Source organism: Melanotaenia boesemani, chromosome 11 (assembly GCF_017639745.1).
Source record: "Melanotaenia boesemani isolate fMelBoe1 chromosome 11, fMelBoe1.pri, whole genome shotgun sequence".
Taxonomy (NCBI): Eukaryota; Metazoa; Chordata; class Actinopteri; order Atheriniformes; family Melanotaeniidae; genus Melanotaenia; species Melanotaenia boesemani.
Window position 1 is genome coordinate 17,555,158 of NC_055692.1, and position 136,362 is coordinate 17,691,519.

Consider the following 136,362-nt stretch of genomic DNA (forward strand, 5'->3'; position numbering starts at 1 on the left):
CTGACTCTGCGTTGTGTAATTGACAAGAGAAGGCGCCCGAGAGTCAACATAACTTATATTCTTCAGTATCCCCAGTGACAAGTGGAATAATGTCTTTTTAACTCTGTTACACAAGACACCAAACCCCAAATTGCATGGGTCGTGGTTAGAGCCTTGCATGGCAGCTGTCAGTGTGAATGGGTAATGGGATGTATAATGTAAAAGCGCTTTGGATATCTTTTACTGCACCTGGAGTACAGTAAAAGTGCTATACAAATATAGACAATTTTACCATTTTTTATGTTAATGCTGTGTGAAGATTATTTTAGTAGTTTGTTTGGTGGGTTTGTGTGTGTGTGAGTGCTAAAATCAAGCTAAATTTTGGATCAAATGCAGCAAACTTTACCCTTTTTAAGATGCTATATATCCTTGTATGAATTGTAGTGATGGCAGCCTGACACATCAAATATTTCATATTATTACCACTCACTGACCTATATTCTTGATGATGTGACCTTCACAGAATGTTTTAAGTGTTAGCACTCTCTTTAAAAGGGTGTCAGTGGTGACCCATTCACTATTCTCTGCTCCAGACATTTAAGCTGTTTTACTCTTCTTAAACCTTTGTCCTCATTCAGACTTTTTTTTTTGTTTGTTTGTTTTTGCTCGCGCTCATACATGAAATCAAAAATGATGAGGTTAGTTGGGTATATTTGTAAGAAAAAAATGAGGACTAAATGCTTTCTTCTTTTTTCTCACTTTTGAAGGACATGGCATGTAAAAACAAGAATCCACCGCATCAGGAGGATTTGATCAATCTTGTCTGTTTTTGTCCACAAGTTGTTGCAGCCACTTTCAGAACCTTCATGTGAGATGATACATGGAAAGAAAATGTTAGCTGAATGTCAAATGAATGCTTTAGCATAAGACTCAAGAACCAAATGCTAGCAGACTTTTTAGCCAGCATAAAAAGGACAAAGGACAGAATTAAGCCAAGCCAACTTAATTTATAAAGCATTTTAAAATACAAGTATGGATCAAAGTGCGGAACACTGAGAATACATAAACCATTAAAGGTTATAAAATAGATCAAGCAATATAACCAAAAAAATCATATCATATCACTTACACTACATTCATCCACACACTCATACAGGAGTTCTGTTGTTACATAGTAAGTATTACACACATTCATACACACACCAGGAGGCAACATGGGGTTCAGTATCTTTCCCAAGGACACTTTGACATGTAGTCAGGGGAAGCAGACAAAGATGAATATTATAGATTATTCACATCAATTTCAAAGATTTCTAAACTTTCAAAAGTGTGCTCATATAATTTTATTACAGGTACGATAATACATATTTCATGTAAAATTATGCATTAAAAACTAAGTTTGCCAGTCGATTAAGATCTTTCAAATGTGTACTTTTAAACAGACATCTCAAATGCTCGTATTTTAATTTATTCATTTCATTGTACTTATTTGTAAGCCTACCACACTTTTATCCAGTTATGTTGTATGATAGGACCCCTATATCTAGAATAAAATTAGGAAGTTATGGTCACAGCTCCATTAATTGTAAGCTTCAAGGCTTTGCAGGATTTATAGGATTTCAGCTCTAGTCTGTATGAATTTTAGTCAGTCACAGAGTAGTTAAAGATGTCAACATACGGAAATTCAGGGAAGTTGTCTCGTTTTTTTAGTGTAACATGTGACACGAGATGCTTCTTCAGCTGTGAGGGAAAGCTACATTTCTGCAAATTCCCGAAGAAAACAATGGCTAGACAGCAATGCATTGAGTTTGTTTTTGGGCGCCTGCACTAAAGTTTGTATTTGTGACCATCACTTCACTGAAGACTGCTTTTACAGCACTGTGTGACATATTTTTGTATAGTGGATGGAGAGAGAGGTTGAGTGATAATTGTACTAATATAAAAGTAGTCATTTGTTTATAAATTATGTTCATGTTAAAACCCAAAAATATTATACTAGTATGCCACCTGCTGTTGCATGTAGTAGTTGCAGTTAAATAGTTGCATTACGGTTTAAAATGTTAAAATATTCAAGTAAGTTTGGGCTCTTTGTATTCAAAAAACAAATAATATCTGGTAGTTTACCAGTTACAAGTAAAAATATAGACACATTTTCCATTTATTAATCAAAAACTGACATCTGTAATGGGGACCACGGCCCACAATCCATGTGGTCAAATGTGAGCTTGTTTGCAAAGCTTCCCATTGGTACTACAATGCTTAAAGCACATGTTGTGCTGTAACAGTGCACTACCAGTATGTTTTGACTTTAAAAAAAACAAGCAAAAGAATACAATCTTATAATGGGGAAAGGGTTTGTAAGAAAGTCATTGTTATCCTTACCTTCAGAATATATTCACGAATTTGCTGCCCGATCATGGGAAGCTGCAGCACAGCTGACCCACTGTGTGTGCAGAGGCACAGATGTGCTTTTTGTGCACATGCTCTTAGAAACCATACATCCAAATTTATTCTCCCTTTGTTTCAGAGGGGATCCCACCACCTTGCTGCACAAAGGTCTTTTTTAAGATGGTCAGCCAGAAGGAAGAGGGTGGAAAAGGAGGCAAAACTAAATAGGAATAAAAGGGAAAAAAGATAGGAAAGATGTAGAAAGACATGAACAAATATTAGAAATTGAGAATAAAAAAAATCTATGGGAAAGCAGCACTTGATTAGAGTGGGAGGGAAAAATCTCTATGCTTTACTCACAGTCATGTCTCCTTTCATATCCGTTATTTCTAAAAAGAGGTCTGATTCTTTCTTCTCCCCAGACAGGTAATCAAGTCCTATCAGATCCAAACCCCTAGCTAAGGTACATATCTGACAAAATATTTCAACTACTCTAGGTGCGTTTGATTTACACTGTCAGAAAGTTAAGCATCCTTTGAGGGCAGACCAAGATTTACACCACAAGACCTAAATAAATCGAGCATTGCCTGTTATTCAGCATATATTCAACACTGTCTGGAAATCTTATCTTCATATAGTGGATTTGGGAGTATAAAGATTTGAAATTCATAGTGTTTGCAGGATAAATTATTAGAAAAACTGAAAGAACTGGACTTCAACACAAAAAAACACACACTGAAAAGTGAAAGATTAGTAAAAGGAGAATGGCACACTTGGAAAAATAAAGTTTTATAAGTCAAATAACACGTCTTGCCAGCAAACAAATTCTAACATTGCAACAGACCAAATGCATTTTTGATATTCATGATTTTAAAAGCTATAAAATGTGGACTATTTCTCCACCAAATCCATAGCTTTTCAGCTTGATTAGCTTTTTATGTTCAAGTGCAGGAGACAAGCCCCTATACAGAAAAAAAAGATAATACAAACTTTTTGCCTTTATTTTTCTCAGTCTTTCTTGTCCTGCCTTCTTATGTTCGTGATACTCCCTGATTAGACTTTTTTTTAATATCCATCTCAGTTGGGGGCCGTTACCAGGGATACGGCCTAGGCTACAGCACAGCATGTGGCTAACTGTTACAGCTAAGCTGTCCTTGGGTGATTTTTTTATTAACAGGTCATTAAGGGGCTCTGTGTGGAGTCACTGAATATCTTTGGTTTTCATGACAGAATTCTCAAAGGTTACAAAAAAATAAGTGCAAGTGAAACAGGAAAACATGAATGTAATGTCAAGTCCTTTTCATAAACCTATTTTACTTGAGTCACTTTTCCCCCCTTTTTTAATTATTATTATTATTATTGTTGTTTTGTTGTTGTTGTTGTTGTTTTTGTTTGTTTTGTTGTTGTTGTTGTTGCTGTTGTTTTTTTAAGTTGTTCAGTTGTTTTTCCCAGCATGGAAATTCCAAAACCTAGTTTACTGTATTAATTCTCCCAGCTAACTACTGTTTTCTTGAGGATGGTAGCAGGAAGGAACGTGCTATGTCCATGGTATGTGCTGCTGGCAACAGCCTCGTTTCACCTTGACCTTAATGGCTTCCTACCTGCAAACATGGCCAATTATGTTTGTAGGAATACACAACCAAGCCGGAGGTGCTACTTCTGGGAAATAAAGCAAGCCAAAGGCATTGTTCAATATTTAATCACACAATGTGTCCAGCATGTAATGAAACTCTCCCACTGATTATTTGAACTTGAAGACATCCAATATCCTGATTCATATTAGCCAATGACAACATCAAAACATGTTGTGAACTCTATTTAGTATTACCATCACTTTTTCTACCTGTATTATAATTTAGCAAATAAAAGATTTTACCTTATCTATCATTACATTATACTACAATTTGGCACAAGACTACACCAAGCCATTGCCATAAAAATTTGCAAATAAAACAGATATGTGAGGTAGAGGCTATCAAACAGATAATCACCACACTTACTTAAATTTCAGATTTGGTTCTCTTATTCCTTTTTGTTTGCTCCTTAGTTTTTCCTGGTGAAGGGCAGGGAAATCTTACATTTTGGTTCATATATCAATCATTTTTCCCAATAAAGAAATCTAAAAGATAATCAGTTTTGGGAGTGTGTGGAAAATGGAATTAACTAAGCACATTCTGCCTAGATTAAACTACCCATGATCTCATATTTTACAACATATTTCCTTATGGAGGTTGTTGATATACAGCATAACGGCTAAGTTATTTGTCTATTTGATGTTATTTTTATGTGTAGTACATGTAGATTTCTCAGGCTACTCTGCTTTATGAAGCAGCAGTTGTCATGCTCACCATAAAGCCCAGAGTCCTGCTGGTTTTATGTCAGATAGTTAATTGCATTTGCCTGATGTCAAAGGTGTTAACCACTCCCTGAGTAGGCAGCAAGAAAGAAAACCAGCAGGGATTTATGCCCCAACATCCAGTATGAGAGGTAAGTGCTACTACTTTCTCCCTTGAAATACACAATTTCATGTTCTTCTTTAATTAAAATAATTTAAGGATAAACTCTAGCTGTAAAATATTAGGGTCATTCAGTATAGGAACACAGAGGGTATAAATCTCACTAATCTCTCACGACTTGAATCAAACCTGATTTCTCCTACTAGGTTTCTTTTGAAGAAAGACTATGCTTGTCTTTGTGTAGACATGTACTCAATTGCATTACAATATGGAAAAATACCGACAAAATATCAAGAGAATGAAAGGTGAGATATTTTAGATCATAGCATGTCTCCAAATAGAGCCAGTGATGTAGCGTCTAAAAATGCAACCACTGCTGGTTGCAATGAGCTGCTTTGTAAAACATGTGAAGAATTTGGTAGTATCAGCAACACGATGAACCTATAAGATAAACAAACAAAAGTTTGAGCTATGAACTTACCCCTCTGAGCCCTCTTTAATGAGAGTTCCCTTTAAACTCTTGCTGGTATGACTAAATTTGTCCTATTAAAATCAGATCTGGAGACCTTTTTTTCCTGAACAAGAAGATAATATTTCTAACCTTTGCAGGTAATTAGAATAAACACTCTACAGCCCAGAGGAGCACTGAAAATACAAACTGTGTATCTTGAATATATGTGGAACACTTCACACACTTGAGTAGGAAATTCACATGAATTTCTCCAAAGGTTTAAATCTTCCATTGCTAACACTCATTTCCAGCTGCTTCTCTGTGTTTTTAGTTAGTGTATCATCTGTGTGCAAGTCAACACCACTTAGGTCATAAAGGGCAAACTGTTTTAATTTTTGTCATTTGTTGCTTTTCAGAAGTTACTTAAATTCAGTGTATCATAAATTTCATACTAAGAGACCTTCCGGGACGCCCGGTGCGGCGCGTTGGGCCCGCCTCTGACGCGGCCCCCTCCATGCGTCCGCTCCGTCCGACCCACCCTCTCTCCCTCCTTCCCCGGCTCCGGGGAAGGGGCGCCACTCCCGTCGAGCCCCTGAGCATGAGTCGGGCGCGGCTGCCGGTATTTTTTTTTTTTTTTTTTTGAAGGCCAGACAGCGTCTGTTCCTCCTCAGATGACTGAGAGACTTTAAGCTCCCTCTCAGGGTGCTCAAGAACTTTTACACCTGCACCATTGAGAGCATCCTGTGTGGGAGCATCACCACGTGGATGGGGAACTGCACAAAGCAGGACCTCTTGGCCCTAAAAAGGGTGGTCCACAACTCTCCCCGACCTGCAGGACATTTATGTGGAATGTTGCAGGTCAAGGGCTAAGAGGATCCTCAGTTAGCCCAGCCACCCCGCACACTCTCTCTTCTCTCCACTGCCATCAGGCCGGCGCTTCCGCTGCCTGAGGACTAAGACTGAGAGGCTGAAGAAGAGTTTCTTCCCCCTGGCTGTCCGCTTGCTCAACTCTGAGCACTGAACAAAACAAAAGCCACTTCTCACTCCTATTTGCACATGTAAACATGTATGTAAATATACATAAGTATGCTGCTATTCTTTTATCTTATTTAAAAGAAAAAAGATTTATCTTTTTTATTCTATTCTATTTTTATTCTATTTTATAAATATTTAGCTTATTCTTTCTATTCTTAAAGGATGCAGGTACAGAATACACATTTCACTGTACAATTGTACTATGTATAACTGTGCATGTGACAAATAAACCTCTTTGACTTGACTTGACTTGAGACTATTCAGTACAAAGTAGCATCTGGTTACAGGACACAAATGAAAAGTGATCAAAAGAAATCTGTATCACAAAAGTGTAGACACTGTGTAAAATGTTTGTTAAAGTAGTTTGCAGTTGGATTATGTGATCATCACAGCAAAGAAATACCTATACATACATTTTCTTACTTTTTGTGTTTATTTCAAGCTTCCGTTTGGCAGAAAAAAAAACAGAAAAAAAATTAAATCTGAGAGAAAAAATGTCTAAGTGTATAGTCTAAGCTTGTATTAAATTTCAGGTCTACAATATGAAAATAATTTATTGCAATTATTATTATTTTTTATTTATTTATTTTTTTCCTTTTACCTTGTCCTGTCCAGCATCATAGCAAGAAGAATGATGGTCTGACTTCTATGTTGTGCAAAGCAAATCTGCTTTGCCAATAGAAGCTTTATGGATACAATGCCCACTTTGATATTTTAAGCATTATTCTTTATTTTTCAATTTGTCCATTACTGATTTTACATATTTATGCTGGACCTGACAGGGGGTAAGAAAGGAGAAAGTAAAGAAAGAAAAGAAATTAAAGAGACAAGAGAAAAAAGAGAGATAAAAAAAAAGACAGGGATATATCAGATCTAAGGAAACAACACCAGCAAATAACATCAGCAAATTAAAGCTGCAAGCAGCAATGAAGGTCCTCGCTCCGGCTTATTGCACCGCCCCATCAGCAACCTCCCTCCTACAGCACGACCGCTCTTGTCCGCAGACATATGAACTTTCTTCCGGAGGTTTTTTGCATTAAGGGGTGATTTTCCTCATTAGAGGATCAACTTGCACCTCAGTCTGACCAGTGATGACATCTGGAGTGTTCATGACCTTGTTTCTAACAAACTGTGTTGACCGGAGCACAGATTTTATCAAGAGGAAAATTCCACGTGGCCACTGGGTGGCGCTATAGTCATTTTTCATGTAGAACCATGTTCAGGTTGAAAACAGGAAAATATCACTTCCATTGGTCAACTGATGGCATGGTTATAGCCACTTCCTGTTTCATGGCGAATGATAAAACCATCACAGGAATCCATTTTAATCATGATGCTGCAAGAAGTCAGTCATATTTTCATGAGTTCATGAAGGATGATATTAATGAGTTTGAATTGGTTTTACAGGTATTAAAGGGTTAAAATGATGGGACTTCCTGTTTCCAGGGGGCGGGGCTATGGCGTTGACAACATCTGGACATGAAGAGGCTTTCTTGTATGTCCTGCCACATTTCATCAATGTCAGTCAAAGCAGTAGTTGGGGCTGATAGATTTAATATTTATAGGGGGCACTATAGAGCCATATTTCCAGCATATGTCAATTTGAATCAGTTCCAGGCCTGACCACTGTCCTCCCTGCTGAGTTTGGTGGAGATCAAGAGTACAGTTACAAGTACTTCCTGTTTCATAGCATTCAACGCCATGGTTAGGTTTGGCGAAGGAACTTGACTTTTTTTTTTAATGTAGTATCATGAAAGGGTTTACCTTGATCTGAAGCACTTTTAAGTGTGTGAGGTTCATTCCTGAGGAGAAGTACCCCAGTGACTAAAAAAAGCACTTCCTGTTGTAAGTGGGCAGGGCTTAGGAAGAGACCAGAAGTGGATATATGTATCTGTTCAGGAGCAGACCCTGAATAATCACTGTTAGGTCTGATGGTGATTGGATGAAAATTGAGGGATTTAAACTGATCAAGATGTCATGGCATCTTATCCGAGTTAGCCGTCTTGCCATGCAGCATGGAGCAATGTCCAGATAACAACATCTGGACATGTAGATGTGGTCGGCATGGAACTGAAGTGAAACATGTGCAGTTTTGTGCGGATCGAGTGTTGTATGTCAGAAATAATGGATTTGGTACTTGGTGGAGAAACATCAAAACTAGATGAGGCGCCGCCGCTGAATGCCAACTCCTTTAAGAAAGTTTTTGATAACTTTAACCGCACATGTCTCTGGAGTGTTCAGACTGATTTTGAGGCCAGCACAATTAAAATCTCTAGGAGGAAATAGTTTAAATGCAAGGAAAGGAAACATGCAAATGTGACCTCAAAAATGACACTTTTTTCAAAATGGCCAACTTCCTGTTGAAGTTATCATATAGTTCCAAGAGGTTTTTTTTTGTACATCCTTCCAAGTTCTATCAATATGCTGGATTTCAGCCATATCGGTCAATGTAGTGGGCGGTTGTGATCAATTAAATATTTGTAGGGGGCGCTATAGAGCCATATTGCAATTTTCACTGCATATGGCAATGTGCCTGAGTTCTTGGCCTGACCGTGCTCCTCCCTGGCGAGTATTTTGGAGATCAACATTACAATGGGTCAGTTACAAGGACTTCCTGTGTCATGGCATCGGACCACTATTCGCCATGGTTATGTTTGGCAAAACTTGAGTTTTTTATTGTGGTATCATGAAAGGGTTTGACCTGTTGTGAAGCCCTTTCAAAAAGCTTACAAAAAGTACTTCCTGTTGTAAGTGGGCGGGGCTTAGGGCTAGACCGGAATTGGTCATATGGATCTGTTCAGGGCCAGATCCTGATTAATCCCTGCAAGTCTGATGGGGATTCGGTGAGAATTGAGGGATTTATATTGATTTCATGGCATCTTATCAAAGATCACCATGGTGCCACAGTCTCGCCCTGCAGCATAGAGCAACAGTTTTCATTGGATATCACCTACTTGTTTTCTGCTGTCTGAACCAGTTTGGACCTGGTTGTGTCCATAACGTCAGAGAAGTGGCTCTTCAAGTAAAAACCATGACTTCCTGTCGCCAGGGGGCATGGCCAATTCATATCCTAATATTGACATGTAAATGTGTTCAGGATGGGACTGGCATCATATGGCCATTTTGGTTCAGATATGTTGTTTTATGTTGAAGTTATATTACTTTCGTTTTTCATGGCAAGACATCAAACTTTGAGGCCCCGCCCCCTCTATGCCCTTTTGCCTATCAGAAAACTTTTGATAACTTTTAAAGACACATGCCTTCTGAACATCCTGTGTCATTTTGGTGGCAGCACGCAAAAATCTCTAGGAGAAGATAGATTTTAACATCAGTAAAATGCCAAAATGGCAAATTTGACCCAAAATGGCTGACTTCCTGTTGGTTTTAGGCCATTACTCCAAGATGATTTTTTGTTTGCCCGAGCATTCAGAATATGTGTAGCGAATTTCATAAAGATTGATGACGTGCAGTGGCAGGGCATCATAAATAGGTGACGTTCTTGTTCAATTTTGTCCGAACAGTCCCAAGCGCCCCAAAATACGTAAATTTTCACATTCCTTTGGCGAGGTAGGCAAAGTTTGGTGAGTTTTCGAGCATGTTCAGGTCCCCAAAAATGCAATTCATTATTGATAAGAAGAAGAAGAAGGAAAAAACAGAGCAGATACAACAGGCCTTCGCACCACCTACAGTGCTCGGGCGTAATAAAACAACCAGCTGCTATACCTGCAAGGAAATAAAAAAAAAAGAAAGAAAAAAAGAAAAAGAAGCACCCCCAATCGTGGGAAGCAGAAATGAAGAAAAAAAAGCCTAAGAAAATTGGCCTATTTATGGCAGCAAAAACTTGGAATGAAATGCCATTTTAGCTCATCTCAGATGCCTGTGATTTGCTGCATTAACTTAGTGTCTTAGATGGTGAAACATCAGATAAAGACAACCATGGGAAAAGCAACATTCATACACAGGCACACAAACTGCACACAGTCATAAAGATTTATCTGAATCTTTTACAGTTTTCAAAACAGCAAAAGGGAAAAGCCTTGGAGCAAAGGTTTGGTTTCCCTGCATAGTCAGCACTTAGTAACACCCCCATTGGCAAGCACAGTATCATAATTTGTTTAAAGAGTTTTTCAGTTCTTGTCTGGGAATTTTTTAAAAAGCCTTCAGGTCTGTATGATTCCTGAGCTTACATTCACTTTTTTGAGGACTTTCTACATATTTTCAATGGAGAGATAGTGAGGATCACAACTAAACATTTATTGTGAACTTTAACTGTTATTTTGACAACACAACCATCATTAAAATGTAAAAGCCACCTGAAAGACTGTGACTCAGGTAATACATTGGCTATCAGTGTTGGGAACAAAGTAAAGTTACGCATTACACTTAAAATACCGGAAAGGAAATTGCTTTACTGGACTACAGTAATGCATTTTTTGCGTTACTCGAGCCGTGTTTGCCTATGTGTGAAGTGTTGATTTGTTTTAAGTGGTATACACATGCTGCTGCCTGTGTGTGCTTGCCAGAACATGTTGCCATAGAGATCGATTTGCATGACATAGATGATTGTGCGCCAACAACTTCCCACAGACAGGAATATTGTTCTTGTGGTTTTAAAGCCATTTTGATTACAATATACAGTAAACACTATGCAGACAGGCAGTGATGTTTGTCCATGTCTACACGGTGAATTAGGAAATGGTAAAGGAAATATAATAAGTAAGGTAATAAGTAGTGGTGTTACTTGTCAAATGCAGTAACGAGTAAAGTAATTTCATTACAAATTACAGAAGTAAAGAGTAACGAGTAACTAATTACTTTTTTAGAGTAACTACCCCAACACTGTTGGCTATTAATCAGCCGGATGGTCTGTGGTTCAGTTCCTGGATTCCTGCAATGCATGTCAGTGTCTAATAAAGAATAATAAACAGAATGAAAAGAATGGATGAATTTGGCTTGTAGTTTGAGTTCTTTACTTACGTACTTTAGTTTAGGGATGTTCCGATACCATTTTTTTCTGTCCAATACCGACACCTTGGGTTTAGGTATCTACTAAAACCAAGTACGGATCCGATACCTGTGTTATTTTATTAGAGGTCTATTAAATTTATAATTTAATTAAATTATATTTATTATAGACTTTAATGTATGATATTATATCAAATTATCCATAGCTTATGAATTAATTAATCATGATTTAAAAGCGCAACAAGAAAGATTGCTAGCAACAGAAAAAAGCCAATCAGCTGATTACTGTCAGTCACTGAACAACAGGAGGGGGAAGAGAAATAGAGGCGCAGAAAGAGAAGGCATGTTAGTACAAAACAGTGGAAAAAGTTTTTTCTTTTTTTCTTTTTTTCTTTTTTTTTCTTTAAATGAAGGAGTGCAGGTGTTGAACCCTCTCACTGGGAAAAGTTTGAGGGATGAAGAAGTGTTAAATCCGTTAAAAGAAAATTAACAAAATTAATTACATAAATGAGATACCGCCAGTAACACGTTATTTTTGACAGCCTTGTTATTTATTTATTTATTTCATGTTCTATTAACACATGAAAACCATGATTTAATAATTTTGAGTAAATGAACTCTGATCCAAGAATTTCTATTAAAAACTATCCTGAAATTGGATTTACAGTAATTGTTTTCCACAAAGGGCAGGGGCTGTTAATCCAGGATGAGAAATTCTAAAACATAAAATCCATTCTTACGGTGGCTTTCTGGCATTCTTCTGCAAATTCCTCTTTTTTTTTTTTTTCTTTTTTTTTAAAGCATTAGCCAGCGTTGGTTATTACTACAGCGTTGTGCTTTTCCTAAGGCAACAAACTCATTGTGCTCTTTCATGTGATGACAACCCAAATGCTTTATAAAGCCACTAGTGTTAAATTTGACAGCATCCGTGTTGCCTCTGGAAACTTTAGCCCTGCTTATTAGACATATCACTGTTTTGCTAGCGGGATTTTCTAATAAGTAAATTACTTACGTCAAATTACTAACATACCACTAATGCTAAATGCTGCACAACAGTGATTAACATGCTTCTGTTTCTCTGCCTACCGACTCAAAACAACGATCACGCAAGATTGCGCAACTTCCTGTGTCTGTGTGTGGTTGTGTTGGACAGGAAACAAAGAATTATAATTCCGTTTCCATGGTATTAGATGGTGTTTAGACAGATGCTCACTAACACCAATCCCCTTACTTTTGGCAGGGTCAACGAGTATTTCCGATGCCCAACTCTTCTTTATTTTACTTTTTATTGATGGTGTGATGAAAGCACAAAGCATGATCAATTTGCCCCAGTGCTCAGCAGCTGGACCATGAATCACACCCCCTACAGGATGCCCTGTCTGCTCTGGAGACCAGCTTCAGTGAAAGGCCGATCCATCCTTGCTATGCAAAGGAGAGATACCACAGGTCTTTCCTCCGTGCAGCTGTCAAACTTTACAATGAACACATGTTACTGTGTTTACATATCTACATACATGTTTATGTACATATTTATATACTGTACTCACCTCTGTCAGACGATATACTGTACATATTATTATTTATTATATGTGTGTGTGTGTGTTTGAAATCATGTGTGTGCTTCTGCTTACTGCACCTGTAATGCAATGAAGCAATTTTCCCTAATAAATAAAGGTTTTCTTATACTCATTCTTATTGGAGACTTTTGGAGACTGACGTGAACGCATGCATCGTTCACTCTTCTCAATGAGCAATGGTGCTGACTCAGGCCCCTCCCCTGACCAAGCACTCAACAACCTCGGTCCTCGCGCAGTCCTAGCTCCCGGTTTCAGCATCCAGAGCAGGGGATGTTCCTAACATCCCAGAAAATACAAAAATGGCTGAGCTGAGAGGGGAGCTGTGAGCGTAGGGGTGGATCAAACTCCAAGCTGGCTGTAGCCAGATTTTTGTACCAGGCTTTAAACAGTTTATTTCTGCTATGAAGTTGACCTTTTTAACATGGGAGTCTATGGGGATTTGCTCTGTTTTGGAGCCAGCCCCTAGTGGATGAGGGGTGAAATGCGATTATTTTACACTTCTGCATAGGCTTCACATTTCACCGCCAAAGGTTACCACTTGGTCACTCTGCTACTAATCGCTCTTCACTGGCTTCTAGTTGCAGCGCTCATCAAGTTCAAAGTTTTGCTTCTGGCTTACAAATCAATAACCCAAACAGCTTCTGTCTAACGGCTCCGAAAGACATCTACTGCTCCCACCACAATGTGGCGAAAATCAGTTGCTAGACTCTTCCTCTGTTGTTCACTAGTGGTGGAACGATCTACCGAACATTGTCCAATCCAGAGTCCTTACCCACTTTTAAGAGCAACTAAAGACTCACACAAAACTCAGGACTAAATAAGTTGCTCGCACTTACGCCCAAGGTGATATTGTGTGTTGAAATCATGATCTCGTAATTAAACAAAGGACTATTATAGAGAGGGGGAAAAAAAGTACTGCCTCTAGCACTACACAACAGCACCTGGGTCCAACTGGACTCACAGCAGTCTGATTACCACTTAATTATGATGTCCCCTCCTGTTTGAATTCTTGCTTGTGTTGTTCTTTCTCTCAGATATAAGTCCCTTTGGAGAAAAGTGTCTGCCAAATGACTATACAGTAGAATAGAATAGAAATTACTAAACTTCATGATGAGACAGTCTCGGTGTTGTATTATGGGTTTAATCACCAGAACTACAGTTAAGTTCATGTTCTTCTTTGTGTAGCTGATGTTTTTGTTGTTGATCCTCATGTGAAGAATTTGTTTTTCTACAGCTTATCTGTCTTTTTTTTTTTTTTATAGGTGCTTCTGATACAAAAATGTCACCGCAGCTGTTTTTATTTTTCTGCTAAGATTGAACAGATTGAACATAAAATAAAATAATTGCAATAAACTATTTTCATATGTTAGACCTAAAATTTAAAACAAGCTTAGACTATAATAGTCAAAAACAAGTTTTTTTCTTACAGTTTTTATTTACTTTTGTTTTATGATGCTGGACAGGACAAGGTAAAAAAATAAATAAATAAATAAATAAAAACATTAAGTTGCTGCCATGTGAGTGGGTAATTAGCGATTTCTGTTAACAAGCAATAGAACAGGTGTGCCTAATGAAGTAGTTGGGGACTGTAAAGGACGACAATAAAATACCAACACTGTTTGGCCCAGAAATGTACACAAACAGCTGAATAAACTTCTCAAAGAAAACTGCATCACATTTGTAAAACAGAGCTGCAAAACATTAGACACACCTCCCACTCAATTCTGAAATTTCTGGGCCATTTCTTATAACAAATGCTTACAGAGCACATCACATGCATTTAAATAAGCTCATCTATCATCTATCTGGTCATCTATCAGCAGAGTGTCTTTCTTTTGCAAAACACTGACTGGAAATCTACCGTGATAGCTGTCAGAACTGCATCAATATGTAGATGGATTTTATCAAACCTGCTCTACATGGCTTCTATTTCATTAAAGGCTCTGGACTTGAAGAAACTGTTTTTAATTTAATTATATATGTTTTATGTAAAAAAAAACTCCAAACCTGATGTCAATGGTGTTTTTTTAAAGGGGTCACTGCAAAATGATTACTCAAGCATAGTTAAGGGATGAAAAAATGAATAAAATCTCTGAGTATAAGATTATGTAGCTAGCTATGCACACATTTGAACACAACACACACACACACACACACACATGCTGACCTTGTGTGAAGCATTTCTTTGGATTTAAAAGAGAAACATTCTGCAATGATGCAAAATGGGCTGCTCTTCACTCCTGTTGTCCTCTAGCCATGCTCCAGGGTGCAGCACAGGTCATTATATTTGCCAACAGGGGGCAACACTTCTATCAAAACACTAAACCTCAGGGAGATGAAAAGGAAAATAAAACAGATAAAGAAGTGAGAGAAGAAACGGGTGAAGTCCAGACAGACACATACATTTAATAACTTAATGATTAATAGCATTTTATAGAACAGAGGTCCACACAAGTTCCTGTAGCCACCATCCAGCTGGAAAAAAAAGCCCCGTTTTATCCACAGACCCAACTTTGATCAGTCTAACCTTTACTTTAACCCTCAGCTGTGTCTCACTTCTGTTTGTGTCATGTGGGATGAACTTTAGAGATGAAGAAGATTTCCAAGATAATAGACCATACCTAAACCCAGTTATCAAATCAGCAGTCAATACACTATTGGTACCCTTCTTTCAGGTGTTACACTGGAGGCCTGAAGAAGGCAAGAACAGCTAACAACAAAGAACAGCTGTCTGTTGCTTTCCAAGGATTTGGTCACAAAAGCAAAGTATGCTAACTTGGTGACTTTGTTGCTCAACACTACTTTTTCTCACTCAGTCTTGGAGCAAACCTAGTAACTTTTAGAATAAACATTGAAGCCATTAAAGTTCAGTAAGAGCAAAGTCTCTTTTTCTCTGGAGAAGCACCTTTCTTTCAGCACGCCACTCAGTAAGTAGCACGAAAAAAAGAATAGCATCCTAATATTTGAGTTTCTTACACATGCTCAGTGGTTCCTTTGGTGTGGAACCAAACATCTGAAAGAAACTATAAGAGTCAGTTCATTGCTTCTAATTTTCTTTCTGAGTGATCATTATACAAGTAAACATAACTGAGATCATATCACAGCTGTTGTCTATAGCTCATGGTGCTTTTGTGAAATGACGTTTTGTTTATAAATCAGAATTTTGTCAAATCAAAGGGGCAAAACTCTGCAACTGCAGCCCTTCTCTGCAGGCTCCCAAATTCGATGAAATTATGTTGTGGAGGTGATATTGATCATATTATGTCAGTTGTTATGTCTTTGCCAAAACAAGCAATAATGTTTTCTCTGTCTGTGACTGTGTGTATAAAGTACTGAGTCTTTCTCCTCCATTCATCAGTTTATCTGTTTTCCAGTCCATTTCCCTAGCCATTTTCCTAACCCTGTAGGCTTCACTCTTTGTTTGGATTTTTAAGTTCCATTAATTGTTTGATATCTTCTAGCCTCTAGTCTTTCTTGCATTTAGACCCACTGCTGAATCTATAACGCTAACCTATAACACAAATATACAAAAGTATAACAAACACTAAAGTATCACAAAAAGATACAAAACAACCGTTTAAAAAATCCTAAAAATGAGGATGGGCCCAAATAACAAGATCACAGAAAGTGAAAATGCTACAAAGACACACAAAACACATCTTGTATTCTTTAAATATTTAGTGATAGTTTAAAATAAGTTAGCGTCCTGCTGTCTAACGTCTTTAATTTCACCTGTGCCAAAACTAAATCAAATACAAATAAAGCAGTTTTGGGGGTTTTCTTTCCTTTTTAATTTTTTTTTATTTATTTGTTTTTTCAATTTCTTTTTTCAAAGAACCAATGTAAAGAACTAGATAAGCTCACTATATTGAGCTTGCAAAAGACCTAATAGCAGAACCACAAATGTACATTTTTAATCTTATACTACCTCATAATGCCATTCCTACTGTTTGGAAGTCTGCTTTTCTTCTCCCTTTGTTGAACTGCTGCTGAGTAGTTCTCTAATGAAAGTAAATTTTCATGTCCTTTGGAAATCAAGGTCCCAGAGTCTGGAGGAAGAGAGGAGAGGCACAGAATCCACGTTGCTTGAGGTGGAGTGTAAAGTTTCCACAGTCCGTGATGCTTTGGGGTGCCATGTCATCTGCTGGTGTTGGTCCACTGTGTTTTCTTAGGTCCATGGTCAGCGCAACTGTCTACCAGGAAGTTTTGGAGCACTTCATGCTTCCTGTCGCTGACCAACTTTATGGAGATGCAGATTTCATTTTCCAACAGGACTTGGCACCTGCACACAGTGCCAAAGCTACCAGTACCTAGTTTAAGGACCATGGTATCCCTGTTCTTAATTGGCCAGCAAACTGGCCTGACCTTAACCCCATAGAAAATCTATGAGGTAATGTGAAGAGGAAGATGCGATACTCCAGACCCAACAACACAGAAGAGCTGAAGGCCACTTTCAGAGCAACCTGGCTGCAGTAATTCAGGCAAAAGGAGCCCCAACTAAGTACGGAGTGCTGTACATGTTCATACTTTTCATCTTCATACTTTTCAGTTGGCCAGCATTTCTAGAAATCCTTTTTTTTTGTATTGGTCTTAAGTAGCCTAAATATTAAAAGGAAAAAATTTTATTAAATTAAAAATTAAAAGAAATAAACATTTGAAATGTCAGTCTGTGAGGAATGAATGCATACATTATACAAGTTTCACTTCTTGATTGAAATTACTGAAATAAATAAACTTTTTCATGATATTCTAATTTTATGACGAGCACCTATATATTGGCCCACCATTCAGTTGGTCAGAAAACTTTTGGCCCCAGGCCAAATATAGTTGCCGACCCCTGACATAAAGTGCAGATAATAAAGATCCATATTAGGACTGATTTTGTTTAACAGTCTCTTCAAGATGGGATGTGGCAGATCCTGTAGAAATAATAGGGTTGGAATTTTAGAAATACTGGTTAGTTTCATGTTATTTATTTTGTTAGAGAAAAAACACATTTTGAAATGTTTTTAGTTGACAAAGTTTAACAAGGCTGACATCATGGTAGTGTGTCTCAATTACCCAACACTGATAATTGTGCTACATATTTAACAAACCTATAGGAATACTGATCAGCTCCATATGCATGCTAATTATAGGTCAATTCTACCATAAAAGCAGAACCTATGTGTCTCAATTTATCATTTTCTAAGATTTATTTGTTTGTTTTCATTGGAAAATACTCACATACATATATTAAAGAAAAGTATAATAAAAACATAATACTTACAAGAGATTGCTGGTTTGGGTTATAAGCATTTACTGATGATCCCAGTTAAGTACTGATTACTGAGTGCACTGTGGCAAGTAAAACAAGCACACCCTGAAGAAGGTGGGGACAATTTGCTTAATTTATCTAGTGTGTGTATTGAGAGAGAGCAAAATTATATTTGAGCGTGAAAACAAAAAATCTTGCTCTCAAATCAAACAATTGATTAAAGATGGGGAAATACCCCCAAGATCTCTGTTTGTTATGTGTAAAATTGTGCACTCCCAGATTTTAATCTCAGAGGTTTGTTATCTGGTTAAATAAAGGAGAAATAAATAATAAATAAAACTATCCATGAAGCAACACTGCTCATCTCTCACTCAATTCCTAGTGTGTGGAAACAAGAAAAATTAAGCATACGAGTCATTTTTACAACAGTCTGAAAACTCACAAATATCATCTAACATCTGGTTGTTGAGTGCAGTATTAAAATTTTTAATCGGGTTTTTTATTGGGTTTTTATCGGCTCCAGCATGGTTCAGCATCAATGGAAACACAAAACCTGAGTGAACATGTTCATTTACATTGGAGATGCTGTGAACAGAGTAAGAAAAATGAGCAAAGTTTACTTTTTTGTACAGAACCACATTACCAATAGTATGTATAGTATAACTGATATATGGGGTAAGAAAGTTACTGTAATAATTTGTGTCCAGTTTGGTGTGAAAGCAGTCAAAGTGAGATAAGACAGATGAGACAAAAGGATATGAAAACATGAAACATGAAAGAAAAATGAGTGACACAATAAATGAGAGTAATAAGCACACAGATAGGACAGAGTGGTGAGATAGAAAAAGACATGGGGTAAACAGCGTTTTCATTCAAAAGATAATGATGCACACAATCAGGTATGTAATATTCTTTGACAGTTTTGCTGATATCAGAGCTGATTCAGCGTTGCTTGGCCGCCTTTTTTCCAAGGTACAAATGTGTTTATCTGACAGCCTATTGTAGAAGAAAAAGGCAATAAGGGGACCAAGTGAAGGAGTTGCTTTTTTTTCATCAAAATCGCTGAAGGTGAACTGTATTTCAGGGTCTCTTTGGTTTCTCACAGTTAAATCATTCAGTAAGTTGTGACATATTTATTAATTTGTTCAAATAACAGCATTGAAACATTAATAAGGTGGACACTTACATGTCTCTCTGTCAAATAAGAACCATTTCCTTAAATGATGATGGTGATGTTCAGCCATGATTTAAAATACAACCAATGCCGATCTTTTATTTGCATTTTCCTTTTAAGCATGATGCAGCCTGCAGGAAATTAGTTGTGTGAAAACTATAGTTCAGCTGGTACTCCAGGCTGAATTATTGGGCTTTTAGGCAAACCGTAGAGATATGAAACAGAAGTAGGAAGGTAAAGCCAAGAGACTGTGTGGAGTGGAAATTGACAGAGACGAAAGGAGACAAGCTGTTCCAAGGCCAAACCCAACAGTATTCTTTCAGAGACAGTTGCAAAGCTGGGGTTTGTGGCCATCTGTCAAACCAACGTTGCCCTTGTGGCTTTGATAACGTCTTATTAATGAGCGCATTTTTCTCTCTTAAGCTGACACACTGTGCTTTGATGAGACTTCATATGTGGGCTGAATTGAGGGTTTTTTCTTTTTTCTTTTTTTTTTTTTTTTTTGCCTCATGTTGTTATATTTTCAAACATAAGAAATGCCAAATGAATACTTAAGAAGATCACAGCCAAAGCCAAAATGTTCTCAATGCAATTTGACACAGACAGCCTGTCTTAACAACTGTTAATGAGGAATAATGAGGCCACAGAGTGACGCCACTACAGCAACATTACAGGCTCTCTCATGCCCTTAAGGCATCAAACAAAAATGTTTTCAAAGTTAAAGTGAATAGACTGAGCAGAAATATCATTCTTCTCCGAGCTGTTATAAAAAAAATAGCAAAGATTCAGGTTGAAATGTTTCAACTTGTGTGAAAAATCTGCCCTCATCCTGGGGCTGTGTGACTCCAATTTCTTTCTCTTTCCACAGCCTGTAACAGAGTACTGGCCATATGAGAAAACTCTGAGTGTGTGTAAACCTCAGAGCTGTATAAGTGTGTGCACACATGTCAGAGAAAAAGGGGGAAACTGGAGGAAACTGACAACAAGTTCCCAATAAATTTTGCTATCAGTCAGGGACCGAGTTGTCACACAAATGTGCACAGTCAGCATGAATGCGATCAGTGTGTTCATGGCTACCAGGTTGCAGCTGATGCTTGAATAGTCATTGGTAAATAAACAAAGACTTAACAATGCATGCAAATAAATTTCCATTGATAACATTAGGCAAGAATTTGAGAACAGCTTTTACTCCAAAGATTTATTCTATGTATTATTCTGTGTATATATTTCCAAAGTGTACAGATACAATTATCAGTTTTCCAAAAATTATATTTAAGCCCTCAGTTTTAAGTATTCTATACCTATATCACTATTTTGCATGGGAATTGAAGTTCAAAAATCACAAAAACTTCATTTTTTTAACTACAGTATGATCTTTATCAGCCATATCATACTTTTAAACTTCCTGGTTAATCATAATCGTATGGTGATAATGTATACTATGTTATTCAAGCTGTTATATTCTGTTTATTTGTATTCAAAGACTGGGCACAGCTGCAAAATGTTCAGAGCTTCTGATTTTAAAAAGGTTTCACGGGCTGCCTTCTTGAGCCACCACCTTACTGCGGTGAAGGAGTTTGTGCGTCCTGACGATCCTAGGAGCTATGTTGTCATGGCTTTTATGTCCCTGGTAGGGTCACCCATGGTAAACAGGTCTCTAGGGGAGGGACCAGACAAAGCACGGCACGAGAGACCCCTATGATGAGTCAAGTCAATGGATCCAGGTTTCTCTTGGTTTCTCTTGGCAATACTTCACTTGCAAAGTAATTTCAACTCATTGTGCAGATGGGTTTTGTACTGTGTTTGCTCCAGGAGGCAGGGGCAGCTACACAGTCTGGGTTTTAATCCACAGTTTAACACACTCTTTATACTGCATTTTATGTCACTGCTGTAAACAGAGGAGCAGATTACTTGAGCTTGAACCTGTGGTTGAAACCTGTTTTCAGCATTTCCTACAGAAAACATTCTTCTGCTGCTCATCTGCAACTTTGAATCAGAACCATCTCTAAATAGCCAAGCCATTATTTTTACTTTTTAATCCACCAGGTCCTCTTAAAAAACTTGCCACCTGTCTGTGTCTGATCTGTCTTCATGTTGCCACTACAGGAGTGAGCGATGGAGGAAGTGGTGGCTTGTGCCCCAACTCATTATAGTCAGAGAGGTGAAATAGAGAAACTTGTGGCCCTCTTGGTATAAATCTAATACAACATGAACTTTATTGATATAAATTATATTCATATCATTGTTCACATGAATCACTCTATACCCTGTGTAAAATTGCGTCGATATTATTAAAAAACTTTATATATCACCCAGCTCTACTTAAAGTTATCATTGGTTTAAAATAATAACAACAATGATTATTTAATAAACATAATAATAGCTAATGTTTTTTTCAAAAAGTGTCCAATTATTAGTGTTTTCTTTCATTCCCAAATTATGAATAACAAGCGTTATGCATTGATTTTCAATGATGTGAAGCATTGACATATCATGTGAACATAAATGTGCATGGAAAGAATTCAGGTAAGAAAAATGTGAGTGAGAAGGGAGTGGGAAATGGAAATGCAATGTTAAAGCGTTTAAAAGCCTAGCAAGGCTAAAAAGATAGAACTGACAATAAATGAGCAGAGTAGAGTGGGACAAAGGAAATCAAGGAAAATTCTTTTCCCATTAAAAAAAAAAAAAAAAAAAAAGTCTATCTGATGCTTTGATATTTTGAATTGGGAAATTGGTATGCCAAAAGAAGAGGAGTGGTAGGAGGTGAAAAATCTGTTCCTCTCATCTTCCCCTCTTTCCTTTGTGTTCTCCACGCCCTCATTTTTCTTCATCTCTCCACAGGATAACAGTGTTGGATGGAACCAGACTCACAGGGAGATCAAGATCTGGGAAACTGTTGCTCTTAGTTGTGCAGTGAAGATGACACGATACAAGCAAGCATACACGTGACAACATCATAGGATCTATAGCTCTTACACAACATGTGGCCAAGGAAATTAGGTCAAAGCACAAACATGTGCACACACACACACACAGAAAATAAATCTCAGAACAGTGCCTCAATTGTTTTGCCCATGAAACTAAAGAGCATGGTTTAGTTTTAAAACATTATAAATATGATTTAAGGAAACCCCCTGAGTGAGCGTGTGTCCTTGTAGGGGTGTGTGTGTGTATAGTGCTCTCACACCAAAAATCACAGCTCTGTATCCTCACGCGTCAACAACACCTGTGAACCTGTCTTACATCTATATCTGTCTACAACTGAAATCCACTCACATGTATGTCTGGATTTGAATTCTCATGAGTTTCAGGGTGATAATTAAAACATCAGTCAGATAGTTTCACAAGAGAGAATCTGTTACAGTCACAGAGGAGGAGAAGAGAGCTATTCCTGAAATGTGAAATCACACATTTTTAATCCCTTCATCTTTGCTCCTCGGAGCCCCTTAATAAACTTCTCTTCAACCCCATCTGAAGAAACCTTCCAATCCCAGCTCATCAATTTAACAGGTTAGGAACAGCTCATGGTCATGGATCTACAACTGATCTTAAATTTTCCATATAAAAATCCAGCCTCCGTTGAGACAATGAAAATTTGAATATAGCTTTCCTCTGTAGATTGTCTAAGAAATGTCTCAGTAGCAGCAGTTCCCTGTAGATGCTCAAATCCTTTAACCTATATCTAATGCTGAGCACCAGCACCTTCTGAGGGCAACTCATTTCAGTCGCTTATATCTGCAATCTCATTCTTTCAGTCATTGCCTAAATCTCATTACTATAGGTTAGGGCTGGAACAAAAAAAGGATGAGTAAATAAAGATCTGATTGCCTTCTGGCACAACTCCCTTTCAAAACTCCTCCATTACTACTAACAAAGCACCAATCCTTCTCTCCATCTCCCTTCTCCAACTTGTTATCACTCATGGACAAGACCCAAAGATATATGAACTTCTCCATTTGAGACAGGAATTCATCCTTGACCCAATGGGAGTACACTTTTTTTATTTAAGATCATTGGCCTCTGATTTAGAGGGGCTGATTTTCCTTCCAGATGCCTCAAATATAAACCTTATCCAAACAGAACAATAGAGTCAAAAGAACCACATCATTCATACAAGGCCTCAAAACCATTTCTAAAGTGTTTAGTATTGTCAATTGTGTTAATGTTTGTACCATTCTAATTTTAATCTCTAATCTTTTTGTTGTTTGTTTGTTTGTTTTGTATTTCCCAATGATAAAAATGGTATCCATTTGAGTATTTTCCTGTGTATCTGTATCAGTACTGGTATCATGATAACCCTACACAGCAGTGATACAGCACCTACTCTACACAATCTGATTCATCTGAAAGAGCAGCAACAACACTGCACAAACACCTTTGTTTTTGTCTTCTGTATTTGAGAGGAGGGAACCAGAAAACTTTGGTAGATTGCAACTTGACTGGACAGGATTCTCAGATTGACCTCTGATGTGGTAGTGGCCCAGACCAGGAACTCACTGATGGGAAACAGAACATGTACATCAAACCGAAGGGAAAGGGTGTTGTTACAAGCTTGGTGATATTACTTTTTCATGTTCTGCAGCTGTTTCAATTACAAGTAAGAGAAAAGGTCTGAGAAACTGGAAAAAGAGGAGAAGAAAAGGACAGGGAGTTGCTTTGAATTTTTTCCTGCTACTGTGTTAAATGAAGGGCACACAGGGGTGAGGGAAAGAGATTTTAGGTATTATGAAGATGAACTTAATGAAAGACAGCAGAGAAAATGAAGCAATGGATGCGTAACTTGTAAAAAGGTAGAAAGGAGTAGGAATTAAATCCTCCCTCTCTCTCTCTCCCTCTCTCTCTCTGCTCTCTGATGGATTTATTTTTCATTTTCATGAAAAAAGCATAATGACTCATGCAGCCAGTGGAAAAAAAACTTAACCATAATGGGTTTATATCTGTGCTTTTCATTCACAGCTACAGCAGTCATGTCTTGTGGCACCTGAATACAGCACCTTTTCGGTGCAGTAATTTACGTAACAAATCAGCTTAGAGCACTAGACCTCCCACCCACTGGTATGCAGGGTTGTGAGAGGACACAGACCCAAAAGTCTAAATAGACTAATGCATAAACCATTTTCTGTTTGTAGGAAAACTATAAGGTTGTTGGGCTGTAAGTGGTTAGATCTGGCCAGTGTCCTGTTTGAGGTACCTTAATTCATAGATACATAAAGTATGCCGATGTACTCCAAGGCTTCCAATAAGAAGTTGTCTCTTAGACCAAAATATATCATTGTATGGATTAGACACTGAAAATAGTCCACTTGTTCTGTTTTCCATAAATCTTCCATAAATCTAAAATTTACTAAGGAAAAAAATAATACATTTTCCACACAATCTGAAACTTAAAGTTGACCTGGCAACACCATTCATGAGCAAAATGGACTTAATACAGTCCAAAAGATTTTGAGCTTATGAAATAACATATAAATAATGTCAGCCTGTGAATGTCTTGGCTGTACAATACTGCATTTCAAGCTTGTTTATAAAGGCACAGATTCATATTAACAGAATTAAATTAAGAGAAACAACAACATTCATATTATTATTAATGTTAATATCATATTAAAAGCAATACTACATAACATTTTGACGTTAAAGCTCTGTGCTCTGACTTATTTTAATGGTACATTATGCACATTCCAGGAGCCGTCAGCACCCTTTATACTGCATCCTGAGGCTGAGAAACCTTGCCAGCCCAGGGCATCACGTGACAGCTGCATTTAACATTACAGCAACACTTTACACACCAGCAACTGGATAGCAAGAAACTGGCACCATGGCTGATTCAAAGAAATAATAGGACATTCTCGAAGAAAGTGAGAAAAAGAGAGTGATAAAAAGAGTCCGATGTTGACAACAGTCAACATCAGACTGGCTATTACTGGCTGGAGAGAGCTCAGAGAAGAAACAGGATGCAAGACAGATGCTGAATTGGCCTTTGTTAGGGGGCATCAAAGTATAAAGAAAATGCTGCTGAAATGTGTAACTTCACTCTGGCTATAATCTTTTCTTTCTAAAACCATTTTAATAGGGTTTTGTGAAATAGTTTCCCTGAAATAGGACAAAAAAAGGGGAAGAAGTTACGCTTCTACGTGTAAATCGCTTGTGGAGTGCTAAACCCAAAATCCAACAATTGCAAAAATCTCAGTATCCAAATGACGAAGAACAAAGTATTTACAGAGAGTTGAAGGACATGTGTAAGTGTACTTTTATCTGTCATGTCAGCCAAATAAACAAATAAACGTATAAACTTAGTTGATATATATTCAGAAAAGATTCAGTGTAGACAAGATTACATTTTAAGACAAGTGTATTTTTTCCCTCACAAATTTATTTATCACACTTTCACACATGCAAAACACACAGTAACTCGAAGGTCCATTTTTGGTACTTGATAAGTTCACCTGAAAGCTATAATAAAGGTAAACCTGCATGTTGAACAACTACACCAACTATAACAACACTGGGAGGTGTGATGCTTCCCAGTTTCTAAAAATAATGTACTCATGATAACATTAATGTAGGACTCACAACAAAAGTTACAGTAAGTTGAGGGTGAACTTTGTTTTTACAAGAAAAATATTACATGGTACAATGCTCTCTCTCTTGATTTTCTTTGCAGGGATATCAGGATAATGGTTTGTTTTTGCCTTTGCCATGTCAGAACACTTATTTAAGAAGAAAATCCTGAACACAGACTTTTAAACTCTATAGGACAAGAGCAGCCTCAAGCTATGAGAAGCAGATTGTCTGCTGATCTCCAGGGAGTAAAGGTGTTTGTCCTGAGTGTTCCCATTGTTGGAAAAAACCCATCTGGTCAGTGTGTGCATGTGTGGGAGGGCATGTGGGTTGAGGTGCCAGGTACTAATGATGATGGATGGGGGTGCTGCCATCATGCTGGGGTGAAATGGGGGTCCAAATACCCAAATACTACACTACGCATATGAAAAAAGGATACACAAAGGGCAAATGTGTTGACACAAAGGCACAGAACAACTTTAATGCCTTCAAAAATATATTGGTCATTTCAATAGATATATATTTTAAAAAGAGACAGAACACATGCATTAACAGTGAATGCTGCACAGAAAAACAAACTAGCACCTTGTAGAAAAGAGAAGCAAAGAGAAAATGAGAAGAGGACATAAGTGCCTTGGCAAAACAGACAAATTCGCCTTTTCTCATCAAACCCATCTCCACAATCACAACAACTCTAACCCTCCACGACTGCTGAAATCAGGCTTTACTCTGCCAGCAGTCAAGTTCATATGCAGGTGAGTGACTTGTCCACTCAGCCCTCTCTGCCAGTCTGATTACAGCTTATGTTTTACTGCCCTCTGTGGGCCACAAGATAAACTGATAAATCATAATCATGGAGAGACGGGGGTCTAAACGATTTTATATTTAATAGGGTGTAACTGAATAAATCCTCATAAATTCAACCTGCTTACTTTGACTCTGTTCTCACTGTAAATCGCTGTGCTCTACTGGGGCACTTATACAACATTGGTGCATGGCCTTGGCCTTTACACACACATTTTTCTAGACACCCTGAGTCTTATTACAATATTCACTGCAAATGTTGATAGACTTAAGCTATTTGTAATTTTGGATGAACAGTTTAGCCATTATCATTTTATTTTCTAACTTATAGATGATGGTTATCTCACTAGGTTTGGCACAAAATGATGAACCATGACCATCCAAAAGATTTAGCCTTTGGTGGCCTCAAATTGAAGATTTATTCAAAATAATATTCAAAATAAATTTCTTCATATTTATGTCTGTTAAATAAAGGTTAAAGAAAGATTAATAAATTATTCATTGCAGTTTTGCTCCATGTTAGAAGGCTTCCTGGCTTTTCTTGATGTTTTGTTAGTAGTAACATTTCATGATAAAATAGTTAGAAGGTCTTAAAAGCTAATGGTTAGAGGATTTAGTGTCAAAGGGAGGAATCAGTATACACAACTCATATTTAATGTTACAAGTCCTGACAATAGAGCAATGACTATGTAATGGATTTACTCTTTATTATAGTGTGAAGAACGTCAAGCATAGGTACAATCTCTGGGATCATTTCAGTGGCAATGACTGTCTGGATATATCATTAATGATATTCAATTATAATTTATGGTGGCCACAGTGGCCAATGTTTACGTTATTTGGGTTGTAGTTCTGCAGGAACTATAACTCCTGGGTCCTTCTTTTCTCCTGGGTCCAGTTCATGATAAAGAGGGATGATAAGTTCAGTTCTGCTTTCTTTTCTCTTCCTTTTCGAGGTTCACATCTTTTAGTGTTTTTCATGGACTGTTGCAGAAGGAGACATTGACAGTTGTTTTCTAAAAGTTGAAGACAAAAGCAAAGACAAGAGATGAATACAAATGAAAAGAATATAGAGCAACAGAGCAAAGGCAAGTAGGGGTAAAACATATTAAATGAGACATGACAAAATATGTGTAACTGAAAAATATCACATAATATATACAGTAGGTCTTTCCAACTTGTAATCGAGATCATGTATCAGTCATAGGTAACATTTGCTGGTAGATTATGAGCAAATATCTTGATATCTTTTTTATATAAATATCACAGGTAAAATTTAGAAATGATCTGTAAAAGTGCTGAAGACTAAAAGAGAATGACCATGTCAGTCACAAAAGGTTTAGTTTAGTTTAGTTTAGTTTAGTTTAGTTTAGTTTTTTTTAACTTGTGATATTTGTCAAGGATATGCTAATAAGCAATTACTAAACTTCATCAAAATTCAGAGAAATAATCCTTTATTTAAAAACCCAAAGATGGAAATCAAAAACAGAACTTCTTGCCAGAGCTAAGGTGTCCAAACTTTTGCCTGCCATCGTCATTGTAAGCTGTGGGGCTACACACATGAACCCCTTCCCCTCTGTTACTAGTAAATTCCTTTGTGAATAGCTGAGCCACTCACAAAGACGTGCTTAGTAAGCCCCAGCCTCTACGTCCATCAATGGAAAAGCTGTGTGAAAATTGTCAAATACAATGCCCTGGTTGCCGTATTAAAGCAATATTTCACTTTGGTGGAACAGCTTTCTCTATTCAGCATCCTAACATGAGATCACGAGCAGTGAACCTCTGAGATTAGATGCCCTGCAGCATCTAATCTACCAGCCTCTTGGCAACATATCTGTACTTCAAAATGTGAATTTATTAAACTTATATTCCAGGCACATGGACTTATGTCCATTTGAATCAAATATAAAATATTTCATATTTTCAGCTAATGCTTAATATCTGGTGATAAGGGTCCTATGATACTGCTAACTTTAGCAGCTCCTATACCATATTTATATTTATTTTGTTTGAGGAAGAGTTCAGCTGGCAAGGCTAAAATTATCTCTGAACTCTGTGTACCTACGTATCACATTAAATAACTAATATAGCACTCTGTTTGTTTCAGACTTGAAGCAGAATTCTGTGTGGCATCAACCTTTTGAATTGGTCATCCCCAAAGGTATTAGTGTAATTGAGAATAAACTCAACATAGTACTAAATGTTATGGCAACACAACTAATAGATTGAAAATATTCTTTTAATAGTAACCATATGCAAGGTTTACCAGCAATAAAGATTAAAGTTCAGTATAAAATTGGTAAAAATGCTTCTTTTTGGCACAATATTTTGGACCAAAAGCAAACACCAACCTGAGACACCGGTCCATTAAATAATAAATATCAAACATCCATCTTATGGACACTGTACAACTAAATTAGTATGAGTCTCAGATTGACCACATTTTCTAAAAATATTCTTTTATCTGTTTATGGCTAAAGCAATGTGTATAATCCTCCACTGGAGGTCAGCTGTCTGTTTCTTTACAGGCAGCTTGTACAAGAACTGCCAGCATCTTCCAAAGTGAAGCCTGGGCCAAAATATCCTCATTTAAACACTGGAAATGAGAAGAAGAGAAGAGAAGACAAGACAAGAGAAGAGAAGAGAAGAGAAGAGAAGAGAAGAGAAGAGAAGAGAAGAGAAGAGAAGAGAAGAGAAGAGAAGAGAAGAGAAGAGAAGAGAAGAGAAGCTTCATGAAGCTGGTCCTAAGTGAAATCTGAAGATCAGTTAAACGTCTCTGTCCTCTCATATCTTTATAAGCTGTAAAGTCTGCTCCAGACTCCATTTTTAAATCTTAACTGAGAGAGGATACTCTGGAAATCAGGCAGCCAGCTGTAACTTAACTAATCTAGATAGATAGATAGATAGATAGATAGATAGATAGATAGATAGATAGATAGATAGATAGATAGATAGATAGATAGATAGATAGATAGATAGATAGATAGATAGATAGATAGATAGATAGATAGATAGATAGATAGATAGATAGATAGATCCCTCTTCTTCTGTTGTACTTATATAATATGGAACCACAGCTGATACCAAGCCTGGAGGAAAATTGTTTGTCTATGTCAAAGCAAACATATGTGTGTATAATTATATTCTGTTCAGAAATATACAGTTTGTTTTTAATGAAATGAGAATGAAAAGGGCATCAGTTTCAGTAACATCATGAGGCTGAAACTACTGGTGCTGCTTTGAACATATGAGGTCTCTGCACACAACATACAAATACTGTTTCTACACTTCAATTTGGGTGCCAGTATTATAAACTAGTCGTTATTTTGACTGCAATAAAACTTAAAATTAAAAAGAAAGACAGAAATTATTAATGCCAAGAGATGTGCATATTTGACAAATGAAAAATTATTGGAAAAATATAGTTTGTGTGTGGCCCAAGCATTGTCTTATAATTGTATCATCTGTGTTTCCAGACCATCGTGTCAGCCAACACTTCATTCAGCCGTTGGAATGACGTCTGTCAGCAATAGACTGATGGAGATTTTGAAATAGCTATTTTAATCTTTTTACATGTTATTTTTATAAAGGGACTCGTATTGTCTGTCTCCTTTAGCGCAATTTGATAATCTGCCAAATCTAATACCACACTGATCAAACATCTTCTAGAGAGACAGTTTCCAAAGTTTCACAGATATTTTTAACATAACAGCCACTGTATGCACCTGTACCAGTAAGTCTGTGGCAGGTCTGCATCAACCACCTCCATCAGGTTAGTGTCAAATGAAGTTGGAATTATTGCATCAATGATCACCAAAGCCATAAATTTTGGAACAATGGATAAAACAGAACAAGATATTTTTTATTTCATCCATAAGAGCCAGATAGAAAACAACGTTATGCTCTTTTGATTCATGTCTAATGACTTATCATTCAGAGGTTGTCCCATCTACTTTGAAGTCATGTCCTTAGACAACCACTTAATTTTGCCTCTCCGCACTTTTGAACTCAGGGGGAGCATGGGACGGGAAGTGTTTGGGTTTAAAGAAAGGAGCATGTCAGATGGATGAACAGAGGGAAGGAGCCAGACAGAAGCAAAGGTTGAACTATCAAAGGGAGAGCAAGAGAAGTTGAGATGAAAAGAAACAGAGCCATGGACAGATGCACTGCTGATAGCCCTAAATCACAGCACGCCTCTGTGCCTCCACCAGTGTGTTGACACAACCTCAGCCAACACTCAAGGACACTGTGGACTTCCTCTGGTCATTAACAGATGAAAAATTACTTAATTGAGAGCCAGACCAGCAGGCGTGTGCATTATTTTAAGTGAATATTGTAATATAGTTTGAAGAATAATTACTAATAGCTCTCTTTGTTGGCATGTAAAATGGATGAGCATGGGTGTGCTGAGATTTTTTTTTTTTTTTTGTTAAGTGGAGCAGCATTCATTAGCTATGGAAATGGTACATTACATTAGATCTCTGTAACACTAATGAACCTTGCCTTGTGGCAGGGTAAGTACTCAGACACATACACACCCTGATTAATGAAAGCACACATGCATGCACAAATGAGTCTTTCACACTCTGATGGATGCACAATCAAACTTCAACAGGGCTGTACATGAGTGTGTATTTTTCCTCACCATCGGTGGACTGTGGTAGGCTGGCCCCAGGGTTGTGTCCCTAGGAGGGGGCTATTTCCTGCAGAGCACACCCAGAGGATTCTCCTCGTAGCCACAGGCCTGGCCCAAGAAGAAATTGATGGGAAATGTGTCTGACGAACTAGCTAGAGACTTTTAGCCTGCAGCTAGAAAGGAAAGGTGGGAGAAAGGAATGGAGAGGGAGATGAAAAGTCAGGATTTCTGATGGCAAAAATGCCCTGGCTTACAAAGGAGTTGAGCAATGCCTGAGGCCAGTTTAGCTTGGAACTGAGAGGCAAGGAAAAGGAGTGTAGGAAGCAGAATAGGTGAAAGATAATAAAGAAGAAGGAGGATGAGAGAAAAAAGACAGCAGAAGTGTAAAAGTGCAACAGAGGTGATATCTGCAAAGGGAGCATCAACAAAGATTGTAGTGAAGAGGTTAAGAGGCCACTCTACTCACTTTCTACAGCTGGGAATTATGCCTAGATGTGCTTTTCAAATTGCCAACAGCAATAAAAGAGGAGTGACTTTTTCATGTTTACTCAGATCATACCATGTAAATAAATGATTGTCCTAGCCTCCAGGATGTAAAAGCAAAGTCAACGTGGAAGTGCTTTAAAATGCAATAAATCCACAGAGTCACTGGTGTGTGGCTGTTGTTGGCTCTCATTCAAAAACTATCAATATCTTTCATGAAATACCAAGTCAACAAATTTTGCCTACAGGCTATTATGGTTTTCTTAGTAAATGTAACTGTTTTCAATCAGTATGCTGGTGGTCATTTTAAATTGAGTCTATATTTAAGAAGATAATATGTCTTAAAAAGAGGTAGTTTTGTCATGTCATAATTCATGTATCAAAGACAAAGGAAAAAAACAAAAACATCAAAAAGATAACTGAAACTGTTGTGCCTTAAAAATAAGAAATGTAATTTAAAAATGGTGAAAAGCAAAAGAAAGAAATAAAGGTACATGTCCCTGACTGAACTATATAAAATCAGCTGAAGAAAAAGGGATTTAAATTTAAATAAGACAAATATCACTGACATGACATGAAAAGATGATGAAGGCATTTGCATCTTCTCGCAGGGCGAAGAGCATTCCAACTTTCCTTTAGAAAAGGATTATCAACACAGCAACATCTTGAGACCTCAATCTGAGTTCAAATTTCAAATAATAATAATTGATTAATCATTTAAATTTAACCTTTTTAGCTTAATTCCTGCAAAGTTGGTCTTTAAACCGCTTTACAACAAAGTAAAACCAAATCAATGGACATTATTTTTCATTATATAGTAATATAGGATGATATAGTAATAAAGTTTTTCTAAAATATGGTGACCAAAGTACTAGTAGTGCTTTTAGCTTTTTTTTTTTTTTTTTTTTTTTTTAATCTATCTAATCTAATTGCTACCATTTATTTGTTTATTTTACATGTGTTTTATGAAATCAGAGTCGCTTTACTTTTTACAGAACAGAACAGATGGATGTCCATCCTCCAGGAGTGGTCGTTCCATGATTTCCGCCTGGAGTTGCAATTATCATTATCAATAAAGATCAGATAAAACCCACTGCCAACAATACTAACTCTGATAGCAGCAGCTAATCTTCTGTTTGGCATAATTTCCACAGTAAAGGGGACGGCACCAGTGACCCAATTACCTCTGAGCTTACATCAAGCAGGACCGAACCCTGACAGTATGACTTCAAAGATCAGGAGTTTATTGTGCCAAGATTAATATAAAGATCCATGTCTATTGTCTCATATATTTTGTTTTGTAGTAGATATTTTATATGTTTTGTATTTGATTCAAATCTGGTTCAAATCAGGTTAATATAAAAGAGCAGTTTTTCAGTGAGTCTAAGTATCATCTAAAGACTACATACTAGTGAAATAGAACTTAAATGAATATTACCATAAGAAAAATAAAAAGAGCAAACCAATGACAGTTTACTGCATCACTCATTTACTTGGCCTTCATATTTTCATCCATATGTCTACTATTTTTCTGCCAAGCTTCTCAGGCTGCCCTACATTAGCTGTCATGGCTCTAAGCGTATTTCGTGAGGCAGGCAGCACATTGCAGGCCCCGAGGCCAGGAGCATCTGATGTGGCCTCCTCAAAATGCTTAGAGTGCTTCTACATTCAATGTACATAAAACGCATCATTGCAAGCTTAAACATTAAACCATTTCCAGAACGGTTTAGAGTAGTGGTTTCCAAGTTCGGTCCTCGAGGTCTACCATCCTGCAACTTTTAGATGCAACCCTTCTCCAACAATCCCCCAAAGAGCACAGGGGGTCACAGAGGCTTTGACCATTCAGAGCCATTGTGATTAAAAATGAGATGAGTTAAAGTGTATCCGGTTGAGTTTTTTCAGTGATCTGGGCATTTCGTTTGCATGGAAATGGGGTTTTAGGAAAAGCAAACAAAATGTTTGGTTTTTTTGTTTGTTTTTTTTACTATGGCTTAAAAGGACAGGACTCAGCCAGAATACAGTATTTATGGTTAGAATCTTGTTAATGATTTATGAAAGCATAAAACCAAGCATTGTTTCAGCTGGTGGTGGTTTTCAGGGGTGGGGCAGGGGTCCACAGCTTTTTAGTATTTGTATAAAAGGGATCCTCAAGGAAAATAGGTTGGGACCTACTGATCCATGGCATGGTCACTGAAGCACCTCCATACCATCACAGAAGCAAGACTTTCACTAAAAACGGCTTAGATGGTCTTTCTTATCTTTGGCACCAGACAAAGTCCATTTTCCCACAGGCATGGCCAAGGAATATTTGTTTTCCCAGAAGCAGCTAAACCTTGATTCATCTAATCACAGAACATATCTCCATAGTCTCTCCCTCCATCTGAGAAGAGCTCATGGTCAGCGAGAGCTTGAAATCATTTCTGGATACGAAAATGGTTTACCAAGAAACTCACAATGGGAAATATGCAAGGTCTTCCCAGATAAAGACTTCAACTGCATGTAAGAATATGTTGCTCTAAACCCTGTACATGTCTTTCAGGCATGATGGTGGCTTTCCAGATGTGTCATTGGCCAGTTCCAAAGGCACAATAAACTGTGCTCACAGTCAATGGTTAATGGAAGTGTTGCTGTGTTGAGTGACTGAAACTTTTGATTTATCTGTTGCCAATTTAACAAATTATTGATAAAATGTTCCTACAGCTGATTCCCATTAGTACCATTTGTACTTATATTTCCAACTTTCCCAACTTTATTTTAAATGTGTTGCCGACATCACATTCGAGAAAAGCTAACATTTTTCAATAATAAGATATCTTGTTCTCAAAATTTGATGTTTTCTGTGTTGTGAATGAAATATTGGTTTAAGAGCTTTGCAACTCATGACATTGTGTTTTTATCTGCTTTTTTAAGTTGTCATTTTGTGATCAAATATAAGAGGCAGTTGAACAATTTTCTTTTATTTAGAGGTTTATAGCACAAAAGCTTTAAGTCTGCTGGAGTTTGTTGACAGCAAGATTTAATTTTGCAAGACATATCTATTCTCACAAATGCTCACAAAATAGGGTTCATTAGGAGTTGCAGTTGTACGCTAAGTAGCAGCAGTTGAAAGTTTAAGTTGACTCTCTCAAAGTATGCAGAAACAGACAGAAATGAGAAATCCTGTTCATTATTAAATGTCCATCCATTTGTTGTTCTCATAAATAGATACTTTTGGTGGGTGTCAAAGAACACATCCAGTCCAATTCCACCATCTAGTGGGTGATTAAAATGTGACACAAAAGTAAGGATGATTTACTTTTTTAAGTGGACTACTTAGAGCTAGTTCAAACATGAGGTGTATTTAGAGACATTTCATCATGTCTGACCCTGTGACCTAAATTTGTCAGACCTGTCATTATTTGTAATCTTGTCAAACTTTTTATGTGCAGGAATCCGGAACAGCTACACGCAAGTTTATTGCCTGAATAAAATGAACGAAGTCTATGTGACGATGAAAATAAAAAGGAAAGGAGAGCCACTGTTTTACCAGTAGAGGGCAGCAGCAAGCCGTGGATGAGTCTGGCTTAATACACACGAGGGCGAATGCAACATTTAAAAATATAGGAAATACTAGTGTTAAAATTAAATTAGACGAGACACGTAATAAATGTTTTAATAGTGTTGAATTGTTGCATTTGTATAACGTATTTATAAAGTTATATTGTTAATGCCATTTTAAAAAGTACAGATAAATACTTTTTGGAAGATTAATTAAATCAAAACGTCAAATGGTATTGATGACTATATAATTTAGATTTTTCGTCCGTAGAATAGATAATTGTCTTTGGTGGAGATAATCAACTTACTTGCCTTTATAATCCTTGCTAGATTTTATCCAAGAATGATTAGCCAGGACAGGGCGTGAAAGAAAATGTTAACGAGGTGTCCCTAAATGCAACACGGGTTATCTACCATCTCAACCTGTCTGTCATCTTCCTGGCAAGGTGTCACTGTGGGCAGCTAGCTGCACGTTCTGCTTTGAGTTTAATTTAATATTATTGATACATACTTGTGTTTGACATCTCTAAGCGTGTGGTGCCATGAAAGGAATCAGGTTTTTTGTGATTTTCCTGGTGCTTTCCGCGTCTTTATTGTGCACATCCGAAGCGGGCAGAAGCAGGACCAGCAACCAGAACAGCTTCCGACGGGCAGCTAACGGCATCTATCAGACTCTCAGCAGTGTGTTTGGAGAAGAAAACATTAGAGGGTTATACAAGGTGAGCTGTTAGGGTTGTCAATAACAAGTCAGGGTGACCTTGTTTGAGCTGTAGCGGGCCAGCGGTTTGTGGTCTCAGCAAGGCGAATTGGTAGGGAAGCGCGCCAGGGCCTGGTTAACAGTCTCGTGGATGCCATTTTGAAATATTAGCTTTTATCCTATGGTTTTTTCAGTCTAAAGAAAGTCCAACCAATAAGCCTTGTTGCAGACTGACATCATGTGATATGTATTCTTGTAATTCTAATTCGGTATTTTGTAGTAGCTGTAGTTGTTTGTAACGTACTGCCACTAGTTAAAGGCAGTCCACCAGGAGTTATTTTAATGCACTACATGACAGATAATGCTATCGGTCCTAGTATAACAGCTCTCTCTCTCCTTGAAGACTTGGTATCCAGATTAATAGAAAACTGCTTTTTACAAAGAAAATACTGGACCAGCTCGTATGGTCTTTGGTCAAACCTCATTTCCTGCTTTTTGAAATTGCTGCTTTATTTCCTGCATTTGACCGCCAAAGCAAAACTAAATGGCATGTATTAAGCTCTTTGTGTGCTTAATCTTAAATCTAATCTACTACCAAAAAGAAAAAATCTGAAATTTCCTTTTTTACATGTGTAGGCTTTGCAGTGTAAGAACATAAAAAGCCTAGTGTCTCAGTCACTTCCCTGATATGCAAATTGTGAGCAGAGGTGCAGGAAGTATTCAGGTTATATTTCCATATAGAAATAACCTTGTGTATGAAAATGTGGCGTTAGTAAAAAAAAATGTGTAAATGTTATCAGGAAAATGTGCTTTTGCATTGTAAAAGGTACTTATTAGAAAAAAAAATGTTTCCCATACTCTCAATTAACTGCAACATATCACATCAGGGCTCTGTTTTTGGCAGATATACATGTTTTGAGAATATTTCAGTGCCCTCACAGTACCAATTTATTCCGCTCAAGTAACTAGCTTTCAGTGAGATGCACTCAGCAGAGTTCATCAGAGCAAATAAGACATGTGCGCCGCACACAACAGGATACGAGAAATGTAGTTGGAGAGACAATCGCATAGTAAGAGCTAGCATTCTTTGCATGTGGTCCTTTGGGATCGCCTGCAGAGCTGACATTATTCTCTTGGCTATTTATAATGAATATGTGTAAAAATGAGACTTGGACTAACCCCATGACTTTTTATTCCCTTCTCATAGTTTTTCTCCAAAGCAACGGAGCGGTTTGTCCATGGAGTGGACTCTTTCCTGGACACCATCTGGAAGATCTGGTCAGATTTGCTGGATGTGATGGGCATTGATTGTAAGCCTTTAAATGTAAAGAGTGAAGCATGTCGACAATATAATAAATGAACGTTTTTCATCTTGTTAATAATGTTAATTTCTGCTTGTTCTTCTCTTTCGTGTGTAGCTTCAAACCTCAGCCACTACTTTAGCCCCACATCTCTCACCAACTCCCCAGCACGTGCCCTGCTCCTGGTTGCTGCTGTGCTCTTGGCTTACTGGTTCCTCTCTATGTTCCTGGGGGGGTTCTTTTACCTGCTACATGCCGTCTTTGGACGCTTCTTCTGGCTCGCACGTGTCACACTCTTCGCTTTGTCCTGCCTCTACATCCTGCAGAAGTTTGAGGGTGACCCTGAGCGTGCGGTGTTGCCGCTGTGCTTCATCATGGCCGTGTACTTCATGACTGGGCCCGTGGGAGCGTACTGGCGTCGGGGAGGCGGGGCAGGCTCGCTGGAAGAGAAGATCGACCACCTAGACACCCAGATCAGGCTGCTGAACATCAGGCTGAGCCGTGTCATAGACAGCCTGGAACACAGCGGGGATCAGTAGACTAACTGTAAGCTGCAACCAGGATGAGTTTTGAGGGGAGGGTTGGGGGCAAACCAGGTGTAATTGTTAAAGTGGTACAATCCTACAGAAACACAACTACTGAGTACTTACAACTCTACTGTCAGGTGGGGGAGAAACTAGATTTGAACACAATGTTTTAAAGGCTTGAGTCAGTTTTGGTAATGAGTAAACAAATTCCTCAGATGCATGGACAGTTTACTTGGAGTTCACAAAAAAAAAACCAAACATTACGTCTTTAATTTTTGCCTCAAGGATTTGGAAGGTTTTTCTACATCTGCTGTGAAGTTATCAGATATTTTGGGCATCTGGCCTAATTCTGCACCTCAGCTACTTTTGAGAAGCTTCCTAATTGGTGAATTTTTTTTTTTTTTTTTTTTTTTTTTTTTGGTGTGTGCAGAAGTACTAACAATACTTCTGGTGAATAAATAAACATATTTTATGTATGTTTGTTTATGAAAATGACCAGGTGCTCAAGACTTGGTTTTGTCCACAAAAAGTGTCCTCCTTTTGAGACTTCTTGGGGGGGGGGGGGGGGGTATAACAGGCTGGGACTGATACATGGTTATTTCTAATATGTAAAAGCATAAATATGTTAGATAGTTGTCCATAGTAAGATTTATTTATTCCATTTCCATCCAGACTGTAAAAACACATCTATCTAGTTCATGTCACTGAGTCACGATTCCATAGTGACGAGAGTTTAACCATCAGGACCTCTTTTTCTCATGTGAATGTGGGTGGGTGCCAGGGCAAATTCCTCTCAGAGACCTGCTCAAACGTGTGTGCGTGTGTGTGTGTGTGTGGTGGGGGGGTTAGCTAATGGAAAAGTACTGTACTAAAGTCACCATCTGACTGTGAGGAAAATGCAGACAGCCAGCAATATCTCAGGGATTCACCCAACACATACACTTAACTGGAATTAGATATCAAGTGTGTTAAAATCGTGTACTGGTCTCTTTGAGCCTCATCACAGTTCGAATGTGAGTTTCGTATTCTCACTTACAATACTTGTCATTTTGCATTACGTGCAGTTGCAAAGTTTGATTCATGCCTGAAATCTAAACCAAATCCAGACTTCACTCATCTTTTCGATGCAGCGAATTTATTGTAGGGATGTGAACTGTAGCCAGTGGCTCTAACCTTAATTGGGAAATAGATGTTATAAAACACTTGTGGACAAAAGATTTCTCACATCTTGACATAAATCTGTTATTTAATGATCTGGGCATAAGGGCAATCAGCTTTTCAGTTTTCAGATTAAATGAGGGCGAGTGCCTTTTGATTCTATAGACAGAAAACTAATGTACAGCACTTTCCTTTTTAGCTCTGTTATGGAAATTTGTGCGTCATTTATTTAAGCTACTAAGTGATCATCAGTATTTTTAAATAGTACTTAAGAACAAGTGATTAAATCATGCAGTATAACATTGTTTAAAATAATATTGTAGGCTTCCTAATTACTGTCATTTGTGTATTATTTCTGTTTGTTTTTTTTGTGTGTGTACAGTCTCAACATAATGGCCTTTTTCATTCTTTTCTTATTCGTACATGTGTCACATATCTCCATCTAGTTAAATAACCCCCCCACCGCTTTTATACTGCATGTAAACTGATCCCAGTGCCGTCCAGGTCCAGTGAGAGAGACTGGGTGCAGGACACATGTCAGGAATGTTGCTGATGGTAATTTAATTTCAATACTAAGGTAAAAGAATGAGTTCATCTTTGTAACATGCTCCTCATAGATTACATTTATTGCTGCACTGTTATACCAGGTACAGCTTCATGAACTCTGGCTCTTTCCCCAGCATAGTCTTGTGATTCTCAGTTTTTTGCTTTCCTTTTCGGTTAGATCTTGAAATTGAGTGCTCTCAAAATGCAGACAAAAGGAAAAAAAAATGTACGTATTTGTGGCTTGATTTATGGATTTTTCAAGAACAGTTTACCAACCCAGCTCATGTATCTGATGTAATGTGGGGTTTAGTTGCATGTTGCTTTTATGCTTTTTTTTTTTTTACAATTCAAAGTATTCATGTTGTTGACTGTCTAGGTAGAGAACCCTTACCAAATGTGATGTGTGGTGTGATGAATTAGCCAGAAAGTGATATTTTTAAATCTTATTACTGTACAAGTTGTATTTTTCTGTATTTTTTAACATGTGCACGATTTACTGAACTTCGTAGACCAAACTGCAACACCTGAAAGGCTCTTTAACATGACAGGATGGAGCTCGATATAAAACCAGTCCTTCCTCATTCCATGACCACTCTTTGTAAAGCCCTCGGATGCAAAGGTACATTTTGAATATGAATAGAAAAATCTGTCATTTTTTCTTTTCTCAGAGGAGCTGCTGACATGAGAAATGAGCTTGATCCTGGTGTCTTGTGATGTATTGATAGCCTGCAGATCAGACTGAAACCATTGTGTATGTTTGAAGACGAAATGACGTGTGACCTGTGGAGGTGTTCGGCAAATAATGCTTGTGTTGAAGGAAGGTGTAACCCATCTTACACTGGATCAATTGCAATATTGTGTTGAAGTTCAGACATGTTCATGTGATGTACTACGGCTTGTTGGGGATTTTCAAGAATTTTTTCTTGCATTTTAGACACTGAAAACTAATGAATGGATTATGGAAACACTCAGAAGGATCCAAGAGGGAGACTTCCTTTGAGATATGGAGGAAACCGTAAATACTGAAGTTGCCACTGGCTGTAGAGCTACTCGTGTATTACTTAGAAGCGTGTTGGTATCTGTCAGCATTAGGTTGAATGCTACACCCACATTGTTTTTATTCTGTCTTAACGAATGACCTGTAATTCCATTCTTTTCTGTACTGTATTCTTTTTCTATTATTCCAAGTAGCCTGCTTTTTATACTATGTGGTGCCAATTATGTGTTTTTATTATTTTAATTTTCTTTGTTTTTTTTGTAGATGCAGATAGATTTTTTTATTTCACCAATTGTCATTTTTATAGTTTTTTCCTTAAATGTTTCTGTACTCGAGCTACGTGACAAAAAGCCACTGTTCTGCCTGCTGTTGTGTTTGTGTTAGAGTGGGTGTCTTTATAAAAGCCTGTTAGTTGGGAAAACATTTTTTTTGTGTCAAAGTGAAAATGAGGTCCAGATTTGAATAAACACCGCCATATGGCTGAATGTCCTCCATTTTCTAATTCCATCATGAGCTCACAGCACGCTTTCCCCTCACAGTGCAGGTTTTATTAAACAAGATTCATTTCAAGATGTATGCGTGTGCATTTTATACGCCTCACAGCACATCTGCAGGACTGCTTGGACTACGGTCATCAGAAATTTACTTTTGGTTTTAATTTCCATGACATACAAACATTTTTCAACCTCCACCCTACTTCAATACATTTCTTTTTATGCATTTATAATATCTGATAGTTTCCTCCATTATTATTCCTAGTTCTTAGTGGCATGATGTGAATCATGGGTGATTACAATAACCACTTGGTAGTTTAGAAAAAAAGTGCTTATTTTTAATAAGGGAAAAAAATGGGCAGAATTATACAAGTTTTGCCAGCCTAGATACAGATGCATGTTACAAAAATATCATCTCAAGTTGCATAAATACATGTACATCCTATGAGCTTAGCCCTTTATATAAAAAGTACCAAATTTCCCAAAGAAACACAAATTTGACGCTTTTGCGGGTGATACAAGAGTTCAGTCTCTAAACAGTTCAGTTCTATGAATTATTAAAAATAGCTGTAGTTCTGCATTTAAATAGTTTATTCTGTGTGTAGATTTCTAAGTGAATGTTACGTATAGAGCTGCAAACATAAAGCACAGCAATAATAAAACTTTAATCTTGTGACAGTATGAAATGCATTATTATTGCTTTATCCTCAGGTAGCAAACAGATTAAATGTGTAGATGTTTAAACTGGTAAATACCCAAACATCTGAAATCATGGTTGACCTTTTTTTGGTCTTTCACTTCCAACAGCGTTCCAAACTCCATGTGAAATAATCCATCATTGTGCATGGACGATGGGCGGCTGCCTTCAGTTTCTCTATCACGTTTCCTTGATGTGTCACATCTGTTTAAGCTGTCCAGGAATGATATGATTATTACTCCAAAGGTAACACATTATTTATTAGTCATTTTACTCAAATTCTGTCCATATTTCGTTAATGTAATGTTTACTTAAACTACAGTGTCTACATTAACAATTTTAGTTCAATATATGAAATCAGCAACTGGCAGCAGACTCAATACTGACAGATCATCTTTATTTTACATTTGCAATATTTTTTCTGCTTATGTTCATTGTTAGTGTTTATCAAAAAGATAATAACTCTGGTCATTTGCATAGTCGTTTTAAAAATGTAATGGCTATCGTCAAAAATCATAAGTCTGCATGAAAAGAAACCTTAGGAGTGGCCAAATCCTGCAGGTTTTACATGCATCCCTGCACCGACACACCTGACTTAAACTAATGAGTCATTGTGCAGATCCTTATAGGCTGTTGGATCCATTTAATTTGAGTCAGGTGTGTCGGTGCAGGGATGCATGGAAAACATGCAGGATTGTGGCTCTTGAGGACCGACGTTGGCCACCCCATCTGGTCTACAATCAATCAATCGAAAACAAAGTAAAAGCTAAAATGAAAAATATTCTTCATTATATCTTTTTGGTCACTTTATGACTTGTCTTACAAACAAAATCACAAATCATGACTGTAGCTACAAAAATACATCCACAAAAACAAAACTGTTCCATACTCTTGGCTTCCAGTTCATGATTCATGACAAATAACAGCTCACCAAACAGTTTCTTTTTCTTTTCCAGTAATGCTTCCAAACTGTTAGTATAAGCCTAAATTTAAAAAGTAAATTGTTGCTTGAATATCACACAATAATAATAAGATAATGAACATGAAATTAATCAGAGGCTTGTTCGGCCAATGGAAGTACTGAAGTTCGGGCAGTGTTGTATTTTCTCTGTCAAGTTTACCGCTGAAATACACACAGTGTATTAACAGTGTATCTAGATATGTGGTTAGTTATCACCAAAGTCAAGGAGCAACCTCTGGTGCTGGAAATGTCTTTGGTTTAAAGCCATTACCAGTTAATATGAACGTCACGTTGTCCTGTTAGCCTGTAGTCAGCACACTTGGTAGGTTGAGGCAATGTATTAAATCTAGTAAATCCCACTTATTGCCCGTTAGTCCAAGAAGGCAACACTCCAGGTAAGACTGGATCACCAACCAGGTCACTGCTACGGTGCCTCAAACCACACAAAAGCCTTTAAAGCCCCTATTTCACCAGGTGGTTTTTAAAAATTGACTACAAACAATTCAACACCAAAACAATTCCAATGATGATGGACCCTGTGTTCTTCTCAAGTAAAAAGCTCCTGCAGATGAGTAGCTTAGATAATTATCCATGGGTGTTCACTGCTGGACAAACGTGCATCCTCCACACATCTTCATCTGCTCCTTTTGTTACAAACGTCTTATCATTCTTACATTATTCTTTGTATGGCAGTCTAGTCAAGCAATAATGTCTATATAAACGTGAAAAATGGTAAAAAAGAAAAAAGAAAAATCCAGCGACAACAGCTGCTGAATGGCCGGCTGTTCATAGGTCAGTTTTACAAGTCACAACCGGCTGTTCTGTGATGTCAGAAACGAGCCACAACTCTAATGTCTAGGCTTCCTATTCCACCAGAACCTGCACCAGAACCCTGGGCCTGGTGTGATCCTTGGTCCACTTGGATATGATGGAGACCGGTGTTGAAACTGGCACACAGCAGATTGACAGAATCACTGGGAGCCAGAGAAACCAGTGGACCAGCACCATCCAGAAACAGCGTGCCTAAACAGACTGAAATAAGGATGGCAAAGGACAAGATGAAGAAATGTTCATTTAAAAAATAATAGGACCATTTTTCCTTCAATCATGAGTTGGAAATGTTACCTGCCGTATTCTGATCCCAAATTTTGACAGAGCTGTCATGGGAAGATGTTGCTACCCAAGCAGTGCCACCATGAGACACAGGAAGAAACATGCAGCAGGCAGTCGTCTGAAGATGGCCTCTATACTCCACAACTTTACAACCAGGCTGACGCAGATCCCAGAGCTAATAACACACAGACACAACACTGCTTGTAACAAATAATAATGTTAAATGCTTCACAACTACCTGCACAAACATCTCAACACAGGTGGCATGAATTTATTCTATTCAGTGTTCCTTTTTTTAGTTTAACTTTTACAGCCAACAACCACACAAACACCTCCCAGTTTCTCACCGTGGCTTCACAACCCTGGCCTCCAAAGCCGTTGCTGCTGGACACCAAGTAGTGACCATTTGGAGAAACATCACAGTGGGTTTGAATGTACTGCTTGGCTGGAAAAGTATTGGTCACTTGCCATGTTCTACTGTCCCACACCCTGCACACAAAAACAAACACACATTAGACACATATAAGAATATACTGTTCTCAGTTACACACAAATACACTATATAGACAAGGGTCCAGATTAAGTTATGTTAATAATACAAGGATCTTGGTTTTGACAATATTTTGTTGGGGTTTGCTACGTTTTTACTAAAGATGTACACAAAAGAATCATCTTTGTGCTAAAGGCATTAAAAATTTAACAAGGACTGAGTATCTGTTTTCTCAAAAGAGAAGAAAAATTCAATACAACCCAGCTGATCTATTTTTATACGAAATAATCATCTAAATATTGTCTTTTAATACTTATGGTCATTGTATCACAGTGTAATGATTACAACATTTGCCGTTACCAGATTGCCAAAAATATCCCCAAGGGTTGAACACAAATAAGAGGTCATAGATCAAAGGTTCAGTTAGGTGTTAGCTTAGCATGAGCAATTACTGTAATCACTTCTCGTTTTGATAGCAACAAGTAGCTACTGTCCACTGACACTATGTTGACTTACTCATTTATTCATTAAATTATCTATCACATCTATATCAAAATAAAGTATGCATGATTCACATTTTTAAGCTTTGTTAAATCTTCTACTTGAAACACTTATTAAAAACAGAGGCCATGGACTTAACATGTGAGAGTTTAGCCAAAGTCCAAAGGCTTAAAACTGTGTCTGTCCTCATTTGCAAAACAGCAGTTGAGTGTTTGCAGTGATGATTTAATTTGCAGTGTTTGTTTGTCATCTATGTAATTCCAAAGTCATGTTAGAATCAAAGTTATTGGCTATTTGTGAATTATAACAATAATTTGGAGATGTGGTCAGGTCAGGGAAAAGATACAATGCTACAGAGGAAAAAAATGGGTCAAACAATTTATTATCCAGTCCAAATCACCAAACCAAATGGGTCATACCTCATCTTTGACTGATTATTAATCAGACATTTAACTGGACTGATCCACTACAAGTAAAGAAAAACAAAAAAGTCTGACCCTGCATGAGCATCATTCCATGTCTGTTTATAATAGAAGTATATTACCAGTACCAAACCCCAGTAAGACTTTGCGATAGCTACTAATTTGTTATAAATATGAAACCATTATTTCTCTACAAGCTGAGCTAATTTATACTAAATATCAATAAAAGCACATCAGCATAGGCATCTGCACTAGAAAATCTTTCTGTACCTTATAGTTTTATCCTCGGAGGTCTGAACTATAGAGGAGCTGGCAGGGACCCAACATACATGAGTCACCTAGACAGGCACACACAGTAAAGTGAAAAAGTTTACACCTTGCAGGGCATGAACACAACACCCAATAATCAGATTAAATCGTATATTGATTCAATTTTTCTCTTATGAAAATATGCCTAGGGGGCAGTCTAGTACACAAAAACTGTTATTCTCACCAGGTTTCTGGAGATGTTGTGTCTCTGTTCACATTTTGCAGATTCTATATCCCACAGGCACATCCAGTTGTCACGAGAGCCAGTGCACAGCTTTCTCCCATCTACATTACAAGCCGCAACACATGCGCATAGCAGTTAATATCAAATAGATTAAGTATGCACAAACTTGGAAGATCAAACTGACAGCTGAGATAAATGAGTAACTAACATATTTTGGGATAGATATGCCACCTGCACGTTGATAAAATCGAATACACTTGGTACTACTTGATATATTCAATAGAAATATTTAACATTAAAACTGAGGAGACTATTTGAGTGTATATGTGTGTGTGTGTCCTTGTGCAAGTACCAGGGCTGATAGCTAGTCCGTTGACGACCAACTCATGCCCACAAAATTCCTGAATAGGTTCATCTCCCTGGTTTAGGTCCCACATCAGAACAGTTTTGTCCCGTGAGGCACTAAAGATCCATGTACTCCCTGGATAGCAAAGCACCTGGTGGATAGATGGAGGCAGAGTTTAGAGGAGATAAGGCCAGAGGATGCATACGTGTAAAAGGTGTAAAAGCTTCGAACACCGCCACACCTTTATCAATCTGTGCACACACAGTATTGACGTTACCTTGGTAACCTCTCGGTTGTGACCCTGGAAAGACTGACACATCCGGCCTTGTTTCCAATCATACACCACAACAGCCTGCAGGGGTGAACACACAAACACATCACTAACTAGTCACTGCATTACTTTCTGTATATAATGTATAAATCCTGTAAACCAGGGGAGTCTAATATTATTACATAGGCCAACATGCTTTTTATTGTCAAAATGAAAGAGTAACTGGGATAATCTGAGTTTTATTTTCATTAGGCAATGTGCTTTGTGAGCTGTAATTATCTCCTACCCATTACACAGTTCAATTTGTGATAAGTCATTTTAGTTCATTTATAACTTCCCGCTGGGATTATAATAGCACTTTTTCATTTCATTTTATCACTCACAAGTAAACTTTCAAAAAATTAGATTTCTATTTTATAGACTCCTGAGACGTTTTTTTACCTGGTCACTCCCACCAGAAACACAGAGATCTGGGCTGAGGCTTGTCACCGTGTTTATGGATCCATGATGGGCAGGTTCATACTGCAAGATCTGACTGTCAAAGGTACTATCAGCCTTCTCCCCCTGAGAGGTCCTGTTAAAAGAAATCAATAGCAAAAAAACAAACAATTAAGAGCAATTATAATAAATGAAAACAATCTTCAACACATGACTTTGTTAGTAAGTTTTCTTTTAGCTTTTCCAGGGCCTGCAGCCTGACTTCTCTCATAATGATTTATTTTTATCTTTCTCTATTATGACTGTACTACCCCATTTCCAACTAAATTTTAGAGGCTATGTAAAGGGTTAATCAATCTGAATTACTTGATCTGCAACTAGTTAATCAATAATTTTGTAAGAACAGGGTTTCAAGTGTTGAAACTGAGGAACTTTGTCTTTTGTTTATATGCTTATTTAGAATTTCATGTTGGTTAATTAGAACAGGAGCATGTTTCTGTAGAGAACTTCAATGCTTCATCTCATTGTTGTCAGAAGTGAATTCAATTACTGTGTTTTTTTTAAATAAAACAATTTCCCATTCTTGCTTAAACTACAAGTGAGCCAGGTGACATGGCACAAATAAGAATAAAATGTTTATATGTAAATATCTCACCTGTAGAGCTCAGACCTCTTACGAAACTTGCTCTGTAGTTTGCCCATGTCTGCTTAGGAACCTGCAGCCACACTGACAGACAGACACATTATTAAACTGGGAATAAAATCTTTTTAACAATTCAATAAAACATAGACATATATAAATGGATCGATAGTTTGTAGTGTTTGTTTGTTGCAACCATACACAAGTTTGGTTCATTTCAAAAGCCCAAATAAAGAAATTCTACCACATAATGGCATTAGGCATAAAATGACTACAGTGCACTGGATGTTCATTATATCATTGCAATATACGCTCAGTGAGATAAAACCCCTGCCATACAAGCACCACTTTCTCACACACGCTCAGTTAAGCCCCACCCTCGTTATCCCAGCGAACTCCTCCAACAAGCGACAGGAAGGAGAGACCTCAAATCCTATTAGCGCCGCATCATTACCGTCACAAGGAATTAGTCACTCGAAAACACCTGCTATGAACTGGTGCTGGCAATCATTATGCAACTAACTCAAAATAATGGATGATGACTCTCGGTTCTCACATCCTTTCAGAGTATGCGAGAAAGAAATCTTACCTGTCACTGGGAGGTGTGGTCGCAAGGTGATGCTGAGGTTGGGTCGCTAGCTCGCTATCATGCTAACTAATCTTTATCTCTCATGCTAAGAAAGATCAGAGCACTAAAACGTGGACGCACACACGTTAAAAGTTGGTAGAGTCGCTTTTGAAACGACAGAGAATCGTTTCCCGCAGACTGCCATGATAGTTTGACGTTGAAACTGCGCGGGAAGGGGCACAGAAGTATTCTTGTAGTATTAAAGACCCATCCCTCTCTCCGTGGTGACCGTGAAGCGACGCTTTCTCGTATCCAGGCGAGGATGGGATCACGTGACACTAAACAGGATGTCCTCGAAGCTCCTTTTCTTACAAAGTAAAAGCCCAATGTCAATAATTGTCATTGTACAGTATTAGTGTATGTTCATTGAATGTTTTATACACATTCAGGAACAGTTGCTAAGGAGCAACCTCTTGACCCAGTATGAGTCAGGACCAGACATAGAGAAGCTGCATTCAGCTTCTATGCGCCACATGTCTGGAACAAACTCCCGGAAAGCCTCAGATCAGCTGAAACGCTCAGTTAATTAATTTTATTTCTTTTAATCTTTGTTTTTTTTTTAATGCACTTGCTTTCTTCACCCTGCTGTAATGTTTTATGTAAAGCACTTTGAACTGTCTTGTATATGAAATGTGCTATACCAAAAAAAATTGCCTTGCCTTGCCTAGAAACATTTAGATGCTAATACCCTACAAATACTTTTCTACCATCTGTGCATTATTTTCACCATTATATCTATAGTTTAGAACCACATTTCCAGTTGGAACTGGGTGATATTGTATCATTTGATGTTTTATCTTCTTTTGACAACTGTCTGTAAATGTCTGGGAAGTGAGGAGACCAGTTGCTAGAGTTTTTGGAGAGAAGTGTTGTCCCATTCTAGTCTGATGCCGAATTTTAGCTGCTCAACTATCCTGAGCCTTCCATGACAGATTTTTTTGTTTTAAGATGCACCAGATGTTTTCTATTGGTGAATGGACTGGTCTGCATGCAGGCCAGTTCACCACCCAGGACTTTTCTCCTGTGATGTGATGGATGCAGTATATGGTTTAGAATTGTCTTGCTGAAATATGCAAGGCCTCCCCTGAAAGAAACATTATTTGGATGGAAGCATAATATGTTCTTCTTGTACTTTTTAGCATTGATGGTGCCTTCACAGATGTATTAACTGTCCCTGCTATAGACACTAGTGTAACCCCAACCCCATACAATCAGAAATTAAATTGTCCATCCCAAGATTTTTGGAATAGGGGTTCTACAACATCAACTTTATTAATACCTTGAAACTGAATTGGGCCAGTTGAGGCAGGGCATGAAAATACATAGGACCTGGTTTTCAGGCACATATTATCATTTCAAAGGAAGCTGAGTTTAGAAAGAAAGAAAGAAAGAAAGCAAGCAAGCAAGAAAGAAAGAACTTGGGAGAGCACATTTAGCAACCAAGACAGCATTTAATCATTTCACATTGGTATGCTTTTACCTGATGAAAAATCAAGAGTTGTGCTGCATATGTTATCAAACGTTATCAGAGATTCTCTTATTTTTTATTTTTTTCTAAACCTTTATTTTACCAGGTTTAAAGTCCCATTGAGATTGAGATCTCTTATCCAAGGGTGACCTGGTCAAGAGGTTAGCAGCACATGTCTTAGAGTACAGATTCAAAGCAAATCCTTCAGCAAATCATGCTGTAGGCTGAATTACAGCATGGAGAATCTCTTTGTTGAACGCAGTTATATTGCATAACACTTATCAGGTTAAAATGTTACTAACCTGTGGCTGAGTATCCCTTCAGAGCTGTTCAGTCAACCTTCACTACAGGTATAGGCTGAACGATGCCTCAGGCTGCAGTTCTGGCTTAAATCCGAGAGGTCCCTCGACAGCTAACATTATTTCTACATTAAAGATTTTCATGTAATGCCTTTGGATTCTTCAGTGTAGCTCTGATTTCTGCCTGCCTCTTACTCAGTAAAGATAAGACCAGCTTCAACTTCATGTGCTGGATTCAAACAAATACACCACATGCAATTAGGCGCTGTGTTACTGGGATGTCCCCATTTCAATAGTTTAAATGGGCCATTTAGTTAGGCTACAGACAACATTGCTCAATACCTATGTGAGATGACCTCAATCCAAACTTCTTGTTTGTACCAAAGTGTATAAGTATCTGTTGCCACAATTAAACTTTAACATGACTTATTTTTTCCCAATACTAAATGGTTTTCAGATGCATAAGAGTATACAGTTACTCCAGCTATACAACCTTAGAAATGTATGTTTTCAATATTAGTTGTGATACATTTATTTTTCAGTCTGTTTAGACTCCACTACTTTTAGCTAAATGTATGCAGTGCAATAAGAACTTAGCTAAAATGTAAGGAAATTTGTGTTTGGTCTTCTTTTTTTTTTTTTTTTTTAAGTGATAGCAATTGGTCTCTTATAGTTGGGAATTCTGATTAATCACCTTTACACAAGGTATAGCTTGGGAGGATCATGCTGCTGTGGAATGAGCAACACTGCTAAAAGTGTCGGTGCTCCCACAAAGATGTGCCGAAATCCCCTCCAACAGTGCCCAGTTGGTGTTAACTCTTGTTTTAAATTTCTTAGTGGACTGGCTAATTGTACTCTCCCACAATAAGAAGGCAAAACAACACATATTGGCAAGTTTTACACTTCATTCATTTTACAGTGTCAGGGACCTCAGCAGCATGTGGAAGATCGATATGCAGACACAACAGCTTGGCAGTTCATCCTCAAACTGGACACCATCCTGGTCACATTCTATATGGGACACTATCCCATTGCTTAACCAGTGTGGTTCGGTTGGTCACTCTAGCACAAACAGCACACCTGAGCTGATCTCTCAAGTGTTGATTGGGGTTTAAATCAGGATTCATGGCAGTGCCATTCCATCCTCTCCACTCTGGAGGTACTTTGTGATGTTCCTGACTATATGGGGAAGACCACTGTCATCCTGGAGGATGGTCCCCGATTCTGGGGATATGGAACTGCCACTGGCTTCAGAACTTATTCTGATTTGTCTATCCTTTAATCAGGTGCCAGCCATACATCTGTGACTGGTCCACTCCAGGCAGCACAAGAGTGAATACCAATACAAGAATATTAGAGGGATTTTTGCCACATTCTTTAGGGCACTATCCACATGTTTAGCAGTGTTTTTCATTCCACAGAGGAATGATCCTTACAAATGACACCTACTTGTGAAGGCGACAAATTGCAAAGGTCACTAAGCTTACCAACAATATATAATACGACACCACTTGGTACTATTTAAAGGGAGAAGTAATGGACCAAACACTAATTTCCTTACTTTTTGTGCTAGGTTTACATGGGCAAGTATTCCCTAAAAATCTATATATGCATACCTATTTTTTGTATTTACTCACATTTACACCTCCCTGTTTCTATAAATATAGTAAGTAAATATCAGTAAAAACAGAACTAAATGATTTTCAAATAATGTAAACCCTCAAGATTAATAAAATCAACTGTCAACTAGTCAGTAACTTGACTAGGTGTGAAAAGAGCTGAGAACCTGATTCATTTAGGGATTAAAACAGGGAGTGCTTTGAGTTCATCACAAAGGACTGATGGACTGTGATGAATTATTATTTCAGAAGAATTATTTGAGAAGAACATTTCTTTGTGCTGCAAGAAATCAAACGTTGAGAGGTACCACAGAATCTGTATAAGACTTCTAATTTCTGCATGTCCTTTATGCATATGACAAAGCCCAAAACCAGTGTTGAATGGCTGTGATCTTCAAGCCCTCAGGCAGCCCTGTATTAACAATGGGCACAACTGTGCTGTAGAAATTACTGCAAGGATGAACTCAGCTCATCATTGCATCTACAAAAGCGAGTTAAACTGATCTAAGCAAGCTTCAGAAAGACTGTCACAATCTTTTTGGGGGCTAAGCTCATTTAAAGATTAATTCATATAACATGGAAAACTGCCCTGTTGTCTGATTCATCAAGATTTTAGATTCCTCTAGAAACTATGTTATTGAAACTAACTGAGAGGGATCATTTGGCTTGTCAACCTTTAAGGGTGGGGGCAGCAGTGGCTCAGGTGGTAACAGGTCGTCCAATGACTTGAAGGTTGGTATTTCTAATGCCTCTCCTCCAGTCAATCTGTCATTGTGTCTTTGGGCAAGACACTTCACCCTCCTTGCTTCCAGTTTTTACATCACTAGTGTATGAATGTTCAGTGGTGGTAGGAGAGGCCACTGGCGCTTATTGACTTATTCCATCAGTCTGCCCCAGGACAGCTGTGGCTACTCTGGTAGCTTACCATCACTGGGGTGAATGAGGGATAAATGAATAATGGATTCAATGTAAAGTGCTTTGGGTGCCTTAAAAAGCACTATTTAAATATAATCCATTATTATTAACAGATCTAAAGCCACCATCCATTAATGCACATTGCAAGGGTAACCTGCAAATCTGTAAAGGCATTATTAATGCAGAAAATTATGTACAGGCTTTAAAGCAACATAAATTGTCATCTTATCAGAGAAGCTCTTGCTTAATTAAAACAGGGTGGGTTTGAAGTGGGAGAGTTCATGTGTTTCCCAGCTTTTTACGCTAATTATTCAGGTGCAGTTTAATGCTAGCTTCATCTGACAAAAGAAAGCTAATCAAGAACTGTTCTGCCTCCTTAAGATGTTTTATGGCAAAGTTGTATCTGTTTTTGAGGTGTATTGATTGATTGATTGAGGGGATATAGACAAGAGTCAACATCAGATTGACTTTTACTGGCTGGTGAGAGTGCAGAGAAGAGGCAGGATGCAAGATGGATGTTGTATTTGACAACCATTTGTTGCACTAAGGCAGCATATTAAGCAGGAGAGGATGGAGTGTACCTCTGTGAAATGTGTCTCTGTTCTCACCTAGCTGAGACACCTGACTATTTCTGTTCCTATTCTCTGTTTTGTTGAAGTCTTTCAGCAATAGCTTCAACAAACACGCAAATCAAGGCCTGGGGGCTTAAAAAAGTTAGTGGAAAAGGAAGGTCTTATGATTCATCTAGTCAATGACAAACAACAACAAACAACACATTAAGGTTTTAAAAGGTTGGTGTATTAGGCCACTTTAGTTTTAGCTTGCTGTAGACCATAACATCATTCAGTAAAACAACAATCTCTGGCTTCTCTACTGGCTGTGGAGTTGAATGAACACCTAAATAAAAATAGAACAATGACCTTCACAGTTTACTGCAGTGCTATTTGATTGCATGCTGGTGTACTTGTTATTGTTTCCGCTGCACAGACTGTTCAAGCTGAACTTCCACGACAGTAGGTCATTAATACAATCACTAAAAAAAACAGCATTTAAATAATAAATAAAAAAACTACACTTTCTGTTAAAGAAAAACTAAATGTTGCCTATTTTCTAATTATCTACTTCAAGTATAGTGACGTCCAAGACAATGCCAAGTGGAATTACCCTCTTTTTCACCCCCTATCCACGGAGTTGTGAGCTCATTCTGTCCATTCGCACGCATTTTCTACTCCACAGGTTGGGTGGGAAGGGTGGGGGGGATAAACACTTGTGTGGCGTTTGTTTGACGTGACACTCCCCCTGGTCGATGGGAGGTCGACGTCACCCTGCCAGCGGAGGAGTGGATGGCCTCTGCAATAAAATACACGAAGAGAACTGAGAAAAAGGAGAAGATTGACCGGGGGGAAAGCAGCGACACGGCATGTATCCCTTTTCTTTTCACCCCGCTGAATAGCCAAGGATATGGGCGCCTTTTAAACCAAACAAGGATATATTTTGGCCGCGGCAACGAGAGTTCCAGCTGAAATGCGGTGTAATGAGTGGCTTTCTTGTTTTTTTGAGCAGACAGAGAGAGATAACTGTACTGTATCCCAGCCTAGCGGATTGGAGTGAAAGTCCGCCATATTCTGCCTTACCACGCCCGGGAGTCGAGCCATTGGAAAATAAACAGACAGCTTTATTCATGTGTTTTTCTCGCCGCCCTCATCCGCTGACGGTAACTTGGAAACAAGTGATTTTGGTGATTCAAATATATCAACATTCAGGACTTTGAAGAGAGACTGGCCGGGCACAGATGACAATGCTTAACGAGATCACACTGAGCAGTACGGAGGATGTGTCTTAAAAGAATCTGTTGATCATATTGAGACGGAAAAGCAGATTATACCAATTAAGATTGCACAGATATTCCACGGAAACCGCTTTGGACACTGTTGCGAGGCTATTGGGAAGCCCAGCAAGCGAATCGAAACGGGGGGAGGGGGGCAGGTGGGGGTCAATATTTCATATATCTGATTTTCCTTCTCCCATAATCTGAACGCTGTTCAGACTCATTATAAGGGCGTCCACGCGTTATTTCACCACAAGCAGGCCTGTATGAGGACGTTATTTGGCTTTCGCAGGCATTTGTTTTTCCCCCTCCTAACGAATGTGAAATCTGGATGACTCAGTAAGAGGGGAAAAAGCGGAAAAGTGCGTGTTGGAAAGGGAGCGAGAATGACCCTGGAATCCATAATGGCGTGCTGCCTCAGTGAGGAGGCGAAAGAAGCCAGGCGGATCAACGACGAGATCGAAAGGCAGCTCCGCCGGGATAAGAGGGACGCACGCCGGGAGCTGAAACTGTTGCTTCTCGGTAAGGTCAATAGAGGAGAGGGAGGGGGGTGGGACAGGCAAACCCAAATTCCTCTCTCATCAAAAATACCTTTGTCGCGAGGAGGTGGGGGTGTCTACTAATGGGGCTTAAGTTCCCACCTAGGTGAAGTTGGGGAGTGGGTGGTTGAAATGTTTCTGTGTTGGAGGAGTGAGTGCACAGATTTGGCAGCTCAGCAGAGGGAGGAGATGCTTCCCAGCAAGGCCTAAATGGCTTCTAGTGTCAAAACCTCCTGATTTGAATAACTGTGACCAGTTAGTATGGAGGAAACAAATGCATATCGGTTATTATAAGCTGTGTTTCTAACCCTCCATACCTGCAGCCAAGCCTCGACGGCCTGTCCAGGTGGTTTCCTTATGAGTGTGACAAATGTTGGCTGGGCCAAAGTCTGCCCTTTATTGGGTGTAATCAAGACACTTTGCAGTTTAACGCCAAACCCTGGTAATGATTATATCACAGTTCTCTAGAAAAACTCAGGGGCATTTTGTCTTGTGTTAAAACCTGCGTGTGAATGTGACAAAGTGATTTTAGTTATATTTATTTTTTTTTTCTTTCTTTTTGAACTTCATTAAACCCAACACAACAGCAGTGCATTATACAAGGAAACACAATAAGCTGAATGAAATGGGTGAAATTCCTTGACTTTGTTGTTAATGTCTCATCATAGTTCCAGTAAAAACTTCCCTCCTAATCCTGGTACCTGCACCCTTTAAGTGTGGTGTCAGGAGAGGGGTGGGGGAGGGAATTTTGTTGTATGTATTAGTTCTGAAGAAATGCGAGGAAAACAAGCCATCTACTTACCATCCAGTTTTTAATTAGATTTTCAGCACAAAGCCCATTAAGTCCTTAAGATGTCTGTGGTCCTACAAAGTCTCGCTTCCTGATCCAGTTCTCCCCTTTTTCTGATTTCCTTAGAAAAGACACAAGGGAATGGTGTAAAGAAATGTGGACATTTAGATCCCTCCACGCTAGTTTTACCTACTGAAGGTTTTCTCAGCAAAAAAACAGATGTATTAATACCCCTTTAAAGGATTTGAAGGTGCTGCCACCACCCTGGTTAAGCATGGTTAAATGATTGCGTTGTTGTTCCCGCTTAATCTCTCTTAACACTCAACAATTTGCTCATTATTCAAACACTTCAACAGCCGATCACTTCAACAATAATGTAAAAAACTGGCAACATAACAGTACTTTTCAGGAGTCATTACGTTGCACATTTTGCATTGTTAGTCTCCATCTTCATGCTGCACAATATTAGACTATCTATGCCAAATAATTAATGACTGTTTCATATTTAATGCCTGATTTTGTGTAGTGTCAGCTAATCACTAGCTATAAGAACAAGCTATTATATTTCAGTGTAGCTTAGCAGCATGCCTCTAACGAGAGGATGTTTACAGCTAATGACTCTTTAATATGGGGTTCTACAAAATCTAAAAATAAGGTTCATGAAACAGAGTAAGACATTTTCTGTGATCATGCATAGCTTTCAATATTTAAAAAGTTACAGGATGGTGGATCTGACTATGTCCAGCCTTCATGTAGATTTCATATGGTAGTTTTCTGCAGTATGGTGCTGTATTATCAAGAGTGGTATGGTGAGACTTGATAGAGTAGGAGTAGGAAAAGTAAGGTGGTAAGGGCTAAACCAAGACAACAATCTTGATTTATCCATGTGTCAAGGCGCGTAGACTTACAATATGCAACCCAGAACCCATTTGACTCCCTAGCTAATCAGCTCAGAATTTACTATGAAATTATGTTCATGTTTGTGTATTTCTCTCATGCTTCACGTGGGCAAGTTAACCAGAGGAAGTTGTATGTGCACTGTTTGGTAAGCTATATTCCATACCCATAAGTGCTTATTGGGGTTTTAAACTCACTAATTGCTTTGTCTCCTGTGGGACTTGAGCACCAAACACTCTAATCAAGTCGAGAAATTCTCCTCAGAGTGTCTATCATGAGTTGTTCTTTTTGTTTTGTTTTTTTTTTTTTTTTACAAATTGCCTTGGCTTTTAAACTGCAGTTACGATATTTCAAAGCCACTAATTGCTCTGTGTCCACAGGAACTGTGTATGTTGAAATGTACACAACACAATAAGTAAGCAGTGGCAGCATGTAACCTACCCACCTTTTTTATGCATCTAATATCCATTAAGAGGTTTTAAAGTAATGATGGTAATGCACTCAAATTAACTCATTTGACCCCAAAAGATGACTAAGAAGATATTTCCAGCAACGGTATAAAGACATTTTGTAGCAGGAGAAGCTGCCAGGGAAACGTCTAGTACAAGCTGAGAAGTTAAAAGCACTTTTCATTCAGCCCATTTAAGACTTTAGTTAAGCATCAGGTGTGTAAGATGAGCATAGGTGACTAAAAAAAGAGTCAAGTCTAAAATAACAAACTAAAAAAGAAGATCATTGAAAGGGAATAAAAAAAAATAGCAATGACCTCGCTGCGACAACCAAGTGATACTGATCTCCAGCAGCCTTACACCATAAAAACAATCATTCTAAGAGCTTGAATCAAAGGCACCTGGATTTCTTTTTGTTTCTTGAAAACATTTAAGCTCTCATCCAAAAGGCTTTTTCTGTTCTAAAGGAGTTCCGGGTTTATAAGCTGTAGTTTAGATATTTATACTGGTGGGGGCGAGGTCATTAATGCTCATGTGGCTTCAACAACCCTCAAGTGTGAAAGGCCAAACTACATCTTAAAAGAGAGAAAGATGTTTTTAAGAGAAAAAAGATGTCCAGTTGCCTCTGATTCAAAGCATCACCATGACCTGGATGACTGAGAATTTACACCAACAATAATTCAAGTTTGTGACATTTCTGCTAGGGATGTCCCAATCCACACTCTAGTATGTGATTAAGTTTCCATTTGAGGTTTTTCTTTCATTTCTCTGACTATCGGGGTTTACTGAAAGTACATTAAGTCCCAGCCTTTAGAGGTTTAGGTAGACCTGGACATCTGCATTCAGTGTACTGTAATTGGCACATAGCTAATTACAATATCAGTTGAGAGGCTTATGACAGAAACTATGTTTCAGTATGTCGGTGATAATGTCCGCAGTAGTATTTTCTTCAGTAAAACAGTTTCAATTCATCAATTTTACAGAGTCAGCGGGAGGACGGAGGAATAACAGGAGACAGTGACAGAGCAGCATGTTCCAGTGAAGCATATCACCCCGAGACATGATGCATTTAATGTCATTGCAGAACAGAATGCTGTGTTCAGGGTCACCACAGAACTATTGTTTGACATAAAATCAATATTTTAAAAGTTTTATTTAGTCTTTTTTGTGTGTGTATTTTTAATGTATTTGTGCAACTGCGTTCTGCGAGATAATGCATGCGTCAGACTGAGATTCGTCTCAGATGCTCAATCTTAAATGACTCAGACCTGTGTCAGGGACCAAAACATCTTTATTAGAACATCTTAGTCCTGAAAAGTAGTGTGTAAAACAAGACCAGTGCTTAACATTTTGTCGACAGCACAGCAGTAAAATAGAATTAATTCAAAGACGTTTTTAATGTACAAACCTACTCTGAGGAGGCACAGTGGCTAATGCTAGCCACCAAGCTAATGTGTTTGATAGCGTTATTACAATGTTCATCACACTCATTATGTTGTTTAAGGTTTTAAACATTAACACACAGGGCTTCCTCATGGTTGCATTTCGCACATATGTTGGCTACAGTAGCTGTTTGGCTAGTTAACTGACCTGATGCCTAGTTAGCAATAATTTTAGCTTTTATGGCTAAAATTAAATTATACATAGGAACATAAAATGAGTAAATGGGCCAAAATGAGTACACCTTTAATACATAATATCAGTGAAATCAAGTAGTTTTTTTTCTTCTTTTTTTTTTTTTTTTTTGCTGTTTCAATGTCGGAGTGATGAAGAAAACAGCTCCCATGATGCTACACTACTTTGTGATGTCATCAAACTGTCTTTTAGTCCAGTTTTGATTGAGATGTATTGTGGCAGAAGCTATATGCTGTATTTTTAAATATTTTTAGCATCTATCACAGTTCCTAATTTTATTCTACATTGGAAAGAAAACACTAAAAGTAGGTGTGTGAAAGAAGGTAGATGCTGCATTCACAGAACAAAGGCTAACTTTACATACCTGTGCAGCTGTGGGACGTTCAAGATCTCCACATTTTTTCCCAAGTGAATTTCTGCTTGTTTAGGCTGCCAGTGTTTAATGCAGTGTTGAAACTACTGTTCAGATGACAAGCAGTTACATGCAGCAGACGTTTGATCACAACAATGTTCTTAGAGCAGCACGACAAACAATCCCAGCTGACTGCTTACTGGGAACTTTTGTTTAATGATGATAATGCTGCTTTTAAGATGTAGTTTGAACTCTTGTTTTGCACACTAATGCTTTGAGTTTGCAAGAGTCAGAAGTCAAATGCTAAACAGTAACATGAGTAGAGTACTATAGAGTACCATTAGGATGTGGTTAGATATATCTCCTGGACATTTAACTGAAAGCCTTGTGAAAGAGCACATTCATGTTGTAGGACTTTTCAGCTTCTCTTGGCGTAGCAGTAATGCATTGTTTTCTTTTTAATGTGGCCAAACCTTGTCGTGCACCAAAATCCAAATCTGTTCTATCTTTTAAACTTTTGGCCAAAACAGTCCAAATAAAAATTATCTGTCATGTGACAAAATTGATCAAATTATGCGGTATTAACATGATTTCATGAATTGTCACTCATATCTAAAACATCTCAGGGACAGATGGGTTAAACGTAAATGATTAACAACCCTGTCTACATCTGATAAATGAAATTTAAAATTGCTCAATTACAAAACTGGCACAGCCCATCTCCAATCCTTAAGAGACCATCGGACCTAGTTTTTGATGCCTGGCCCCTTTTACATCCACACGTTTAGTTCGCATACACAGACAAAATCGGATAAGTGGATTTGAAGATAAGTCACTAGAGCCCAGAATGTTATTGAATGACTTTTGTTGAACAGAATTAAAGGTAATGTAATATTTTGTGTTTTTTTTTGCAATTTAAAGTCAAATTGTTCACATAATCTGTAGGAAACATGTAAGTGTGATCAACACAGTCACTGTGAACAGCTCTTTATCGGACAGATAAAAGCTGTGGGAACTCTGTCAAGGCCACAACCAAACAAAGTCCACCTCAACTTTCAACAAGCCTTTAATGAACACATTTCTGTAATTATGAGCAGAAGAAGTACAAATGTCATGCATGAATCCAACCAAGTTAACAGTGTAGAGATACAAAATGTAAAATTTAGAGGTCATAATACATTGTCATGCAAAGTTTCTGTTGCTGGTTTGAAGCTGCCCAATATTCTCACACTGAGTAGATTAAACCTGCGCACGAGAAACTCTCACTTTACAAATAGAAAGTTCATTTTAAAAGATTTCTTCTAGCTGGTGTAGTTCTACATGCGCGAAAGCTGGATTTTAAGGTGACATTGAATGTTGTGTAAAGTGTTGTGTTTATATTTTAGCATCACCTGTATCGATGTCGTTTCCTGCAGTCATCCAGTCATAACTGTTTACTGACTGTACAGTAATACTACAGCTCTTCTCGTCCAATTCAAGCTTTGTTAAACTTACGTCAGGAGCAGGGCAGAAAACAAAGGCCCTGTCATGCACGCTGACCAGGAATACATTTGTGGACAAATATATTAGTTTACTTATAGGGTAAAGTGAAAACGGTACAGTCCTGTTAGCTCTTTTCTCGAGGTGGCGGCTAAGATCTTGGCAGTGAATTGTTTTCTTCCCAACTCATGAGTTTGGTTTTGAAAGTCAGCTGCAGGCATCACCGCATAACTGATGCTGCTGAAACGTATAATTTGTACAAGCATAAAAAGGTTTTTGCTGACAGACACAGAGTGGCTTGTGTTCTTTCTTTCTTTGTTTTTCCTCCCCTCTTAGTGCGACCCTATTTTTCAAGTCCCTAGGCTTAGCATGGTTACCTCAGATGTGATACTGATCCATAAAAGTCAACCTCAAACATGGGTTAATTCCAGATCACTGAATCGATTCAGATTGTGACTCAGTTACTGCTGATAGTCAGCAGACATAAAACCCTTGCATATTCATTTTTGCCTCAACTTTTTCGGTTGTACTTGTTTGTATGATAGAAAGCTCTGTTAAGATCCATGTGTGGTCAAACAATCCTAAATCATTATTTTTAAAATTGCCAAACAGTGCTGTAAAACTGTCCTTCTTTTATGAAATATCCCAGTTTTGTTTAAAAGCATCATACTTTATTCTGTTTTTGAAAGCCCATGAAGGGATCCAAACACAAGCAAAATCCAGTATGGTTACTGAGACCCTGTCCGGAGCACTTTTTAACGTTGTTCTCATGTTTTTAGGGTGGTTTTTTCTATGTTAATAAACAAACCATGAGAAAACTAAGCAGTTAAAACTATGGCTGAGCATCTTGACCTTAAACCTTTTGTACTAATGACAGTCTTAAAAACAGTTTCAAACACCCAAGATTTTTTATGCATCATAAACAAGGTAGACTGGTGAACGCTTGCAGTAGCAAACAATGTTTAACTAATACCAGCAACAAAACATTATTAGCTATTTGCTTGTGTATTCAGTAGGAACCGCCGAAACTTTTCACACCATTAAAACCCCTCCGCTGCAGCAGGTGGTGTAGATGGAGGTGCAAATTTGCATCTAAATCAGTTAAATCAGTTCAGTCTGCAACAAATATTACTTGCCATTAAAGTGAATTATATAGTTATTCAAAGAACGTGCAGCAACTAATCAGAGTTAGTGTTTGTAGCCCCGAGGAATCTGAGATGTAATGCAGAATCCAAATTTGTGAGCAGATGTGACATTTCCCCTTGCATGTGGAAAACAGAATGGTGCATTGTAACAGCTTTAGTTTTATCCCCAAAAATATAAGTTTGATTTGCAAAAAACAATTCAAATAGACGGAATAATGGAAAAATAAGATGAGCAGTGTGACGTACTACCATAAACATGATTGAGAGACTACATGTCCACAGTCTCCTAGGATATGTGTCTAGCTAATCAGTATCTCTCTTGCTATTGTTTTGGTCATGACAGGATTCTGGATTATATAGCCAAGAAGATTTCTTGACCTCAGCAATTAATTTCATCCTTCGTTGAGGTGAAAGAATTGACTTGTGCTTTTTTCAGACGTTGCACGCTTAAAGAAAGAAGAAAAAAAAAAAGAGATGTAAAGTGTCACCATCCAAACTTCAGACTACCGGTTTAGCCCGTGACATTGTTGGGCTTGGACACTGAAAATAATGGGACAGGCTGTTTTTAAGTGCACTGTGTTTAGGCCTTGAGGCTGAAAGAGCACATTGAGGAACTCTGTGCTAATTTTAGTTTCATCATTACTGCTTTCTCTGTTCATGTCAGACATCTAAATTAGCATCCACACAGGAGAAAGTCAGTTCCTCCAGACATCGTAATCGTTAAGCACTAGTTCGGACTCTAGTTTGTTGCCCTACAGCAGAGAGGTTACTTGCAATAAAATAGGCTTATGCTGCAGAGGCTGCACGACTTCTGCATGCATCTCACACACACTCTTCTTCCAAAGTTAGAGCCGATGATCTGTAGACTAGAGAAACTACACCCCCAGTTCTTCACACCCAGATATTTCCTTTCATCACTGAGGAGAGAGCAGTGTGGTTTTTGGTCTGTCACCAGACCAAAGAAACAGGCTGAGAGGAAAGTAGACAGCGCATAATATTGTGTGTGAGTGAGCTTTCCCCCTTAGGAAATGGCCTATTCTTTTTATATTTTACACGTATTTCTTAGTTTAATTTTTATTTAGTTTTTTTATTTATTTTTTTTGTACTAACATTAGATCAAATGACTAATGTAAAAAGACTTGCTCATAGTAATGAAACCATAGGGTACTGTTACATAACTCAAGTCTTTTTGCTCTACACTTTTAATTTCTCTGGGAAATTCATAGTATTTGCTTACTGCTCCCCAGCTCCACTTTTAAAAACCCCTTTCAGACACAGTAGGTAGCTGTTGTCAAGGAAAAGGCTCTGGTGAACTCTCTGTGCTCAAACTTGCTTATTACCATACACAAGGCAAACATATTTAGCGACTGGCTGTTGAATATGAAGGCTGTAGCTGATAATAAGTCAGACCCCACTTCTGTTAGTGGACGTGAACACGTTTTCTCTGCAGGATGTGTATGTATGTAGGCAACTAGTAGAAGTTTTGCAAAAGCAGCTCTTTTTGTGAACCTGCTCTTGCCGTGAGCAAGTGCTTGAATCCTAGCTTTGTCTTTAAAGTTAGCTTGAAATGGCTGGTAAGGGGCCATTTTTCTCCTATATGCTGTTTTTGGAAGAATTGAAGTTACACATAATAGTACCACCCACTGCTTTGTTGAACTGTTTTTAAAAAGTTTAATTGCATTTAACTTTAAATGCACATCCTTCATTTTTTAGTCTTCTTTTCCCAATGTCGATTTTAAGAGCATGAATGTTGACACACTCAATTAAATGTGTTGTTTTGCTGGATGGAACCCAGCACAAATCTACTAAATAAATAAACTCTTTGTCCTCTTTTCCTGTCTACTTTCTCAGGCACTGGGGAAAGTGGGAAGAGCACATTCATCAAACAGATGAGGATTATCCATGGCGCTGGTTACTCTGACGAGGACAAAAGGGGTTTCACTAAACTGGTCTATCAGAACATCTTCACAGCCATGCAGGCTATGATCCGAGCCGCGGAGACTCTTAAGATCCCCTACAAATACGAGCACAACAAGGTAACTGACATCCTTTCATTGAAACCATCTAAATTTCCCCCACAGAAATGATAGTGGAAGTCAAATGTGATGAATAGTTGGAGAGAACGTGAGCAAAAAGGGCCGAAGCATGTTGCATATTTTTAGAGTGCTGCCTATCTTATTGGGAACAGCCATCCATAATCATTTCCTGTCCTGTTTTTTACACTTCCTGTATCCTTAAAGCACTCCAGTGCTCCATCACGCCCTTTGTTTGTGTTTGCTTGCATGCTTGCACTGAAATACACATGTACATTCTGCATATGCAAACACATACACATATGCAAACAGATGTACCTCAAAGGTATGTGTGACAGATGACATGTCTCTCTACCAAATTTCAACGTCGCTGCAGGACGTGCGTTTTCTCTCATCTTTGTGCTTTATGTGAGTTGCGCTTGTGGTCTTTAACTCCAGGAGCTGTTGCAGAGACTTCTTACTCGTAGTTTATTCTCTGTGCGAGTGACAAATGAAAGGAAATTAAGCGTAGGACCCGTCACCTTGGCAACACTTGTTATTAATGGAGCCAGTTCAGGTGTCAGCTGACCACATGTTTTCAGTTTCACCATGCCAGACCACACTCTTGTTAGATGGTGTTTGGCCCAAAATTTTGAGGAGATTGGATTTGGAGGGTTAGGGTCATAAAATTTATATTTAATTTTCTGAATTTAAACCTAAATCTTAACATTATCCTTGAGATCCTGCAAGGATATTGTTGTATCATAATGTCCCTGATGATATGAATATATTATAGATATAGTAGAAGACTGCCCAATATGTGTTTGTTAAGAGTAAACAGGCAAGCTAATTATCATTATTTGTATTACAGAGCAAATAAACTGAACATTTGATTTAAGCAAAATATGATTTTAATGTTTTTAAATGTTCAGTTTTAAATGTTTAGATATGTATATTTCTGAGTATTTTGGCCAAAACCTCATAGGACAGATTTCCAACGGCTGTTACAGGTTGTCACATAGATACCACTAAATGCTAGCTCAGTTTGAACTGCTGATATCTTATTTTTATGTAGACAGTTTTCAAGCAGCTTATCTTTCAGTGATCAGCTACATGCACTGTTTTAAAGCTTGTCAATCTCTAAAGGAAAGGGTGCCGTTCTCACATTTCTTCATTATGCACCAAATTTACAATATAGCAGACGGCAGCAGCTGGTCAAACAGGAGAGCCAGACCACTGACACTCGCCACCAAGTGTGTATTACGTAACACAGAGTGAGATTTAAAATTACACCACACACGACAACTTTGTTTCAGTCTCTGCTGTTGGGCTGGATCAGTCTGTAAACATCCTTTCACTTCCCGTCTTTCATTAAAAAAGATGCCAGAAGTGCTGTTTCATTTCATTTTTCATTTTCAAACGTAGTTGAACTCCCTTTAAACACAACAACAGATTACAGTTTATAGTGTTTCATTATATTTCTTTGTTTTATTCCACAGTAATTCTAGTTAACCACTTGTATCCTGTCATACTTTACACCCAACATATGATGTGTTATAATAGTTGTTTTGAGGTTTGTGTTAAGACATTTAGCTGAGCATCTGAAATTATGCCAACCAGCTAAGAGAAATGATAAATTAAAGTAATAGTTATTTTTCTGTACATTTATCTTTGTGTTTTTCCATTTAATGAACTAATATTTTAAATTAAAATGATTAAATAAATGAATTCAGGTGTCAGAAAACTGTACCAACTCAAAAACTTAGAAAAACACAACTGTGTCACTTAATTTGGGACTCCTGAAATCTGGAAATATATAATTCAGTGAGTTGTTAGGTTAGCAACGAAGAAGTACGTCCCAGCTCAGGTTGTTTTTGTCCAGTCACCTCAGTAATCTCCTCCTCCGTTAACTTCAAAACATGATCCGCTGCAGAGATGGGAAGTTAAAACTTTGTGGTGATTGTTAATTAAGAAAGAAACATGCTAATAATGCTCCATTAGCAGTTTATTTAATGGTTTTTTTTATATACATAGAAATCTGGCATTGCTGGGATGGTTATTTGGGTATAAATGTCAGGGTTAGTATGGTATTGGTAGAGTTTTCCGGTTTTGCAAACAGCATGAAACATCGTCAGCATCATACTAAAGAACAGTAACACACACAGCCTGCCAGGATTTAATTACCGAATGGAAAACTCATCCACATTTGGGTTTGATTGATGGTTGACTGATACAGATGCTGTCATTGTAGCTTGAATTATCTGTCTTGCCAAGGCAGTTAACTGTGCAGTGCATGCATTCCTCGGTGTAAATAAGGTGGCAGTGGGAAGTGTTTGTTTGATAAAAGGGGTCACTGACATCACAAAAGAAAGGAAACTGAAACCTGCCTGTATATGTTTTCACTGTCTTCTTGGTCATTTACAGTAATATCATAGATCATCAGACCCATCCATTAGAGAAGCCATCATGACCATCACATGATGCATTGCCCAGTTGTGGTTCTGACCATGTAGCTGACTCTCTAAACTTCTCTTGTTGAAAACTAAAGCCATATTGTATGCCCTGCTGCTGACCTTTAAGGCCTGTATTCTGTGGACACATAACCAATGTGCATCCACGTTAATATTAAAGCTTTGTTAGAAGTTATGATGGGGGAAAAATAATTACTGGGTTTTATTAAAATATTATTTTATATATATTCTTAGATTTTCAGGATTTTCTGAGTGTGTTTTATTCTAGCTTACTATACATCAATATGCAGTTATTGTCCTGTGTAAAATGAAAGGCTGATGAGTAAGAGTTAGATATTGATCTCATGGACGGACGGCTGCCGTGTGCAGTATTTACTAATAAGCTTTGATGCTAATGTATTATTGCAACAGTTATCAATTTTAAAGTGGCTTGTCAAAACACTGCTCTGCTTCTAATGCACATTTCATATTGAATTTCTAGATGTGGTTGAAAATCTCATTTAACACAACAAAGTGAGTTACTTAGTCAGCTTTGCTGGGTGGAAATTATGTCCAGTCTTTAGTCTTATCATGATGTGAGCATCAAGTATCATACCTGTGTGTGAAACTGTTTCAGGCACATGTTGGTCTCTTTAACATGGGACAAAAGGAGAGTTTTAATAAGAATCTGGGGCAGCAAAACTTTCCCCTTAATATTTTTAAAATCCCCTGTGGGAGCTGAGCTTCTGATATTAGGTCCATGCTCAGCCTGGGGGTGCAAAACAATTTCTGGTTATAGAAAATGTCGATAAGTGAGAAACTAAACCACTGATAATTAGGACTGCGCAGCCTGTACAGCAGGAATATTCAATGCTGTCCTACGAGGGCTGCAGTCCTGCAGGTTGTCCATGTCTCCCTGCACCAACACAGCTGACTTGCAGTGATATTGAAAACCTGCAGGACGGGGGCCCTCGAGTTGAATAGCCCTGCTGTACAGTGACTCCTTTTTTAATGTTATTGAAAAGGTTTTATTTCTTGTGTTGTTTAAATAAACTTCATTTGGGTTATGTTCTCCATCAGGGTAACGCCAACATTGTGAGAGAGGTGGATGTAGAAAAAGTCACCATGTTTCAGAATCCTTACGTAGACGCAATCAAGAGCTTGTGGAATGACCCAGGTATCCAGGAGTGTTACGATCGAAGGAGGGAGTACCAGCTCTCGGACTCCACTAAATAGTGAGCAGAACGGATATAATTCCATAAAAATGCTGAATTCAGAGACTGAATGGATGGGGATGCTTTTTTACTAATAAGAGATCCTGGATTATTTTTCTTCTGTGTCTGTGTAGTTATCTGAACGCGCTGGACCGCATCGCTGAAACTTCCTATCTTCCCACCCAGCAAGATGTGTTGAGGGTTCGAGTCCCCACCACAGGCATTATTGAATATCCATTCGACCTTCAGAGTGTCATATTCAGGTGAGATCATTTAATTTAAGAACGGTGGAATCGATCTGATTGGTGGAACATACTTGCAGTGTTCTGGCCTTCCGTGTGTTAGCTAGTGCGTAGCTACAAACATGTTTATTTTACTTCTACAAACTTAACTTGCAATGTGGTAAAAATGCAAACCCTGCAGATTAGTAGGAATTTTTTTTAACTGGTAAATAAATTCCAGCTACAAAAAAAAAGGAAAAAGAAATCCTGGAAATGTTGGTGTGAAACCTCCTCATGTGGTATGGCTGCGCTTCTTTTTTTTTTTTAAACACTCAGTTCTCCTTTTAAAAGTGCTGTCAAGTCAGAGCACTATCTAATCACTGAAAGAGCATCTTTCTAAAACGTTTCATTTTCAATTTTCAAGAATATTCTACAGCAAGTTCCCCATCTGTACTCCCACGTTTAGTATTACAGTAGAAGATTTACAGCTTAATGCTGTATCTCTCTAAAGGATTCTTTCCGTCGAAAGTCCTCAGTAACTTCTCTCCCTCTTGGGTGGTGCTGCCTCAACAGGATGGTGGATGTTGGAGGTCAGAGGTCAGAGAGGAGGAAGTGGATTCACTGCTTTGAGAACGTCACATCCATCATGTTCCTGGTGGCGCTCAGCGAGTACGACCAAGTCTTGGTGGAATCAGATAATGAGGTGATTTATCTTCTTTCTATTAAAAAAAAAAAAAAAATTATTGTAAAGGTGATTGTCATTTATGGGATGCTTGGAACAGCTTTTTGTTGTGTCATGTGAAGCATATTATTATTATTATTATTTAAAAAAAAAAACAACAAATTCTCACCATGCTTGGGTTAGCGCCACTTCTCCTCCCAGTCGGAAGGTATTTGTAAATGATCAGTCAGCTGCTGTGCATGCCACTTCAGGCCACATCTGCTTCCGGAGAGAATATAGCATCATGTGTGTTAGTTTATTAAAAGGATTAATGAGCAGGTGTGTGTTTATGTATGTGTTGTCTGTGCTCACGTGTGTTACTGCAAGCCTCCAGATTACACAGCGAGAGGACTGACATTCTGCCTGTCCTCTGTACTCTCATGTCATTGGATCTATCTTTTTTTATATAACATAAAGGAAAAATTTGTTTAGACGCTTTATTGCACTGCAGCATTTTGTTCGGAGCCTTTTCCCATCCTTACTGGTTTCTATTTAGTGCTGTTAAGCATTTATTAAAATCCCCTCACAATAAAGATGAAAAACTGTGGTTTAATTAACTCATTAACCATCTTTTCCTGTCTTTTTCTCTCTCTCTGTCACCTTTTCCCTACTCTGCTCACATACATTCACATCCTCTGTGTAGAACCGGATGGAGGAGAGTAAAGCTCTGTTTAGGACGATAATCACGTATCCCTGGTTCCAAAACTCCTCAGTCATCCTGTTCCTCAACAAGAAAGACCTGCTGGAAGAAAAGATCATGTACTCACATCTGGTTGACTACTTTCCAGAGTACGATGGTGAGTAGTAGCACTTTGAAACCAAACACTCAGTTTTTCTTTGGAGATTTGTTGTCAGAGTCATGTTGGCATGAAATGTTAATGATAAAAGTCAAATATTACTAAGGAAATATCTGCTAAAGTCACACAGTAGGTTACACAAAGTTTCTTTTTTCAGGAGTTTTTCCTGCTGTTCCTTTAGAGCAGTGGTTTTCAAACTGGGGGGGTCGCCAGATAACTTTGAAAAATATACATTTATCTAATAAATTTGGGATTTTTATCAGGGCTGTCAAAATAAAGCATTAATGAAGAGATAAATCTTTTTTATCACATTAACCCATCAACAACTAAGTTAGTACACATGACACATTAAAAATCCTAATTTGACATTATCACCGTAAAAGAAGGTGATTTTGAGCATGTAGGTGCCTTGTCACAGCGGTAAACCACCAACAACCACTTTATCCTCCTTATTTATGACGATTCTGACAGTTTTCCAGCCTTACATTTAGAGGATTGCTGCAAGATGACCTGTTTGATACATCACATAATTTTATCACAATTATGTCGTTGTATTGGGGAGGAGGCCGCAAACTCTAGTGCATCTTATCTTTGTGGTTGTGGCTCAAAAAGTAAAAAAAAATACTGGTTCAGTCCGGCATCATTTCTTTATTTTTCTGTACAGCCTGTGGCTAAAACTGAGTTGTTATATTGTTTTTGTCTGATTACTCGTCAGCAAATCCTTCAGCTTACCAAACAAGCTGAAACATTAACAATAATAGGAAATTTAAAAAAAAAAACAAAATAGTGAGTTATGCCACAAGCACAATGGATGTAAAGTTTGTCATTGTGGCCATTATGCACCTTCAAACCTTCCATTTCCTCATGATGACTATTCTTTCCTTTCCAGGTCCACAGAGGGATGCCCAAGCAGCTCGAGAATTCATCCTTAAGATGTTTGTAGATCTGAACCCAGACAGCGATAAGATCATCTACTCCCACTTCACCTGTGCCACCGACACAGAGAACATCCGTTTCGTCTTTGCCGCCGTCAAAGACACCATCCTGCAGCTCAACCTAAAGGAGTACAACCTGGTGTAGCGCGTGGCAGGGCTTCTGGATGGAGACCCTCATCACACAATGACTGACGCAATCTGTGAAAAGATAGATCATGTACACACACGTGCACACACAGAAAAATATCTGAGGAAAACAAAATCTAATGGTTGCATAATACTAATTTATTTGCCATTTGTTGACCTCTTGGTCCCTGAGCAGTGAATGAAGTAAATGTTATCTTGCTATTTAAGGAGTTGATGGGAAGCAGGGGGGAGGGGCAGGATATTTGCAAGAGTTGGGGAAGAAGCTGATAATAAACACAGTGTGCTCCATCCCTCCTGCCTTTTTTATAAACAAGAAGAAAATGTTTTCATTCCTTTTCTGAACCCTCCCTCCTACCTGTCATTTCATTCTGACGCTTCATCAAGAGCCTTCGCCCAACAGGAAGTGATGTAACAGATCTGTAATTGTAAATTTCCTTTTTGCTTTAACAAAGCGATTGGCAAGACTCTTGTTAAGTAGGCATAAACTGTGATTTTTAAATTATTTCAGATTGATTTGATATTGATTAACTTCAATCATTATTATTATTATCATTATTAGTATTATTATTATTATTACTTCTACATAAACTTTGGTACCATTTAAGTAGAAGGTGTGACTGTGGAATCAGGTTCCCTGTTCACAGGTGTTGATAGTCTTTTCCTACGTGATAGCCATGTGGTATATCACAACCATGACGTTCAGGACTGAGGGAAGCTGGCGTTACAGATGTTTCCTGAGCGAGAAGGAACTCACAGCTGCTCTGTCATGTCAAAGGGGAATGGAGATGGCGTCAGCCACTTCACACAGACTGAAGGGAACAGAGGAGATGAGGATTCATGGGACATTATTAAATGTTTATGTTCAACTGTGCCACATTAATGCTTTTTATTACGGTAATGTCTTTGTTTACTACCAATGCCAAAATAACTCAAGCCCCAGACTCCACTGCTGTGTTAACTACTTCACTTAAATTGATCAACCACCTGACTCTTGCAGGTTTTTAAGTATTCTTCAAAGTTGATGGTACCCCCAAAATACTGACCCATGCAGCATGAACTAAAAGAAGCATCACATGGTCAGTAGGCTGTTTGAGACGAGGAGGCAACCTGAACTGCTCAAACTAGCTAAACCCCCAACTTCTCTCTCTCTCTCTCTCTCTCTCTCTCTTTTTTCGTCCTTCCTCCACAGTTTAGCTGTATCTTTGTAATTGTCCAATCACAGCTCGACAGCCTTGACTGTTGTAGTTGAATAGCAGTGGAGAATAAATTTGGCTAGTTGCTGTGTAAAAGAGCAGAGTGTTGATGTTTAGTTTGTACCAAAGTAAGCCCTTATTGTTTATAATTGGCACCTCTTACAATTCCCAAGTTAATTTTTATTTTTTTTTGGTAACAGTTCTGTAGAACATGAATCTGTAATTTACATTTATTGAGGCATAGTGCAATTATGAATACTATAATCGTTGTACATACATCTCTCTATTCACACACACACACACACACATATATATATATATATATATATATATATATATATATATATATATATATATATATATATATATATATATATATATATATATATATATATATATATATATATATATATATATATATATATATATATATGGCAACATCTTTGTTGGCTTTGTAATCATTACTTTTTTGGCAGACTGAATGTGCAGTATTGAAAATATGTATCTATGTAATTGTATTGTATGTCTAATGGCTAATTCATTTTTGGAAGAAAAAATATGTTATTTACATGTTTGTTTTTGTTTCCTTTTTTAAGAGGAGAATGTAAAATTTGTGTATTTTCCAGTTTTATTTCTCAGCAAAGAAACATTGTTCAGCTTCAGAATTGCATTAAGAAGAATATTGGTCACAATTATCAGATGAATTGATATGCTAGTGCTAACGCTAGCTGTGTTTTTTTTCCTAAATTGACTTTTGTGTGAAAAAGTGCAGACCGAATCTTCCCTACAGGGCTAATTGTAATAGTTAAGTTGAGAACAGCATTTGTGGCTAATAGGTGTGATTACATCACTCATTGATTCTTATTCTTTTATAGTGGATTTGACTACACAGCCTCTTCATAAGTATTGATGTTTTTTAAAAATCCTTAGCCTACCCTGCATACCTTGTGGTCTTGCACACTCCCCCACCCCACCAGCAACCACATTTGCTGACAGGAATTCATGTTTCATTAGTGTTAATGTTGTGGATGACGGGAAGACCACATGTTGTGTTTAAAAAAAAAAAAAAAAAAAAGCCCCATCAACTCTCCCAAACACCAATGCACACTCACTGTTTTAAGTCTGTTGGCCAGTGATGGTGATAATCATATATTTGGCCTAATTATGATAAAACATTTCAGGTGCTTATTTTTCTTTATTGTGCTTGTTTTCCATCTCGGTTGCCACAATTTCATTAGGATGTGGAGTATTAATTTAGACCTAATTTATGAAACATCATAGAAGAAGATAAACAGCTCACATGTACATATTGCCTTATTTAACAAGCTGTGCCTCTGAAGTCTCATGCAAGGCACCTGTGTTTTTATGACCAGTGAAGCTAGTGCAGCCGATAGTATCCCGTTGTGCAGCTGGAGGATTGTTTGGTCTCAGCTTTGTTGTTTTATGCTATGAGAAAACCTGGGGAACAGCTTTGAAATGTAGCTATTGTGACATAATTACAGGACATTACATTATGAGCGAATTGTAATCAGAATTTGCTTCCTATTGACTTTTGCAAAGTTGTCACATCAGATTCTTGTCTTAAAGTCTGTACCACAGTGCATTATGATGCATCCAACTGCCAGATGTAAGGGGGATTGAACAACAGTTCCCCTACATGTGAGGATATGTAGAATCTGCTGTGTTACAATCATCAGCAGCCACCTGCTGAGTGTTTTTGACCACATTTGGCTATGCGCTGGCATCTATCGGCTATTTTGGCAGGTAACCAGCTCCTCACTCTGAGGCCCTGCTGTTTTCAGATATTTCAGCTGGCTGGTAAATTGCACTCGAGGATTGTTGGTTTTGGCAGGTAACAACCCCTGCAACAAGTTAATTTTCCTGCCCAATCCACAGTGTATTCAGAAAATAAAGAGTTTTACAGTCACCACTCATCAACAGCGTGGTTTAGTAGGACAGACTAACATTTTGCTAAGTGCTGTCTGTGTGATTCTGCTCGTTGCCAGGGGAGATATTTTGAGACTGGACTATAGTTTCCACTTATCAGTGTTGATGATCGCTTGTTGTGGACTTGCAGTAATCAGTAACTTGTGTCCCTGCTGTTGTAAAGTGGCTGTTTACACTCTCCTCCTTACTTAAAGGGAAGATCCTTCTGTAAACCTTTCACATGCTCCGTTTGAGCAGATGATCTACAATCTAAGATTAATGTCTTGGTTTAGATTTTTTGTTTTGTTTTTTTTTTTTTATACAGTCAAAAATAAATTGCAACAAAACTGAATTATTCTTGCCAGTGTATAAAGTGTTAATGGAGTCTGTGATGGCTGTGAGCCGCAACCTGTTCATGCACTCGGAGGGGATATTGGGAGTTCTTTTGAGGCTGAATTTTCCCTTTAAGCAAGCAATAACCAGCTAATGTGGATTTGGTTGCACACATTGCTGTCAGCCTCTGCTGCGGTTCAGATTTAATGCAGTATGTTGTTCCAGAGCTATTCAGTTTCGTAGTCAATATATAGAGAACTTTTTTTTGGGGGGGGGACTTAATGGCTCTTTTTCTCAAGTTTCAGACACATCATCTAAATGCTTTTAGCTAGAGTAGTTAGATGTCTTAGCCTCTGAATCCTGAAGATATGACATTTAATGACTAATTTTTGAATAGTGAATGATCTCTGCTCATTCTTGTGCTAAATGTTCCCTGTATCCAAACGCTCCACTCTCAACATGTTTCCGAATGAAGCAACATCTTTCTTTTTAACTCTTTTGTCAACCCGTTTTCATTTGGTCCAGCAGGGCAGTGTGCTTCCTACACTGATGTTCAGGTAGTACAAGTAATCGGTGTAAATTACAAACCTCTAATAAGCCTGAAAATGGAAATAAGATGAGCAGAGGTGTGATTCTTCTATAATAGGACCATAACATCTGTTAAATCAAACTGGATGTGCTTTCAGGGTTAACAAGAAACATAAAGGAAAAACATTCAAGATATTATTAATGGTAATGAGAGAGCAAAAAGCATTTATCACAAATCTTGTTGAAACAGTGAGGCAACTTTTTTTGTTATCAATTAAGGCAACAATACTAAGAAAGCTCTGCAGATGACCAACCTGCATGTGCAACAAAACCATGGACATCTGTATCAAAGTTTACTTCTGTGTCATTAACAGAATTGTCTAAAAGGGAACATTGGTGAAAAAGGATAGAAATATGGATAGAATAAAAAGGGCTGGACCTCAACTGGACAATAACACTTGAGATATCTCCATAAATCACCCCGTTATTACAGAAAGGGTTATGTGATTCAGCTAACTGTAAATCTTTCTTTTTCATGACCTCATCTCGTGTTTTACTAAATGCTTCTATTTCTTCAGGTTATATGTAGATAAATAATCTCAGTGTCATTCCTCTGAATAACACTTGTTTCCACAAATGCAAAAGATGCGCAAACTGTCATGAGACCATGCAGGATGCAGCTCAAACCCTCCTTCCTCTCCTAACGGTTGACCCTCCTGACTCCTAGCGGCAAATGGGTAGAGGACAGTGTCAAAAGGACGAGTGTAAGCGGTGATCTTTACTTCCCCCTCTCCAATGAAATTTGCGCAGCTGTGGAGCATGTTTTCGCTCTTGTACCTACTTTGATGGATTTCATACGGCTGCGTGTAGCATACCAAACATCCTGTTATAAAATTCTGCTCTCAGTAATTCATGGTGGCACAGATTGCAATGCGAACTGTGGAGGCTGACTTTCCATTTTATCCTCCTCTATTTGTGGCTACTGCCACGCCCTCCCGACTGGCCAGGAAAAAGTTTAACAAGTGTCTTTCAGGTTCAGACTAACCGCCGCTTTTGTACAAAAGGCTCCCAAAGGAAAGGAGAGGATTCCTTTGGAAGACATATTAAGCCTCTTAGCATCTGAATACTAAAACGGTTAGACTAGAAAAAAGAAATAAATTGACCTGCTTATCTTTACTAGAGCTGCTTTGTTTCTCATTTTAAAGAAACAAGAATATCAGTTCTGAAGATGCTATGCGCTCTTTCTCGATGAAACCTTGAGGTTCTGAGCTGCGACTTTTTTCTGATACCACTGCAAACATTTTCACTTTGACAGCTGAGGGACCAGTGTAAGGAGCGAGTTGGTCACTTTGGATGATGGCTGGGTGTTGTGTGTCGGCGGAGGACAGGGAGACCAAGAGGATCAACGACGCGATCGAGGAGCAGCTGCGGAGAGACAAGAAGGACTCTCGCAGGGAGCTGAAGCTGCTGCTGTTAGGTGAGCATCACTCATCACTCAGTCAACACGGTGGCTCTGTAGCCTGAATACTTACAGGTAACACTCGGCCAGTTAGCAATAAATGGTGTGCGTTTTAGTAAAATAAATAAATAACCATCCCAAGTTATTAAAAACAACAACTTAGTTTGATTATTGTTTTTGTCATTTTGCCATTTGATGGGATGTGAAAATTCCTGGAAGGAGCTACAGGTGGATAGTGAAACTTCCGATGTGCAAATATTTCTCAGCTTCCTGACCACACCTGAGCACGCAGGATTCATGACAAGTGGGACTAAATCCAAAATCCTGCATATAAAACTTTTTTTTCTTAATTTAGGTTTTTAAAATGCAGTGGAAAAAAACACTTTATAAAAGAAAGACGTTGTTGTAATATCCAAAATCTGCATGTGTTTGATTGTTCATAGATGTGAGTCAAGGTTGGGGTTGAGACCATAATCTAATGTAAACTGATAGTTTTCCATCTGTCACATTTTCGCTGCTCCATCTTGAGTCGGCGCGTTGAGCTCTGGCTCACTCTGGACATCCAGGGCGCGTCGAAGATTTTACGCACCGTGAACGAAGAAAATCTTTATTTCCATAATAGGTAGCCAGACGTACAGAAAACAGTACTGTGACACAAAGGAAACAATCTTACAATTTTTGAATGATATTGTTTTCTTTATTAAGCTTGCCACTTACAAACACATTTCCCACATACATTCTCGGAGGGTCTGTGCGTCGGAACAACTTTGGGTTTGCTTCAGGAAGAAGCGGGCGTCACTCTGCTCAGCAGTTTATCTCGAGAGTAGAAATAAAAATGTCAACGAAGGAAGGAAAACAATAAGCTGTCAGTGCGTAGGCTAGTTTAAATAACTGGCATCAATGATATATTATCTTAGAGACTGCGTTTAAATGATGTGGAATTTGGGGTTTTTGTGGGTGTATGAATAGCCCATGAAGCAGGTATCAGAAACATTCACGGGCCTTTTCTCATTCATACACATTTCTCCTCGTGTTTTTTTCAATGTCTTTCTCAAGCACACATGCCTTATTAAAGATAGTTTATGTTTATGTTGAGCAAGTTAGAAGCAGCTGCTCTATACCATCAAAGAAAAAAAGGCTCTTGTTACGGACATCCGCAGCTTGTTGCATCATTTTTTTTTTTTTTTTTACTGCAGCTGTGTGGGAGAGTTTCAGGGACGCGGCTCGCTGTCAAGGCCTCACTTGGTGGTGTGTTTGAAAGCCATAACTAGCTGATGTGGGTGCGCCTCATGCAAAAATCATGCAAATCCATCACAAAGCAGAACATGAGCCTCAAGTTTGCACATACTGTTCTCTTAGAAGGAGTTTTCACTCAAAACAGAGCGTTGCACATTTATAGAGGAAAACCTATCAGGGAGGGAAAACTTAAGTGGAAAACCCAAAGTAAGTTGCTGAAGTGGTCAAACATACACTGCTTTGTCAGTAAGATTAATTTACCTGGTCAGACTGACTCAGAGTTCTCAGTGGATTTAATTAAGATGGCCACAGTCACAGTAGTCAGGCCTACAGAGAGCATGAGCAGAGTGAAGAAAGAAAATAACACATTAAGATTCTGCCTCTTTTCAGTGGCCTCACTCCTCATAAAGCCACGAAACAAACAGACTAATTTCAAGAAAGGTTGAATGAAAGAATAAAAGTTAAAACCCAACATTCAGATAGGAATTAAATGTGAGAGTTCATGGCAGAAACATGGGATGACAAAGAGAAAAAAGATTGAACTGATATGTTTGATATGTTGCTCTTTGGAAAAGATCCATTTCTTCTGATGTTTTGAAAATCAAAGATGAGATGGAACAATAAAAGAAGCTACCAGACACAGACTTAAGATCCAAAGAGTACAAGCGCCATTAGTCTAGAGCTTCTGTTAAAAGTGGCAACATTTCTTGTTGTCAGTCAGGGAAAGATGCACAACACAAATAAGATGCAAACAGAATCACAAGAACTATAAAAGAGGCTGATAATGACTCAAAACATATACATGAAGACTCAGAATAAATACCCAGTGACTCACAGTATAAACAACTACCAAGACACTTACTGATACAAATGAAAAACAACCAGATAAAAACTCAAACCAATAAAACTAATATGCAAAACACAGCAATAACATAATAATCTGTCACATTATGATGCCGATGGTAAAAGAAAATTCAAAATGATGCAACAGAGGTTAAGATGTTTGAGCCCTGATACTGGTCCAGTGTCAACCCACTCAACTCTCTTGTGTTGCTTTTTTCAGGTCACAATGTCCTTAATATATTTAACTGGTGACTAGCCTGAACCACAGCCAGCTCTGATTTGCACCTAAATTATTTCAGAGCCATTTGTTGTAATAAGCACAGGGTACCATTTGGCCTTGTGTTGACGAAAGAATCAATACATTTAGTGAAAAAGAAGTTGTTCTTTTGTTATTCAATTTTTTTCTAGCAGCAAAATGGTGTGGAGTTTTTGCCTGCAGGAGAACACTGATGCCAGTAGAACTGCATCAGTGTTCTCTTGATTCTCCAGCTTAATAAAACATACATGTCAGAATAATTGGTGACACCTGATTCTAAACTGACTGTAGTGTTTGAATAAAGAATAATATCTGCTTTTATAGCAGTACCGCCTGAAAGTGTAAGCTCTGTTTCTGAAAGACTCAGCCTCTCTGAGTTGCTGATTTTTATATATATCTGCACATGCAGTTGTGCAGTTGTGTATATATATATATATATATATATATATATATTCAATCATTTGCATGCCTTTGAAATCTACTTTTATTGATATTTTACACATCTTCCCCACTTTTTAAAAATGTGGTTGTACCTTTGGATTGGTGACAGTAACAAGAGACTTTATAATACTACAGGAAGCCAGCCTGAGACAGTGCAACCATAATGCATACAGCGAGCTAATTAAAGACAGCCTCTCCCTCTAAAATTCTAGTTATCAGAAGTGCAGAAGCATGATTTGTTTCCACTTACAGTTCACCTGTCTTACTTGCTCAGCCACACCTCATCACCAAGAAACTTAACTTGTAAACAAGGAACATTCAAATGCAGATAATTTGTCTAAACCTCATTTGCTAAGATGTAAAGTCTTGAGTTTTCCTGATGTCATGCAAAACATTCAAGACTCCAGAAAACTGCTGTAAACAGTATGCAACACAAATACAAGTGTACATGTACACTATACACTAATCTGGATTTGATTAGAGTTTTCTGTTAGTAAGTGGAGGGACTGTGGAACTTGCAGAACATGTCTGAGTGAAAACTTTGAACAGTTCATGTTAAATGCAGTCTTAGCTGGTAATGTTTTCCTTGATTGTTGTCTTAAAGTGTCCTTGAGGGTCTTGAAAGTGCACTAGATAAAACCATAGTTATATCGTAGCACAAACTAACCAAAGTTCATAGTTGTGCCTCCCAACTAACTAAACATGAAACTGTTCTACGATGAAAGGTATCTGATGAAATCCAGAGTGAAATCATGACATGGAAACAACCTACTTGCAGCTTGGAAGTAATTTACTTCCTCAATATTGACTCACAGGTGTCCTTTTGGCAGTCAAATCTACATTCAAATAGTGCAGTTTGCCTGTGTTTCCCTGCATGAACAAGTTAGTTGTCAAGCAAAGTCACAAACTTGTTTACTTTTTATTTATTGATTTTGTTTTGACACTTGGTAACAAGCACTACAGAGCTCGGTCTTTTCAAAAAGCTGTAGGAAATTTAAGTCCTCACACACAAAATTAAACGTATTATATTTCTGTAATGTGTTGTATTCTGTATTTCTAGAAACTAGTGTTTTAATTTTACAAAAATCAAAGTGTCATTTGAAACGACACTTCGTCTGCTCCATCTTTTTTCCCCTTTAATCTTCTAATTTGGTTTAATTTCATTGATTGATGTTTACTTAACCCTTAATCGCACCCAAGCACATTTATGTGTGTTAGGGTGCAAAAGGGAATTTTTTTAAAAGGGTGACAGAGGGTTAAATCATCCAACAAAACAAAACTGCTGGCATGAATCATCTCATTAACCTACAGACTGTCCCTGGTGTCACTGACAGACAACCACATATAAAAGTGGCTCCAACCAGCTCCGTATGCAGAATTTAAAAAATCAAAATGCTACCTCATACTGATGCTTCGGTATAAATTATTTAATGATTATATGCTACAGTCAGAGGAACCAAACTCTCTTTAATACTTTAAGCACATTGTACTCTATCCATTTATGTACCTTTAGTTAAACTAAAAAATTGAATTAGCTAAAACTTTTGCTTGTGGTGAAATATTTTTATATTCCTGTACTGGTTATTAAATAAGATTTTGATAACACTGTAAACCTCTTCATTGCTTTTGTCAGTGAAACTTTTTAGAGTTTAATTTCCTTTGAACTGTCACATCTTTCCTTTAAAAATCTCATACTGTCCTGGCATTGTGCTGCTTTTTATACATTTAAGTCTTTTTTTTAATCTGCCTCATTTTCAAATCTGACAACTATATGACTTCTTAGTGTTGCTTTTCTGACTTTCTAAACACTGTGAAAAGAACTGTTAAGAACAATATCATACATCATTACATTTTGCAAATTAAGATCTACTTAAGTATAAAAAAAAATCTCAACCTGCATTAATGACATATATTAACAGTTCACTGGTGAAACTAGTAATATAATCTGCCTACATAATTACTCTTAATCTTATTATATTAAAAGTGCCCTCTGCTAATACTTTTTATTGTACCATTTATTACTCTGAATGCTGTATCGTAAATGGACTGTACTTATATAGCACTTTCCCAGTCATGTTGACTACTCAAAGTGCTTTACACCACATGTCACATTCACCCATTCACGCACATAAAGCACTTCTGCTGTTACAGACTAAGTGCTTTGCTCTATCACACACATTCATTCCCTGATGAAGACATTGTGGGGGGCAATGTGGGATTCAGTGTCTTGCCCAAGGACACTTCAGCATAGAGTCAAGGAAAGCCTGGAATTATTCACTGACTTTCAGGTTAGCAGATGACTGCTCTTCCTCCTGAACTACAGCCACACTGTAATGAATTACTTTAAATTAGGATGGTTTAATTATGGTACTGTTTTGCAATTTTACTGCAGCATATTATGGTAAATAAGTGTCTTTTCTTGGCATAAAACTGTATTTGTTTAACTGAAAGTCCCCACATATTTACTCTCTGACACCATGTGTGCAGAGGCCTTGCTGGACTGATGGAGATCCTTGGTTTAACACAGATGAATGTGTGATTTAATACTTTGCTCCTGAGGATTTACCTGTTAAAGATAAAAAAAAATGAACCTGTGGAGTGAAGTTGATTTAAGGGAAACTTAAAGCCACTGTTGGCTTATGTGTGTTCATAAGGTTGCAATAGTGTTCACAAACTAATAGAGTTAAACTAATTCTATTTTATCGGCAGTCACATCAATCAGCTTCTTAAATCAATCAAGTTTCTCCTCCTGCACACATAAAGACATGGTTGTGTGTAACCCTTTGTGTGCCTCACAGGAACTGGTGAGAGTGGAAAGAGCACCTTTATCAAACAAATGAGGATCATTCATGGAGGAGGGTACACAGATGAGGACAAGAGGAGCTACGCTAAGCTTGTCTTCCAGAACATCTACACATCAATGCAGACCATGATCCGAGCCATGGGGGCACTGAGTATATCTTTCTCTGATCCCCAGAACCAGGTACAAAGTCAAACTAGGTTTGCTCCAGTAAAAGCTTAGCTGTTACATCATTTTGTAGTTAGGATTTTTTAGAATTTAAATGAATAGAAATTTAAAATGAATCTGTTTTAGATGAAGGAAACTTTTTCCCTCCTTCTGTCTGTTTTGGAGATTAAAGAGATGAACTGCTGTAATGTGATTGTCTGCTTTTGTCCACAGGGCCATGCAGACTCAGTCCTGGAAGTGGAAGTGGACAAGGTAGAGGAGTTAGATCAAAACCTTGTGGTGGCCATCAGGAATTTGTGGAATGATGCAGGAATACAGGAGTGCTATGACCGGCGCAGAGAGTATCAGTTGTCTGACTCCACCAAATAGTGAGAATACAGCTATATAAATTTCATATTGCACAATCACACGCATACAGGCCATCTCTAAATCTGTCACGTGGTTGTCACAGTGGCATTTATTTCTGACCAGACAGATGAGTAGATGCAGAGTGAAATGAAGATTTGCACTGTTATGAAACAAAACTTTTTCTGTGAAACTTGTTTTTTTTTGTTTTGTTTTGTTTTTATTCTTGCAAATGTAAATCCTCACTAAAATAAAATTGTGTGTATTTGTTCCCATTTCTGATATTGAAGCTTTTTCCTGACCATTTGCATTTTCCTCAAAAGTCTTGCTACAGACAAATATTCTTTGCTTTTCAAATATGGAGCATATCATTTTTACACCTGTGTAGGAAAGACCCATTGTGGTAAAGTTACATCACTTTAAACAATTTGAGCCATTCTAAAAACATCTGAAAGGGGTTTTCTACCCTTCTTTTGAAGTTAAGATCTACACAGCCATTGGGTTGTGCTGTTTACCCTCAGAGAATGTGTTTAAAGTGTTGTCATCTGGCCAAGACTTAAGACAAGTTTTCTTTTAAGCTTTGGACTTCGAAAGGTTAAAAAAACAAACAGAAATTTATTCATATTTTCAGCTATCTCACTGACCTGGATCGGATTGCACAACCATCTTATTTACCTGATCTTCAGGACATCCTCAGAGTCCGGGTGCCAACCACAGGTATCATTGAGTACCCCTTTGACATGGAGAATGTCATTTTCAGGTGAGATGCCGCGTACAACACTGTTATAGCTTTGTTTAATCCGCCACAGACCTCACTGTGTCCTCTCTGTTGTGGCTGCTTTAATGACAGGATGGTGGATGTGGGTGGTCAGAGGTCAGAAAGAAGGAAGTGGATCCACTGCTTTGAGAATGTCACCTCCATCATCTTCCTGGTGGCGCTCAGTGAATATGACCAGGTCCTGGCTGAATGTGACAACGAGGTGAGGACAGTCATTTTTCAGTTCAAGATGTCAGTTTGATCCCTTAAAGTGTGTGTTTTACAGCGCCTCTTTCTGTGCTGCAAATTGATCTTAGAATCGTATGGAGGAGAGCAAAGCCCTGTTCAAAACCATCATCACCTACCCCTGGTTTGAGAAGTCCTCTGTCATTCTTTTCCTCAACAAAACCGACATCCTCCAGGAGAAGATTATGCATTCTCACATAGCCACCTACTTCCCTGAATTCACAGGTTAGTTTTCTGAATACTGGTCTTTTTAATTTATATGTTATTTCTAAGCAAACAGGTTTATCCTGAGAGGGATAGAGTAAAAACTAAAGATGCACCAATAACATTTTTTTTAAACTGAGTACAAATACAAGCACTTATGTTTGAGTACTTGCCGATACCAAGTACCTCTATGAGAAATACTCATTACAGTTTACTGATAAGGAGTGTGAACCAGAATACCAGATGCAATGACTGAGTGGTTAATTGTGTGATATATCAAATGGGTCATCCTCTAAATGTAAAGCTTGAAAACAGCCAGAATCATTATACATAAGGAGGATAAAGTGGTTTTTGGTGCATTCAGTTTACCACCAAGGCAAGGCACTCAAAATCAGCTTTTTTCGCAGAGATAATGCCAAATTTGATTTTTTTATATATGACATGAGTGAAAACTTTGTTGTTTATTTGTTAATACACACAGATTAATCTCTTTGCATTAATGTGTTAATTTTAACAGCTCTAGTTTTTCCACATTAATGTCAGGTTCTATAGTATCGGAAAACTTTTATGAATACCAAATACAAGTACATACACATCGTATGGGACCAATATTTAATACTGGTTTTGGTGCATCCCTAGTAAAAACCATTTATGGTGAAAGAAATATTAGTCTTAGGGTCTCTGAGCCAGCTTAGACCGTGTCTTAACTCAGCATTCTATTATGGGAATGTGTGTGTGCTGAATTGGATCTAAATAAGAAGAGGAAAAGTAAACATCCAATACTTCTTGCAGGATAATCATGTTTGAACACTCATCATATTTGTAAAGCCAACTTTGTAACCACAGAGGACCAAAGTGCTGTACAAAATGGCAATTAAAGACATAAGAAATAAGTAGCATAAGACGTAACATGAAGCATAAATCTCTAAAGTGGAATTCTCTAAATTTGTCTTTATCAGATAATACAAATCATGTATATGATTCAATGAACAACTCAATAAAATACTATTTACCCTAAATCTCAGGACCCCAGCAGGATCCAGTAGCAGCGCAAGAATTCATCCTCAAAATGTACCAAGAACAAAACCCAAACAAGGACAAGAAGCTGTACTCTCACTTCACCTGCGCCACAGACACAGAAAACATCCGCTTTGTCTTCGTGGCCGTCAAAGACACCATCCTCACAGCCAACCTTAAGGACTTCAACCTGGTGTAAAATAGAGGGGATTTTAAAAAGTAAGAAAAAACAGAAGGTAAAGTCACATAATGTTTAGCAATACATGAGAAAAATCTAAAAACATCTGAAAATTGTTTTCAATTTAAACCAGTGAATTTAAACTGAAGTGCCTGAACAGATTGTGTAGTTTTGTCTTTAAAATGTAACTTTGTATAGATGTAGTTTTTATTTTTGTCTCTACTGCATACAGGTATCCTGTAAATGATACTTTACGGTAGTACTACAAATGTGAAAATTAGTGGGAAGGAACTTCAAACCTCTTCTACAGTGTGAACTACTTGGAAAATACATACAAGTCTGAGTGCTTTAACTTAAATATAATATATTCTCACTTAGCCGTTGATTAGAGTGCCTTTAGGCTTGAAACACTGAGCCTTTACCAGAGCCTTACTTAGCTTCATCAGTTTCTCTTGGTGTCATATACAAACTGCATTTCCAAAAAAGGTGGAGTTTTTCTAAAGTGCAACATCCATTCATCCATTCTCCTCTGCTCATACTTCCCTTTCCCCAGCCACTTCCTCCAGCTCATCCAGGGTTATGCCAAGGCATCCCAAGAGACATAGTCTCCTCCTGGTGGGATGTGCCTGTAACATAAAATTTAAATCTGTAATTTGCAAAGAAATTTATTTTTTGGTGTATATTTACTGACAAATAAATATAGAATTTGATATACATACACCCCCCCCCCCCCCCCCCCCCCCCCCAAAAAAAAAAAGCTGTAATGAAGGCATGTCTATCATTATGTCAAGTTCCTCTTCCTTTTAAAAAATTGTTTAGGAAACTAGGTAAATGATGATTGCAGTTCTGATGGAGGAATCTATTTCCATTCTTGGTAAACATATCTTCATCATGTGGTCTTCATCAGCAGACTAGACTGCAGGCAGGCCCGTCAAGTACATACACTCTGCATGTTTGAATCTGCACTGTTGTGCAGAATGATGACCGATATTATCCTGTTGAATAACCACCAAACTTCCAAGGAAAGACGTTGCCTTGGTGACATATTTCTCCCCAAAATTCCAACATACACCTCTGCATCAATGCAAGCTTCACACATTATGCAAATTCATGCCATGGACACTGAAGCATCTCCATGCAAATAAGAAGAGGTAAATACACCTCTACCTCGTAACAGCCTGAATAGCCTTTCTGATTTGTGGCATACAGAGACAGAATTCCATCTTTTTTTTTTTTTTTCTAAAGGCAACTAAATTATGAAATCGTCTGACAAGAGAAAACATCTCCACTCTCTCAATGTCTCCCTGAGATGAGTTTGTGTCCAGAAAACTTAGAGGCATGTCTGCACAGAGTTGATTTTTGACTCCCTCTTTGCTTAACATTTCAGGTTGGATTTCTGAATGCAGCAGTAGAATGTAAAATAAAAAAAAATAAAAAAAATTCAAGGGCCTCCTGAGCTCATGTGGGTTCATTGCAACATAGCTTCTCATGCAGGTCTGAACTGAGAGCTCAACGGTCACATACATCCAACAATGTTTTCCATCAATGACCTTTACACACTGGAATTTCCCCACACTCCCTGAAGCGTTTCATTATTTTGCACTACAATTCTGTTTTTGTTAAAAAACAAAACAACGAAAAAAAAAGGTTGCCGATTCTATAAGTTCGATACAACACGATCAAGCCATGACCCACCCTTGCTTGCAATGACTAAACCTTTTGTGAATGTGCCTTTTATACCCAATCCTGACACCTTCACCTGGGACCAGTTAATCTGCTGATTGGACACTCCAGAACTGGTATATTCTGTGGACTGCCATCGTCTTTTTTAGGCCACCGCCTAATATTTTTTGAGTGTGTTGTTGGTATAAAATTCTATTTTTTTTTTTGCAAAAGATCAGTGAAACCACTGAAAATGACATTTTCATTCTTACTGCATTTCTCTAATCTTTCCTGGAAATGGGGTTTGTACAATAATGTGAGTTGTGCTTGGAGAATTGGGATCTAAGAATTAATTTAAAGAAGGAATTAAAATTGTAATGAATAAAACATGTACTGTTTGTTGTGAAAAGTTCAACAGTAGTTGTACTTGAAATTTTCATTGTACAGATGATGAATAAAGACAGTGCAGAAACTTGAAGCAGATATTTTATTTTCTGAAAACGGAATGAAAAAAAAAAAAGTCACTGCAGTGATTATTTTTGCTTCCCTGACAACAAAAGGAAAAAAAAGAAAGAAATGGCAGAAATATTTAGTTATATTAAACTTTAACATGCCCCAAACCAAAAGCAAACTTTTGACATGTATAAGAGTAAACATTAGTTGACTATAATTAGCATTCCTCTCTTTAAATACATTTTCTCTGCATTTTTCATCAACACATTTAGCGTTGCATATGTGTGGTATAAAAACATAAAAATCACAAATTACAATCTGCATCATACTGATGTCAGGATGAGTATGTACAGAGAGAATATTATACTATTGGAATATACAACAAATTGATACATAAGTACAGTATAAAAATATCATGCATCTCTAAACCACACACTGAACAGTCCATTTTGCAGAAATGTGTAGAAAAAAAATTAAGTAAATAAAAAATAAGTCACCTATAATTATGAGAACAATAAAGTGAAACTCCTACTAACAGAAAGTTGTTTCCCTTTTATACAATCCAGTAAAATAAACAGTGTCAAACATGTGCTACAACAGTTGTGGTTAATTTGGCCTCATTGTTGTTCAGGAGATTTTCCAGCTTTTGTAGCGACATTTTTAGCCCGTAAACAACTTGAAAAATAATTGGTGGCAATGAAATGGAATAAAATTAGTGACTGAATGTTTCACACTTCATCATGGCAACCTAAGTACTGAAATACTTCAATTTAAACCAGCATTTTGGATTTAAGCAGATATTACAAAATGTTTATTTGTAAACTCAAGACAATGTCATTCTTTCATTAAACCAATCAATAAAACATTTAGTATAGTTGTGCAAAAAAGACAAGTGCAATCAGAGAAAAGAGGATGAAAGAGTTTGGTTCAAAGCATTCTCGGCATCTGTGATCAACTCGTACTGTAACTGATTTATAGCACTTCTCATACATCTTTCATACCAAACACACACCAACAATCGACATACAGCATAGTGTTTGCACTGCTCACACATGAAAGGAAACAAAACAAGCATGCAGTAAAGACTAAAGGCACTGGCACACATACACACACACTATGAACATTTGTGTGTGTTAAGTACTTCTTGCTCTTCAGTATTTGGGTAAACTCTCTCTGGCATCTTCCAATTTGGCAAGAACCCACTGAAAATAAAGTCAGAAGTTGTTAGTTTTGCAACCATCATTTGTTGTGGCTACAGGTTGGACTGATCTGGGCACGATTAGTGCAAACGGTCCGCTTACCTTGGCTATCTCAGGAGTTCTGAAGTTGATGATCTTCCCAAACTCTTTGGCGTGGAAGACTGATTTCACTCTTTCCTGCAGTACATAAGACAAGTTTCAAAGATAACTATCTAACCTATTCATTCATTTTCTATTACGCTGATAACAGCTTTTGTACCTTGGCCTCGATGCGAAGTCGGCGGTCCTCTACAATCATTGGGTCCTTTGTGAATTCTTCAAAGAGATACTGCCACTCGCAGGTCAGCTGGCCAAACGTGCCTTTAGTCACAAAAAAGATTCCCCTGGAAAATAAATGGTAGAAAAATAAGCTAGTAAAAGAAATGATTGCCATGTGGAAAGCTTCCTTATGCAAAAGGAGGTACAATCTGAGGCTGATACAAACTCTGAAATAACAAGACAGGATGAGAGACTCTGGAGCCAGCAGGCACTGGAAACTGTGGAGTTGTTGCACTGCACAACAGCTTCTGTCAACTATTCCAAATATAATTCAAAACACACTGGTTTTCCTAAACACACTTATATAACACCTTCACTAACACAAACAGAAAATGCACAATGCAACAATCTAAGGTGCTCAGTGTAGGTTTAACTTACATCTATTAACTGCTGATTGCAATCCACGAAAACACATGGTGGTGCACCTTCTGAGTATGAGTTACTTAATTTACAGTAATAAAAGCAACTATTTTTACATGATTACACATATAAAAAGATAGTTCTGAATATTATAAAAGCACATTTGCACATGGATCATTGTGAGATTAAACACGGGATCTTTAAGTGATTTTAACAAATTTACGGTGGTTTCTCAACAAGGAAAACTATACTGAATGAAAGCAGCTAAATTGTTAATTTCTAACTGCCAGATGTTAGTCACGCACCTCTTGGTGATCATGAAGAAGTCAGAGTCATTGACCTTGGCATGAGCAAAGTATTTATACTTGGCAAAACGACCGTTCTCAATTTTCTGAAAGAAAATACAAAGGTTAAAAAATATCCTCAGACATTAAAAAATAGTAATAAACAAGACATATATTCTGTAAGAAAACACAACATCTTTAAATGACTGCAAACTGAATAAAATGAATGAATGTGTGCACAAAACTTAAATGAGATGAAATGAGGCGGTGAGGAAATATGGGATGAAACAGACAATGGCACGCAGACGTTTAAAATGTAGTTTATTAAGAACAAAATGATAGTTAATTAATGAAACAAACATTCAAAATGAAATAATATTATAAACAATTTGAGAATAATTCTTGAATAAAGTAAAATAGAAATGACAAGAAAATAAATAAATTTAATAGGAGTGGGGATAAAAGTAGAGGTGATGAAGCTAAGACACTCAAAAAGGAAAAATACCTTACTAATTAACAAGGAAATAGATAAAACACATAAAAAGATACATATTTGGTTCCTCATAGGAATTCTTTGGTTTAATTAACTCCTTCAGTAGCTGAAAAACTTTCGCACCAACAAACAACGCCACGCTACACTACATCAGTTCTACAGGAGTTTCTAGCTGCTTTACTCATCATCCTCATCCTCTGAGTCAGTTCGACTCCATTCACTGTAAGCCAATCGCCTCTGTGGATATGACAAGAGAGAAGAGGGAAAGTCAGAGCAGAGAGGCTCGTTTCTAACGAGACAGCAGCTCAGATTTGTAGATAACACTGAGTTTTAGTTATCTGTGTCGAGTTAATGTGCATTTTAATCTTAAGTGAGAAACACTTTTCAGGTTTCCCATGATATTTCAAAGTACTGATTACATAAAGTTTATCCGACCTGTCCATTTAACCGACTACTAAAGTCTTATTACCTCTTGTGGCCACTCAAATGACGTATAAAACCTTAAATAACAACAGGATGAAGCTCAATATTTCTAGTAAAATTTTAACTTCTGCTATACAAGGAGAATTGGTGGCCCAAAAAAGTTGAAGACTTGGCTACTATCTGCAACAAGCAGATAAGCAACATAAGCCTCCACTGAGGTTTACAGTAGCATCATTTTTTTTTTTTACTCTAATTATACAACTCATCTTTTGTTCAATTTTAGCAGAAAGGGGCTCATCTGCAACACAAGGACATACAAACATAGCCTGCTACTTCTAAAGCTGGTGAACAGAGGGGTGACAAATTAAAGGAACAGTTTGAGGAAAATGAAGAAACGAACAGAACGTGAGAATGTTTCTATGCAGGAAATAAAGGGCTTACATGAAAGACAATGGGAATTATGTGTGGTAACCTTTACAGAAACCAGATGCAGCATTTAGAGGCTCAGACATGCAGAAACTTTACAAAAGTGAATTGAAGCTGTCACGGTTCACTGTGACCCAAGATAACAGCGAAACATTTTAATTTGTCACCTGTCTGTAAATTCTGTGAAAAGTCCTACAAAGGGGTTTTAATATTTGCAAGCTACTGCAGCTCTGACCTGAGACTCATAAGCAGAAACTTCAAGCCACTCCACCCAGCTCGACTGCAAGACGATGCCACAGAAATCAAACTTAAGTGATTCAGAACTGAAAACACTCGTATTCTACACAAATCCTAGACATGAGCTTATTTGCTTTGTTTTACTAAACAGCTGCTGTTGTTTAATGCTGAAGTCTGAGCAATTTACATATTCTCATCATTTCTGAAACAAAACGTAAATATTATTTTTGTTTTGTTTTGTTTTTTGAATGGTTGATTGAAGAACATGTTCTTCTTTGCTAATGACTACAAGCTCTGAGATACTACTACTCATCCAGGTGTGGTGTATTTTAATGTAGACTTTAGATCAGTTAGATTTTCTTGACTGACTCTGGGGCTTATTGTACAGTTCACCACCACTGCTCTGCCATTTACATTCATACAGAAAGGTTTGATTTGCCTTTCTGATCGGTAAATGTGCAGTTTATAGGTTTTAGCATTTCTGACAAACATTTCAGACAGAAGAATTTGTGACCTCTGAATCCATGGATATGTTTTCTATAGCATTCCTGTGGTTTGTAGGCTTAGAATGTGATTATTATCACATCACTTCAGGATATTTTTTCATTGTTAAGAAATCTGGAAACTTTCCTGAATAAGTGAGTCAACAGAGCTGAATAGATAAAAGTGAAAGGAAGGAGGGTTCGTATTTTCAGCCTCTGTTTACTGCAGGGGTGCTATTTACTTATTTTTATATTAAAAGTCAACAAAATACATGTGTTTTTGTCAACCTTTACATAACATTATGTTGACAAAAACCCTGAGAATGACACATGCCACATGATGCATCACATGGCACCAAACTAATTACAGTAATTGTGGCAAGTTAAAATAGTGACGCTCCACTGTGCTGCAGTAAATAAACTGTTTTATATTTATTAAATCAAATAGGGGGGAAAAAACATTTTAAGATGACCCATATGATGTACAGATTACTTTCTTACCTGAAGCATCTGACTCCCGATGCCCTCCCTCTCCTTATACGGGCGTATGACGCCATCTTCATGTATGAAGCGAGGAGGACGTAGAGGTTCAACATCTTGTGCGGTCTCTGCAGCCCTAAAATCAAGCCGGAAGCCACAGGAGAACACATTGTGAGAGACAAATTCCTTCTCAATGCCTTGACATTTCACTGATTCACCATGACCCAGACAGCCTACCTATAGTCACCAAATCTACATAAAAAATAAGTTTACCAGAGTACTTTACACACATTGGTGTGGTAAGCTCATGATCACATGACACATACAGAAGTAACCAATAACCAACCAACCTCTTGATCCCTTGGAAGGTACTGCTGGCCATATCAATAATGCCTCCTGTGGGCCGGGCTACGGCACCAACTAAACCTTTGCCAACACCTTTAAAGAAGCCTGCTGCACCCTCCTTCTGGGCTCCTAAACAAAAACACACAATCACATTTAAAAAAACCTCCTTAAACATTCCCATAGCTGTTCAATGTCCTGTGAATTAGACAATAAACCATAATAAATGCAGAAACAATATTTTTTATTGCACCTATCAATCTCAACATACCTTTAATAGGTTTGGTAACAATCCCTGTGATTCCGCTGACAAATCCCTAAAAAACATGAACAACAACTATCACCCAACACATTTACTATTTATTTATTTAAACACATTTATTACACCATAATGTCCAGTGGTGAATCCTCTGTCAGGCCTCTTTCCAGTATTATTTCTAGTTTCAACAGTTCAAGAAAAGTATCAAAAGTTATTATTTCTGCTGATGAACAGAAAGAGATGTCATGAAAAACAAAAATAGTGCAACTAAAAACTGGTTTACGAACAGAAACAAGTCCTTTTCCACCCCTTGTCAGTCCCTCTTTCAGACCACTCGGTTGCCTGTTCATAGCTTCTCGTCTCTTCTGCTGATATTCCTCATCCATGGTTATTGCAGCTACACCCTTTGCCATGGCACCTGTGATCCTTGAAGCTGCACCCGCTATGCCCCCTGTTCAACAAAAATGAAGTTAGTGTATTAAATGAAAAAAGCACAACAGTTGCTATAAACTTGCAAAAGCATTCACTTAAACCAAATTGCTGTTATATTTGCTCTCATATATCTGACGCGATGGTTGTAAAACAACTTCCGTACAGCAGATGTAAACATGAACATATCGACAGCAGTCAGCCATGCACATACAGATGACAATACAAGGGAAGTTTGAACTTTACAAACATTTTTCAATAGTCAGAAGAATATTCTCCAAACAACATTTTACTGAGGTGTTTCATGCTTACCCACAGCTCCTCCAACCAGAGCCTTCACACCGAGAGCCATTCCTTCAACAAACTCCTCAGGACCCCGTATGGCGCCCTGATAAAAAAGAAAAAAATACAAGAGAGCAATTTAGCATGAAGATGATGTTAAGAGAGACTATTTAGGATGATGGAAGGCCAAACTGTGAACATTAATCTTGAAATGCAATAACTCTACTTTTATTGTATTTAAACATTTTAAATATTTGGTTTTTAATTAGTACTTACAATAACCAAAGCCCCAATTAATACTAAAACATTTTTTATGTAAGGTTCACCTCAAATAAGAGCGATAAGTCATTTCAAGGTCTTGTTTCCTTATTTGTGATTTTTTTTATTCAGAGAAAAGATCTATTTCATGTTTTATACTCCTACCTGATAGGGTTCATAAAAGAATGCCTCCACACCCTCTGACAATCCTCTGATCAGCCCAAAGGGGTTTCCAAGCACATCCAGGCCCAGCACAAGCACATACATCTGTTTAATAGCCTGAAACATAATATACATTAACAAAGCCCATTTTTCCATTAACTGGTTTAAAAGAAAAACACCTAGACATGCGACATGTAGGCTTGTTAGCATTACCTGCTTCGAATAATGTCTGATGACCTCCCACTGTAGCTGCTGAGTAGTACAAAACTGGAAAGTCAACTCAAAGAAGGCCAATCTGCAGAAGAAAGAACACAAAACAAAACAAACTAATAAGAGGTCAAGGAGCATAAACTCCTCTAATAACAGGCACACAAACCTTATATATGTTATATGTGACTTATGCATGTGTATTCTGGCCTTCCTTTGTATTCATACTTGAAGACGACGTCCTGCACATCAGTGAGAGTTGCTCCGATGCTCTTCAGCAGCAGGTTGAGGGACTGCAGAGGAATAAGTTCTGTATCTCTCTTTTCTTTCAAACCATCTTCACCTCCTGTGCTCAGAGAGAAACTCAGGTGCAGCTGCAAACAAAAAAACATGAACTTTTCCTTTTCAATCACTCATTTTTATCTTTTAATTGACCCGTGTCCTGCAACTGGATGTTGCTTTATTTATGTTTTATTGTTATTTACATTTCATCACACTAGTTATTGCTGATGATGGAGTCAGTGGTGAGATCACCTAAGACACTGACTCCTAATAGTTAGTCCTAATAGTGACTTAATAGTTAATTACTGCTTTTACAAACCTTGATAGGGGAAATGTGGAAGTACTCATAGAGGCTGATAGGAGACGTATCAGCTGCAGAGACGTAGTTTAGCTCTGTCTTCATGTACTCTATGTCCTTTTCAAACAGTTCCACCTAAAAGAAAAAAGCAAATAAACACACAGGAACATATAAGTGTGTACACAGTAACTGTTAAGTTTACAGGTATAATATTCTTGCACTGCAGATTTTTTTAACAAACTAAAACGTATGGCAACCCTGTGTGAATGTGTGCAGCTGACCTCCTGTTCTGAAGTCCTGATGCTGGCGTTCTCAGGGGAGAACAGGTCCAGGATGGCATACAGGAAGCCAAGATCAAGTTTCAGATTCATCTCTTGAATTAACACCATGAAATACCTGAGATGAGCAGAAGGTCTAAGCATCACTTTGGAGCAAAACTTGGAAAACATACAGATATCTGTTTGCAGCTAAAATGAACAAGGTGGGTTCAACAAAGCTTAAGGCAAATGGGACTGTTAGAGGAAACTGATTTATCTAACAGAGGACAACATTTGCCATCTGCGCGTTATCTAGTCTTAAAGATCTAGTACCTAACTTTTGCCATTTTCTAAGGTCAAAAAGTTAAGGAGTGGGTCTTTAAAGAAATATAATGTACATTACAAGGAAAAGAACATTATGAAAAGGAAGTAACAAGAATTACTTGATGCGAGAGATATCCGAGTGTCCTGCTGCTCTGGTAATAATGCAGATATCAGTTAGAGGTTTGGGTTCTGGAAGAAAGATTAAAATCATCTTACAAACCAATAGTGGGGAAAAAAAAGAAAAAAATGAACAGCTAGAGTCTGATAAATGAAAGACAATAGAGGTGGTAGATTAACAAACCTGAGTCCATAGCAATAGACTTTGGCGGTTTTACAGGGTAAAACACGTAGGGGAAGATGGCGCCTGGCAGCTGATTCTGGATCTGCAGGAAACATGTATAAACATAAAACTAGTGTACTGATAACAAGAAGATTGGACCCAAAGGAAAATAAAGACGGCCCCTTTAGCAAATTTGTAGTACTGAAAGAGAGGTTGGATTTCAGATAAGGTTTGGAGGGGCCCATATCACATTTTCATTTCTATCAACGGGATCCACTAAAATAGATTTACATGTTTTAATACTTCAAAAGCACGTGTGTTTTCCTCACACTGTACATTTCTACTGCCACTTGTGTCACTTTGTCTGAAACACTTTGTTTTTGCCCATTTCTTTACAAAGCTTCACTCATAATGCCCCTCTCTGCTCTGATTGGTCAGCTGGTAGGTCAAGACAGCTGCTCCATTCTCAATTAGGCCAAACTAGACAAACATAATCTAAATAAGTTTCACAGTTTCACTGGACTGCTAACAAGATTGGCTAGATAGCTGAGGAGCAGGATCTTTTGTGGGACAGAAAGCTTTTGGGGCAAACCTTTAAATCCATAATTAAAGAAAAAGAGAAAACTTAAGTTTGTTTTAGTTATTTCTTTTATTTTTTCCATGTAAATTGAGAATGTAGTAATGTTGTTACTGTGTTCTCTTTTGGTCATGAGCATTGAACAGTTTAAATCTTACAATCATCATCAAATGCAGTTCACCTGTATGCGGTGGATCTGGACTCGATAGGTTCTCTGTCGTGGTGAGACGCTGTACTCCACCTTCACCCCAGGCAGGAAGTGCCTCCTGAGAGGAGCATCAGTCGGCTGAAGCATTTGCATATCCATACCATTGGGTGTAAAGGACACCTGAGTGACAGTAAAAACATCATGAAGTTCAAGAATTAGGCCTGAACCTACTTTACATTGTCTACATTAAATAAGGTAGTTAATCAATTAGTATACAAACTGTACAATCTTTAGAATATAACCTGGAAGTTGTTCTCCAGGTCGACGATGGCGTGGTCTATGGGCCCGGATTCAATGTATTCCTGAAATTTGCTCTCCAGCATCTGAGTTTCTTTAGTGCTCAGAGTTTTCCACCGGTTCTTTTTCTTAGGCTTGAGCTCCCAAACCACATCAGAGCTAAGAGAAGAACAGGAACAGAAATAGAGTGCCATATTCATAATGTCAAGTCTACATGATTTACACTTTACCAAATGTTTAACACAGCATCCGATTCTGGTATAAATGAATGTGTTCTTATCTTATTACACCTGTACTATAGTATACTTAGTGTATTTATGTCACAGCACAGGCAGTAGCTGCTGCATCACTCACATGCTGAGCTGAAAGGAAGTGATTAAAAATCAATATTTTCACTGTAATGTGCAAGATAATCATCACCTGACAACCGAATGTCTAACAAATTACATATTTTTAAGACCATTTCATAGCACACATAACCTCTGCTGTAGGATGTTTTCTGTCTTGTCATCTTTCCTGAAAATTCCAAACTGTACTTTACCTTTTACTAAACACACACAATGAGAAAGTACCTTGTGATCCCAATAAATGAAACCTCCTGGCTGGTGGTGTTGTTGACCAAAGACACACCCACGTTCTGAAGCGACAGGATGATTTCCTGTTCGGCCAACTGCACCTTTTCATTCCCACAGACCAGTTTATAGACCTGTTGATCCTCAGTGAACAGCACAACACGTTGTAGACCTTTGCATAAAAAACAGACACTAATCTAATCTAGTTCTGTATCTTACAGCTGGAAAGAATTCAGGGATTTTTTTTTCAAATTCATCAAGGATGAAAACAAGCTTAGAATGAAGTTAGATCACTGATGTAGCACCTCATTATCTGCATGTTCTGGTAATTTTACACATCACCATCAACAAGAAAATAAATAAATAAAATACACTGGGAAAATGTGAAGATCATTTCATGTGAATAGAAAATGCTAAAATATAGAAGCCTGGTCAGATTCTTGAACTTTACCTTCATAAAAGGAAATGACAAAAAGTTTCCCGTCATTGTTCATGTCCTTACGCAGGTCCTACAGATGCAAGGGTAGACAAACACATACTGTAGACATTCGTTCATACCTTAGAAATGTTGTGTAACCCTGTATATAACCTATAACACTGCCCTAAAAGACTAATACTCTCCCTTTACTTTACTTCATTATGTTACTTTATTAGCCAGAGATTATGTATACCCCCTTAAAATAAGCAATGCAGCAAAGTAAGTTCAAACATTATCCTCTTATTCAATAGACTACCAGCACAGACTTTTTTCCCAACTTCAGGGCTTGTTCTAGGTTTGCTGAAATTATTCTGTGAAAATCACAAAGTATAATTAGATCAAACCAATATTCTGAATAAAAAGTCTCTGTTTACAACTACAACTTCAGGCACGTTCACAAACTGACTCAGGTACAGTACCTCCTCGCTTCTCAGCTTCCCAGTATAACTGCCACACTTCCAGCAAAGCTCTCGGGACCCAGTGGGCGCTTTCCAGGTGTAGTACAGCGCTTTCCCAGCCTCCAGCTCCTCCTGTTCTACCTCTTTTTGAGTACTGCACACAAAGCAAATGCACCCAGACACACGAAGTGTATCTTAGAAAATCAGTTTAAAGTGAAAAGCAGAATAATTCACTGATTTGAACACAGAGAGAATACAGAACTGTAAAACACAAGCGAGCCCGTCCACCAGACGTTACACATGCCAGCGATCCAATCTAAAAAACTTTCAGAATACACAAACAACTCAGAGAGAAACAACAGTAATACCGGCAAGGCACCCAGAGATCTCTAATGTCTTTCCTGGAAAGTTAAGGTTTAAACATAGCATAATGGAAATAATAATAAAAAAAAAAAAAAAAAAAAAAAAAAAAAAAAGGAACAGGAAGGCCCTCTATATGCACCGAGATAGAAAGTAAGCAAATACTAGTTACTCTCACAAAAGCAGAAGCAGAAACTGTAACTAATTTGGCAAAGTCCCATCAGCAGCAGTCCAAACTAAAATTTCTACAGGTAAAGATGACAATGCTTGAACATGGACAGCGTAAATGGTTTTAGATGTCTAACCTGCTCCTTTTACTTCGCTCTTTAATATTTAACATTTCGCACCAGAGCAAAATTCTTGCAAATAAAAAGATAAGATTGTACGTCCTCGATAAATAAATAAATATTCCGGGTGAGACAAAGTGGATGCAGTCGAGTTGGCCACTGAAACAGTGAAGATATTATACACACTGAAAGAAATGTCATATTTCCAGTAAAAATGATACAATGACCTGATGTCACTTTGAAAAAAGGAGCAGATTACACTGACAAAACAGATTCAGAGTCAAAGCATCATTCTTCTACTGGTTTTAACTTCTATGCTTCATCTGATCAAACTCTGCACTCGAACATCACTTCAAAGCCACTGTGACAAGAGATATTTAAATTTACACTAATTTATACCTTCATGCTTTATTTCTGCCTTTTGACATTTTGCGATTGGTGTTGAAACAATATTCAGATCACAACTGATTGTTGATAATTTAGGGAATTTGGGGATTTGTCTACCTAATGTCATTATTGGATCCTCACTAGTTCTCCTGTCCTGTTGTGTGGTTACAGCTTCCTGTGCACGTTTCAGTAGATTCATGTTGATCATCACAACTTAAGCTTTCTCTAAAAATATTTAAACTCATATGAGATCTTTAGAAACAAACCTTTGCTATTGAATGTTTATTTACTTTATTATAAATATTTGCTTTTCCTACACTATTCAATGTTTCCTAGTTTTTGTTTTGAGTGCAGAGTGTGTCAGAGCAGTTTCTACCCTTTTTATTTTTCTACCTGTCCTCCTCCATTGAGAAGGAGAGGTCAAGCAGATCGTCAGCCACCCACGAGGACACCGTCAGGGGGCTGCAGGATGCAGCACAACACAAACAAAAATCATTGTACCTTTTGGTCATTGTTTAAATCAACAAAAGACAGCAGCACTGTCATTCAACAAACACATACAAATGCAATGAAAATGTAAATGCTGTGAATGAAGAAATATAACTTTAGGGAGTAAAGCAGTCATGCACCAATTGGAAGACTGGCAGTTTAATCTCGATCTTCTCCAAGTGTCCACAACTTAGATAATTTTACCCCACATTGCTCACAAAGTGCTCGTGTGTGATCTTGTTTGCAAAAAATGCCCAATATATAATATACATAAGACTTTAAGGTTTCAAACTATTTCTTATTAGTTTTCCCACTTCTATTTACTCACCTCTGGTAGAAGTGAAGAGTCTGGTCTTTAGTATGGTTGATGAGGAGAAAGGGGGCTGCCCCATCATGGTACTCAGAGAATCGAATTGTGGCCAAGTGCTCTGATAGATTCACATCTACAATGATTCCACCCACCTGCAAATCCAAATTCAAATCCTTTATTGTCCAGAGGGAAATTGATTTTGCAGCCAGAACACACACACATAGGACAGACATCACATCAAAACATCAAAAAACAAATCAGAACCAGTAGCATATGCTTAAAATAAGTTAAATAAAATCCCAGCTAAAAACAAATGGAACAACTCTGTCACTTTAGGCCATTACTGTTAAGTCGGTGAACAGCAGTAGGGACAAACGACACTTTAAGTCTCTTAGTCCTCCCAAAAGAGGCCTTGAAGCGACGGCCCGAAGGTAATAAAATAAACTCATTCTAAAGAGGGTGGTTCGGGCAGTTTAATATAGAATGAGCTTTCCTCACCACATTTTTGTTAAAAATTGCCAAAAGTCCCTCCTGCTGGGATCCAGAAACTTTGCCAGCAGCTTTCACTAAACAACCCAAGTGGTTTTTATTTGCCAAACTTAGGCTCCCGAACCAAACAATGATACAAAAAGAAAAGAACAGAAACGCACGGTCGTCTGGAAAAGGTCACTTAAAAATGCTTTCTAAAATGCAGAGGAAATCTGCTGGAACAACAATAAAACCAAGGTCTTCACTGTTCTTATATAAAAAAACAACACATGCAGTGTGTGTGTGTGTGTGTGTGTGTGTGGGTGTGACTACTCACAGAACTGTCCAGACGTAACAAAAGGCAGTTCTCTGGTTGTGTAAAGTCAATAGTCAGAGGAGGCGCTAAGCAGCCGTCTACTTTGATCTTCAGCCGCTTGGTGTCGTTTTCAGGCCAGAATGGAACAGCTGACTAAATGAAAAAATAAATAAAGTAAAACAGGTAAAACTGCCATTTTTTAAAACAGAGTCATCAAGAAGATGTAACTGATGTGTGAAAAGGAAAAGGTTTCTTTATCATGTTTTAGTAGCATTAACATTATAAAAAGAAATCATTACCCTACACTTTCATTAACTTAACATCTATCTGACAACCCCACAGCTCTCCTTGTCATTAATGGTTCAGTCTGCATGCATGTCTTGTTTGAGGTGGGACAGATGTAAATTCTACTTTGTTTGTGTCCAACCTGGTCTGGCTGAGCTTCAGTCCAATTTTCTTGCCCCTCCTCACATATGAAGACACGATGCTTGGTTCTGTTAACCAGCATGTAAAATGGTACAAAGGTCACGATGCGGGTCAGGCTGAAACTGCTTGCATCAATCTTTACACCAACCTGAGAGAAGACAGACATCAAACAAGCACAACAGATCATAATGTACTTAAACAATAACAAAACTTGCCTTAATTGCAAACAAAAGTTTTTTTTAATTTACATAATACAGTAAAGTAATACAATACAATAAAGTAATGTCTGAAAGTCAGCACATTTTCCAAAATCTCACCAGATAATCTTTGTATCTGCCTTTACATTTCACATCTCCATGGCTACCAACTGTGTCCAGGGAGAAGTCATCTGACAGTTCACTATCAGAGATCATAAGACGGATCTGAGGGCAGGCAAGAATTAAAATCTCATTTATAAACAGTACACATTAATGGACAGAAGCTATTAACTATGCACCGTACAAACTTGACTCAGTATTTTTTGCCTACAACAAAAAATAGTTAAACTTCAAGAAGGCTTAACAGAACCAGGAAAGCAGTAGCTCTTCAGACACGTTTTGACTGGATTTAACTAAAAAATGTCAGATATTTTCCTCTGTAATTCAAAAAGTTGGATCATTGAAAATTGCTCACTTAACAAACATAAATAAAGAATAATTTCAGCAGATAAACCATTTTCCTATTACCTTATTGTTTCTCAGAAAGTGCCGCGGCTTGAAGGAGAAGAGCAGGGGCTTGTCATAGTTGAACGGGTGTTTACGGTGGATATCGTCAGCCTTGTACTGTAGCAACCTGCCCGTCTTATTCACCATCCAGTATGGTGAATGGATAGCAATCTCAGTCTGTCCTGGATCATATTTAACATGGACTGCAATGTCCAACTCAGCTCTCTTCTGCTCTGTCCCTTCTTCAACATCTTCATCATCCTCTTGTAGAGACTGGAACACAATGAAGGTGATTTCATCCTGGCCACTGTGGAGGCTGTAAGACAAGGTTATTCATTTATTCCAATTTAAATATACTTGCAAATGAAAACAAAGAGAAAGATTTAATCACTGAAGTTATCAAGTTCATACAACTTTTAATCACATCCTCCACAAAAAATTACCACTGGGCAGTAATACCTTAACTCCCCCCCTGTATAACTGCTGTTCTGTCACTGTAACCTCATATATACCATAAAACTATAGTTAAAGGAACCTGCTAAAAGCTTCTCCCATTGCTGAAATGAGATTGAACCATCAGAGAGAAAAAACAAAAACAGTTCTCTTTTGCCCAACAGCAGGGGGAATAATCCACACACTACCAACCAAACACACATGTACCAGTGCACTTTCATCATGCAGACAAAAGAGGGGAAAGTAACAAAAAGGATAATTAAGTCAATGAATGAGATTGAGGTCAGACCTGTATTCAGCAGACCAGTCCTGAGCCAAGTAATCCAACAGGCGGAGAGCAAGACTTGACTGGTTGATGACAGCAGTGTGGAGTTCAGCAGAGTGGCCTGGGTTCAGAGTAGCCTCAGGGGCAGAAATTCCACTGTCCTATCCACCAACGGGTAGAGAGGAGCAATAAATACAACAATAAATCTAGAAAATCACATTTATTTTCATTCATCAGCCTGCAGGAAAGAAAGCATTCAGATAAACACATTTTTAACAAATTTCTTTTAACAATATGAACACAAAGCTTAAGGTCACTGTCTGGTTTTTAATGAGGTATGGTGAATGATCCTTGCATTATAAGGACCCTCAAGATAAATTTGTATGCCCTCATTTTAAATCACAGATATAACTGACTTCTTACGGAGTGACAAACTTTTAAAGAAAATCAGCTGGACTTGTTGCATGGTAATGAAGCTGTGCTTTAAAGAACCTCCTTATGCAATTAGTATTAATGATTTAAACATTCAACATGCAATCATTTAATTTACAAAGATTTCTGCAATTACATTTAATAGTGGTATTAATGATAAATAAGGTGTGATTTCACATTTTGGAACAGAGCAATGAATTGTTGTATAGTAAAGGATTTAAAAAAATTAATATGAAGTATATCATCACTTGAAATGATGCATTATGACAGTCATGGCTGTCATATCCTACCTTTAGTTTGTAGGCGATGGGGTAAGGCAGGAGGTTACGTAACAGGACAGAGGGCCACAGGTGAAGCACAAAGGGCACATCAAAGTTCTCCCCAACACCTCCCGTGTGTTTGAATGTTACTGTATCCCTTAATGGAACCATGTTGATCGTCATAACACCACCCTGATCCCCGTGGCGACGGCAGGTCTGCTGGAGGTGCTTCTCAGGGAGATGGTTGTTGAAATCCTCATAACTGAAGCCCTCTGAGCACTCAAACTGTTGACTTTGATCATCGGCATCATCCCCTGTTATTGGCTGAAGACTCAGTTCAGACCTGAGGATGCCAGCAAATAGTAAATGTGAATGAGGGGGTGTTTGTGCGATTCGGAATGAAGTAGAAAAACAAAAGGAGTTTAGTAACGTGTCCAGAAGTGAGCAAGCTTGTTTGTGCCTACCTATACGAGTCCAGAGGCACAGAGAACTCCTCAGTAGGAAGAGCTGAACCCAGACAAACAGATCCTTCAAAAACTTTGAATGGTATTGAGAAATGATTGATGATCTGCAAAGAGTCAAAAACAACAAACATAAATAAGTGTGCTTATTATTAGATATTTAAAAATAAATCAAATTAATTGAAAGTGAGTAGTAAAGACACATTGTTAATACCATCTCTTGTGCAACCTTAACAATATTCCTAGAAACAGTATTATAAAAATGAAGAAATGCTAATAAATGAAAGAAGATGATTGATATACCTGAAAAGGAGAGCGGATCTTGATGAACTTGCTGCCCTTCAAAGAGTAAATCTGACAAACCAGGAAACGAGTGACTCCAGAGTTTTGGTGCATCACACTGTACATTCCCCTGCCCACTTTGATCAAGGGGATCACACTGGCTGAGGTGTGCCCCACAGGAGCTGAAAAAGGAGGAAATGTCAACAGTCTTTAAGATATATTTTTGACTTGGTGGAAACTTTATCATATCTTAAACTTTAACAATGAAACCTGGAGAGAAGCTAGGTAAGGACGGAGGCACTTTACTGTCATTTTTCTTACACAGTGACTTAAAGTCCTTTCAAGATATTGCAAAGTCAGATTACTGACTCTAGAACAAGCACAGACCTAGTTTTCAGATGAAAGCAATTATTTTTTAATTACCTATAGTATTAATAGTAAACATACTGTTAGGGCTCTGCATCTGCATTAAGTAAAATTTGTTAGTAGTAACTTCAGTTAACCAGATGCAATAACCAAGTGATAACTGACGTAACTGAATGTAAAAAGCAACTCACTAGGTTGGATGTAGTAGTCTTTTCCACTGAGGGAGATCATGGCTGAGAACTGATCAGAGTCAGTTTTGGTTGAATAGTCCATCCCGAGAGTTTCACCATCCTGAAGCTCCACTGTGTTGTTGGTGCTCTGCTTACTGATGGGACAAAACATCTCACTGTGACGGACAGAAACTGGCAGGCCCAGACGATTTTTCACTACAAATGGAGCTTCATCCTTTTGGAAACACTCAGCTGTCTGTTGGGCAGCCTCTGCAAATGCCTGGAAAAACACAAAAAAAAGCACAAAGATTATATAATCCTACACAACCTTTGGTACTTTGTGTAAAAATTATGACCACCCTTTCCCCCTTCTTCTTACTGTGCCCAGGTTACTCAGCATGGCGAGTCCACATTTAGACAGTGTGATGTTGAGCTGGTCATTACTGCTGATGACGATGACTGTCTTATAGTCTGGGACAAAGTTATCCACCTCGTCTGAGAAATATGCTTGCTTCACAGGCTTCTTCTTCATCTGGTTAAAAGAATAGTAAATATTACACATACCATATGGGTTTACGTCTACATGTAAGTCAGTACAATTTTTTTATATAGCGCGTTGTACAGATAAAAATCATAAAGTGCTTCACAACAACTAAAACTGAAATAAAACAAGTCATAACAATAAAATATAAAATTAAAAGACTCACCAAGGTAGTTAACATGGGGCCTAAAAACTACCTTGCTTGTAGTTTGCCTAAAAACCTGGTATGTTGCCTAATTTCCGGGATGGCATAATCTGGGGCAATAATTAAAGCTTCTGTTTTGTCTGTCTTTGACTGAAGAAATCTGTCATTTTTATTTTCTTAAAATGAAAAAAATGAGATTTTGATTTACATGTGTAACCATAAAAGGTGCTCCATGCTTGTCAGTACCTTTAGTTCCAGTGTCCATGGTCTGAAACCATCTTTGTTGTCATCTTCTAAGGGTTCCAGCAATGGCTCCCACACACCAACCATCTCATTGTAGTAGTGAACCTAAAACAAAAGCACATTAAGCACAACTAAAGTTCAAGAGCCAGCATTTACATGAGTTTGGATTTGACATTAAAAAATATAAGTCAAATGTAAGTGAGATTATGATTTGTGTGTTTATTTATAAACATCTGTGCTCGGGTGCATTACCTCTAGGTTGAGCTCGCTGTGCAAGTTAATGAGTGTGGACCAGTTTTTCACATCTCCAGAGAAGGAGGACTTGGCCAGAAGCATGGGAACGGTGCTGTGTCCCACTCCAGCCTCCAGTGTCACACAGATAGATTTTATGCACACCTGCAAAGACAGAGAGTCATTGACATGATGCGGCTAAAATCTCTTTATTTCATGTACATTTAAAAATCCATAGGTTAATAAAAATAAATTAATAAAAACAAGCATACCATGTTACAACAATACAGACACACACCTTTAAGGACTCTCCCTGAGGTATCAAAGGGGTCAGTGACTTTGTGTCTTCATCGCCCTCCTCTTCTAAAAACCAGAGCTGGAGCTCCTTCCAGCTCCGTTTCTGCCATAAGTCCACAGGAACAGGGCTGTCCAGGTCCCCGGGGGTCTCTGCCTTGGGAGTCAGTGCTGACTGAATGGTAATAACTGTGTTGATGATTATTGGTGATACCTAGGCAAAGAAGTACGCAACACAGAAATAAAACATACAAATACCACAATTTAAAAAGGTAGAAATTAGTATTTCACCCCTGTGCCAAATTCCTTTACGTCAGCATTTGATTGCTATAGAAAACAGGAGGATGAACTTATCCTCGTGTATAGTACAGTATGAGGACATTTTGACTTGTGGAAGAAAATATAAGCGGCATAATAACAAAACAAATACCTTCAGTGAGAGAGAATTGATGGACACCTCCATAATCTGAGGGGAAGTTGGGGACTGAGTACTGTGAAAGAACACCTGACAAGGCTGCAGTACGGTGGTCACATTGTTTTTCCTCATTTCTCTTAAGAAGGGACACGCCATAACCTGAAAAAAAAAAAAAAAAAAAAACACAGCCAAGTATATTCTTTAAAGATAACACTGATTGTTGTTACCAAATAATGACATTGCATACAGTGATTTTTAGTTACACTGAAATCAAAATGCAGACCTTCAGGTCATTGATAGCAGCAGTCATCATTGATCCTTCTGCACTAGATTTCATCTGAAGCTCACAGTGGGTGGTCATCACCAGGGATGGGGCATCAGCACGTGTCAGGTCAGCCACAAACACAATCTCTGGGTTACGCACCAGAACATTTATCTCCATCTTTGATACCAGAGCTGTACCTGAAAGCAGCAGGTAGCATTGGATATCCATTAGTTTAGATCAGACTACGTAAATTGTGTGTATGAAATGTAAACTTTCATACAGTGTAGATGTTGCATGTCTTTAACATAAAATTGTTAAAGCAAAGATGAACGAGAAAGAGATCAACTTACTGGAATCTTTAGAAGTGACAGAGGAGTTGATGTTCCTTTTCTCTCCAGCACCAGCAGTGTTCTTGGACTGTGGCACCTGAGCAAAACCCTGCTGGGTGGCCTTAAGAAAGATATCTGCTACCGTTAGCAGGAACTCCATGCTGGCACACAGGTTCACATCCTGCACCACAGTGTCTAAAATGGTGCCATCACGGTTTTGACGGTAGTTCACCTCCACCATCATGTTCTGCTCTGCACCAGGACGCATTGCCATCATCCTGGCAGAGAACATAAAACAAGTCAGTGAGAAGGTTAGATGCTGAACACAATGCAAAATCTTTTTTCTTAGAACAGGAGAAACGTGAGCAACAGCTAAAACACTACCTGCAGTCAACCGCCATACAGTCATTATATTACTTTATGACCTGACCATCTTGTATAATGAGAAGGTTTAAAATATCATCTCAAACCTTGGGGTAACCATCTTGATTTTTGGTCTTTTGTCATCTAGAAGGCACTCTGCAAGTCGGACTGAAGCCTTCATGGAGCTGTTGGAGAACATGTGCACAGAGGTGGAGATGGCACCCAGAGTAAACTCTGCCAGCTTCAGTTGCTCATCATGTGAATTTAACTGTAGCAACTATTAAAAGAAAATAAAGTACACAGCTTTTATTGGTCACATATTTGCAGAGAAAAAAAAGAGGGCAATTTTTGGTCCTTATCAAGTACGCCTTTAAGTGCATCTATGTCTATCTTTGCATACCTCATTCTCATTAGGGCTGTAAAGGGCCAGCGTCATGCAGTCAAACTTGAAGTTTAATTTGAGGGTGGTCTTCAACTTGCCCTCTTTCTGTGTCTCCACGACAGCAGCTGTCACCACTGTGTTGCCTGAAGCAAAATTATTACAAGAACAGATCACAGGTTTATAGTTCATTGGGTTTTAGTTCAATTTTAGATTCAGATTTTCAGATAAGCAATCCTGGGTTTTCATTTGTGTTTGTGTCAGACTTTATGCTAAAATAATTACAATGTTTTAATTATACTGAAAAACCTAAGCCATTTTCCTAAGCTGTCAAATAAGTGTCTTTTTTTTTTTTTGCTAATATGCACACGTTAACACAGACATGTGTAACACAACTGCTTACTGCTAGCAGGTCCAGTGGCTCCAGAGTCCTGGGACTCTTTGTTGGATACAGAGTCAGAGGAGCGGTCAGCGATGGGCAAAGCAGCTGGAGGTGGAACAGCATCAGACTTCTCCGATAGGTTCTCGCTCAAAGTCCTCAAGACCACAATCATGTCATCCTGGCAGAGGATTAGCTGTTGGGAGCAGACACAGAACATGACTAAAATTACAGCTGACATAATGCTGTAATGTTCACACTGCGGCTCCCTAATCAAACCATCATGGATAAAGGATGGATAACAAACCACCGGTTGGTAAAATTAGGAAAGAGCCTAACGAAGAGAACAAAATAAACACACCACAGTTGTTGTAAGTCATTCATTATTTGATCCCATAAGTCATTCCTTACACTCATTGGCTTTAGATGAGCAGTGATCTCTATGTCAGGGATGCTGTGATACCAGTTGGATGACAGGTTTCTCTGGATTTCCAAGTCCAGGCTGACTGGCTTTAACAGCTGACTCTCTCCCTGAAAACCCCCATTTATGTAAGTAGTTCTGGAAGCAACAACAGTGATACCAAAAGTTAGGGAGAAAATATCAAATATTTGTAAATTCCATGTAAATATAACTGTGATTCCCACTGATGGTTGGTCTCTTACCTGTACATTTTGAGGTCTGTCAGTTTCACAGTCATTATATCCACAACCGGTGGGATTGTAGAATCGCTTTGAAATGGCTGCTTGGCAAAACAGTTTTTGACAGACAGGAGGCCGAGATCAGCAACGATGACATTTGAAGAAGAGGAAGACTGAGGGAGGAAGATGACAGGTGCATTGAAGTGAACATTCAGAGCAATCCGTGTGCTTCGCTCTGCCAGTTCCTTCACACCTGATGCTGCCTTTTCCGCAGCCTGGACTGTCACCTCAGCCAACGCCTCTTTAGCTTCCTGGAAATTATTGATAAATGCCTGAGAGGAAGACAGAACAGAAAAAGAAAAAAAAATACAACAAACTTAATCTGGAAGCAATGACAACTATTGTGCTGTCTTTAATTTTCAGAAAGAGCGATTCTTACCAGTATTGAGGAGACAAACTTGTTGAGAAAGATGACCTGAATGCATCCCACTGTCAGCGTTACAGAGGTGTCAACTTTAGACATGTCCAGATAGGCACCTCCTTCTGTTGCGTCTGTATAGTTTATCATCCGGAAGGCAAACACTTCCCTGTCAGCAATAGACACAGCCTGAGAAAGGAGAAGAAGAAAATACAACAGAATTAAAATAAACAGAGACATATGGGAGCAAAATCTAAACCACAAAAAACCAAAAATTATTTTCAGACATAAATTATGTTTAGTGTTTTCAAAATAAGTGGAATACAAGGAACACAAGATAAAGAAGCTAAACTCAAGATTAAAACAAATGAATATATGAAGAGAATATAAAAAATTACAGCCAGAAACAACAAGCACAGTAATTGCAGTGCTGGATTAAACACTTGCTGAATTACCTTCTTGTAGAAGGCATCTTTGTTGCAGTCCAAGATAATAATGTTTTTCAGGTTGGCTTGGACCTCCATCTCCTTTTTCCTCATTAGGACCTCAGAAACCAGACCTGGACAGTTGAGAGCATCTCACACTGAGAATGCACACTTCACACTAGTTAAACTTCAAAGTCAAATCAAAGAAGTTACTTGGGACCACAGTACTTACAGCTGCAGTGCAGAGAGCACTGTCAGGATATCTACAAGTACATTATTCCTTCCATACCTTCAATACTGATCTCTGAGATCCTGGCTTTTTGTCCGCGAATGAACACTTTCAGGCAGCGGAGATCAGCTCTGATATGAAGATTAACCACATCTGCAAACTTGGATCTTTTTGAAGCTGTGAAGGGAGATGAAAAGGATTTTTTTAAACAGATACTGAAAATATGTATTGCAAATAATAATAAATTAGTTATTTATTTAAATCTTTAATGGTTTTGAATAGTCCAGATCAGTTCCATAAGGCTTGGTAATCTCTGCATTAGTTACACACTTAGCGAGCCAATGAAAATGAAATCGTGAGGTAATATTAAAGTGAAATGCATGAGTTACTTTTTTTCTTGGTTACAGCAGTTTCCTCCTTCTTCTCTCCCTCCTTCTCTGCCTCGTCCTCCTCAGGGATGGTGGGGAGCTCCTCCTGTCCTCCTTCCTTCTTGGTTGACTGAGGAATGAGGTTGTTGAGGAAATTTATGGTGTTGAGAAGAGCCTCCGTATGGAGATGAACATCCAGGGATGAGAAGGTCACCTGCAAATGCAAGTGCATCGGTTAAAACGGACAAAATAGCACTTTTATAAAACAAAACCAAAAAAGTTAAACTTTAAATGTGCTGTTGAATTGAGAGCACTTACAAGTGCTAGTTAATCAATATTTCTCTCACCTTGATAAACTGCTCAGTGTTGTTATGTTGAGACTTGAACTCTGGACCATTTTTATCAGCCTAAAAAAGGACATCCAATCCTAAATGAGAACTCTATTTACAATGCTTTAAAAATATTAACTTAAATTAATTAAAAATATATCTATTGAAGAATAAGGGAGCACAAGTACTTTGATGTACTCCAAGGTAAGAAGATCAACTTCAGTGTTGTCAAGAGTGGTGATCAGCTGAACTTGCTTCTCTTCAGAATCTAAACAGGAAGGAAACAGAAAATAAAATAAATCCAGGATCTAACTGCCAATAATTGACAAGATGTTATTGGAATTAATAATAATGACTTTGAAGTCGTCAAATGCTAAGCGGAGAAAAAAAATCTCCTTACCAAGCTAAGCCAAAAGAAAGGTAACAAAAGAGTACCAGTGGCATTTACTGACCCATGTATTCAGGACACTTGAGGCAAATCTCTCGCAGGTAGGTGTTGGACGTCATGTCGAAGGTGCGTAACTTCAGCTCCGTGCCCAGACGCTCTATGTCCAGGTGGAGAACGGTAACCTCCTGGTCTCCTGACACACGACACAACTGAACGGAAAACTGGACAGAGAGGACAAGATTAAAAAAAAAACAAAAAAAAAATAAAACAAAAATGACACATGGAAGAAAAATGGCAGAATAAAGAGTCTAATGGAAATAACTGCACAGATAGATGAACAAGTTTATAAGATGCACGTAAGACTAAAAGGTCTAAGATTTCCATCACTTACACTTTCATTTTACCAGTACAGATCTGAGTACCTGAAAGTTATATTTGAGCTGTATTTAAATTGCTTACTTTCCATTTAGAAAAATGTAAACAAGGAATCCATATATCCAAAACATAATATTAAATGGCTAAATATTAAGTAAATATAGACAGTGTATTAAAAGTGAAGTAGAATAAAAGGTCATGTTTGAGACCCATGTCAGAAAGATCTTTCTGTACCTCACTGATCTCAAATGTCAGGATCAAGTCAGTCATGTTCTTCTGAGCATCTTCTTTAATAAGACTCTTTCTTTTGTTTAAATCTGCATAGCGCAGAGGCATGGGATTATCTGGGAAGAATGGCGTATCTCCAATGGGAGAACTGGGAGCATCATAGAATAAATCTTCTTCCGACCCTGCAAGATGCAAAAGAGAGGGAGAAGAAAAAGATCAGTTGGTTTGGTGTAAATTAACTACACAGCATGCATCTAAAGACATCCATCCAATCTATACGTGGTTTGTTGGGATTATTCTTTCAAAACTGAGGAGTCAGTGAGTGTTGAACATATTTATTCTCTGAAAGTGGAAACAGTAAATTATCTATCTGCTCAATTATGTAAAAAGCTGCACACATGTAAGAGTTAGTTAAAAAAATTTACCATCTCATGAAAGTCAACTGTTTTTTTTTCCCCAAATAGGCAAAATAACCACCCCATGTAACTGAAACTGAGGACTTTTTTTTCCAGATGCCCATAAAGTTTTTCCTCATGTGAAAAAGTCATGAAAAGGTTTTTATGGAAGCATGCTAATTGAGCCTTTTGCTATAGAAAAGCATAAATGATGTTACAAGGATGTTTAGCCAGTAGTTCACTGTTAGAAAGCTGTTTATATGCTATTTATAGTGTTTAACTGTCTCTCACCCAATGAAGTGATGCTGATGGTCTCGCATGACTCGAAAATGAGAGAAGAGCGCTGGTCTGCTAAGTTCAGAGGCTTTCTTGGAGTGAGCTTAGGTGTGAACGACTGCCTAGACTGAAAAGAAATAACATCAAAACATGAAATTTACAGAAATTTATTATTACAATGAAAGAATTAAAATGCAGCAGTAAAGTTACTAACATGAAAAGTATCAAAAACTACAATACACTTATTTTGTCCTTGGATTACTCTTGAAAATAGTTTTATTATTTGTTTTATTTGATCCTGATAAAACATATGTAAAGCTGTCCTGGCACACACACAACTCTTACCTTTTGATTTGAGGATGAACTAGTGCTACGTGCAGCAGGTCTGCTCTCAGGCAGCGGGATACTATCGACCAGCTCCAACACACTTCGAAGTTTGTCATCAGAAATTCGGAGAGACAACAGAGGAAGTTCTCCAGACATCTTATACCTGAAACACAATCCCAAACACGGGAACAAACAAAGTCAGAGTTTTCACTGGTACCACACTTATCTTACTGGTGCAAGTTTTTGCTAATAAGTGCTAGTGATAACCATTTCTGAAAGAAGATCATCCAGAAAAATAAAATGGATGATGTAATTTAAAAAAAATGTAATTAAATATTTCTTGCTTGCCTTACTCTCAGTACTCAGCTGCAAGCAAACAACAAAGCTGAACAGCTGTTGTAAAGAGGTGTGTTCAAGATAAGTTCTGACTATGTGGTAAAAAAAACACTGCTTGAAAGTTGGTGAAAAAAAATTGAGCAACATAATATATAGTATATTTATCTGGATTACACAGTACTATTTTTTATTTAGTGGTTTCCCTGCAATCTATACTGTTCATATTTTTCCCTCTTCAGTAGAAACTAGAGTTTTATCTCTTGGCCAAATATATGCAAAAAGAAATTTGAATAAAATCTGAAAAACTGCATGCTTACTTTGCCATGCGGGAGTCTTTGACAACCATCGCCCTGCTGAAAACCACTTTCAGATCCACAGGCTCCAGGATGTGAAGCAGGGACTGTCTCTGTTTGCGGGCTTTTTTCCAGTCTCCATCTATGGACGATGACATGTTTTTTATAAACTGTATTGCTACGATCTTCACATAAAAACACACACATACAGTTCATGTTTATGCACTTTTATTGTGTGTACCTGGTTTGCTGTAAAGAAACTGTAAGCTGCTAAGTTGCACATCAAAGCTATCATATGCTCTGGACATGATGTCTTCAATGTTGCTGGAACACACTGACAGCTGAGGCAGATCCTTCTTGCTTTGACTGGACATCTAAAGAGGAAAAAAAAAAAAGGGAGGGATCGTAAAAGTTTCAAACTTTGTAAATCTAATGTCTTAAATAAATAAAGTCTTTGCAGCTCTAAGAGTAAAAAGTAAAAAAAGTAAAAGGGGTAAAAAGATGTGTGGGTCAGGTTAGCCCACACTCTCGGACCTTGAAGTGGCCAAGATCCAACAGCAAGATGTTCTGCGTTCCATCATAAAAGCCACTCTGAGGAATTATGACGTAGGAGGCCATCAAGTTTAAGTTGAGGTCAAGAACTTTCTGTGTTTCGATCACATACAGTAAACCTGAAGAACGAGAGGTCATCAAGTTATTGTGCATACTTTTAACAAATTATGTGCAATTACAGAAAAATACAATACATAGACTTCTATAACAAAAACTATTTTCTTAATGACGATAAAACCAAATATTGATTAAACCTGACAAGATGTACATTTTGAAGTTATTATGCTTGAAAAATATTGCTAACATTACACATTTAAAGTTAAGCCAAAGAGCCTGAAACTCATTTTAACAGCATCCTCAGATTATAATTACAGATCTATAATAAACTCTGACTGAAGAACAAGCTGAATTTGTTTGGATGTGTGTTCATTTGGTCCATTTCTTTTCTGATCTGGTTAACTTTAATACACCACTAACTAAAGTAAAATATTACCTGCTGAATTCACTCAGTAAGAATATAAATCATGTCAAGAGAAAGAAGCTCGATACCAGTTAAAGGAAAAAAAAAAAAAACTGTCGGAAACAATCAGTTTCAATAGAATAAACAGGAACCTGACAATCTGATTATGGATGTGTGCAAACACTGTACAAGAACATTCAAGACATTGAAACCAAGGAATGTAAACATTTGCTCACCAGAGAGTTTAAGATCAGGCTTGAGATACCAATGAAAGTAGAACTTTATACATATATGTGCAACTCACCAGTGGCTGTCCGGTCTCTAAACTGCTCCAGTTTCATCAAAGTTGCATTTGTGAGCTCATCCAGCTGCAGGTCATCAGGAGGCATGAAGAATGCTGACATGCTGTTCACCGTTGTCTGAACAAATAAAATAAACTCAATAAATAAAAGTACTTTTTTCATATTTATAGTCATACATGCAGTGACAAACAGAGCTCACAGCATCATAGATGATTTCCAGGGGTTGAGATTCAACATGAAGCCGCTGGTTAGCACTCTGATCCAATGGGTTGGTCTCAAACAGGATGCAAAGCAGGGGGGTTCCAGCTGCTGTAGCTGCCTTCCTTGATGAAAGGAGGGTTGGTGCCGGCCTGTTACTGGATTGACCAGTGACTTCAAACAAACTAAGCCGGGCTGTGAGTCTGATAGGAAGAAAAGGTGAGGATGAGCATCAGGATCCAACAAGGAGATATAATTAGCAGTACTGAGAGCAAAAAGGGTGATGGCATGCTGTCCAGGAGTATTTGGTAGTAGGCTTGGTACGGACTTGATAATCACAATGGTTGTTAAATATTTTTCTAAACATTTTAGCCATGGTCATGGCTTAAGTGAGAGATTCTGCATTTGCAGAAGTAAATATACAGAAAGGAAAAGCATAAACAAAGATAAAAACAAATTGACAAACTTGATGGCTTGTGCTCCAGGTCTCTGTGTGAGTGTGGACTTGAGCTCTCCCACAGTCAGCCTGATGATCTCATTTCTGTCCTTGTCATCTTTGATGGACACAGACAATCTTTCCATGAGGAAATTGATCTTCATGTCCTCAAACTAAAAACAAATAGCAGGGCATGTATTAAAAGTATACATTGTCTTCTCATTTTGTCTGAAAAATAATATTTTTTCAGTAAATTTAGAGACAAATGGAAGTATACAATTGCTAAATGAGTGGATGTGTGAGAAGGAAGAGACTCACATTCTTTGGCAGATTGGGGTTAACAGCTGTTTCACTGTAGCCAATGGCAGTGTAGAGTTTGGCTTTCTCAGCAGGGGTCAACAGCTCATCAAAACCTGAGACACAGAAATGGTAGAAGAGGAAGAAAAAAAGAAGTGTTGAAAAAGAAAAACAAGTGGCAAAGCACTGACATAAGTGTATTGTGACAAAGATATCCTGCAGAACTTAAAACAGTGAGGCAAAAAGTGAGTTTGCACAAATCTAATGATGCTGAAAGTCAATATTTTGTATGATCACATTTAATTTTCAACACAGCCTAAAACCTCTTAGACAAGATTTTATTGTAATTTCTTTAAATAGCCTTCAGGAATAGTTCTCCAGCCTTCCTTGTTGGCTGCCTTTTATTCTTCTTTCTGTCAAAATGATCCCACACAGCTTCCATAATGTTGAGGTTCAGACTCTGTGAGGATTCATTACTTAATAATACCTAATGACAATGATTTTCAGTCCAGATCCTGTCATCTGAACAGTACATCAGCAGAAAGGCCAGATTAATCCACCATTTCCTGTGTTTTTAGATTTGCCAAGTTTACAGTTCAAAGCACTTTGGGGAATCACCTTGGTGAAAACTTTTGTTCTGTCAAAGTTTTTTTTCTGGGATTCTGCATTGATGAAACTGAAGACACACAAATAAATTATTTGTCTATACAACAGGCTGCTAGTGACAAAGTGTCCAAAGATGCTATTTAAATCGTTTCTGTGACGAGTTTTCTGTTAAGCGCAGACACAAACCTGGTTAATCTCGAGTTAGGTGCTTTTATTAAGCTTTAATGGTTTATAGATGTTAAGTGGCTTAACAAACAAATGACACATTACTGTAAAAATATAGAAGATATGGACTGATAATGAGTAACAAGCAACTGATGTCCAAATTAAAATACTAAAAGCCTGGAGGGCTTTTTTCTAAAACCCACTTTACAAAATTATAAAATAAACAAAAACAAAACTCTGGCTCCTTGGAAGCAGAAGATAAAAAAAATGAGGAGCATATCTTTATTTTTAACATCTAACCTCCAGTCTTGATCCTCTTTCATTTTTTGTATTAGCTTCTCCTCCCCAGTTCCACATCCAGTTTAACCAGCCCTGAGACTCCTCCTCCTCCATCTTCATCCCTGGACGATAAATGCGCAGCCCTGCCTTACTTGCCTGGGGAAGAAATAAAATGTCAACAGCTCTTTTACTCGTGCAAATAAACTAAACCAAAAGAGAAAACATTTATTTTATTTAATTAAACACTGGACTGAACAAAGGAATTTACGGTCTATGGTGCATTGCTGTGCTGAGTTGAAACCTCTACCTAAGTGTCAGATTAGAAACAAAGCGCTAGAGCAAGTTACTATACTGTATTTTGTCTGATTTAACCCAGTCTTGACTGAACTGGGTCATATGTGGTCAATTAAAAAAACATGTATCAGCAACACCTTGCAAAAGAGGCAATGTAACTGTGCACAGTTGTTTTCTAAGACCCAAGAGGCACAAATTAAAATTATGACTGTTGTTGCAATACTTACCGAGCTAAACAGAGAGCACAGAATGTGCTACATTCAGGCACAGATACAAAGTAAGTGTACTAAGATAAGCGATCCACCAAGTCAGAAAGCTTACCTCCACTTCAGCTTGTTGTCTGGCCAATGTGATGTTAAAAATATCCAAGGCCTTTTCATTTTCCTGTGAATACACACAAGACAAACTGATTAGAGCTTTTAGTAGATTTTATCCCTGCAATAACTCACCAGGGAAAAGTGATGCTTGCAAAGCAGTGGGGAGAAAAAGGATGAGACCTCATCTAAAATCTTGCAGGTATTGCTCTGAAATTAAACATCAATCTCCAACACCTGTCAGTAAATGTCCTTGTAGTAATAGCATTTGCCTGAACAACTCAGTAACACAACCTGCACAAGCATTCCTGTTATAATAACTCTGACCATGAAAACGAGATAGCTGAGGTAACATATTAATTATTAACATGAATATTAAAAAAAAAAATTAAATATGTATCTTAAAAAAACTGTGTCTTTTAAGTTCAGGTGCAGTTCAGCCCCATCTCACCTGTAGTTGCTTGAGAAGCTCGTCACTGGGTTTCTTGCTGGTGATCTTTGCCTTGTAGAGCTCTCTGTAACACTTTACCATCTTCCGGTGCCGCCGAATGTGTTGCCATGACCACATGTGGAGACGTGGCTTCACCTCCACCTCCAGGATTCCTGTGACCACATATTTCCACCTGAAACCCAGGAACATACAAGACCTCAGTCATCTTCACAATGTGTAGTGCACACAGCACAAAGTGGAAGCAAAATGTCTAATTCTATGATGTCATATGGTACTCAAGTGTTTTCTGACCATATGGAAGCATTCTTGTGAACATGGACCACAGGCCTGTACTTCCTGTATGGCAGGTTCCGTGACATCATATCGACGGAGCCCAGCAGCTCCAAGATACTAATGTACTGGAAAAAACAGGAAGTCAGCAATTAGATAGCTACAAAGAGCACTGTAGAGCTGTTTTCTCCAGAGAGCTCTCTTTTAACCAGGCTTTGGCAGACACCAGTTAATGATGTTTTATATGCAACATGCATTAACACACACATATGCACACACCTACCTGAGGTCTGTTGAGTTCAATAGCCACCTCACTGAGATTGACCATTAGGTCCACTTTAGGAGAAGAGAAATCCACATCCGACCTGGGATTCATTCGCAATTTAGCATCTGCTGAAATTGGACGAAAAACTGTGGACCAACAACAGAAGATAGATTACTGGTTTATCCAACCATCTATCCATTTTTGCCATAATCATGTTTCAATTGCCTTTTGTTTGTCAAACCACCATAGACAGGCTCCTTAACTTTCTGAGTTTAAAGCTCACTTACACTCCCCGGCCTTTAACCTAGTGTGAGAGGCTGGCTGTGATATTACTTGACTTTGATGTACCTTTTTATTATTATTTCTTTTTCTTTTATTGTTATTTTTACTATTTGTGTTTTTCTGTCTTTTGCCTTCAGCCTGTGTGTCTATTATGATTTGGTTCTTTTGTGCAGACTGTTGGTCATTAATGCTGTTTTGAAAGTGTTTTATAAATGAACAGATATGGTTTTCTTTAAACAAAAGATTAATCTACATTTCTAACAACACAAAAATCCAATATATCTTTTTCCTTTCAAAAAAATTGCTATTCAAAAATATATATACTGATGCTTAAAAGCGACAATCAAGACAAAAGCTGAAAAGCTGATGTGATTAAAGATGTGTCATTTACACATTTTTTCTTTTCAGGTCTTGAAGCATCACTACTACACTTTATTACACATCAAATAGTAACTGACTTTATTTTTGCAGAACACTCTTCTTCTTGTCAACTAACATATGAGTTTAAAAAAAATCCTAAAGTAAAGTCTGAACAAAATTGTGAGTAAATTATGACCATAAGACACTCACTGAAGTTGTGACCAACAGGACGAGAACTGTGGGCTTCCATGCTGCTCTGGAGACATTGCTATAAATAGAAAAGGAGAACATTAGTTTATATTTGACTTTTTTCTTTATTCAAGACTTTCAATCTCTATCAAAATAACTATAAATATTCTATCAGGCCATTTTAAAAAAACCTTATAATGATTTTATAAGGGTTCATGAAAAAGGCATTCTGTTTGGTTTGACTTTTTCTCCAACCTGAGTTCTGTAACCACACAACATCAATATTATGTGCACACAGAACATGTACTCAGCCTTAAAAAAAACAAAAAAAACATAGTAAATTATAGATAAGGGACAACATCCTGATAATTTAGACTCACCAATGCCTTATCGGCACTATGACTGGAAAAGAGCACTGAGTGGACATTCCAGTAGGCAAACAAGTTATCCAGTTGAACCAGCTGAGAAAAGAAAAATGCAAAGCAATTAGAGTGATGAGTCTGTACAAGGCTGGATTACAGCCAATACCTTTGAGGAAATAATGGGTTCATCAGATCTGCTGCTTATAAAGTTATTTCATAGAACTGAACTAACTGGTTTCAATCTCCAAACAATATTTTCAAAAACACATTCATACTATACTTTCTAGGCATATAAATGAATAGGTGTAGCTAGGATATACATTAGAGTTTCTTACCTTAAAGAAAAGTCTGGAGTTCTCATCCAAAATACTGGGATTCCAGTTCTTATCAGCCGTCTGTACGACCAGACAAGCAGACAAAGAGATATAGATGGTCTTGATCAGACAACCACACTATTTACACATATACAATTATTACAAAGTATAGATTATTAATAAAAGCATACTTGTTCATTGTAAAAGACATATAGTTACAGGATGGCACATACAAAAAAAAAAACCATTACCTGAAGACTGAGGTTTTTGAGTGATACTCCAAATGACAAAGGGCAGTTTGGATTAGTAACCTGTGGAAAACAAAAGAGAAATAAGCTCTAAATCTACTGAGAATGTTCTTTTAACATCCCTGCTATTCACAAATTAAGACAATTTTATTTTACATTATACACAAACAAGAGACTGTGAGTGAACAAGAATTTGAGTTAGGAGTTATGTACGTGATACATCACTGTGGTAGCTTAAATACTCACATTATCTTCATAGCGAACATGGATGTTAGAGATTTTGACCTGCAGGTTTTTGATGACTTGAGTAACAAGCTTTTCCACAAAGGTGTCCTGCTTCTCTAGTTTAGGGTTTTCTGTTAAAGGCAAATATAAATTGTGAGATCCCAGCTGATACTACAACTTTCCTAAAGCTTTGTCCTAGGACGAAAGATATGACCTCCTGCTCCTCAAAACCAAAGTGAGGGTTTTAACTTTTATTATGCATCTTGAAACAATCTGTTCTCATTTTTAAGACACACTCTCTCGCGTTAAGTAGGCATCATTTTGTCATTTCCAATAGCGAGTTTGTTTTGATTCTTTCTTTAAAGCAGCTATTTTTTGATGGACTGTCACAATAAAGCAAAGTATAAATAAATAAAGTACAAAAAAAGTATAAATAGATACAAAGTATTTTTCATTTCATTGACCTCCGATTTTTAGCTCTTCAAAAAGCAAACAATCAAAAAAAAAAACACAAACAGGTAGCAATTGTTCGATTAGGAGGTGGTCAAATAGACACCAAATCCCGTATTGTCCTTGATGGGGTCATAAGTGTGAATATGGCTTGCACCGTCAAGCACTATGAGTGCTCAACAAGACTAGAAGAGTGTTACAGATAAAAACATGCAGTCCATTTATCACTATACTATCAAGAGCTATTTGCAGACTAAATGTCTAATGAAGTGACCTAAGTAACTATTAAGGTTTGTCATCAAACACTCATGTCTTGCTTATTTTGAAATAATAAAAAACATATATTTTTCAGATTTAATGGCTATTGGCCTATGAGACTATGGCACCTATATACTACTACAATGCTGATATTAAGATGTCATTTTATCCTACCTACCAGACTAGTTTTAATTTGCTCCAAAACTAGCATTTGTGCAAAAACTAGCATTTAAATTGTGCATGAAACTAAAATCACAGAATACATATGTTTCCTATCTTTCTAGCAACATAAAAAAAAAAGTTTCTGTTCTAAAATATGGAAGCACTGTTGTTCAACCACAGAAAAAAACAACAACAACAACAAAAGAACTGTTAGCTGATGCTTCTGATGAAGTGCTAAACCATCAATGACCCACTAAACCACAGAAACTACAGAGGTGGCGTGACAGCTGTTGGCTATAAAGAAACTCGCAGTCAGATGCACCACAACCACAAGGCTGAAAAATCTGACATAGTGCTGCTCCACTGTCACAATGTGTTCTCTGTCTATACAACACTACAGCACATTTTTTCTTACACCTTGGCTCAGAAAGTCTCTGAAATCTGTTGAAAATGTATTTACACATAAAAAATATTTGCTTGGCTCACATATTTACACACAGACACGCAGTCCCTTTAAACTCAAAGCTGAACTCTGACCTTGCTCAGCAGCTTTGAGCTTCGTCTCCTCTATCCTCTGTAGTTCCCTCTGACGAGCCTCCTGAAGCTGTTTCTCCTCCTTTTCTGCATCGTACTTTATACCTGGAAGAAACCGAGAGATAAAGAAACTGTCTCTATGATTCTGAAGACAAAGAAAATTGCAGAGTGCCTCTATTACAGTTCATGACTTACTTGACATCTTTGAGGTGCTATTTCTTCATGAATAATTGAAAGATTTTGATTGTTTGAATACTTAAAGGGGTATACATCAGACTTTACTTCATATTACTTCTAATTTAAATAGTTCAAATTCTTCCAATCTATACTATAAGTAAATAAAATACAAATATGTTTTTGGGTAAATAGAAAAGGAACATACAGTACAATGCATAGCCAAGTCCCCTTGTTATTGATATGCCAGTTTATACTCTTCATCTAATTCGTGTGTCTGCTCTAACAGTGTAAAACACTTGTGTATTCTGTCATCTATAGTGAGGTCTTAATCTCATTATTTATTTATTATAGTGGATACAGATGGCCATCTTACTTGCTGTGGGGACTATGAGCAAATAGACACCATCCAATGTAGCCTCCACAGATTGGTTGTAAAGGTTCTTCCATGGAATTTTTAGCTCCAGACGTCCTATAAACAAAAACACATGGTAAAAAAAATAATCTCCTCAAAAAGGTACAACACAGAGTCAAATCAGGCAAGAAAATGTAATCTTACCTATGTGACCAGCTCTTACTTTAAATGGAATGTCAAGTTGACTCTGCAAAGAAACAGATTAATGTTTATTATAGGGACAAATCTATCAGCAACTCCAGCATGTCGCAGTTTACCATTATTATTTACTTACACATTTAATTACAACTTACCAAGGCATTTTCCTTGATTTCAAGATTTCTAAGAACAACATCACCTGCAATAACAAGAATCTTTCTTTAATTGTTTAATAACACTTATTTCCACAGATAAACATTATTACTGACAGGAAGTGTCAATAAAAGTATTCATTGTACAGGTCTCATGGTTTTATGTCAGGAGGTCTTTAACATCACTAAGCGACTACAAAGTACCAGCCTATGCAGTGCATAAACTAATAAAACTATTCACACTACACATGACATTTTCCTTCGGCAATAAGAAACGTGCAACACACGGAGTTTGTAACTAAATGTGTTTTTTGTACTTGTTCATGACCGCCACAATTATCGTAATGGATTTATTTAGTTACTTGACGGAGCCTCTTTTCTCCTTTGGGACTAATTTGGAGCCCCACAGAACATTTACAACAAGTGGAAAGTACTAAAGTACACAAAATGAAACAAAATGATAAGTCATAACTCGGCTGGGTGTGACCTTTAAACTTCTTTTACGTCCACGCAGACTTGCAGAGGCTAAATGGTAACATCAGAAAACTGTCGCCTGGGGAGACATTATATATATTTTTTTACAAATTAATAAATGACTGACGCGTCACGCTCATGTTGAACCGCTAAGCGCGATTTTAAAAAGGATCAATTGACACTGACAGCTGAGGGAGCCTTTCTGCACACACGCCTACTGCTGGCTAACGTTTATTAGCTTTAGCTACGTAGCTTTGTGAGCAAGCTACTCAAAGGCAAACACAAGTTCAGTTACCTCCCCATATGCCAAGTTTTAGCTGTGAGCTGTCAAGATTGACAACGTAGTCCCCTAAGAATCGGTTGAGGACATCTACCACCAGGCTTTCGAAGACCATTTCGACGATGCTTTTATCTCTCTCTCATGTTGACATTCCGTGAACTCTTCTAAACAAGAAGCCTGTACGTCAAATTTAAGAGGACGTCCTGCGGTTGGTGATGCATACGTCATGCCGTACCTACGTCTTCCGGTAACTACGGCAGGCCGTACGTACTCAAAAGTCAACATACAAACGCACAAACCGCTAAATACCGGGACTGAGGGAAACATGGACGAAAGTAAAAAGACATGTATTTTAGGCATGTGGGCATTGTTTAGATATCTATTTTATAGATAGCATGAGGATATTAACATAATAGTCGCTGTTAAGACATACAAAGCATACAATTTCAAATTCAAAATATTTATTAAAACAGCCTAACAAACCATAAAATCTGTTAAATTAGGTGAATGTGTTTATTATTCATGATTCACATAAAACCTATTCTCTGCCAACATAGAACATGTGCCCTAAAACTTGATTATAAGAATGTATGCAACAAGTCAGAGTTAATAAATTGTTACAAACAGAAATAATGACTTGAAATACCTTGGACAGTATGAATAGCCTTGTAAAACAAATGCAACACACTGAAGAGGAAATTACTTCATTAGTGACACTTTCTTTCGAGAGTTACAATGAATTTCAGCAAACAAACAGAGCAACATTATAATTCATTATAGATTAATATTATGCATGGTTATGAAACCAGTTTTTAAAATACACAAACAAAAAACTTACACTATGTGTTTCTTAACAGGAAGCAACTGAGGACAGTGTTTACTGATCATCCCAATCACTGTTTGGCCCTTTAGCGTTCCAGTGAAGTTTATCCACAAACTTTTAAACCTGAGCTGCAGTTCCATCAGATCTTGTGAGTCAGCTCTGTGAAGAAGAAATCTCATTAAACACAGGGACTGCGGCAGTTCTTGATGGTGGTGCTCTCCTGCTGCTGCAGCTTCCCTGGTGTCAGACAGAGATTCACAGCACAATTTGGGGGTCCGTCGGTCCACTTTGATCCACAGGCCTTCCACTGACACCACACGCACTCTGACTGTGGAAAAACGCTGAGAAAGTGTTGTTGGTTGCTGTATGCCTCAACTGAGAGGCGGACTCTGCCACAGCCCTGCAGGGGGAGACATGCTCACGCTGAAGTCTCTCCTGACACCGCAGAATATCCACATGGGAAGATGACAGGTGGAATAGGGTTAGTGAATTTTCCTCTAAGCTTGGGGGACTACAGTAAGAGGTTGTTAAACTTGTACTTCCCTTCTTCCACCTCCCCTTAATGTCCTTGCTGTCAATTAGCGAAGGACAGGAGACTGCTGCTTTAAGCCGACCACTTCTTGATGGGATATATTTAGAGGACTTGACACCATAAGGGGAACAGAGAGGAGACGACTCACTGGAGGAAGGTGTTTCACTTTCTATGCTTTTGGTTTCTGATAGGCTTTTGCATGAAAACAGTGGAAGAACTCCAGATAAAGATTTTTTGGGCAAGTTTGTCTCCTTCACCAACCTTTGAGCTGTGGAAGGAAAGCGTCTTTCAAATGTGTAGCCAGGGCATTTTCCATGGAACAAAGACTCTTTCCTTCGAGTGTTAGGGCTCTCAATATATCCCTGCAAGCCCATAACACTCTGCAGAGAATGGCAAATGTTTCTTTGTTGCCTTACAAGGCAGTGGTGTGTCATCTTTCTTTATTCTTCCCAATCCGTCATCTTTACTTGTGTAGTATTAATGAAGGGCTGCTCTTTGGTATTTGGCTCTGACTTTGAAGGTATTGTGGGGTCTTCTCAACATCTTGCAGTGGATTTCTCTTGCAAAGACGTGGAGGAAGGCAGAACTCCGGGATGTTGTCAGGGGTAAGGATGTTGCTGTGCAAATTCTGGGAGAGGCTGGTCTTGGAGGGGAAAAAGATCTCCTCTTCATTCTTCCCTATGTAACGATTCAGCTCTAAAGGAATGCTCTCCATGCTCTCCCTGATCTTCCCAAGGACCCACATTTATTTTATGAGTTGAGGCTGTGACTGTAGTCTTTGCACACAAATCCAAACTCCTTTTGCAATAAAAAATAAACAATAAAAATTTAGACAAAATTAAACCAATAAAGCTTTGTATATGAGCTTCTCAAAGAAAAACATAACTATTTTTCTCTTACCTGTGATGTTGTGATGTGCTCTTCTCCGCTGAAAACTCTGGATGTGTGTGATGCATGAATCAGTGACAGATTTTAAAGATTAGTATGAGGTTCTACGTCATCAGTCTACCTCCCCCGCACGGATCAGTGAATATTCTGTACGAATACAAACACAAGAATGCACATGGCTACCAGTGTATTGGACCTTTCTGTGTCTCTTTGAAATGAGGTGGATCAGGTGCACTGAAGTGCATTTACTTGTGATATTCTTTAAGTAAAGAAGATACAACATATAACATGCTAGGCTCCTTTTTAAAATGCAACATCACTATTTAAAACACAATCATGGCAAGAGGATATGTTTCTATCTAAACCTGAGGACCAGTTGGATCCTCATCAAATACCTTGTGTACCTGAGGAGATACGCTGAGATTGGATGAAGTGTGTTTACACATGAAACATTTTAATAAAGTCTTTATTAGAAGAAAATCGGATCAAAACAAAAGACAGTTCCTGAGCTTTTGTTGTGATGGTCATGACAGTGATATAATAGGCTTTTGAGAGAGTTGACCTTTTCTTCAAAGGCAATTCAAATACATCATTGCACACCTACACATAGCACCCACCACCTCAAAGAGCCTGTGACCTTTAAACAGCTCGTGATCAGACACACAACTGACCGGAAGTGTAGCTTTGAATCAGGGTGTATTCTTATCTAGGTCAAGCACAACAAACGTTTGTTTTAAAAACATGAGAATGGAGTAATATGTTATTACCCATAACTTTTTGTGATTTTGCTGTGATCTGTAAAGCTGAAGGCAAATAACCAGGAATTCTGAAGGCATTTCAACAGATAAACGTTTATCATGTCAAAGATGGATGGATACAAAGGTCTGGCTATGCTTGGCTGAGCAAAAGATGTTATTGGAGGCTTAATGTTTGATACAATATACTTTTAACCCTAAATGACTGAAAAGAAGATCTGTTTATCTATTGGGTGGCATGGCTCAGTGGGTTGAGTGGTCGTCCTGTAGCCCAAGGCTTGCCGGTTTCGATCCCCAGCCCGGTCGAGCTTATGTCGAGGTGTCCCTGAGCAAGACACCAAACCGGTAATTTTTCCTGATGGGTCGTGGTTGAGCCACTTGCATGGCAGCTTCTGCCATCAATGTGTGAATAGGTGAATGTGAGGTACATGTAAAGTGCTTTGGATAAAAGTGCCATATGAGTACAGACCTTTTACCATTTTTTATTATTGTCCTAAAGAAACAGACAAATACACACCATGAGACTTCAACCAAGAAGCTCTAATGCGCGCAAGCAGCTTGGGTTGAACCTGAGCAGTTCATGTCAGCAGTTTATACCAAAAGTTACTGACCTATATAGTGAGGTGAGGTGTACATGTAATTCTCTAAATAGGAATAAATAAATGTAACTTGACTGATTATTCTTTGCTGTAGAAAGAGTTACTCTTGCATGTCCTGCCCTGCTGCCGGAAATAGTAACACAAGCTCTTTCCACTTGTCTCTATTTAACAAAACAGGAAGCTTCCATTAGGACAAAATGTTATCATTCATAAATGATCTATACAACCAGTCATTTGCTTTAGATATTTCTAGTGTATAAATGGTTTCAGTATTTTCATTATCGTTGAACCTATGGAATCCCATGCATATCAACAACATCCATAGAATGACACATCTGTCTCATTTTATGACCCTCTCCGACATGATGTCACAATCTCTCTGTAGCTAATATAGAAATTTTAAGTATAATTATATTTAATCCTGAAAATGACCTCTTCATTCCACACTTTGTTACAAGCATTAGGCTCCAGATGTTTTGGACTCTTGATTTCTCCCTTGTGATGTAACACAAAAAGCAGCATCATTTATATTGAAGAGAGTCCGATAAACCACATAAAGATCGATGTCGTGTTCAAGCAACACTGTACAAAATGAGGCTGCCAAACTGGAAGCCTCTTCCTACAACGAGCTATTTCAACCACAAGAGGGCATACATGGATTAGATTAAGAATTAATTCAAACTTCAGTTTGCCTTGATTGAGTTTATTCAGATAAAACCCAAGTAATGACTTTAAGAAAACATAGTTTTCTTTTAAACATTAACTTAAAACCTATTACAGCAGATATGACATGTAAGGGTTAATCGGATTGTCTACATAAAAAAACAAAAAAAAAACAAAGAAACACACACATACAGATATACTACATACACAGAGCCAGAAACACACAAATGTTTTTTTCATACATTTTTCATTCAACATTTAGGTGTAAATAGATCATTTTTATTAAGTTAAGGATGGATATGTGTTGTGTGGTGTGTGTGTGTGTGTGTGTGTGTGTGTGTGTGTGTGTGTGTGTGTGTGTGTGTGTGTGTGTGTGTGTGTGTGTGTGTGTGTGTGTGGAGGAATTTAAGGATGATTAATATAGTCAATCAGGGGCCTTCAGAGCAGCCAGGGGTCAGGGTGGCTTTTTGTGGTTGTGAAGATCAACTTTATTACACCAATAAAAACTCAGAGTGCTTTCTGTAATGGAAATATAAATGAGTGGGAGTCAGAGGAGAAAGTGTGCCTTGAACTGCTGTCACAGCTGCAATTAACACTAACGAGACAACACTGTAGCTAGGTGCAAAAATCTTTTAATTCTTGTTTTTAATATAATAATTCAGTGGTTTTTGTTTCATGGACTTTGCAGAATATTGTGTTAATTCCTCCCTCGAACAGCTTTAGAGGTCTCACTTAATCTGGCTTCTAGATTTTATTCTGTCCAGCCTGTAATGTGAACATGTACCTTTCACCAGAGTTCACACAATTTCCATTTTTTTCTATAAACATATCATGAAATAAATAAACAGATGAATAGATAAACCTAAATCTGCTACCTATGATCAGTCTTCCTATAAGCAACTAAGGCCCAGACTTCTTTCTTTTGTTTCTTTTAGCTGTTGCATAATATTGACAGCTTTGGAGACAGACCACTTCTTGTTATAATTAGAAAAAATGCATCAGTAATGACACAAAAGTAAATAGACATTTGGTTTAAAGTCACTCACTGTCAATGTATGACTGATGGAAAGCATTTCTTCCCACACTTGATGCTGAAACTCAATCCTGCTACTGTAAGCACCTGCCCCAGGCTAGAAGTGAACTTTCAGCCTTCCATCTTCACAAAGAAAGAACAATGGAAACTTTTACTGAAAGCTCAAACTTGTTCAGTGAGAAAAAAATATTCTCTAGCACCCTTGCCATTTGAGTTCAGCTGTTCAGTGTTGTTTGATGATGCTAACATTGCTGCTGAAGTAAAACCATCCTGTATCTTAAATTGTACATTTTTCCATAACACAGTCATAGCTTCATCAAATAGTTGTGCACTGTTTTTTACACAAATGCACAATTGCAAATTCCATCAACATTGGAAAGTCTTTCATTAATTAAATGTCTAATTTGTTGTTTTGTTTAAACATTTGTTTAACAGACTGAAGAAGAAATTAGTTCTATGTCTTTACTAACCAACTTCAATTTGTTAAGAACATTTAATTGGATTTGATGCCAGCAACTCACACCCAAAAACGTTGGGACAGAGTTCGTTTATTACTGGGTAATATGTCCTTTGTTTGTAACCATCTGGAAACTGAGGATACTAACTGTTGCAGTTTTAAAGAAAAATATATGTTCATTCTTATTGAAGATAGGATTACATCTGCTTAATTGTTGCTGTCTGCTTTTTTTTTTAATGGTGCAATATATATTCACTGACCACTTTATTAGGTGCATGCTAGTCCTTCATTTTTTGTGGCATAGAGTCAACAAGGTTTTGGAAACACTCCTTAGAGATTTTGCTCCATATTGACTTGACGGCATCACACAGTTGCAGCAGATGTGTCAGGTGCACATTCATAATGAGAACCTCCCATTCCACAACATTGCAAAGCTGCTGTAGATACGGCATTAGTGCAGTAAACTCCTTATCATGTTCAAGAACCCAGTTTGAGATGATTTGAGCTTTGTGACATGGTGCAGAATCCTGCTGGAAACACTCATCAGGATCATCTGACCATAAAGGGATGGACACACTCAGTAACATTACTCAAGCAGGTTGTGGCACTACAGCTAGTATTAAGGGGCCAAGAGAAAATCCCCCACCCTATTACACCACCCCAGCTGCCAGAACTGTTGCTACAAGTTAGGATGAATCTGGATTTTATGTTGTTTTACGCCAGAATCTGACACTACAATTTGAATGTCACAGCTGAAATCCAGACTCATTCAGACAAGTAATGTTTTTTCCAATCTTCTAGTGTCCAGTTTTGGTGAGTCTGTGTGAATTGTAGCCTCAGTTCTTTAGAACAGTTTCCGTTCTTGCATGGCAGGAGTTGCACCCAATCTGCTGTGCATTCACAGATGATGTTCTGCTTACCTTGGTTGTAACCAGTGGTCATTTGAGTTACTGTTACCTTTTTATCACCAAAGACCCAATTAGTCTGCCCTGCCAGTGTTTCTCTTCTGATCTCTTACATCAGCAGACATTTTCAGTCTATTCTCTGTAAACCCTAGAATTAATTGTAAATAAAAATCCCAGAAGATCAGCAGTTTCTGAAAACCTCAGACCAGCCCGTCTGGTACCAACAACCATACCACATTCAAAGTTACTTAAACCCCCCTTTTTCAAGTCCCAATCTTGACCATTTTTACAGGACTAATTGCTAGCTTGTGATTGGCTGATTAACTATTTTTAATGAGCAATTTAGCAGGTGCACCTGATAACGTGGCCGATGAGTGTGTATTTTAAATAAGAGGCAGATCTGAACCACAGGTAGACCATTAAAGAGCACATACTGCATTAATAGTTAAGCTGCTGTAAGCTGTGCAGACAAAGATCAATGTCTTTCTGTCAATCAAGTGCAGAGAACTTGGACACCGTGTTTCTGTACAGAGTGAATATATGTCTTCCTTCTTGTATATTTCAATTTCAGGTACAGTTCTGCATAAATAACTGGGTTGAGTGAAAATGATTGTCTACGGTATTCCCAGCTAGTGTTATGAGAACCATCACTGTGGGTTGATGCTTTCTCATGCTGTCTCATCTGAGGGCTCAACCTTTTGAATTCATTAGTGGATTCTGACATTTAAAAACTGAGATTTTCCTAGATCTTTACACAATATTGAGTATTGTAAATGTTGTAAAAAGTTCTTAAATTTTATTTCTGAAATAGTCTTTGATTCTCTGAGTAAATTCTCTGAGTACGACCCAGCTGCCTGGCCTACATTATAGAAGTATTCACATTTCGATGACTATGAGACTGTGAACATGTAAATTATTTTATCCACTATACTTAGAATTATTTGATTTGATGATACATTTACTTAAATCGTTCTTCTGAAATTTCAAAAACAAAACTACATCTGTAATTTTGTAATTTGTTAGTATTGTGTTTGTGCCAAACAAATTTACTATTCATTTAATATCAATACTATTTATTATTCAGCCCTAAATGAAGTTAAATCTCTTCCATGTTAAACTTTTTTAAGAATTTTAAATTGTTTTAGATGATATTCAAAGCCTACATTTGAAATTCCATTAATAATTTCCGTCTCTGTTTCTCTCTTTATACATTCTTTTTAGTCTTCTTCTTCTTATTATTATTATTATTATTGCAAATAGTAATTAATTAGTTTTTACTTTTTTCAGACCTTTGATCTTGTGTAAGAAAACAGCTATACTACACGTTTCTTGGTCTTGTTTGAGCAGCTTGGTAGGCTGCACACGCTTAATGCTGTATTTCGGTTCCATGTCTTACTAAGTAAAAAAGTTTATGGAAATCCAAAACAGTTTAGCAAATTAAACCTTTGTTATGAGATTGTCTCTGTTTTTAAATTGAGTGATTAGCTTTAAAATTTCAAGTTCAGACTCAGCAGGGAAAGTGCTGATGACATATTTTAATTTAGTTCATTTGCATTTGTCTTTAATCTCTAATATTGAGGGTTCAAATGAGCCTGTACATGCTCTCATTCTGTCACATAGCACTTAACCTGTGATAAAACTTGTGTAGTTTTTTGGCCACAGAATTTCTTTGTTGGAAAACTGCTCTTAGAAAGTTGGAGAGGAGAAACAGTGGGCAAGAAGCCAAAATGACTGAACCACTGACCTGTTAGAGTTGATAATAAAATGTAATAATGGCTAATAAGGTGTAATAGTTTGGGCCAATAAAGATGGGTGGCAGATTGAAGATGTGCTGCATCAGAGGACCTTCCTCTGAGGACAGAGCAGAGACAACACACCTTAGCCATGGGGACAAATACATTTTGACCCTATCAGTGAATCAGAGTGTAATTGAGTGGAAAGGAGTGACCCAGGGTAAGAAAGAACTATGTGGATGATAAAAATGAGACAGCTGAAAACAATGTTCATCCCCAAATCAGACAAGCTGAGATAGTGTGGAAAATACGCTGAAAACAGTATCCATAATATACTATTTAACTGTTGATGCATACTATGAATATGTACCTATAGCATCAAGTACAGCACTGTTTTTGCATTCCAAACTTGCATTACTTTAAAACAAAAGTAAAAGTAATAATGTTACCACTTTGTAGCATTGTCAGTATTTTTCACAACACTTAAAAGACTTTCTAGGATAGAGGGAATCAGATGAAGCAGCCTTTTAGATTTTATTTTGTTCTCCCATTTATACTGCAAACACATTTGATAGTCAAAAATATACATCAAGGTTTTTCAGGTTCCCTTTTTTAATTTAATTAATTAATAATTTTATATATATATATATATATATATATATATATATATATATACACATTCTCTGTTGGGGACAGGTCAAGACTACAGGCAGGCCAGTCCAGTATCAGAACCCTCTTCTTCCAGCCGTTTTGCATTCACTTGTTAAAATGTGCATGTCTGTGGAAAAGATGTCATCTTTACAGCCACATTGCCCTAAAAATTCAATGAACCTTTTTGGATTAATGCTGCCCTCATAAGTGTAAATCACCCTGCTCAAGGGCATCGATACAACGACATCACAAGTCTGGAGTTTTGCATGGGGTTGTTGGTAACCGTCTGGATGGTCTTTCCTCTCTTTAGAGCACACAGCATTCTTTCAAAAGTCGACAGCAACTCTGGTCAAGCTTAACTTAAAGCTTTGTTTTTGCACAGTAAATTTTTAAATGCAACTTCTTCAAAACTGCTTATTGCATTGCTTAGCAAATGGTTCTTCTTTTGCCCATACCAGCTATTAATGAAAATAAAAATTCTTCATACAGTTCTGTTTGTGGGATCAGAGATCACCACTGTCTACCCTTTGCTTGAGCCTTTGCCTTAAATGTTTAGATGAATTTTTTAAGCATTTGCTGACAAACGGGAGATAATTTGCTTAGGGAAGTATGTGAACAAATTAAGTGGTTAATGTGATGTAAAAAAAATACTTTCACTTTCATGCTTACACTGTCTGCATTCAAACTGAAATTCAAGGTAAAAGTCTCTTTTGCTTCTTTCTTTGTCTGTTTCAATTTTGATACTGTAACAGTTTGTCTAGTCCTTAAAAAAAACAAGACCCTTTCTTTGAAATTAGTCAAGCTTAATTTAAAGTAAGAAAAATGTGATGTGCAATGGTCCAGAGATCTGTCATTGAGTCTCACCTCTGACATCTTCACTTTTCTCCAGGCCTGATACCATTATGCTAATTCTCCTCAGATGATTTTTTTATAGGTTGATGCTCACTCCTGTTGACATGTGCCAGATGACCGTCATTTTATGCCACGATTAAGGACCACAGTCATGAACATGGCAAAGTGACCAGTACATTAAGATAAGAGTGGATGAAGCCGTATGCCGGCTGCCTGCTTGCAGTGAATCACAGAAGTAGACAAGAGCTATAACACACAGACATAATCTTGAAAAAGCATTTGAAGTGTTTGTATATTTGTATATATATATATATATATATATATATATATATATATATATATATATATATATATATATATATGTATATAAGTATAGAAGTTTTTTTTTTTATCTATTTATGAATTTCAGCAATTGCATTTTTTATAATTAAGTCGTGTGTGAAGGTTTTATGGTGTGCTCGAGCAGCTGGTGTAAAAAAAAAATCCGAGAATAATAAAGATTATCTTATCTTAATTAATAATATAAGAAGTAGCAGGATAAATCTGTTCACTGAATGTGAAATAGTAAAGGCAGTCACATATAGCCTGAATAAGACCTGCAACCCTTCAGCTGATCTGTTCTCAGAGGTCAGAGATAGACGGTATCACTGAGCTGTGAGTAGGTAACTTTTTCATTTAAGAAAAAACTGTTTAACAGCAAAACTTAGATGAATAAATTACAGTTCTCTTTATATTTTAGCAAAAATAATGGATGTCATACACCAGAAAGTGGCACTATTGAGAACTACTGAGAATTCAAGACTTTCAATTGTTTCTAACTATTTTATTTATTTTACATAAAAAATGCATGGTGTTTGTTACATTTAAATGCTCATGTAATTTATTCTGAGAATATATGCTCTGATATAAAGCCTTTCGACTATTCCTCAAATAAATGTTAAGATAAAGATGTGAACTGCTGGACTGAGCTGTTTCTATTACTTAAATGCCATTTACTAACACAGAATACACATAGCTACAATTTCTGCCTATTCTCACATTTCTGACTGCTTTATCTTTGTCAGGTATATCTCTCCTCAGAAATTAAATTTATTTCTGACATTTTGCTTTCATTCTGTCTTTCTTTCTTTTTCCTTTATTGAAAAGTAAGTAGGTCTAAGAAATTTTATTTGATTTCTGTTCTCTCTGATAAAACTGTTCAATAAAGTTAAAAATGTAGTTTTAGGGCTTTATCTATAGTGGACAGGCTGGTATTTTTAAATATCCATCAAGTTGTGACTGAACAAGGAATCCCTGTTTGACAATTATGAGTTTAAGCAAATTCGAATAAATTTCTCCAACCCGAAATTTTGAATACATTGAGTAAAAAACTGCGTCTGGAACAAAGAATAATATTGAAGGTTTGCCTGTGTGTGTGTGTGTCGCCAGTGCAAGGTGTGTGAGCGGCAGATCAGATCTGATGAATTAAGCTGCGCATCATGATGGCCAACCCTTGCTGATTATTAAGAAAAACGCATGTAGAATTTGTCACCCTGGCCCCTATGAAGCATGGGTAATTGTCACTAATGTGTCATCGTCTATGCATGACTGTGACGTTGCATTTTCAAGGGCAGACAGTGAAACACCTCTGACATAAATGTTTTATTCACTCATAATCCTGCTATTATTCACTTCACACTCAAATTTTACACTATGAACTGTTAATTAAAAACTCTTTAATATTAATTTCAGTCACACTTATCTCTACCGATTCTTTTCTTTCCTTGGATACAATATAATATATTGTATCCAAGGGTCACCACAAATATATTTGTGGTGATCAAATGGGGAATTGTTAGAGCATTTTAGCTGCGTACCTTCTAAACACAGTTATTGCAAGAGATGCATCCATTTTTGCATCAACTATATTTCTCCAGCTGTTTCCAGTCATAATCCCTTATTTTTATTTCTTTATTAATTTTCTGTTTATACTTCTCTCTCAGTCTTTGAAAAACACTTGTTATCAGAAGTCTAAAGAACAAGGCTACAGACTGAAATTATTACATGTATCGGTCTCTTTTATTTCCCAAATCATCTGTTGGAAAACGTAATCTTATTTTATTACATTTTCATATTTTGTCGAAGTTGTTTCGAATCATTACTCTTAATTATTTTGAGAAGAAAGCAGTTGAATATGTTGATTACATAGTAAAGCTGCCTTACGAACACGGGACGCTTTTTGTTTTCTTTGGTTCTAAGTTTGAACTGACGTACAGTATTAAAAGAAACTGACTATATTATCCATTTATATGGTGTAATTACTCAAAGAGAGTTCACTCTTGCAAAAAAATAGATAGGTTTAAGCATCCCATAACACACAATCAGATATGTGATGTGACTCTTGTACACCAAGGCTGCTTAAAAGATAATTTAGTATAAAATTCATATCTCTATTGTTCCACTTGATTTTGAGACTGGGAAAACATTTACCATGTATTTTAAATGCTTTGACATAATATGAATAAAATTACAGCTTCATTTACCCTGCACATACATGTGTGCACATTAGGGGACCTTGTGTGATATTATAATTCCAGAGGCATCTAACTCCAGTGTTGTGAAGACAGAGGCTCATGGAGAGTAGTAATGGCTGCATTATTACTCCTCTTATTGTGTCTTAATTAGTGGCATTTAATTATGTACTAATATAGTGAGGGCTATTAGAGAGACCGAGACCTGCTGATCAGGGAATTAAAGCCACTCACACACATGCACACCAACAGACACACTTTTTATACAGAGACATTTATTGTGTTGTAAAATCTCAGTTCCTTTTAACTAGAAATTAGAGATACCCTGCAGAGAAAGTGCGAGTTTATGTGTGTGTACAGCTTAGTCATGAAGTGGAGAAGAGGTGGGGTGGCAGAAAAAAAACCGAAAGTACAAATAAAAAAAAGAAACAAATAAAAAGCAAGGAATTAAGTAGAAATCAAATCAAAAGGTAAACACTTGCTGAGGAAGGGAAATAGAGTGGCAATAACTCTTATGTGTATTTTGCTCGTTAGCAATGACACCCAAATATGATCTAATTTTCCACTCCCACACTCCCATCTCCTTCACTGGTGCATCTCAATTATTTGTTCAGAGGCTGGTGTGACAATAGTGTCGGCTGTGGGAGCCTTTGGGATGCTAAACAGGGGACATGGGGTTAAATATAAGTCATTTTCAGTGGGATGAACCTCAGGCTTTGTGCTACTGGAGAGCAGAAGCTTCAAAGCTTCATTAAAACAGAGCAAACAAAAGAGCAAACTTGATCCGACCTCCCTTCCTGCTTTTGAAGATGTGGAGCTGCGGTCCAGAATGTTGACTCCTCGTGTCCATCACATGAAGATCACACAGACCTCTCCTGGACACAGCATGCATCAGGACATATAACCCACCTTACATCATGCAACAATGACATTCACAACAGGATTTAAATGTAATAATCCCTCTGAGTACATTTTTTTCTGTTTCTGAGATTTTCAATTTAATTATTTTAATTTTCTTATTTAGATTAAGAACAACAAAAGCAACATTTACACCATCCTCTTTTGTAATATCCAATTTCGATTTCCATCATGCAATATGTCTATAAAAATTAGATGTTTGTGTGGAGTAAAAATGATCTAAATTAGCATGATCAGAGGTTTCCTTGCTGATCTTTATGTTTCATAATACCAGGAAAAATTTCTATTAAACTTGGACAGATAAAATTTGAATATTGATTTGTTTCACATTAAAACTGGTCTAAAAAATTTAAATTAACTAAAAAAATCAATTGTGTCTTTAAAAGAGCAGCTTATTGACCCTGTTATTTTTATTTTTTCCCCAAGTAAGACAATTGCATCTTACAGCCATGACACTAAAGAAGTAACTTCATTTTAGTTTGCATTGATGCAGGAGGATGCCACAGCTTTATCAATGCCCCCTTTTCCCTCCGCTATGATTGCACAAAATATGATCCCCGAGAAAAGATTGTGGTAATTTGATTCAAATGTTTAAATAAATACAACACCAAAGATTCAGTTTCAACTTCTTTATAAATATCTTCAGATAAATAGTGTTATAATACAAGCATGACATGTTCAAAGAACTGCAGTAACACACAAAAAGTGCAACAGGCCTAATTTAAAATCACATATATTTAAAAAGCATGAAGACCTACTCATCTTTAACTGATAGACCTGCCATAGAATACAGTAAAATAAGTAGAGCAACATCAAAAATATAAACAGTGGTTGGTTTGCATTTGGAAAGAATGTCCGACTGCTTGTCTCATAAATAAAAGCTTTCTTTGGGTTTAGCATTTCTTCTTGTCTGATTGTATTTGCCACATTAAAGTATGTGGTAAATGCCCTTGCAAATTGTGCAAATAAATTATGATTTTATCAACACGTTACCAAAGAAAAAGAAAAAAGAAAAGAAAAAAAGGAGAGAAAAACATTACACAGCACAATGTTATAGTTTTTACAACCGTACAGCTGCGCTGAACTTAAACTCTGTGATATTTCTGGTAGGCCTGTTCTGTTTTATCTTATATAACTACAGTGTCTGTCTTGTTTGTGTGACTTTTTCCAAAAAAGAGCCTGCGATTTACCCACTTAGGACAGAAGAAGAGCTGGGTGTAGAGGGTTTCCTTTCCCCTCTAGCAGATCACTTTTCTCCATCACTGAAGCCGGTGAGCAGAGCTGGGGTGGGCCGGACTGTAGCCCCGTCAAACCAGGCACTGGACCCAAGGACGGGGTGGGTTTTATTGGCACCGGGACGGCGGGCAGAGTTTGCCCGTTGGCATTGTGGTACAAGCCTTTCGCTGACACACTGAAGGGCGCATACTCGGAGGATGCTGTTGGCACAGACACGCCACTTATGGACTCAGACAGCATACCCACATGAGGCCACATCGAATTGACCACGCTACTGAGTTGAGGAGGGACCGGGTAACCCAGGTGGTGCATGACTGAGGTGA

The 136,362-nt window shown here is 37.7% G+C and overlaps 6 protein-coding genes across 7 annotated transcripts in view; 3 read left to right on the plus strand and 3 right to left on the minus strand.

The window, feature by feature from the left end:
* The first annotated feature begins 35,720 nt into the window (after positions 1-35,720).
* LOC121648493 (bri3 binding protein) lies at positions 35,721-42,010 on the plus strand. Of its 2 annotated transcripts, XR_006011991.1 has the most exons (5): positions 35,721-36,022; positions 37,208-37,310; positions 37,419-37,847; positions 41,831-41,883; positions 41,928-42,010. XR_006011991.1 is itself a non-coding variant. In XM_041998673.1 (3 exons), the coding sequence occupies exons 1-3, from the start codon at positions 35,846-35,848 to the stop codon at positions 37,838-37,840; spliced, it is 702 nt and encodes a 233-aa protein (XP_041854607.1). In that variant the 5' UTR covers positions 35,721-35,845; the 3' UTR covers positions 37,841-41,018. The 2 variants fall into 2 exon arrangements, 1 of the variants encoding a protein (XP_041854607.1); XM_041998673.1 differs by lacking the exons at positions 41,831-41,883; positions 41,928-42,010 and having other exon boundaries at positions 37,419-41,018.
* A 368-nt stretch (positions 42,011-42,378) lies between these two features.
* On the minus strand, positions 42,379-48,266 carry wdr31 (WD repeat domain 31). Its single transcript, XM_041998672.1, has 10 exons — positions 47,985-48,266; positions 47,411-47,482; positions 46,759-46,891; positions 46,324-46,398; positions 46,053-46,197; positions 45,701-45,801; positions 45,478-45,545; positions 44,142-44,283; positions 43,807-43,969; positions 42,379-43,713 (listed from the first exon to the last, which is right to left on the minus strand). Exons 2-10 carry the CDS (start codon positions 47,455-47,457, stop codon positions 43,511-43,513), a joined length of 1,077 nt encoding a protein of 358 aa, XP_041854606.1. The 5' UTR covers positions 47,458-47,482; positions 47,985-48,266; the 3' UTR covers positions 42,379-43,510.
* A 5,335-nt stretch (positions 48,267-53,601) lies between these two features.
* Positions 53,602-71,335, plus strand: LOC121648491 (guanine nucleotide-binding protein G(q) subunit alpha). Its single transcript, XM_041998670.1, has 7 exons — positions 53,602-54,674; positions 63,290-63,474; positions 66,981-67,135; positions 67,249-67,377; positions 67,909-68,038; positions 68,700-68,853; positions 69,743-71,335. Exons 1-7 carry the CDS (start codon positions 54,539-54,541, stop codon positions 69,931-69,933), a joined length of 1,080 nt encoding a protein of 359 aa, XP_041854604.1. The 5' UTR covers positions 53,602-54,538; the 3' UTR covers positions 69,934-71,335.
* A 3,223-nt stretch (positions 71,336-74,558) lies between these two features.
* On the plus strand, positions 74,559-86,000 carry LOC121648351 (guanine nucleotide-binding protein subunit alpha-14-like). The gene is made up of 7 exons (XM_041998386.1): positions 74,559-75,392; positions 80,949-81,133; positions 81,332-81,486; positions 82,095-82,223; positions 82,314-82,443; positions 82,538-82,691; positions 83,696-86,000. The coding sequence occupies exons 1-7, from the start codon at positions 75,269-75,271 to the stop codon at positions 83,884-83,886; spliced, it is 1,068 nt and encodes a 355-aa protein (XP_041854320.1). The 5' UTR covers positions 74,559-75,268; the 3' UTR covers positions 83,887-86,000.
* On the minus strand, positions 86,001-121,652 carry vps13a (vacuolar protein sorting 13 homolog A). Its single transcript, XM_041998385.1, is given in 77 exon segments — positions 86,001-87,182; positions 87,282-87,356; positions 87,439-87,562; positions 88,163-88,248; positions 90,704-90,818; positions 91,033-91,156; positions 91,296-91,341; positions 91,571-91,734; positions 92,025-92,100; positions 92,418-92,531; positions 92,628-92,709; positions 92,850-92,995; positions 93,223-93,336; positions 93,483-93,597; positions 93,902-93,971; positions 94,084-94,165; positions 94,821-94,967; positions 95,090-95,243; positions 95,657-95,828; positions 96,108-96,165; positions 96,554-96,686; positions 97,960-98,028; positions 98,384-98,517; positions 99,171-99,302; positions 99,577-99,723; positions 99,893-99,997; positions 100,301-100,595; positions 101,022-101,158; positions 101,720-102,032; positions 102,154-102,257; positions 102,454-102,614; positions 102,990-103,248; positions 103,348-103,500; positions 103,901-104,002; positions 104,150-104,293; positions 104,427-104,636; positions 104,853-104,996; positions 105,121-105,299; positions 105,453-105,709; positions 105,902-106,071; positions 106,195-106,319; positions 106,577-106,748; positions 106,964-107,111; positions 107,216-107,523; positions 107,631-107,798; positions 108,065-108,168; positions 108,324-108,440; positions 108,653-108,845; positions 108,979-109,038; positions 109,149-109,228; positions 109,413-109,569; positions 109,958-110,133; positions 110,638-110,749; positions 110,968-111,112; positions 111,603-111,720; positions 111,820-111,952; positions 112,113-112,249; positions 112,895-113,009; positions 113,092-113,293; positions 113,557-113,699; positions 113,845-113,939; positions 114,895-114,915; positions 114,918-115,029; positions 115,489-115,551; positions 115,933-116,104; positions 116,224-116,330; positions 116,486-116,613; positions 117,320-117,377; positions 117,679-117,759; positions 117,996-118,055; positions 118,226-118,285; positions 118,469-118,578; positions 119,855-119,956; positions 120,402-120,497; positions 120,585-120,627; positions 120,734-120,777; positions 121,500-121,652. Coding segments are annotated over 77 exon segments (9,828 nt in total). The 5' UTR covers positions 121,600-121,652; the 3' UTR covers positions 86,001-87,131.
* Positions 121,653-135,887: 14,235 nt separating this feature from the next.
* Positions 135,888-136,362, minus strand: part of foxb2 (forkhead box B2) — a 1,255-nt gene continuing 780 nt past the window's right edge. The window contains exon 1 of the mRNA XM_041999934.1: positions 135,888-136,362. This exon is cut by the window's right edge and continues 780 nt beyond it. Within this exon, the coding sequence (XP_041855868.1) occupies positions 135,998-136,362 (365 nt within the window). The 3' untranslated portion in view covers positions 135,888-135,997.

Bases quoted from the DNA above. Each gene is read 5' to 3' on its own strand.
- LOC121648493 (XM_041998673.1), top strand. From the start codon at position 35,846: ATGAAAGGAATCAGGTTTTTTGTGATTTTCCTGGTGCTTTCCGCGTCT. The intron at 36,023-37,207 runs GTGAGCTGTTAG...CCCTTCTCATAG, and splicing joins ACATTAGAGGGTTATACAAG to TTTTTCTCCAAAGCAACGGA. The intron at 37,311-37,418 runs GTAAGCCTTTAA...TTTCGTGTGTAG, and splicing joins GGATGTGATGGGCATTGATT to CTTCAAACCTCAGCCACTAC.
- wdr31 (XM_041998672.1), bottom strand. From the start codon at position 47,457: ATGGGCAAACTACAGAGCAAGTTTCGTAAGAGGTCTGAGCTCTACAG. The intron at 46,892-47,410 runs GTGAGATATTTA...TTCTTTTAACAG, and splicing joins AAGAGGTCTGAGCTCTACAG to GACCTCTCAGGGGGAGAAGG. The intron at 45,802-46,052 runs GTACTTGCACAA...CTTGTAATGTAG, and splicing joins CGGACTAGCTATCAGCCCTG to ATGGGAGAAAGCTGTGCACT.
- LOC121648491 (XM_041998670.1), top strand. From the start codon at position 54,539: ATGACCCTGGAATCCATAATGGCGTGCTGCCTCAGTGAGGAGGCGAAA. The intron at 67,136-67,248 runs GTGAGCAGAACG...GTGTCTGTGTAG, and splicing joins CTCTCGGACTCCACTAAATA to TTATCTGAACGCGCTGGACC. The intron at 68,039-68,699 runs GTGATTTATCTT...TCCTCTGTGTAG, and splicing joins TGGTGGAATCAGATAATGAG to AACCGGATGGAGGAGAGTAA.
- LOC121648351 (XM_041998386.1), top strand. From the start codon at position 75,269: ATGATGGCTGGGTGTTGTGTGTCGGCGGAGGACAGGGAGACCAAGAGG. The intron at 81,487-82,094 runs GTGAGAATACAG...TCATATTTTCAG, and splicing joins TTGTCTGACTCCACCAAATA to CTATCTCACTGACCTGGATC. The intron at 82,444-82,537 runs GTGAGGACAGTC...AATTGATCTTAG, and splicing joins TGGCTGAATGTGACAACGAG to AATCGTATGGAGGAGAGCAA.